General features: G+C 43.9%; 2 protein-coding genes across 8 annotated transcripts; one reads left to right on the top strand and one right to left on the bottom strand.

The window, feature by feature from the left end:
• Nucleotides 1–33,650: 33,650 nt before the first annotated feature.
• On the top strand, nt 33,651–67,908 carry LOC149317870 (cytochrome P450 2J2-like). Its single transcript, XM_089508597.1, has 9 exons — nt 33,651–33,821; nt 39,614–39,776; nt 43,773–43,922; nt 46,330–46,490; nt 48,777–48,953; nt 52,129–52,270; nt 55,107–55,294; nt 58,699–58,840; nt 67,181–67,908. Exons 1-9 carry the CDS (start codon nt 33,651–33,653, stop codon nt 67,357–67,359), a joined length of 1,473 nt encoding a protein of 490 aa, XP_089364723.1. The 3' UTR covers nt 67,360–67,908.
• Nucleotides 67,909–87,966: 20,058 nt separating this feature from the next.
• On the bottom strand, nt 87,967–116,287 carry LOC149317869 (cytochrome P450 2J2-like). 7 transcript variants are annotated; one of them, XR_016279939.1, is made up of 11 exons: nt 116,156–116,287; nt 115,759–115,920; nt 109,797–109,946; nt 108,335–108,489; nt 106,296–106,472; nt 105,252–105,393; nt 101,743–101,927; nt 98,080–98,221; nt 91,030–91,108; nt 90,154–90,341; nt 87,967–88,981 (listed from the first exon to the last, which is right to left on the bottom strand). XR_016279939.1 is itself a non-coding variant. In XM_089508590.1 (9 exons), exons 3-9 carry the CDS (start codon nt 109,870–109,872, stop codon nt 96,998–97,000), a joined length of 1,059 nt encoding a protein of 352 aa, XP_089364716.1. In that variant the 5' UTR covers nt 109,873–109,946; nt 115,759–115,920; nt 116,141–116,287; the 3' UTR covers nt 95,714–96,997. The 7 variants fall into 7 exon arrangements, 6 of the variants coding, with proteins under 6 accessions (XP_089364716.1, XP_089364715.1, XP_089364717.1 ...); XM_089508590.1 differs by lacking the exons at nt 87,967–88,981; nt 90,154–90,341; nt 91,030–91,108 and adding an exon at nt 95,714–97,179 and having other exon boundaries at nt 116,141–116,287; XM_089508589.1 differs by lacking the exons at nt 87,967–88,981; nt 90,154–90,341; nt 91,030–91,108 and adding an exon at nt 95,714–97,179.
• Between the last annotated feature and the right edge of the window lie 1,297 nt (nt 116,288–117,584).

Raw genomic sequence — 117,584 nt, 5'->3', positions numbered from 1 at the left:
GAGTAATTCTGCCTTTTCTCTGTCTCCTGTTAGCATTTTGCCATCTTCTCCACGCAGTGGCCCTACCCTTTCCTTCTTCTTCCTTTTGCTGTGGACATATCCATAAAAGGCCTTTTTGTTGTTCTTAACCTCTCTAGCAAGCCTGAGTTCATTCTGCGCTTTAGCTTTTCTGACTTTACCCCTACACATGCCTGCTATTTCTTTGAATTCCTTTTTTGTGATTTCCCCCTTTTTCCATTTCTTATACATCTTCCGTTTCAAACTCATCTCGGTTGAAAGTTCCTTAGTCATCCATCCTGGTTTCTTGATGTGAGCTATAGATTTACAAGTACTAAAGTACCTAACCAAATTAACCAAGACAAAAGAAGTGAAGCAGCCATTTCCACTTGATTTATTACAGTCTTGTGTAAATAAAGGTTAATAATAATAATAATAATACACAATATTTATATGTCATCTTCTGCTGTAATTTTCTTTATCTCAGTTTCCATTGGCCGATATACCAACTTTTAGAAACCCCGATTACATGTGTATTTTCCCCACTGTCTTCATATTATTTTGTACAATGCGTGTCCATGTAAATTAGTCATTATAGGTTCATGGGTGTGTTCCTAATATTCATCATCCTCATTAGGCTCATAAGAGAAAAGCCTTTGAACTCTAGATTACCAATTGAAGTGTATTGTAATTAATTGTAAGCTGCTCTGAAAGCCTTTAGGGCTGAAGGGCAGGGTATAAATGCAATAAATAATAATAATAATAATAATAATAATAATAGCCTGAGCTTGTGATTTCTCCCCCAAAGTCTCCCACCTCTTTATCTCATTGGCCTTTTATGTCAACTGAAAGGAATGTCTGTTCTTCTGAAGCTTGTACACCCAAAATTGTGACAATCTTTGGTGCTAGCTATCTGAAACTCATCCTTGTCTTTTATATTATGGGGCTATTTATTTATTCATCTATACTCTAAACTCGTAATTTTATTTCTACTCGCTTTATATATATATATATATATATATATATATACACACATATACATCTGTATATGAACATATATTTATTTATATGTTCAACCCAAGAATTTATTTCTCTCCCTTGAGACGCACCTCCCATTTTCCTTCTTCCCTGGAACTGTTTTGAAATTGGGCTTCCAGTCATATCTCCCTTTTGGGGCCTGACTCACACTGTGCCAGGATGCCATGCCTTCAGGAAGAAAAGGTGCTGCGGCTAATTGAACAATCAACAGCAAATTGAGACCGGTTGCTTAATTCATTGCCAGGGCTTTCCAAACATGTGCAAAACAGGTTGGGAGTAGATCAAGCAAGCACACAAACACATATGCAAAATTAATATTTTCTGCAATGAATGAACAAACAAATGAACTCTGTTCAGGGTTCCTGGCACCCAGGAACTAATGCTTTCTTGGACCGTTTGGGTCTTGCCTAGAAGGCAGGTTACCAGGAAGGTAGAAGAGGCTAGAACTAGGTCTAATGGTTTTAAGTTACTGGAGGATTTATTTTGAATGACCTTTAGAAGGAACTTCTTGACAGTGAGAGCCATTCAGCAATAGAACCAATTGCCTACAGAGATGGTGGGGTCTTCTTCTCTGGTGGACATCTTCATAAAGAGGTGGACAGCTACCTTCCATTGATGCTTTCACTCGGCAGTTCCCAAACTTTGGTCCTCCAGATGTTTTGGACTTCGGCTCCCAGGACTCCCGATTATTAACCAAACTGGTTAGGATTCCTGGGAGTGGAAGTACAAAACTCCCGGAGGACCAAGGATTCGTTTAGCTGGAGATCCTCCACTGAGCAGCGGGTAGGAACTCTTGTCCCATAGCACCCCAGCTCTAGGATTAGTATAGGACTCAAGCAGTGGCCCCCAAACTGTGCTCTTTAAGGGATTTCGGACTTCAGCTCCTAGAACCCCAAACTATTGGCCAACATAGCTGAGGCTTCTGGGAGCTGAAATCCAAAGCTTGGGGACCACTGAACTCAAGTATAGTGCAAAACACAGATGGGGAGTTGGAAATTGGATAGAAGAGACCAGGCAGACTGCTCCGCCAACCTTGGTTTCGCAGCTTGCAAAAACAGATGTGAGCAGCGCAGAGTAAACAAGATAGGATCTGTTATTAGGCAACAAAGTCAGAAACACCTGTTATAATTTTAACAGAGGCATATGAAAGAGAATTTCACCTCAGTCCAACTCCTCTCACCTCTGTGTTAACTTGTTTCAACTGTTAAAATCCTAGAATCCTAGAGTTGGAAGAGACCACAAGGGCCATCCATCCGAACCCTCTTCTGCCATGCAGGAACTCTCACTCAAAGCATCCCTGACAGATGGCCATCCAGCCTCTGTTTGAAGACCTCAAAGGAAGGAGACGCCACCAAAATCTCAGAGGAAGGAGTGTGTTCCACTGTCGAACAGCCCTTACTGTCCGGAAGTTCCTCCGAATCTCTTTTCCTGGAGCTTGCATCCATTGCTCCATTGGGTCCTATTCTCTGGAGCAGCAGAAAACAAGCTTGCTCCCTCCTCAATGTGACATCCCTTCAAGTATTTAAACAGGGCTCTCATATCACCTCTTAACCTTCTCTTTTCCAGGCAAAACATCCCCAGCTCCCTATGTCTTTCCTCACAGGGCTTTATGGTTTCCAGATCTTTCACCATTTTAGTCATGTTCCTTTGGACACATGGCTCCAGCTTCTCAACATCCTTTTTGAATTGTTTTGCCCAGAACTGGACACAGTATTCCAGGTGGGGGCTGACCAAAACAGAATAGAGTGGGACTATTACAGAATAGAGTGGGACTATTACAGAATAGAGTGTGACTATTACAGAATAGAGTGTGACTATTACAGAATAGAGGGGGACTATTACAGAATAGAGGGGGACTATTACAGAATAGAGGGGGACTATTACACTATCCTTCTGTTGATGCAGCCTAAAATCACATTGGTCAGTTCTGCCCTGCTTTCCATGGTCCCTTGGGATTTCCTGGGGCTAGCTGCTTTTGTCCTCCTTTCATTGGATGGCCTCCTTTCCTTTTCAAACCCCCCAGTCTTTGGCATAAGTACACTTAAGGACATTGATATTACTTAACTGGGTAATATCTTGGCTGAAAACATTCAGGGCTAGCTGTGTTGGCTGTTTAACAAATCCAAACAAAAATTCATCAGTGATACCTTTATTGGCCAACTGAAATGCACAATAGACTTGCTGCAAGCTTTCGAAGCTCCTGTGGCAATTCCCTTCTCAGTCCCATTTCCAAACCTTTCCATCTCCTCCTCCTTGTATTTCCCCATTTTCCCTCCATTTGCAGCCTGATCTCCAAACCTTTGCTTCTTCTTCTCTTCCTCCTCCTTGCAATTCTTGACAACCAAGCTTCTCTTTCCCCCCCCCCTCCACTTCCAACCCAATCCTAAAACCTTCTGTCTCCTAAATTCTACCATCGACTCATCCGTGGGTCATATGAAAATCTACTATTTTGGCCCTAAAACCTTCCCTCGACTTATACACAAGGTCGACTTGGATATGAATACATACAGTAATCTCGAAGAATCTGGAAGGAAGAGAAATTAAAGCTCCCAATAAACAATAGAAAGTAGAATGTCAAGTTAATGGTAGATATATAAACAGGTGATACTGGAAGGAGGTTAAGAGGGTTGAAGTTAGAACAACAAAGGATGGAAAATGTATGTGATGTTATGTAACACAATACATAATGAAAGGTAGCATATCTCTGTATGTAATTTAGTGTTTAATAATAGACATGTACAGTAATGGATGATAAAAAGGAATTATGAAATAGAGATACTCCGTTTAAGAAAAAGAGAAAAAGAAAGAAAGAGATGCTCCGTCTTGATGTGAGTTCTGGCACGCAGCATGCGTTCTTGAGGCAGGAATGCTGGCCTCCAAGACTTCAAAACAAGCTCAGAATTCCTGATCAGATTTCTACATGTCAAACTGCATTAATTCTGCAGCAGCCTACAATGTGTATGTAAGCTATGTAGTAGATTCACTCAGAAACCCTGTTAGTGAGTTCACGGGATCACAGACTCATAGGAGTTTCTCACATGAGATGAATCCCATGCAGAAACTAACCCGCATTTGCACGATGATGTTTGCATGAAAGAGAAATAACCCGAAAATAACCCGAACACAAAGTCATCAAAACCAGCTTCTTTTTACTTCCCATAAATTCTGAAAGTAGAAAGGAGCTTTCCGTTTGGATTATTTTCGCGTTGTATTTCTCTTTCACAACAGTGCATCTGACAAACAACACCCGGAATTGAACATCCTGTTTCTGCATGAGATTTTACCAGTTTGCCCTCTGTGTGATAAACTCCATAAAGTTGGAAGAGACCACAAGGTCCAGTCCAACCCCATTCTGCCAGGCAGGAAGACACAATCAAATTGTAAAGTTGTGTAACAGGACACCGACAGGAGTGTCCTGATGTACATCTTTATTTCCTAATTGGTGTCCCAGGGCATTACAGGACTGAAGCATTGTTCCATTGTGCATCCGTCCGAATGTACATCCGTCACTTTTCTGGCTCCTTTATGCAGTGATGTAACAGAAGTCCTTTACTAGATATAGACATAACAGAAGTGCCCAACTGTATTTCCCACAGATGTCTCCTTATGAAGACGCGAGTCCCCAACAGGATTCTGCCAGAAGATTTTGCCTAAAAGAACAGATAATGTCTTCTTTTTCTCCATCCAGCTCCTGGTAAGATTGTGAGATTTGTGCATTCTTCCTTTAGTAACTCAGTTCCAATCTGCTGCTTGAAGTATTGGCAAAGTGTGCTTTGATGTTGTTGTGTTCTGAACCAAACTCTTACCTAATTTTTATTTGGGGTAAGTCTTTCTCATATTGAAGTACTCAGATTTTGCCAAACCCTGGAGGCCCTTCTTGTTGATTGGGATTGCTTGGTTGGTTTTGCATTTTGCAGTTGTCCTGCCCTAATAGTAAACGTCTCATTGAAATGAGTCAAGATAAGCAGACAATATAAAGATGGAGGGAAAAGGGGGAAGAAAAAAGCATAATTCCAGTTAAATTGTGCAATTGCACAAAAGATGTTCAGACGACGTTGCGCTCATCCAGGACTTATCCCAGGAAGAACCAGGAATGTTCCTGCAACAAACCATTCACAGGGAAAGGCCATAATTGGCTTCTCAATAGCGCGATTGCAAGAGTCCAAAAGTTAATCACGCTTCATTCACACTATTGCGAAAGCAACAAGGGATACGCAGAATGCACTGCAGTGGAGGCAATCCGTTCTCTTTGCCAGGATCAATTTTGCAGTGGATTTCGGTCTACTTTTGAGCTATGGGGCACAATTTTGTTTACATTGGATTAAAACAATGTGATGAAGTAATAAACTTTATTTTGTTGTTGTCTTTTATTCTGTGCAAAATGGAAACATCGTTTCAAAACATGCGCCTTAGCATCGAAAGGTGCATGCGTAAAATGATCAGTTCCAATGTACTAGTGATTCATTCATGGATATGTGAGAAATGCGATCACAGTATTATATGATAATGTCACAATAATTGCATGATTGCACAATTGTGCAAAAATATCAGCTCTATAGCGCTAGTGTTGCAATAGCTTTCATTATGGCGATTATTGCTGAATGGACCCTGGTGTGACAATCTGCTAAGAGTATTTTACTTTTGTGTTTCCCAATATGTGATTTCTTTATTATTATTATTATTAATTTTATTTATATCATACCTTTAATAAGGATAAAACAAAAGCATTGATTTAGTCATCTCATTTGTCATATCCCTTTACAATACTTCCAAAATTCCCTTAACCTTAAAACATCTTATATTATACAGATAGCATTTTAATGTCTTATCCTATTATTTGTAATCATTATTTATGTCCACTCTCTTTCAAAAAAGAAAAAGGGTAATATTCTTACCCAATACTTGTTATTTACATATCATCTTCCTTTCTAGTTGATCCAATACATTCCCTGTGGTTCACCTTGTTGTCTCAGCACCCCATTTTAATGCAATAATCTGTTACAGGAGACCATTCTTTATCTATCTTTCCAAAATCTTTCTGATTCAAAGAAGCTATTAATCTGTCAATTTCTTTCATCTCCATAAATTTCATAAACCACTCCTCTATTTTAGGTGCTTCTGATCTTTCCATTTATCAGCTACCAAAAGTCTTGCTGCAGAGATCATATATAATAAATTTCCTCTCTATAACTGGGTCTATTTTATTTACCATAGTCAATAAATAAATCTCTGCGTTTAATTTATAGTTAATCTTAAAGATTTCTTGTATATGTGACTTCAAGGTTTTGTGACATCAGGATCAAGAACCTGGAAGCACTGTTAACATTTTGTTTTCTGGCATCTAATCGTTTACCGGAGAAGTGATTTTTAACTACAAAACATTTGATGGATGCATCTTACTGGAACATGTTTCAGTTATTTCGAGTAGTTAGAGTTTCCCTACCCTTTCTTTTTTAAAAATGATTTGCAAAGGGGTCTAGTGGCACTTTTGACACCAACTGAGCAAAAGAACTTGTAGCATAAGCTTTCGTAGTCTTGGTCATGCACCTTGGACATGCATCTGGGGAAGCAGACCAAGTCTATGAAAGGTATCGTACAACATCTTTTGTCCAGGTAGTATCAAAGTTGACACAACACAAGACTGTTGCCAGGTACAAATGAGATCTTACATCATGTAGAGCAATGCTCCTCTCATGTAGCTGCAATCTTCTGCTGAATGCCAGCATTATGAAACCAATGGTTATCTGTCAGCGTACCTGATCATTCTGCCATTGAGTAATAGGGAATGCACAGTAGTGGTTTCTGTAATCAATCTGTAATCTATGAGTCAAATGAGATACTGAAGGCACTGATGAACAATATCCCAGAATTTGCACAAGTGTGATTTGATTCCTGTTGGTTAGTCCCAACCAAAGTAGACCCACAGAATCAACTACTGAATGGTGACTCAATACATGGGAACAATGGCCCTACTTTAGCAGGACTATTTATGAGCTTGAGGGCCATGTGCAATGGTTACGCTTATGGGACTCTGCTCGTGCAACTATGGATTGAATGCTTGCATTGAAAACATCAACAAAAATGGCACTGCATGTGCAAGAGACGTTACATAGTTGTGTGACATTTGTGGGATTCAAGCCCACTTGTATTAAAAACAAAATGACAATGAATACTTGTACAGATTCCTTTTAACAGAACCATCTTTATCTAGTACTCTATGGGGCTGTCCACACAAGTGATAAGATTTGGCCCACTTTGAAACCTTCCTCTTTGGATGTGGAAATTATATGATATAATTGAAATAGATAAATTAATGTATTTGAGAAGAAACAATTCCCTAGAGAAATTTAACAATGAATGGAATAAAGTGATTATCTTTATTGGAGAGCAATGGGGAGATACAGCCATGATAATGACTTATTTAGACAAGAAACGTACTGATAAAAATAGATTTTCTTTCTTTGTAGTAATATTATAAGGGTTATAGATATGAAATATTGCTCGAAACATTGGATGTTCAAGGGATATAGAAGACAATGTGTATAGAAATATAAGAGAAGAATTGTAATGGTGTGGAAGGATAGTGATTAAACAAAGTCATTAGATTAAAAATGTTCGCCATGGGCAGGTTTATTTTATCTGTTTTAATTGATTCTATGTACAGCTCTGTGTAAATTTACAGCACTATATAAATAAAGCTTATTAATAATAAAAAAGAATTAAGATGTATAGGTACTGAGGAAGTTGGGATGTATGTTGTTGTTTTCTGTGGAGCTAGGAATAGGATTGGTGAGAAAGGAGAATGAAAAGAGGGTAAAGTAAGTAGTTGAGGGTAGGAGAATGTGTAGGAAAGTTGGAGAATGTGAAATTAGAGGAGAGGATGGGATGAGGAAGATGGTGAGTAAGGAGTAAGACTTGGAGGAATGGTTTAGAAGAAGAAGAGAGGCAGAGTAAAGGAAAGTAAAAAGTAGGATAAATATAAGGTAAGGGAGAGGAAGGTGGGAAGTAGAAGTAGAAGACGGAACTATGGAAGGAGTAGTATTTGAAAGAGTTTGATGTTAGACAGTATAATAGACTAGATAAATACATCTTATTGTGGAGTGATGGATATGTTATGTTAGATTGTTGTTTGTTTTAATTGTGTTTGCTGGTGTTTGTTTGTTTGTTTCTAGAAGTGAAAACCATGTAAATTTATTACATTAAAATGAAAGACAAGAAAAGAAGCCTACCTGTTTAATGGTCAACATAGGAGGGATCGGGGCAAAGCCACACTCCAGGACTAAACATCGGAGTGAAATAACCCCTGGTTTGCTCCAGATTAAGCCAGAAAGTGTGAACTATTGAAATGATTCCAGAGGTGGGCAAAGGGGCTGGTGACCTTCCAGCACTGTTGCGTCCCATAGGTTTTTTTGTCATGCACCCGTGAATTGAGTGCACATGTGCATGAATGGTCAGCTGCACGTTCAATCCATCGCACTCCCGCCAACCGAAATGACAGCCAACACAGAGTGTCATCAACAATACAATGGATTTAATGATAACAACAGACTGGATGGTGCAGGAAGCCTATGCCATGGTAGGTCAGCAATGCCCTTTGGCACTCTACATTGGGCAAACAGGTCAGTCCATGCGTCAGAGGATAAATGGACATAGAGCAAACATTAGGAATGGGAATACACAAAAACCAGTGGCGGAACACTTCAATCTCCCTGGGCATTCCATGCTCCAATATGATGTGAGTTCTGGCATGCAGCTTGGGTACTTGAGGCAGGAATGGTGGCTACCAAGACTGCAAAACAAGCTCATAATTCACGATCCGATTTCTAAATCTGGATCTACATGCGATAACACGCCACTGAAAAGCAATGCCTGTATTTGAAATCCTAAACTACAGGCTGCTCACTCCAGCCTTTGCAGTTTTGCCCTGAACAGCAACTTGGGAGGCTTTCACTGATGCAGTATTATCAGATGGCAGGAACCTGTCGTCAACAGAATAGAGGTTGTGAAAGAAGAAGGCTTGAGCAACTGTGGAGAGCATGAGAAAGTTAATTTTTTGGATCACATCTGCCAGGATCCCCCAGCTAGCCTGGTCAGTGGCTATCATATTTTAGTTTTCACTAGCAGCACAGTGGCTGCGTTGGCTAACAATCACTATTTGAAGCTCTGCAACTGACCTAATGGCTGACAAAGAGCATAAGAACTAGGGAGGAAGACAACATCTTTGGACAATGTGAAGCATTGTGAAGCCCCTGCCATCGGCTTGACTTCATCTCACCAGAGGAGGTGACCAACATTGGGAAAGGTCTGGATACTAAGCTCTAAGTAGAACATCTTGGCAATGGGGCATGCTGTTGCCCCAGCCCCAGTCTGGCTGTAAGAGGAACGGTCTGCACAGCTCCCCAGTCCCTAAAGGTTTTGCCATAACTGTCATAGAGGATTAGAAGTTACCAGTAAGGCATCTCTGGCCAGAACTGAAAAAACAAGGCTACACGCACATCTAATAAAAGCATTTGAAAAGCATTAACACCACCCCACAAAACTGTCAGGCTAGCCATTATATCATGCTCAAAACAACAACCACTTTGGTTGCATTTTCTGCTTTCCCAGGAAGGCATAGGAGTTTCTCACACTTGCGAGATCCCACTGGAAAACAGGATTTAAGCAAAATTTAAATTAGAAAAAAATCTGGAAATGCCGGAAGTTTATCACACAACTTTACTGTTAACATGGAATAACGCAAAGTTAAATTGAAGTTAAACCCGAGAAAAACAGAAGTTTTTTACTTTTGGGAAAATCCGAAAGTAAAAAGGTGTCGTTTTTCTCTGCTTTAACTTCAGTTAAACTTGGTATCATTTCACTTTAGCAGCAATTTGGTGTGATAAACTTCCCGAATTTGTGGGTTCTATTTAAATTTGAATTTAATTTAAATCCAGTTTAAACCTCGTTTCCCAGTGGTATCTCGCTAGTGTAATAAACTCCTTAGTTTAGTTGTGCTAACCGCCATCCTTAGTGATAAAGTCCTTGCAGCTTTTAGAATTGCAAAGGGGAAAAAAGGACTGCTCCCCTACATTCCTTGACCAGGTCCAATTATTTAGGGAGCTGGGTATGTTCAGCCTGGAGGAGAGAAAGTCAAGAGGTGATATGATAGCCTTGTACTGAGGATGAAGCAAGCTTGTTTTCTGCTGCTCCAGAGAATAGGACACGGAGCAATGAATTCAAACTACAGGAAAAGAGATTCCACCTCAACATCAGGAAGGGCCTCCTGATGGTAAGAGCTGAGAGTGGAAGACTCTCCCTCAGAGGGTGGTGGAGTCGCCTTCCTTGGAGGTCTTTAAAGAGAGCCTGGATGGCCATCTGTCAATGGGGATGCTTTGATTGGGAGTTCCTGCATGGCAGAATGGGGTTGACTAGATGGCCCTTGCGGTCTCTTCCAACTCTATGATTCTATGAATAATGGAATTCCAAAGTGTTTAATGGTTTTAACTTTAGGGTAACAAAAACAGTGATTGGATCAGGATAAGCCCAGAATGGTTGGACAGGAACATTTGGCTGGGAACATGACAGTGAGTATGCAGAAAGAGTTGGCTGACTTCTTCCGTTCAATGCAGCCTCCTTTGTCTCAAGGTGCAAGAGGAAATGCAGATGACTGCGGGAAGGAAAGGACAATCGGTACACTCATTTTACTTTGACTGTATTATTACCTGTATCATCCACTTGGGCCTCGAGTCTCTGCTTCTACTCTCCTGGGACCTGACCTAGTCTTTCTAAAGGCCACGGCAGACAAAAGCAGCACCCTGCCTTCTCTTTGTGGTAGTGGCTGCAAAAGACTCAGAGCGGAAGGATTTGGGAAATGAGAAGGATGCAAATTTTGGCAAAGCAGGGAAAGATATGGTGCTGTTTTTGTCTGGCCAGGAGGGGGAGAAGGTGGATCCTCTGCCGTTGTGGCTGCTAACATCAGATGGAAAGCAGGAACACTTTGGAAATGGGGCGGATGCTATGTGTTGCAAGGTTGCAAGCTGGTGCTCTTGATGGGAGAGGACTCTATCATTATTTTTTTATGTGGGGCTGGCATATTCATGGTTTTTCCACTTTTGTGGGGGCCCCTTGCCCCTAATCCCTGAGAATGTGGAGGGGTGAATGTATATACATTGTTGTATGGATATATGTGTCTTTCCGTATGAACTCTTTGTTGTTACTTTGGGGAAAATGTATTCCATGAATGTGGTATTTTGCCTTTCACTCCATGAGTCTCACTAACTTGAGAAAATTTGGCTTCATGTAGAACACATAGAATCATAGAGTTGGAAGAGACCGCAAGGGCCATCCAGTCCAACCCCCTTCTGCCATGCAGGAAATCCAAATCAAAGCTGGGTGAGGGAAAACAGACTCAGTCTGAATCCAGAGAAAACAGAAGTACTCATGATAGGTTCTCCAGGTCCGGGAAAGGAGATTTCTCCACCTGTCCTGAATGGGGTCACGCTCCCCTTGAAGGACTCAGTTCGCAGTCTGGGGGTGCTGAATCTGGACTCATCGCTCCACCTCACATCTCAGGTGGATGCGACAGTCAGGAGCACCTGTTACCAGCTTCAGCTGATACGCCAGCTGCGACCCTACCTGGGCCGGGAGGACCTTGAAATGGTGGTGCATGCTCTGGTGACCTCTCGGTTGGATTTCTGTAATGCGCTCTACATGGGGCAACCCTTGTACCAAACCCGGAAGCTTCAACTAGTACAGAACATGGCAGCAAGGCTATTCACTGGATGCTTCAGGACTAGCCACATAACACCTATTTTGCAAGATCTTCATTGGCTGCCCATTCGCTTCCAGGCACAATACAAGGTGTTGGTTATTACCTATAAAGCCCTAAATGGCTTGGGCCCAGGGTACTTGAAGGACAGCATCTCCCCATATAATCTGCCCCACACTCTCAGGACGGTCGGGAAGCAATTATTAAGGGTTCCTAAAACGAGATATACTTCATCCTCTTGTTCAGCCAGGTGTCCTCCATGATCCTATATTTGTGCATTTCATTTTTCTGCCCTAAGTGCAGTACCTTACATTTCTCCTTGTTGAAATTCATTTTGTTAGCTTTGGCCCAGCTTTCTAATCTATTCAGGTCATTTTGAATGTTGATCCTGTCCTCTGGGGTATTAGATACTCTTCCTAATTTGGTGTCATCTGCAAATTTGATGAGTATGCCCCCAATTCTGTCATCCAAGTCATTGATAAAGATGTTGAACAGCCCTGGGCCCAGGACAGAGCCCCACTGGACACCCCCCTGGTCACTTCTCTCCAGGATGAAAAGGAGCCATTGTTGAGCACCCTTTCGATTCGGCCGGTCAACCAATTACAAATCCATTTAACAGTTACTTTGTCTAGCCCACATTTTACAAGCTTGTTTGCAAGAATGTCATGGGAAACCTTGTCAAAGGCCTTACTGAAATCAAGATATACTATATCCACAGCATTCCCTTCATCTACCAAGCTGGTAATTTTATCAAAGAAAGAGATTAGATTTGTCTGGCATGACTTCTTTCTCTGAAACCCATGTTGACTCTTTGTGATTATGGCATTGCCTTCTAGATGTTCACAGACTCTCTGTTTAATGTTCTGCTCCAGAATCTTTCCTGGTATTGATGTCAGACTAACTGGACGATGATTGTTGGGATCCTCTTTTCCCCCCTTTTTGAAGATGGGGACAACGTTTGCCCTCCTCCAGTCTGCTGAGATTTCTCCTCTTCTCCAGGAGTTCCCAAAGATTATTGCCAATGGCTCTAATATTACACGGGTAATCTTTAGTTATAATCATCTTAAAATGCTTTGGCTTGATTAATTAATTTTTAAATTTTTAAAGACTTAAATCACATAATCCTCTAACAACCTATAATTAGACCCATGCCTTGATTTCTTCCTGTCTGGACTACTGTAATGTACTCTAGGGCTGCATCTACAATGTAGAATTAATGCAGTTTGACACTCCTTCAACTATGGAATTCTGGGATTTGTAGTTTTCTGAGATATTTATCCACCCCTGTAGAGAGATCTGCTGCCACAACAAACTATAAATCCCAAGGTTCCATAGGGTGGGGCTAGGGCAGTTAAAGTGGTGCCAAACTGCATTAATTCTGCCGTGTAACAACAGCAGCGATGGGTCTGGCTTCAGAAACTGTGCAAAAACTTCATCAGGTCCAAAATGCTGCAGCCAGAATGATGAACAGAATCAGTTATAGGGAGCATCTAATTTCCTTGTTAAACCAGTTTCATTGTGCTCTCCTTTCAGCAGTGGACAAAGACCTTTTGGCTTAAGTAGGTGCTTATAGACAACAGCAATACCTTTGACTGCATTGATCATGAAAAGCTATGGAACGCTTTCAAAGACATGGGAGTGTCAAGACATCTGATAGCCCTGATGAGGAATCTGTACTCAGGGCAAGGGGCCACTGTTAGAACAGAATATGGAGAAAGAGAATGATTCCCAGTTGGCAAGAGGGTCAGGCAAAGCGGCATATTGCCACCCTACTTGTTCAGCTTGTACTCAGAAGCCATCATACAAAGAGCAGGTTTAAAAGAAAGAGGAGTAAAGATAGGAGGAAGAAACATCAAGAATCAAAGGCCCAAGTAGCGGTGTCCAGGTGGCGATTTTAGTGTTAGGGACCACACAGCAACCACATGGTCCCTAACCCTAGCACGTCACGGCATTGTAATGGTGGCCTCCCATCCATATAGGGGGGCGCCATCATGATGTAAGTGACGTGCATTGTATAGACGTTGTTGTGTGTTGCTTATGTCACTAGTGCGCCAATGGCGTACTCATGATGTCCATGCAGCTTCTGAAGAAGAACCTGTTTTTTCTGGGTTCTTTTTGGGGCGAAGGGACACCGTGCAGTTTGGCTGCTGTGGCGTCCCTCCCGAGGAAAGCCAGCCACCTCCAGTCCGCCCTTTCGGGATGGTTTGTTTCATGCCTAAGATATTCAGATGACACCATATTACTAGCAGAAAACATTATAGATTTGGAACAATGACTAAGGAAGGTCAAGGAAGAAAGTGTAAAGGCAAGCTTTTTGCTGAACATAAAATGTAAAATAATGACTTTGGAGGAGTTACATTAGTTCAACCTAGACGATGAGGGAATTGAAATAGTTAAAGAGTTCTCATACCTTCGATCAAACACTGATCAGTAAGGAAGACTCACCGGATGAGTCTGATGGGGTTACATCCATTCTATATAATACACCCATTCCCATCTTGAATACTGCCAGACTATGATTTCACCCATAGATGTGGAATCACTTTCCCCCAGAGGCTAGATTTGGCCTATATTAGGTCCCCCAAACCCTTGCTTAGTGTGCTGGTTTGGATTCCATGGGGGCATTCTGGCCTGGTACAGATGGATGAAAAGTGCTGTCCTGTGGGCAGAGTGAGGACTGAGTGTCCCCACACTCAAGGTCCTCACTGTGCTGCCCGGGAGCCATCTTGGCACGCATCTGTTCAGATGGTGTGCACCAAGATGATGCCCCTTTGGTGCAGCGCCCAAATGGTGCTGCACCAAAGGGGCATCATCAAGCTGCGCGGGAGTGGCTATGGCGTCCCTTTGTGGGCAAAAAAAGGAGCTGGAGAAACAGCTCCTTTTTGTGCTCTGCAGAGGCTGCATTGGTGCTGTGGTGTGCATTTGCCGCGGCACCGATCCAGGGCAGAAAGGGGCAGCGTCTGGTTCATCTCCGCTCATCGGAACGGCCGTGTCTCACTCCATACAACCCAATTGGATTTGGAAGCAAGTCTCACGTTTGTGTATCGCCATTAGTCCAGCCTCTACTCTTTTCCAAGTTAACCACTGATTTCCTGAGCCTTGTATGACTGTGTGTGAGGTTATAACTTGCTGTAGGATTTTCCTCAATAAAAAGAAACCTTTACTTACAAGAATTCTGCCTCTGCACAATTCCTTTGAGTCCACGCTTCTCTTGGTATACAAAAGGGAGGCAATCTCAAGGGTTATTTGTAGCCTAACTGGCTCTGAGCTAAAGTAAAATTCCCCTACATAGATTTTTTTGGCTACAGTAGGTTTGCCTAAAGGTCGGAAATGACTTGAAGACACACAAAAACAACACATTTTGTATCTTGTAACTTCTTAGTGTGCCTGAAGTGAAGTACCCTTTGCTATGTAGATCCCTCTTTCGAGTAAAGCTTCCTTTTTGAGACTTCCTCTCTTCATATCTTCATGTGACTTTGGCTTGGTGTGTGTGTGTGTGTGTGTGTGTGTGTGTTTTGCCCCCTGCAGAAACGGTAGCACATGAAGACTTTTCTCATGTGTTGGGGGAAGCACAAGGCAAGTTTGCATTAGTAATTCCTCACTGAATTACTAGTCAAGGGGGTTAAAATTAGTGGATGGTGGCATTGTAAATGATGGCTAGCAGTTGTATTCCTACTCAACAGAAGCAGGAATGAGGCTGATGAGATGACAACATGCCATGTTGTGTTTTGTGTTTTGACTCCTTGGCACTGCTTACTTTTGATTCACTTATTTTGATTGTTAGCAGTGACTCACTGTTCACTCAGATGAATGTTGCAATGCAGCCATAGTCGTACCAGCAGACATCAGGTGCATATGCATGATGCTTGCACAAATACATGGTCTGGATGGTTAGCTCTTCTGCACACTAAGCCAAAGGCCTTTTGTGGCTGTAATGTCAGTAAGATGATAGGAAAAGGAGGAGACATATCCCCCAAACTGGTGTTAAGGATCTGGCTCACAAGGATTGAAACAGTTGGAGGGGGACCCAAAAGGTACAACGAGAGGACTGTCACCATTGACCGTCACTATTGCCCCCCACCATCAGCAGAAGAGGAGACTGAGGATAATTGACAAGCTGGAACATGTCCAGAGAAGGGCAAGCATCTGAGTTGTGTTTGTGAGTTTTCTATAGCCTCTGCAGTGGGTCTTCGGAGACTTGGTTGCATTGTGTCCTCTACCATTCTTGTTAATTTTTACCTCCACATTTTGTCATTATTTCTTATGAATGCTCTTTTAATTAGGCCAGTCTTGCTACTTAAACCTCTAAAGGTAGGAGAATGGTGCAGGATATGTTGATGATTGTGTTCCTAGCAAGAAAAAAAAGTTGCTTGTTACTAATATAATTCAGTTTATGGAAGGGGAGAAAGACTTAACAATTCACTTTGAAGTATTAGCTACAGAAGGAAAGATTGAAAAGAGACTTATTTTAAAATTTATTTTAAAAAGGCTATCCTGAATGAATTGCCATCTTACATACTGACCCAAAGACGTGGGAAACAATGCTTCTCCAATATATTGAAGGACAATAAAACATTTGGCTGGTCGTGAGCAAAAGAAATGGAAAGAACCTGAGACTGCGAAAGCCTTTTCCATGTTTGCAAAAGTTCCTGTCTGCTTAAATTGTTCCATTTACAGTCATTTGTTTCATCTTCTCTTGCCTGTACAAGAGAATTCCACTTTGAGTTTTTACATATTACATTGTTTTGTACATATTTGTCTTTTGTTTTCTATTTAAATCATTGGGCCCGTACAGACAGGTCAAATAAAGCTGCTTCAGGTCACTTTGGAGGTATGCTGTTTAAATGATGTCCTTAGTACTGGAGCATGGACTCTTAGGATGCATGCCTCATTTAAACAGCATACCTCCAAAGTGACTCAAAGCAGCTTTATTTTGGCCTGTCTGTATGGGGCTATTGTATCTGAATCAGACGTGTTTACTGTTTCTTTAAACTGGTTCTATAAGACAGAAGTATTTGTGTTTTAGAAGGAGCCCTGGTGGCTCAGTGGTTCAGTGCCTGCCCTGCAGCCACTCACTCACAAACCATAAGGCTGCGAGTTCAATACCAGCGAAAGGGCTCAAGCTCGACTCAGGCTTGCATCCTTCTGGGGAGGTTGCCAAAATGAATACCCTGTTTATTGGGGGCAATTGGTTTACACTTTGTAAACCACTTAGGGAGTGCTTAAGTGCACTGATAAGCAGTATAGAAATGTACTTGCTATTGCTATTGATCAAATGTCTGGAGAATGATTTAATGAGCTTGGAGAAGAGAAGACAGAGGTGACATGATAACCATGTTTAACTATGTAGCCAAGACACTAATTAGGGAGATTTATAATTAGCTCACTATTGTGAGTGGGCCAGCTACAAAGACCCGGCAAAATTGCTTCCCAATTTGTATACTGAGAAGACTGGAGAATTTCTAAGACACGAAGCAGAGAATGTCTCCTCTAATTAGGCTTACTAGCGCACACACATTCATCCAAGGCTCAGGAAATCAGGAGTTAGTGTGGGATAGAACCATAGGCAGTGCTATGGGTGATAATTACCAGAAACGAGGCTGGCCTCCGGGGTCCAATTAGCTGAGGTAGCAAAGACACAAGCGTTCAGAGAGCGTAGGTTTGAATGGAAATGCCGGAGCTAAATCATGGAGTCAGTCTGCCTACCAAAATAGCACACTGAGAAGAGAAATCTGGGAGTTTTTAAAGGGCAAAATTGAGCCCTGGCAGAAGGTGTGTACTTGCTTGGATGGCACCTGGACGGAGGTGTCTGATTGTCTAGGTGAGATAATCCAGTTTGACAACAGTCGTGGGAAGGAGCTAAATAGATCAACTTGGGCAAACATTGCACATCCTCCTGGTTGTTTGGATGGAATGATAGTCTCATTAGTGACTCCCAAATTATCTGGAAGGTATTGTTTGGTGAAGCGGACCTCACCTGGGTGTGGTGTGTCCATGTCCCCTCGACTTGGGGATAATGGCGGACATCAGACCAGAGTTTATCTGGGGCCATGTGGTATATCATTTACCAAAATTTCAGAAAAATGCATTGCCGGTAACAACTATCTGAAGGGATGTCATGTAGAAAAATGGAGTGAGCTTGTTTTCTGCTGCTTCAGAAATTGGGAGGTGAAACAATGGATTCAAATTACAAGAAAAGAGATTCCACCTGGACATTAGGAAGAACTACTTTAAGAGCTGTTCAACAATGGAAGACCTCATAGAATCATAGACTTGGAAGGGACCCCAAGGGCCATCCAGTTCAACCCCCTTCTTCTGCCATGCAGGAACTCTCAATCAACGCACTTCTGACAGATGACTATTCAGCCTCTGTTTAAAGACCTTCGGAGAAGAAGATTCCATCACCCTCCGAGGGAGTGAGTCCCACCATCAAACAGACCTTACTTTCAGTAAGAGGGTGGTGGAACCGTGGTTCACAAACTTTGGTTCTCCAGGTGTTTTGGACTTCCCCTTCCAGAATTCCTGACTCTTGGCCTAGCAGGCTGGGGCTTCTGGGCACTGAAGTCCAAAACACTTGGAGGACAAAAGTTTGGAAATTAGGGCAACTGTAAGAACTTTCCTGATGTACACTGCCTCAGTCGCTGGTAGATTCCATTTAACCAGCGATATTTAAGCAGAGGTTGGATGGCCACCTCTCAGGAATGCTTTAGATATGGCATTCTCGGCTCGCAGAGGTGTGTGGCCATTGGGGTTCCTTCCAACTCTATAAGTCTCTGCAGTCTGAGGTGGCACAAACAACCTTGACTGGTAAACATGGGGTGGTGGGTAGAGAATAGAATTGGACCAATTCTGGTAGAATCATAGAATCCTAGAGTTGGAAGAGACCACAAGGGCCATGCAGGAAATCTCAATAAAAGGACCCCCGACAAATGGCCATCTGTTTAAAGACCTTCAAAGGAGGAGACTGTACCAAAATCTCTGAAAAAGTGGGTTCCACTGTCGAATAGCACTCACTGTAAAGAAGTTTCTCCTAATGTTTAGGTGGAATCTCTTTTCCTGGAGCTTGCATCCATTGCTCCATTGTATCCCATTCTCTCAAGCAGCATAAAACAAGCTTGCTCCTTCCTCAGTATGACATCCCTTCAAGTATTTAAACAGGGCTTTCAGATCACCTCTTAACCTTCTGTTCTCCAGGCTAAACATCCCCAGCTCCCTGAGTTGTTCCTCATAGGACATGGTTTCCAGACCCTTCACCATTTTAGTTGCCCTCCTTTGGATACATGGCTCCAGTTTCTCAACATCATTTTTAAATTGTGGTGCCCAGAAGTTGTGGTCTACTTGGACTCCTAGATCCCTTTCACACACATAAGTCTCCTTAAGCCAGGTGTCCCCCATCCTATATCTATGCATTTCATTTTTCCACCCTAAGTGCAGTACCTTACATTTCTCCATGTTGAAATTCATTTTGTTAGCTTTGTCCCAGCTTTCTAATCTATTCAGGTCTTCTTGAACTTTGATCCTGTCCTCTGGGATATTAGCTACTCCTCCTGATCTCATGTCATCTGCAAATTTCATAAGCATGCCCTCAATTCTTTCATCCAAGTAATTGATACTGATGTTGAATAGGACTGGACCCAGGACAGATCCCTGTGGCACCCCACCCCAATGGTAGGAGGCAAGGACCTTAAATCAGGGCTATAATTATATCAAAACTTAATTTGAATTGTTGCAATGGAATGGCTTATTTTCCTGCCAGGAATTCTCTTCCATAACCTGTTTGTGTCGTCCACTCAGTAATTGGCTGCAAAGAAGTTGCTGTTTCTCAGCCATAAATTCCACTTTTGCAATGTGGGAATAGATAGCACAGATCCCCCTTTCAGCGTTGTTGCAGGGGCTATGGAAAATTGTGCTTATTAAATGAATTCAACAACAATTTAAAAACAATTTTAAAACAAAGCAAAACGACAAAACCAAAATACAAGTCACAATTCCGTGTTTAAAGGCTACTTTGGTTCGGTCATGTAAGAAGGATTGTTTTAAAATGAAATGGAAAATAAATGAAGGTAGAAGGAAGAGCTTGCGGGGGTGTAGTAAACTCAGTTTGTTAAACTGTAGGTTAGGTAATATGTTTTCCAATAACTTGAAAACACCCACCTTATATTTTTCCATGCAAATACGTTCATTGCAAAATTAGTTAATGAAATAATTGGCGGTTGAAGAAAATAAGGGATGGAGTAATTGAAACCATTTAAATTTAAAGTCTTGAAAGGGACAATTTCCCTTTCACCATTCTGCAAAGGACTCTGAGGTCATTGATTCTATGGATCCAGAAATCTGAGGCTAGGATAGGCAACATCAAAACTAGGTAAGAATAGATGGGTTGCTAGCAAAGAACTCTACATGTGTTTGTGTGCAGAGATGTTAAGGCTTCACACATTTCATTCTTGCACATAGGAATGAGGACTTTGAAAAGTTTTCTCCCCACTGCGGCAAAACTTTGTTGTGAACATTTTGGGAATGGCTGTTGAACAAAAAAAAGTGCAAAATATTGTTTGTTCCAAAAAAATGTGTGCATTATTAATAACAGGTTGCACACACCCAAACAGACACACACACCGAATATTTTGCACTAGACAGTGACTGGTGTCTTGTTCAATATTTACAAGATCATAAGCCAGTCTTGCAATCTTGTAACTCTTGGTATCTGTGCTTATGATCATTAATGACCAAACCTGGCCTCCAAAAGTCTACTTCTTAAGCCAGGAGTGTTCCAAGTGAAGGGTTGCTGAACCGCTGCAGATTGGATTGTTGGGAAAGTGTGCCTATCTCAACCACAATTCAAGAAAGATACTGGAAAGCTAGAAAGTGTCCAAAGGAGGGTCACCAAAATGGTGAAAGGTTTAGAAACCATTAAGCCCTCTGAGGAGTTGCTGAGGGAGCTGGGTATGTTTCGCCTGAAAAACAGAATCATAGAATCCTAGAGTTGGAAGAGACCCCAGGGGACATCCAGCCCAACCCCCTGCCGTGCAGGAAATCCCAATCAAAGCACCCCTGACAGATGGCCATCCAGCCTCTGCTTAAAGACCTCCAAAGAAGGAGACTCCATCACACATGTAAGTCTCCTTAAGCCAGGTGTCCGCCATCCTATATCTGTGCATTTCATTTTTCTGCCTAAGTGCAGTACCTTACATTTCTCCCTGTTGGAGTTCATTTTGTTAGCTTTGGCCCAGCTTTCTAATCTATTGAGGTCATTTTGAATTTTGATCCTGTCCTCTGTGGAGTATTAGCTACTCCTCCTAATTTGGTGTCATCTGCAAATTTGATGAGTGTGCCCCCAATTCTGTCATCTAAGTCATTGATAAAGATGTTGAATAGCACTGGGCCCAGGACAGAGCCCCACTGGACACCTCACTGGTCACTTCTCTCCAGGATGAAAAGGAGCCATTATTGAGAACCCTTTGGGTTCGGTCAGTCAACCAATTACAGATCCATGTAACAGTTACTTTGTCTAGTTCACATTTTACAAGCTTGTTTGCAAGAATGTCATGGGGAACCTTGTCAAAGGCCTTACTGAAATCAAGATTTACTATATCCACAGCATTCCCTTCATCTACCAAGATGGTAATTTTATCAAAGAAAAAGATTAAGAAGGTTAAGGGGTGACATGATAGCCATATTTAAACATTTGAAAGGATGTGAAGATGGAGTAAACTTGTTTTCTGCTGCTCCAGCAACTATATATATTCATGTGTAAGTCTAGAAATTTTACTGAAAATTGACCGAGTCCATGGGTCAGTGTAGGTACTGTACTTTAACTCTTATATAGAAAACAACCATCCCCTGATGAAAGGCAAGAGCATAATGCGTCCTGGGAGCATTCGCTCTCCTTTACTCTCTCATCCATCCAGACTTTAGGATGAGCACAGTTATGTCTGCTGGAATTTTATAAATAATAATAATAATAATAATAATAATAATAATAATGTTTATCAAAGGCATCATCAAAACAGTATATAATTTGCCAATGGCATACAATCTTAAAATCATAAAATATAAACTATACAAAATTAAGCAAGTTATGCAATTAAAATACAAAACTGTCAAAACAACTAATATAACCATATAATCAAATAGAGAATTATAAAACAATATTAAAATACAGTTCCAAATGCTTTAGAGAACAAAATTCTTTGGCATAGTTTTCCTTCACTGTGCCCTTCAGATCCTTTGTGACGTGCCTGTAATTTTTGCCCTCCTCTTATCTATGGGTCATATCAAAATCAATAATTTTGCTCCAAAAACCTGCCCTTGACCTAGACATGAGGCCAACTTATAGATGAGTATATATTGTAGGACACAGATCAATGAAGTCAAATAGTGATGTAAACTGATTGCTTCATTCTTCTGTTGTCTGAAGAAGGGTGGGAAATATAATTACTATTTTCCCCATATGAGAAGTGTGGGATAATTAAAAGGTCTTGTCCCTAACACAGGCCCTTATCAGATGAATGTGGAACTGGGGGTCTTGCGCACTGGGTGGTTCGAATTCGCGTTATTTCGCAAAGAACCATCATACCTGGGAGTCCTTCCGCATTGGCAGGATTCAAATTGGCCAATCCGCATTCGCGCGAAGTGCATTCAGTGCAGAATGTTTTGTCACACCGGAGCTCAACATGCGGATTGGCCGATTCGTATTGGCCGCCTCGCACATGCTCAGTGGTGCCCTGCATGGGTTGCGACCTTAAACGCTTCCGGGGTGAAAGGGGAGGTCACGTCATGACAGCCTGGTAAACAGCTGGAGAGCCAGCTCATGCACATTAACAATCGCGATACAACGTGCCCGTTACTGTTCCCTCTGTACATTCCTGCTTGGTTTTAATGTGACCTTTCCTTGCAACAAATTAGCAATGCCCGGTTCTGCGTGTGTGTGTGTGAGTGTGTGTGTATGTATTCTGGGGGGGGGGGGGTGGGGGAGGAGCAGTTCCAGCGGCTGTCAAAGAGGCTGGATGGCCATCTGTCAATGGGGATGCTTTGATTAAGAGTTCCTGCATGGCAGAAGGAGGTTGGACTGGATGGCCTTTCTTGGGGTCGCCGTGATTCCAGCGGTTTCCTCCTCCTCCTCCCGGCTTGGGATCCAGCCTGGGCTGCATCCCAGGCAGGGAACAGGCGCGGGGCCGCTAGAATCGCGGCGATCGCCGCCGTTCCAGCGGCCTCCTCCTCCTCCTCCCGGCTTGAGAGGCATCCCTGGCTGCATCCCAGGCAGGGAACAGGCGCAGGGCCCGCTGGAATCGTGGTTCCAGCAGCCTCCTCCTCCTCCTCCCGGCTTGGGAGCCAGCCTAGGCTGCCTCTCAAGCCGGGAGGAGAAGGAGGAGGCCGCTGGAACGGCGGTGATCGCCGCGATTCTAGCGGCCCCACGCCTGTTCCCTGCCTGGGATGCAGCCAGGGATGCCTCTCAAGCCGGGAGGAGAAGGAGGAGGCCGCTGGAATGGCGGCGATCGCCGCGATTCTAGCGGCCCCGCGCCTGTTCCCTGCCTGGGATACAGCCAGGGATGCCTCTCAAGCCGGGAGGAGGAGGAGGAGGCCGCTGGAACCGCCCCCCCCCCCCCCGCTTCCCTGGAACCGGCAAGAGGAAAGACCCATCGGAAGTAAAAATTGGAATCTGGGGGTCTTGCGACGGAGTTCAGGACTGGGCATTCATACCAGACCCATTCGCACTGAGATCGAACAGAGCCCCAATCCGGATATCCGCCAATCCCCTTACTCAGCGCACTGGCCAACACGCTCCAAAAAGAGGAGACAGTACGCATTCAGTTCGGCAGCTCGCGCATTCACGTGAGTGCGGATTGGGCCATTCGAATGCAGGTATGATGGTTCTTTGCGAAATAACGTGAATTCGAACCACCCAGTGCGCAAGACCCCCAGTTCCACACTCATCTGATAAGGGCCACACATTCCTTCCACCTGCTGTAGGGGAAGGGGAACTTCAGAGTGAAATTTGATGTTCTGGATGCTTTTACTGTTTTATTGCTTTCTTGCTTCAGTGCAAACAGCAGGGTTGCAATTCAGTCTGTGCATCTTGATGCAGGAAAGAGATAGCAAGCAACATAGGAAGCTGTTCTTGCCAATGCAGGTGAATGGTGAAATTGTGTGTTTCTGTTGCTTTTGCAAATGAGTGGATTCAGATTTCTCAAACCTAAAACAGAAAATATCACACAGGGGAGAATACTGGAATACTGTGACCAGTTCTGGGCACCACAATTCAGAAAGGATATTGAGAAGCAGGAGCGTGTCCAAAGGAGGGTGACCAAAATGGTGGATGGTCTGGAACCAATGAAACCCTATGAGGAGAAAATTAGGGAGCTGTGGATGTTTAGCCTGGAGAAGAGAAAGTTAAGCTTGGTATTACAATCAGCCCTCTGTATGCACAGATTCAATGATCCATGGCTTGAAAATATTGTACAAATATATACATTCCAAAAAAGCAAATTTCAATTTTGCTACTTTATAAAAGGGACACCATTGTACTATGCCATTGAATTAAATAGGACTTGAGTATCCATGAATTTTGGTATCCACAGGCGGTCCTGGAACCAAGTTCAATAGCCCACTGCATTTCTTTTTGCAAAAGGATGTTGTAGGATCTTTGAGACCGAGAGAAATAGGTTTGTAGGGTATGCTTTCATGGACTGAATCTACATTGGATGACGGAGAACCTGTCTATGAAAGCTCAAATGAGATCCAACAAGCCAGAGGAGGGTGATCAGCGGTGAAGGGTGTGGAAACCATGAAGCCCCATGAAGAGAGACTTAGGGTGCTGGGTATATTTAGCCTGGAGAAGAGAAAGTTAAGGGGTGATATGACAGCCCTATTTAAGTATTTGAAGTGGTTTCATATTGAGGATGGAGCAAGCTTATTTTCTGCTGCTCCAAAGCACAGGACCCAGAGCAATGGATGCATGCTACAGTAAAAGAGATTCCACCTAAACACTAGGAGGAACTTCTTGACAGTAAGAGCTGTTTGACAGTGGAACACAATCCCTCTGATATTTTGGTGGAGTCTCCTTCTTTGGAGATCTTTAAACAGAGGCTGGATAGCCATCTGTCAGAAGTCCTTTGACTGCGAGTTCCTGCATGCTAGAAAGGGGTTGGACTTGATGTATTCCTGCATGGCAGGGATTTGGACTGGATGGCCCTTGGGGTCTCTTTCAACTCTATGATTCTATGAAACCCGTTTCTTTCTCTCAGTAAGGGGCTTGACAGACCACCCCGAAGGGGCGGCGTGACACTGCCCCTTTACTAGCCGGATTGAGGCCACAACAACGTCACGCCACTGCTCCAATCTGACCTTTTGAGGGCATAAAAAGGAGCCACAAAAGTGACTCATGTGGATGCAACGCCAGAGGAGCGCCATAATGCCGCATGCCATGTGGAGCAGTGCGCAGTATCAGGGCGCCCTGGGGGTGGAGTCAGGCATGTGTCATGATAACATTACGCCTGCCCCCATGCCGGCCTTAATGGCCGGTGTGTACAGGGCCATAGTCCCAATGGTGCTTCCTTTTGCATACTGATATAGACTAACCCAGCAACATCTTTGGATATTATTCCTTTTTCTTTATTGAGTTTTACATTGGGTCCCTTAGCTATTCTTTTGCACCATCTTCCACTTATTGACCGAAATTGTGACATGGTTCCACCTATTGCAAAAGCCATCCCTTGGGGAACACCATGTAATTACTACTTTCTGGCAATGTTCTTCCAAATATCATTTGTTTCCTGGCAGTCCTTAAGTTGATTACAATTTCTTAACAGATGCTGGAGTGTTTTCCTTTGAGCACAAATGCTATAGAAACTTGTTTCATCACTTTATCCTGCTCTAGCTTTTGCCACCTCCTCTATTCCATGCGCATATCGGAAATGTCTTTTGGGTGAAGTAATTTCTTTTGGTTTTTAAAAATTTATTTAGGCTGCAACCCAATACATATTTAAACAGCTGAATTTGATAGGATTGTGTTTTCCCTTCTGGCTTTGCACAGGATTTCACTGTAAAATAACAGCTACAATCCTGCCTTCTAGACTCAGCTGAAGCAAGTCCGTTGAATCAATGGGATTTGCCTACATTTTGATTAATCACTCAACACTTGTTTCCCTTTATCTACTCTAAATGGGACAAACCAACAAGATTCAGGTGACATTTTTATTTCTCAGTCCTAAATGCAGACCAATGACAAGCAAAGAGGTTCAAAATCCTGCAGCACCAGGAGAACTTCTGACTGCCTATGTATTTCTGGCACAAAAAGATACAGTTGGTCCTCCACATTTGAGTTTTTTACTTTTGTGGATTTGATTATTCATGGATCTAATTGATATGTTCTCTCTAGGAATCTCTAGGTCTTCCGGTGAGACTCTGTGGTCAACGTTTGCCAGAAATTGCATTGGAGGACTTAGATATCCCTAGAGAGAATACTTCTCTAGATATTTGTAGGTCCTCCAGCACACGTTTATGGTTTACTTCTGGAAGATATTGACCAACCTAAAGAGGTTAAAAATAGTGGGGGTTTTTAATTTTAAAAATACAGTTTTTCCACTTTCATGGGAGTCATGCACCCCCAACCCCAGCAAGTGGGGAGGGCCACTGTACTTTGATATGGAAAAACAGCTACTGTGGAAATATAAATGGGCAAAAAAGGAGATACATGAGACAGCAGCAACTATAGAACCAGAGCACTAATCTCCCATGTGAGCAAAATTATGCTCAAAACACTGCAATATATAGGCTCCAGCCATACATGGAGACAGAAATCCCAGAGGTCCAAGCAGGGCTCAGGAAAGGAAGAGGCACCAAGGACCACATTGCAAATATACAATGGCTAATGGAGCGTATTAGGGAGTTCCAAAAGAAAATCAGCATGTGTTTTATAGACCATAGCCAGTGTTTAATAGGCTGCATAGATCATGAAAGATATGTAATGGCCTTAAACTCATGGGAGTGCCACCACATCTGATAGTCCTAATGAGGAATCTGAACCCAGGACAAGAGGCTACTGTCAGGACAGATCATGGAGAAACAGAATGTTTCCCAATTGGCAAAGGGGTCAGACAAGGATGCATACTTTCAACTTACCTGTTCAACTTATATGCAGAACATTACCACACAAAGGAGTTTATCACACGTAAGGAACGCAGGCCTGGGCATGGATGTAGAAGGAGTAAAAATAGAAGGAGGGAGGAATATCAGCCATCTAAGATATGCAGACAACACTGTACTATTAGTAGAAAACATCACTGATCTAGAGCAGCTACTGCGGAAGGTCAAGGAAGAAAGTGCAAAGGCAGGCTTACTGCTGAACATAAAGAAAACAAAAACAATGACCACAGAAAATCTACATAAATTTGGTCTAAGCAGTGAGGAAATGGAAATAGTCAAAGAATTCTCAGACCTGAAATCAAACATTGATTGGAACGGGGACTGCAGCCAGGAAATGAGAAGAAGGTTAAGAATGGGGAGGGTGGCTATGCAAGAACTAGAAAAGATCCTAAAATGCAAAGATATACAACTCAGCACAGAAGTCAGAATCATAAAATCCTATGTATTCCCATAGATGGATGTGAGAGCTGGACAGTCAGGAAAGAAGATAGGAGGAAAATCAACTCATTTGAGCTGTGATGCTGGAGAAGAGTGCTGAGGATCCCATGGACAGCAGCCAAAAGGACAAACAGATGGGTCCTGGAGCAGATCAAGCCAGAAACCTCCCTGGAAGCCAAGATGACTAGACTGTCATACTTTGGACACATCATGAGAAGGCATGAATGGTTGGAAAAGACAATAATGTTAGGAAAGGTGGAGGGAAGTAGAAAGAGAGGAATGCCACATGCTAGATGGATGGACTTTATTAAAGAGACCATGAATATGAGTTTGCAGGAGCTGGGCAGAACAGTAGAGGACAAGGGGGTCTGGAGATGTCTCATCCATAGGGTCACCATGGGTTGAGATTGACGCAAAGGCAACAACAACATCAGAGGACAGAAGCAAACGTATGCCATGTCCTTATGCGAAACCGCACTGTCCGTGGAACTTCACACCGACATCACATTGGGCAGAACAACTTTGTCTTCCCATTGATTTCAGTGGAAAGGGGAAAATTAAAAAGTGGTTTCCCCAGCACCTATTACCAGCCTGCCTATGGGTGCATCTACACTGTAGACGTAATGCAATTTGACACCACTTCTAGCACTTCAGCTGCATCCTGTGGATGCCCAGAATTTGTACTTTTAAAAGGTCTTTAGCCTTCTGTGCCAAAGAAGGTTGGTGTCTCCCCAAACTGCAAATCCCAGGATTCCATAGGATGGAGCCACAACAGTTTAAAGTGGGGTCAAAGTGCATTATGTCTACAGTGTAGATGAACCTTATGTTGTCATCATGGCACGTATCACAGCCCATTTGGCAATTCTAGAATCAATGAAGCAGTGAAAAGAGGAAAAATAGACAATATTGACAGGAGTCAATGGTGTGATGCAGCGGCTAAAAAGGCCAATGTGATTCTAGGCTCCATCAATAGATGTATACTATCTAGATCAAGGGAAGTTCTAGTGCCACTCTATTTTACTTTGATCAGTTTTGGGCAAAACAATTCAAAAAGGACATTGAGAAACTGGAGCGTGTCCAAAGGAGGGCAACTAAAATGATGGAAGGTCTGGAAGCCATGCCCTACGAGGAATGCCTTAGGGAGCTGGGTATGTTTAGCCTGAAAAAGAGAACATTAAGGGGTGATATGATAGCCATGTTTAAATATTTGAAGGGGTGTCACATTGAGGAGGGAACAAGCTTGTTTTCTGCTGCTCCAGAGACTAGGACCCGAAGCAATGGATGCAAGCTACAGGAAAAGAGATTCCACCTCAACATTAGAAGGAATGTCCTGACAGTAAGAGCTGTTTAACAGTAGAACACGCTCCCTTGGAGAGTAGTTGAGTCTCCTTCTTTGGAGGTCTTTAAACAGAGGTTGGGGTGCTTTGATTGTGAGTTCCTGCATGGCAGGGCATTGGACTAGATGCCCTTGTGATCTCTCCCAGCTCTAAGGTTCTATTTTTGGTTATTATTCCTAACCGACATTAGATACCTAAATACCAGGAGGTATATTCCAATGCAATTCCAAACAATTGGAAACGAAGCAAAGTCAGCCCTGGTTAATACTTGGCTGGGAGACCACCAATGCATATCAAAGAAATATAATGATGATAATAATAATAATAATAATAATAATAATTTATATTTCCCGCCTCTCCCTGCGCATTGAGGTGGATTACAGCAATAAAACAATTTCATAGTTAAATGTGGTTAAATGCCTGTACTGCAGCCATTCACTCGAAACCACAAGGTTGCGAGTTCAAGACTAGCAAAAGGGCCCAAGCTCGACTCAGGCTTGCATCCTTCCGAGGTCGCTAAAATGAGTACCCAGACTGTTGGGGGCAAATTAGCTTACTTGCTAATTAGCTTACTAGCTGCTCACCGCTATGATCTTTGGAATAGCGGTATATAAATAAAACAAATTATTATTATTATTATTATTATTAATTATTAAAACAATAACATTACTATTCATTCACTAAAATAACAGATCATCAACTAACATTCACACTAACATTGATACAATCAGATCAGAAGCGGAGTATTTAAGGCTATATTTCAGAGAAAGGAACTGACCAAACCACCTCTAAGTATTCATTGTGTAAGAAAACTCCCTGAAACTCATGGGGTCACCATAAGTCGACAGTCAACCTGAAGGGACACAAAACACACACACACACAGAGGTTCATCACCTTAGATGTTTGGATTAAAGCGTGAAGCAGATTTGTGATCCCAGTGACATGAGGGACATCCACCCCTCCTGAGATGAGTATATTCTCACAAACGACAAGGTTGTGAGTTCAAAACCAGCCGGGGGCTCAGGGTCTACTCAGTTAGCATCTTTTGGAGGTCGCTAAATGAGTCTGCAGCTTGTTGGGGGGCAATGAGCTTACACATTTTAAACTACTTAGGGAGTGCTTAAGTGCACAGTATAGAAAATGTACTTGCTATTGCTACCATAACCCTGTTTAAAAATTGCTTAGATGTATGTTCCAACATGTTTTGCAAGGGCAATGCACCAAGCGCACCAGATCTCATCTGGTCTTGGGAGCCATGCAGGGACAGCCTACAGATCAGCCAATAGGTTTCCCATTAGAGACCTATAACAAATACCAGGTTCTGGAGACCATGGGCCTTTACAGACCGGCTTGAAAGGCCGTCCTGGGGGCAGAGTCTGCATTCTCATGATGCATGCCTGACTCTGCCCCGCCAGGGCGCCCTGATGCCATGCGCCACTCCAGATGGCACGCGGCATCATGGTGCACCTCTGGCGCTATGTCCAGATGATGCAGTGCTGAAGGGGCATCATGTAGGTATGCTGCTGCAGCTATGCTGCCCTTTTGAGGCGCAAAAAGGATCTGCTTTTTGCAGCTCCTTTTTGCACCCTCGAAAGGCTGGATCAGGGCTGCTGTGTGAGGTTGCCACAGCCTCGATCTGGTGTGAAAAGGGGCGGCCTGTAGAGCCCCTCTGTTTCAGAGGAAGGAACTGGCCAAACCACATCAGAGGATTCCTTGCCTGTAGTTGTTGTTGTTGTTGTGGGCCTTCAAGTCTTTTCCGACTTACGGCAACCCTATCATGAGGGTTTCTTGGCAAGGCATGCTCAGAAGAGGCTTTCCCTTGTCCCTGAAACTGAGAGAGTATGACTTGCCCAAGGTCACACACTGGGTTTTCGTGGGTGAGCTGGGAACTGTCCCCTGGTCTCCAGAGTCGTAGTCCAACACTCCAGCCCCGGTGCCACACTGGCTCTATTCCTTGCCTCACCCTACGAAATTCATGGGGTTGCCTTAAATCAGCAGATGACGTGAAGGCACAGATACCGTATATTCCAGCATATAAGACAACTGGGCGTATAAGACGACCCCCAAATTTACAACTTAAAATAGAGTGTTTGGGATATACTCACTGTATAAGACCACCCTTCTCTTCCATGATAAGTTAGAAAGGAGCTGAAGGTGCACACAGCAGCAGCAGCAGCAGCAGCAGCAGCAGCAGCAGCAGCGACAGAGGAGAAAGAGGGGGGAGGAGAAAAAAGGAGAAGGAGAAAGAAGAAAAGGAGGGGAAGAGGGGGGAGACTCCACTACACTCTGAGGAAGGAGTGTGTTCCACATTTGAAATAACAGCATACACAACGTTATTTCACCCGCCTCGACAAGTCCTCCCGCCCTTCCTCTTGGTGCATCTACACTTTAGAATTAATGCAGTTTGACACCACTGTAAGAGCTGCTGCTCCATCCTATTGGAATCCTAGGATCTGTAGTTTTATAATGTCTTTTGCCTTCTCTGCCCAAAGAATGCCAGGGGGGCACTGCTCCAAACTACAAACCCCAGGGATTCTGTATGGATGGAGCCATGGCAGTTCAAGTGGCTCCTATTGGAATCAAAGCCCAGGAAGCATTGTGCCAAATAGAAACGTGTTCGGCTGCAACTGCACTGCAGAAATAATCCAGTTTGACACCCTTTTAACTGCCCTGGCTCAGTGCTATGGAATCCTGGGAATTCTAGTTTTCTGAGACATTTAATCTTCTCTCTCAGGAAACTTTGGTGTGACAACAAACTACAATTCCCAGGATTTCATAGCACTGGGCCATGGCAGTTAAAACGGTATGAAACTGGATTGTCTCTGGAATGAAGATGCAGCCTGAGTTGGATCCAAGACACACTGCAGAAATAATCCAGTTTGAGACTGCTTTAGCTGCCTTGGCTCAGTGCTAGGGAACCCTGGGAAGTGTAGTTTTGTGAGACATTGAGCCTTCTCTGTCAGAAAGAGCTCTGATGCCACAATGAACTACAATTCCCATGCATCTGAGGAAGTAAGTCTAGGAAAGCTGCCAACTTTTCTTTCAAAGGTGCTACAAGATCTCTCTCTCTATCATCATCATCATCATCACCATTATTGTTATCATTATTAAATCCAAATGCACCTGCAGAACTGGACTTAAATTGGCAACACTGATTATGCTGTAGACTCATTCTCTGGGGCTGGGATCTGGAAGTGTGGAGGCAATTCCCTTGAAAAACCAGGGAATCCTGGGAATTGTAGTTTGTGAGGGCAGGGGGGCAACCACTGTCCTCTCTCTGATTGGCTGTTAGTGTGACTCCATCCAAACAGGATTGGTTGCTCTGTAGCCTGGCTCTCAGAGGGACTCAGGGGCTGAGAGAGAGAGCGCCTTTTCTGAGGGTGGGGTGGCGACCACTCTCCAGCCCTCTCTCTGATTGGCTGAAAACTGTGAGTGTGTGACTCCAAAGGATTGGTTGCTCTCTAGCCAGCCTCACTCTCAGGCTGGAGCGAGAAGAAAAGGAAGAAAAAGGGAAGGAGGGAGGGAGAGAAGGAAGGAGGGGGAAAGAAAGGGAGGGAAGGGAAGGAAGGAAGGAACGGAGGAGGACCCTCCTTTGCCTTTGAGAGAAGGCTTCCCTGCCAGGGCTCTCTTTAGGACCCAGGGGCTTTCCGGCATACAAGACGGCCCCCGACTTTGGGGAAGATTTTCCTGGGCTAAAAAGTCGTCTTGTACGCCGGAAAATACGGTACATAGAAACAGTGGAAGATGGAAAATACGATCTGGGACAGCAATGGTAAGATATGGGACAGCAATTATAAGGAGGTATCAGACAGCTCTCTTTCCGCCAAAATAAGGCATACCCATAAAATAAGTCGTATCAGGATTTCTAAGTATTTGTGCAATATAAGCCATACCCTGAAAATAAGACATAGTGATAGGGCCGGTGCAGAACGGAAGGGGGCAGAATGGGGATATCACCCATCTTACCGCACGGGGGAATGGCACGAGAATGCCACCGCCGCCGCCGCCGCCGGAAGTCCCCATTTCGTTCCTCATCCGTCCCACAGAGGCCAATTTTCAAGAACAGTATTGCTCAACATGAAACATTGAGGCCGATGGTTCTAAAGGAAACGGAGTCGCAAGAAATTCAGAATGGACTTCCGTGTTTGGAGAATTATGACGATGTTCCAGAAGAAGACGACTTAACTATATTTGAATACATGTAGATTGTTGTTCCGTACTTAATAAAAAGAAGACATCGCCTGAAAATAAGCCATAGTGTGTCTTCTTGAGAAAAAATAAAGATAAGACAGTGTCTTATTTTCGAGGAAACACAGTAGCTCCTGCCATATGTTGACTTTATTGCCACAATTATAAAATGAGATTGCTGTGTTGGCTTCATTCTGTCTGTGCAAACTTATATCAAGAAATCAATGGAGAGGCACTTGCTCAATCCATTTCCCCACCCTATTAGCAGATCATGAGCCACTCATTAATTATAATCATAATGATTATGTTGCCCACTTTCTGTTTTTATGATGCTTCCACATCTCTTTAATCTTGTATTTCCCATCATCTGATTACTACCTGGGAATTGGCAAACCAGCCCATAGTGCCAATGGGTTGAAGGTGAAAGCACAACTTCCCTAGCAGGTGGGACATCCCTGCTACTTATAATGGACTTGTCAGTGATTCCATTTCATTCTCTCCGAAGAAAGACAAAGATCTGGTGTAATCTGCTGATATAATCTTCTCAGCCTGTTGGCAAATTATCCTGTTCAAAGCAATCCTTGCAACATCCTTCCTTGCCACACCTCTCTAGTTATTAAATCACTAGCATCACATTGAGTGCAAAACACTTGGGAACTGGCAGCGCACAAGATGAGAGGGGAGGCAAGGCTGGAGTAATAAGCTGTGTACCTCTTGCTCCAGCAATTCATAAAACCAGAGGCAAAAACCATCAGGAAAGATGTGGATGACCAGTCAGCTCTTTGCCGCTGCCATCATTTGCCTCCTGGTCTGGCAATTCCTGAAGCTGAGATGGGCAAGTCAGCGGTTGCCCCCAGGTCCAACCCCTTTCCCTCTCATTGGGAGCCTCTGGTGTATGGATGTGAAATTCAACCAAGGAACACTAACCAAGGTATTTCTTTGCTGATAAGAATCCCTCCTCGCTGCAACCGGTTAGCTCAACTTAAAAGAACAGATTTGCTCTTTTTGTTTGGTTTGATTTGAAAGGATTTCATGCAGCCAGAGAACTAAGGGAAAGCCAAGTGCTTGGTTGCATGATGGGCCTTTGGGAAATGTCGCATTATTTTTATGCAGGCATTTCTGGGCTTGGGGGTTTCATACGTGGCATGTGGAGTGTCACCAGAGAGATGGGCAGAACCAGTGCCGTTTCCATTTCTTCCAAGAAATGCTTAAATGGGAATAATTTCCCTTCACTCCTGAATTCTACCAATGGATTTTCTACCAATAGTTTTAAGGGAGCGGATAAGGGGATTATGTAATTTTATTGATGTGTATATCTATGTATTTCATTTATATACTTTTTATTGTTGCAACTCGCCTTGATCCCTTTGGAGAGGTGGGATATAAATAAAAATTATCATTATTATTATTATTGTTATTATTACTACTACTACTACTACTACAGTGTGCTTGTGCCATGCACAGGTGCGTTAAACACGGCTTACAGCTTATGCAGAAGCCACGCTGCAATGAAAGTAATGGTGCACGCACCGCCCCAAGGTGTGACCACACGCCCCATTATTTCCAAAGGGCCACAAGCATATATGGAGTTCCCCTTATGCGAGGGTTCCCATGAGTAAGGGGAAGGCCCACTGTATTATTGCTATTACCAAAGTTGCCAGGCTGACTCCTGAAAATGCTCTGGATTCTGGGCGGATATTTCCAGGTGTGAAATTTAAGGACTTCCTTTAGTCCCTCTACACTAGGATTACCATACATTCTACTTTTCCAGAACATGTCTTCTTTTTCATAACTAAAATGTCTTCCTAGTAGATTTTTTAAATGACGGCGTTTTCTTGCAAGGTATGGACTGGAGGATGTGGGCAATGAGGTACTAAGCTCTGAGGAGGAAGAGGAGGAGGGGGAACATGACAGGTTAATACAGGATTGGAGAATCCCCCCAAAGCAACCAGCCTCAGCCCCATGGGGGTTACTGAATGTCTAACTCATAGAATCATAGAATCAGAGAGTTGGAAGAGACCTCAAGGGCCAGCCAGTCCAATCTCCTGTCATACAGGAGTCAAAGCATCCCCAACAGATGACCATCCAGCCTCTGCTTAAAGACCTCCGAAGAAGGAGACTCCACCACCCTCCAAGGCAACATATCCCACTGTTAAACAGCTTTTACTTTCAAGATGTTCTTCCTAATGTCGAGGTGGAATCTCTTCTCCTGGAGCTTGCATCCATTGTTCCGGGTCCTGTTCTCTGGAGCAGCAGAAAACAATCTTGCTCCCTCCTCAATGTGACATCCCTTCAAAGATTTAAACATGGCTATCATATCACCTCTTAACCTTCTCTTCTCCAAGCTAAACATCCCCAGCTCCCTGAGTTGTTCCTCATAGGACATGGTTTCCCGACCCTTCACCATTTTAGTCGCTTTTACTGGCATCACACTGGATTATTATTGGGTCAGGGTTGCTGCCGCCATTGCCATCTTCCAATATCTTGATGGGAAGACCCATCAGGGAAGAAGATGGTGCAGAAGAGAAAGGTGCCCACCTGCCATCACTGGGAAGCTGTCCAGCCTCCAGAAAACCCTTGACTGACTGCTGAAGAATGGTGGATCCTCTTGCAGCTGTCCAGAGATTCTTCTTAATGTTATTAAACTTTATTTATAAAGCGCTATAAAGCTTATGGAATGTTTAAAATGAGAGTCATCATAATGATCAGTGATTTGATGTAGTCACTTTAGTAAATATGTCCTATCTTTTTCCTTTTCAAGCTATGGTAACTCTACTCTGCATAGACACAAAATTGTCATATGGCAATGCAGTGCAATGGCCATAGGCTTTCCAAAGTCAACTGACTGGCCACTGTGAAAACAGAATGATAGTCTTGATATATTTTTGTTGTGATACCTCAGGGTCCTTCTGTTCTTGTATACTATGGAAGACCTTGGGGGTAGTCTCTGTGCTTCTAGAAGCTATAGTCTGAAAAAGTAACGTTTTCAGGTTGTAATGAGACCCTGGGTTTGTCAGATTTTTTTTGGAACTCACTGAAAGATTTTGGAAAGAAGCGTTTCTGTCCTAACACCTTTTCTATCCCAGCTGCAATTATTACCCACATTGCAGGGGGTCTTGAGAGCGAATCCACTTATTTACTTCAATGGGACAATTAATTTTGCTCAATAGAAAGTAGCAAGAGGGCTTGGGCAACTCAAAGCTGGGGCTTTTAGCCTATGTATATCAGTTCCAACCTCAGAACTTCAGGAACAGGTTCTGAATCAGTTAGTTTTATTTATTACAAGGGGAAATCAGCCTTCACTCAGAGACACTCACTCTCTCACACCAAGAGCTAATGAAGCAAAAGGTGGAAGCTGATAGCAATTTGGAGGGGAAGGGGATACATTATTGGTTTCAGGGATGGCTCTCCAATCAGGGGAAGTCTGTAGAGTGGAGCATGTCCAGATCGCTCTTTGGAAGTGAAAGGCTGTGGAGACCGGCAGGAAAAGCCAGCCTGGGGAAGGAGTTGGGGCGTAGTGTCCATATGACACACACATCAGCTCTGCCCTGGGCCGGCGTGATGCCACACACTGCACCACATGGCGCGTGGCATCATGACACTCCTCTGGCACTGCATCCACATGATGCAGCACTGAAGGAGCACCGTAAAGCCGCAGCACTGTGGCTATTGCAGTGCCCTGCAAAGGCCAGATTGGGGCTGTGGTGTGCAATTGCTCTGACCCCGATCTGGCTGTAAAAGGGGTGCTTTACATAGCCCCTGAGTGGGCTAGTGATGCTGAGGAGTCTAGCTGAAATCTGGCAGGGTGTCTGGTTTGAACTGTGACCAAATTAAAATGGCCCAAACAGCCATTTACATAAGATAAACTGTGACCTGGGGCAGTTTCTCAGGAATTTTGAATAGATTTTTCCAGGAGGAACAATATTATAATAATAATAAAATTTATTTCTATACTGTACCGCTTTTCCGCAGTGATCAAAGCGGTGTACATAGTAAAATTATTAAAACAACATAAAATTAAAACCCCATTACATTAATTACAATATACAATTAAAATCCATTTCATAGGTGTATGTAGTGAGAGGGTGAAAGGGCCAGAGATATGGCAGTGCCCTTTGATTTCCAGCTTTCATAGCATGTACTTGGCACCTTCCCACCATCACGCTCCTATGTGAAGGGATGATGCAGATTTGGACCTCAAAGGGTCTATCCTGTCTGCATGCGCTAGTGCTTCCAAGCTGAGGCTACTGGATCTCCCTAATTTTTTTACTTTTTGGCAGACTACCTCTTAGCATTGGGGCTCCCTTCTGTGGCTACATGGCTAAACATCCCTTTTAAAAATATTGAGTTGATATCAAAGGTCGACTAGGGGTGATGTAAGGCTGCTCTGTGTAGTAACAGAATGATCAGTCCAGGGGAAATTTGGATGGTGGCAGAATTCATTGATTTCCAACCAGACAGTAGCTAAAGGGAAATCTTTCAGGCTTCTGAGAGTGAAGTTTGACTGGGAAAAGTGAACACAAACAGAGTGCAATGAATATACATCTTTATCAGTGACCTGGGTGAAAGAATAGGGGGCACGCTTATCAGATTTGCAGATGACACCAAATTAGGAGGAATAGCTAATACCCCAGAGGACAGGATCAAAATTCAAAATGACTTGAATAGACTAGAAAGCTGGGCCAAAGCTAACAAAATGTATTTCAACATGGAAAAATATAAGGTACTGCACTTAGGGCAGAAAAATGAAATGCATAGATATAGGATAGTATGGGGGACACCTGACTTAAGGAGACTTATATGTGTGAAAGGGATTTAGGAATCCAAGTAGACCACAAGTCAGACATGAGTCAACAGTGTGATGTGGCAGCTAAAAAGGCCAATGTGATTCTAGGCTGCATCAACAGAAGTATAGTTTCTAGATCAAGGGAAGTAATAGTGCCACTCTATTCTGCTTTGGTCAGGCCTCACCTGGAATAATCCTGTGTCCAGTTTTGGGCAAAACAATTCAAAAAGGATTTTGAGAAGTTGGCGCGTGTCCAAAGGAGGGTGACTAAAATGGTGAAGGGTTTGGAAACCATGAAGCCCTACGAGGAAGGACTTAGGGAGCTGGGGATGTTTAGCCTGGAGAAGAGAAGGTTAAGAGGTGATATGAGAGCCCTCTTTATGTATTTGAAGGGATGTCATTGAGGAGGGAACAAGCTTGTTTTCTGCTGCTTCAGAGAATAGGACACAATGGAGCAATGGATGCAAGCTCCAGGAAAAGAGATTCCAGGTCAACATTAGGAGGAACTTTCTTAGAGTAAGAGCTATTCAACAGTGGAACACTCTGCCTCAGAGTGTGGTGGAGTCTCCTTTCTTTGGAGGCTGTTTTTAAACAGGGGCTGGATGGTTATCTGACTGGGATGCTTTGATTGAGAGTTCCTGCATGGCAGAAGGGGTTCGAATGGATGGCCCTTGTGGTCTCTTCCAACTCTATGATTCTATATATACAGTTGCCCCTCTGTTCTCTCAGACTTGAGATGCGTGGTCTTGAATATTCACAGAGCGGAGACCCCTGTCAATTTCAATAGGGCATGGCCCCATAGCACATGCCCCGCACACAATCGTAGACAGGCGCCAAGTTCAAGCCTATGGTGCTTGAATATCACCGAGTCTCTGTTGTTTGCAGAGGAGTCTGGAACAGATCCCCCACGAAAATGGAGAGCTGACTGTATACACACACACACACCAGCAAGCACTATCACCAATTTTAAAACAACTGCTTTGCCTCCCCATACCTTTATGTTCTCAAAGGTGCGTGTGATGGTATTTAAATCCTTAAACATCCAGGGACCTCATTACTTAGACAGATTGTTTATGTGTGTTTGTGCCTTCAAGCTGCTTGTTGACTTATGGCAGCCTCATGAATTTCTTAGGGTTTTCTTAAGCAAGGAATACTCACAGGTGGCATCCCTACCCCATTCAACAGCTTAGGGACCAGACTACTATAGATTCCATGTTTCAACCATTTCTTCTTTTTGACATAGACCTGGTTTTTAACCTGTAAACTAAGCATGGGACTCCTGCATTTTCATCATCATCATCATCATCATCATCATCATCAGCGCAAAATTCTCCCATTACTTTTCTGAACATGCAGTCAAAGTAGAAAGAATAAAATGATGACGGTCTTTTGTGTTCACTAATAGCCATGTTTGTTGTTGCAGTGGACAGAGCTTGGACATGACATTTAAAGTTTCTTGTTGTTGTGTGTCTTCAAGTTTTTTGTGGGCTTCTCGGACTATGAGAAGCCGTGTCCTAGAAGAGTTTATTCTTGACGTTTCACCCAGAACAGCTTGTCTTCAAGTTGTTTCCAACTTATGGAGACCCTAAGAGAGACTGATCATAGTATTTCGCTTGGCAAGGCCTGTTCAGAGGGATTGTGCCAGTGCCTCCCTCTGAGGCTGAGAAAGTGTGACTTGCCCAAGGAGTTACCCAGTAGGATTCCATGGCTGAGTGAGGATTTGAAGCCACCCTTTAAACCAATACACCACACTGGCTCCAGTAGCCACATAGTCTCCACTTTATCTGGCTCCATCCTAAAATACTGGGGAGAGAGAAGATGATATCACAAAAAATTAGAGGAAGTGATTAGTTTTGTTATCATTGTCACCTACATTTGTGTTTCGAAAATAACATTTTTAAAAAACTGTACTTTTCTTGCTGTTGTCAAATTTTTAGGTGGCAAAGAAATATGGGAGGATCTTCACTATGTGGATGGGACACAAACCCATGATTATACTGAATGGGTTTCATGTGGTGAAGGAGGCTCTGGTCATGCACTCTGAACACATGATTGTGAGGCCCACTACCCCCTTTGTGGACGATGCAATGAAAGGGAAAGGTAAGCCGTTTTTCATCCTATAAAGCAGGGGAAGAGAGCGACAGCAAGGTGGGGAGGCATAAGCATTGAACTAGGACTGTGGGAGGCCAAGATTCGAAGCCCTGCTCAGTCACTCAGGGTAATGCGCCACTGGGTGACCATAGGCAAGTTGCACTCTCAGCTCAAGGGGAAGGCAATGGCACACCTCCTGTGAATAAATCTTATCAAGAAAACCCTAGGATAGGGTCACCATATGATAGCTAGCATAGTGTAATGGTTTGAGTGTTGGACTAGGAAGATTATCACACACACACACACACACACTTCTTTTTAACAGTTAGAAAATAGCACATTTCGTGATACTTATACACAATTATAGCTGTAAAATAGCACCTTTGGTAAAACCTGTCAAACAATGCCACCTCCTAACTGTAGCACTGTCTTCCCGAAGTGCCACTGAAAAGTTCCTCTTTTCATTGACAGGGGAAACCAATCAATGAGCCCTCAATTTGTGCACAATCCCATTAATCCTCATGTGTGAAAGGTTGTTGCCAAGGCAGTTGTGATACTGGCAATCATTCCATATTCCCAAGCAGGCTCTCTCTCTCATATATATATATATATATATATATATATATATATATATATATATATATCTTTTTCTTTTCTTTTACAACTTGAATTGCATTATCCCAGGTGGAAACAGCCATCACCCTGGGGCAATTTGACCCCTAATTTGCAGCATAGTTTCCTGGAAACTCCATGGCAAATACCAGCTGTTGAGATGGCCCCTTGTGCTCCTTCCTTGCCACTCTGTTGTTCGTACTCAGAAATCCCCCATTGTTGTGTCTGACATGGAAACGGGGTGCCTGGCTGTGTGGGTGCAGCCAGGCACCCTGTTCTCATGTCAGATACAGCAACGGGGGCTTCTGAATCATAGAATCATAGAACTGTAGAATTGGAAGAGACTGCAAGGGCCATCCAATCCAAACCCATTCTGCCATGCAAGAAATCTCAATCAAAGCAGCCCCGATAGATGGCCATCCAGCCCCTTTTTAAATAATAATAATAATAATAATAATAATAATAATAATAATAGGATTTATTTATATGCCGCCCAATCACTGGGAATCCAGGCGGCTTACAACAGAGGGGATAATAGACGGTTCCCTGTCCTCAGGTTTACAGTCTAAAAGACATGACACAAAAGGAGAAGGGAATGGTGAGGAGGAAGAGGATCAGGTCCAGCATTCTTCTCTCCTTCTGAGGCCTGGACCAAGGCAGGTGGACCTTTAAAGACCTCTAAAGAAGGAGACTCCGCACGGAGAGGCAGGAAATAGAAAAATAAAAATTATTATTATTATTATTATTATTATTATTATTATTAAAATCTCTGAGGAAAGAGTGTGTTCCATTGTCAAAGAGCTCTTACTGTCAGGAAGTTCCTCCTAATGTTGAGCTGGAATCTCTTTTGCTGCAGCTTGGATCCATTTTTCTGGGTCCTATTCTCTGGAGCAGCAGAAAAATAGTTAGCTCCCTCCTCAGTATGACATCCCTTCAAGTATTTAAACAGGGCTCTCATATCACCTCTTAACCTTCTCTTCTCCAGGCTAAACATCCCCAGATCCCTAAATCATTCCTCATAGGGCATGGTTTCCAGACCCTTCACCATTTTAGTTGCCCTACTCTGGACACGCTTCAGTTTCTCAATGTCCTTTTTGAATTGTGGGGTCCAGAACTGGACACAATATTCCAGGTGGGGCCTGACCAGAGCAGAATATAGTGGCACTATTACTTCCCTTGATCTAGAGACTATAATTCTATTGATACAGCCTATAATCACATTGGCTTTTTTAGCTACCACATCGCACTGTTGACTCATGTTCAACTTGTGGTCTACTTGGACTCCCAGATCCCTTTCACATCTAGTTTCATTCAGCCAAGTGTCCCCCATCCTATATCTGTGCATTTCATTTTTTGTGCCTAAGTGCAGTACCTTACATTTCTCTGTGTTGAATTTCATTTTGTTAGCTTTGGCCCAGCTTTCAAGTCTATTCAGGTCATTTTGAACTTTGATCCTGTCCTCTGGAGTATCAGCTATTCCTCGTAATTTGGTGTCACCTGCAAATCTGATAACTATGCCCCCAAGTCTGTCATCCAAGTCATTGATAAAGGTGTTGAATAGCACTGAGTATGAGCAATGGTGCGGCAAGGTAAGGGGCAAGTGCCGGTAATGGGCTTTGGGTCAGTGCAAGGACAGGCATGTAAACCCCTGCCCAACCTGGGGACCAACCTAGGAATTGATCCTGGTGAGCACCAGAGCCAGGATAGCACAATCCTGTTCCATCTGCTCAACTCCAGTGCCAACAAATACAGCTGTAAATGGAGACAGTCTTTAAACTTATCCAGCTGCATATCTACAGTATTTACATTTGAATTCATGTCAGGATCACAAGAATTACCAGTCGGATTACTGGTGATAACAGTCTTTTCTTCCCTCCTGCATGTACTGCTCAGCCTTCCATAAGACATAAAAGATAGCTAGCGAGATAACAGGGAGGATGGTGAAACAGGTACAAAGACACTGGGCAAAACTGGTGGGCTCTCACACAGCCAAGCAAAAGGGCATTAAAACGCAGCATTCTGAAGAATTAGCGAGCTCACTTTGCTCCTGGTACAAAATGCTGAAAACATCCAAACTATGGAACACAGGCTGTCTTTTTAAAAATGGAAGTCTTCTGCCTGTACACAAGCAGGTTAGAACTAAGGAGAAAATCATGGAAGTGCAGAGAACAACAAGACAAAATGGTAAAATATTGGAAAAGACAAAATGTTACAGGGAATAATGCTGACAAAACTGGATGGGAAGTTAGTGTAAGCTACACTTAAGATGACAAAATGAAGGGCGCATGGGATGAAGAGTCATACGAAGATTAACCCCAAATTCAAATGAGTCAGTAGTGCAATGCAGCAGCTAAAAAGGCCAATGCAATTTTAGGCTGCATCAATAAAAGTATAGTGTCTAGATCAAGAGAAGTAATAGTGCCGTTCTATTCTGCTCTGGTCAGGCCCCACCTGGAATATTGTGTCCAGTTCTGGGCACCACAATTTAAAAAGGATGTGAAGAAACTGGAGTCATGTGTCCAAAGGAGGGCGACTAAAATGGTGAAGGGTCTGGAAACCATGAAGCCCTATGAGGAAAGACATAGAGAGGTGGGGATGTTTAGCCTGGAGAAGAGAAGGTTTAAGGGTGATATGATAGCCCTGTTTCAATACTTGAAGGGATGTCATATTGAGGAGGGAGCAAGCTTGTTTTCTGCTGCTCCAGAGAACAGGACCCAGAACAATGGATGCAAGCTCCAGGAAAAGAGGTTCCAGCTCAACATTAGGAGGAACTTCCTGAGAGTAAGGGCTGTTTGACAGTGGGACACACTCCTTTCTCGGAGTGTAGTGGAGTCTCCTTCCATGGAGGTCTTTAAACAGAGGCTGGATGGCCATCTGTCAATGAGGATGCTTTGACTGAGAGTTCCTGCATGGCAGAAGGGGGTTGGACTGGATCAAGGCCTTTGGGGTCTCTTCCAACTCTACGATTCTATGATTCTAAAAAGTGATGGGGAAGCTGCAATAGGAGAAATGGCCAAAAAACAAAACAAAACCCCACCCATATTACAAATGTGTTGTTAGCAACAAACAACACTTAAGATGTAAAATGTAACACATGATTTTATTGTAACGGCTGCTGATATGTTTGTTTGTATTTATACCAATAAAATTATTATTTAAAAAAAATAAAACTATGCTCTAAGTGCATTTAAAAAAAATTTTAACGACGCTTTTAAAAAATAATTGAATAGATGTTTAATTATCCCCCCCCCCCCCGCTGCTGTCATTGTACATTTTTTAAAGCGAACCTTTCGTTTCTGTGCGCTGCCTTGCAGTCCCTTGGCAGGAGAATTGTGGGCTATAAATTGAATAAATGATCAAATGAAAATGATTGCAATATTTCTGCAACATCAGGAGTTCTGTTTGCAAATGGCCAAATCTGGAAGCAGCACAGACGCTTCAGCCTGAAGGTTCTGCGGAATTTAGGCCTGGGGAAGAAGAGCCTGGAGTATCGAATACAGGAGGAAGCTAAACACCTTGTTGACTTCTTCGCCAGTAAAAAAGGTTGGAAACATCATAGTACTACGACCGAAGACCTTGTACGGGGGTCAGATTATAAACTGAGCAATACCAGAGTTTGGGATGGCAAAATTAGCAGTTCAGTCACTAACGTCAGTGGTTACAAAATGGAAAATAACTGGGTTATTCAGATTAGCCATTCGTTCATTCATCCATTATGAATTGAATGGTTGGCTTCAAAAAATCATAACTATGGGATTTGTAGAAAAATGACACATTTGCTTGTCAGTGCTCCCCTCCCCTTTTTTAAATTAGCTTTTGTCAATTTTTAAAATTACTTTATTTATTTATTTATTTATTTATTTATTTATATAGCGCTGCAGATTTGCACAGTGCTGTATATAAAACAATAAATATATAAGAGTGAGCCTGCCTATGGCGTACAATCTAAGAAATAATAGGATAATACATATAAGATACATAGCAATACAGGAAATGATTCAATAAAACAGGCAACCAAAGAACATCAAATAGCAAGTGGCAATCACGCAATGCCTGGGAACACTTCTCTGAACAGGATGGTCTTCAACTCCATTTTGAAGTTGGTTAGAGAAGTGATAAGGGCCCTTGTGTCTCGTGGGGGAAGAAGGTTCCAGGAGTGAGGGGCAGCGTTCCCAGATGTCAAAAAAACCTACTGTAAAGAATGGGGATTGCAGGACTCATGAATTATTATTATTATTATTATTATGTTTATGTTTATGTTTATGTTTATGTTTATTTATATCCCGCCTTCCTCCCAGTACAGGGGCTCAAGGCGGCTTACAAATCTAAAACAGTCCAAATTAAAACAGTATAAAATATGTAAAATACAAGTTTAAAAACATTTAAACAGTTCAAACAATGAAAAGTGTTGCATTATTAAAATTTAAAGTTTAAATGTACTTAAACCACTTTGTTTATGGAGACGGAGGCATACACTTCAGGGCAAGGGCAGGCAGGCTGGCAGAGAGAGAGTTTCACCCCTTTTTAGGATACAACAAGCCAGCACTGAGCCACTTGATTCTCCTCCTCCTCCAATTGAGATAATACTTTGCAATGCCTTGCAATAAAAGTCTCATTCCTTGCACTACAAGAAGAGTGAGTACTGTCAGGGATGTGGAAGAGGGAAATGAATGAGCGTATGTGACATAGAGGTTTGAGTGTTGGACTAAGACTCTGGAGACCAGGGTTCGATTCCTGCTCTGCCATGAAACCCACTGGGTGACCTTGGGCAAGTAAGTCATACTTTTTCAGCCCCAGGTGAAGGTCATGGCGAACCTTCTTCTGGATAAAGCTTGCCAAGGAAACCCCATAATAGGTCACCCTTAGGGTCGCCATAAGTCAGAATCGACTTGAAGGCATGCAATGCACACACAGACACACGCAAGAGCAAGTTTAACTAGTTTTAAACACTAGAGTCAGCATGTTGTAGTGGTTTGAGTGTTGAACTAAATGTGTGTCTACCATAAAGATTTAACTCCCATGGCTCCATCCTACAGAATCCTGGGATTTGTAGTTTGGTGAGGCACCAGCACTCTTTCGCAGAGCTTGCAACCCTAAAAATCCCAGGATTCTATAGCATGGAGCTGCAACACTGAAAGTGGCATCAAACATCATTATTTCTACAGTCTAGATGCACCCTTGGATTCTGGGAAACCAGAGTTCCAAACTTTGCTTGGCTATAGAAGCCCATGAAGTGGCCTTGGGCAAGTCACACTCTCTCAGCCTCTGAGGAAGGCAATTGGGCAACAACTTCTGAATAAATATCGCCAAGAAACTCCACAACAGGTTGACCTTAGGGTCATCATGAGTCAGAAATGATCTGAAGGCATACAACAAGAAGAAACATTACCTGTCATACCCAAACTCTGTCCATTGCAATGTTTCCCTTTGTGGGGGGGGGGGGGGTTAGTGGGACTTCACTGACCACCAACAACAAAAACATGGGTGGCTCCAGTAGTTGCAGAAATAGTAGATCTCGAGCAGCAAAAGCTGCTGCCACAGTGCAGAACTGATGCAGTTTGACATCACTTTAACTGCCATGGCTCCATGCTACGGAATCCTGAGTTTTGTAGTTTGTTGTGCTAACAGAGCTCTCTGAGAAAAAAAGAAAGGCCAAATAGCTCACCAAACTGCAAATCCCAGAATTCCATAGCATTGAGCCATAGCCACTGAAGTGGTGTTCAGCTGCATTAATTCCATAGTGCAGATGCAGCCAAAGCTTTTGCTGCAGCCACTTTTTGTGACAAGCGTCCCTTCAAAAACTGCAAGGTTGCCCTCCCTCCGCTCCTTGCCAATTAACCCAAATTTATAAATAGGAATCAGTATCTGAATCCATTCTTTCACTTAGTGCTAGAGGAATGTTAGAGTTTCCATGTCACCAATGACAATTTCATTTAAAATTTCTTTGCAGGAAAACCCACAAACCCTCATTTTCCCATCTTCCATTCGGTCGCCAATGTGATCAGCTCCATGGTTTTGGGGCATCGCTTCTCCGACGATGATGAAAAATTCAAGGAGCTACTTGCAGCAGTTAACTTCATGTTTCATTTTTTGTCCAGTGTTTCTCGTATTGTAAGTTAACTGCCCATGAGCTGATCTCAACCCATGGTGACCCTCTGGATCTGACACCTCCAAGACTCTCTGTCATTCACTGCTTTGCTTAATTCCTGCAGCCCCATAAAACCCATAGTGTCCTCCTTCATAGAGTCCATCCATCTGCCCTGTAACCTTCCTCTCTTCTTACTTGTATCCACCTTTCCCAGCATTATTGTCTTTTCCAATGAGTCTTTCCTTCTCATGATGTGCCCAAAACACAACAGCCCTAGTTTGGTCATCTTGGCTTCCAGGGAGGTTTCTGGCTTGATCTGCTCCAGGACCCATTGGTTTGTCCTTTTCGCTGTTGTCCATGGGATCCTCAGCACTCTTCTCCAGCCCCACAAAATCTCAAATGAATGGATTTTCTTCTTATCATCTTTCTTAACTGTCCATCTCTCACATCCATACATAGTAATACTGAATACAACAGCTTGTATGGATCTAACTTTTCTGCTCACTTGCATATCTTTGAATTTTAGGATCTTTTCTAGTTCTTTCATAGCTGCCCTCCCCATTCTTCATCTTCTTCTGATTTCCTGGCTGCAGTCCCCATTTCTATCAGTGTTTGTTCCCAGGTATGGGAATTCTTTTACTATTTCTATTTCTTCATTGTTTAGGTTGAACTTGTGAAGGTCCTCAGTATATATGGTATATATGGTATATACACAAGTAGATATGGTATATACATAAGTATATATGGTAGTCTTTATTCGCAGGATAATGACACGATTATGATGACGTTGCACGATATCTGATAATCTTCATGCAATTGTGCGATAGTGACAGGAGCATCCCACTATGCTCCCGTCACTTTGGGCCATGTGTAAGAGTCCATATAATCAGAGAGTTGGTTTCATAGAGAGGCTTAATGGCTTCCTACTGCTGAAGATCTTACAATCACAAAGCTGGATGGTACTACAAGGGCCATCCACGCCAACCCACTTCTGCTGTGCAGGAACACACAATCCAAGCATCCCCAAGAGAGGGCCATTTAGCTCCTTTTTTTGAAATAGCCTCCAAAGAAGGAGACTCCACCACTCTCCGATGCAGCAGCGTCTTCCACAGTCAAACAGCTCCTACTGTCAAGAGGTTCTTCTTAATGTTGAGGTGGGATCTCTTAGATAGTCTGATTTAGCAAAGCTCAGGGTAACCAGACATCCTCCTTTTACCAGATGGGTCCTACATTTCAACCTTCTGTCCAGAAGGAATTCCAAAATGTTCTCCATTTCAACCCTGACTAAGAACCATGAATTTACATTTCTGTGAGTGTTTTTAGCTTTTATTTAGTCATGTCCTATATTTCTCTTGAATGCTCTACATTTGCTGTTGCCTTGTTCTCCTTTGCAGTTAGGACATCTGGGCTGCATCCACACTGTAGAAATAACCCAGTTAGACTCCACTTTAACTGTCAAGGCTCAATGCTAGGGAATCCTGGGATTGTAGTTTTGTGAGACACTGAGCCTTCTCTGTTAGAGAGTGCTGGTGCCACAGCAAACTACAGTTCCCAGGATTGCCTAGCATTGAGCCTTGGCAGTTAAAATGGTGTCAACCTGGCTTATTTCTGCAGTGTGGATGCAGCCCTGGTTACCTTGGCAAAGCTCTGCTTAGGCTTCCAAGGTCAGGATCTGCCAAAGTAAAGTATCCAGACCTAAGGAAGTAATGATACCACTTTGTTTTGCTTTGGTCAGACCTACTCTGAAGTTCTGTATCTAGTTCTGAGCACTGCAGTTTAAGAAGGATATTAAGAAGCAGAAGAAGGGCAGAATGGTAAATGAATTGGAAAGGTAGTAGGCTCTCCTTCATTGGAGGTTTTTAAACATAAGTTGGATGGCAATGTATCACAATGTTGACTTCTGCACTGACCTTATGAGTCCTTCCAACGCCAGAATTCCATGTTTCCATGACCCAAGATTTTCCTGCCTGAGACCAAGATGGCACCCCCTTAGATTCCATGTACAAAACTGAATTGGAGAAAATTTGTGTCTTTGTTTACCACTGGCAATTGGACATTGTCCTTCATTGAACCTGAAGGCATGAGGCTAGCTTAAGGGCTGCAAGGTGGGCAGGTCTTTCCTCCAAAAATGTGCTGCCACCTCCAACCGTTTGCCACCTGAGATCATGGCCTCCTTCTGCCTGATGGTGGGCTAGTTCTATTTACAGCATTTGTTTACTATACCAGACTCAAATCTCATGCCCTCCAATTAGATACAGTCATCATGACAATAGCCAGTCAATTGACATTATCATTGTTTTTTCCCCCAGGCCTATGATCTTTTCCCACGCCTTATGCACTTACTTCCAGGATCCCAGCAGAAGGCTTTCTTTTACCTGGCCCAGGGACACAACTTCGCAAAAGAAGAGATAAGGAGTCACGAGAAGACCAGAGATCCACATGACCCACAGGACTACATTGATTACTATCTGGATCAGATAAAAAAAGTAGGTGGCTGCAGTAAGTAGAGATGGAGATGGGTTAGTTGGAACCAGTAAATGAGAAGAAACCAGGATTGGCCAGGTCAGATACTGATCCAGTGGTCCTGGCCTGATCTTGGCCCAAAGGGGCCATAATCCATAATGACTGTTTGCCACGGAGTTTCCAGGAAACTCCACAATGACAACTGACATCTGGACAGCCCTGTGTGACCCGTAACTACTTCTGCTGTCACATCCACCCCAAAGGCTCCCACTGTGGCTTCTGACATCAGAAGGGGTGCTTGGCCATTTGGGTGGAACCAGGTGCCCCATTACTCCTAGATGCTCACTTCACATGTCAGACCAGATTAATGCAACAGTCAGGAGTGCTTGTTACCAGCTTCAGCTGAAATGCCAGCTGTGTCCTTTCCTGGAACAGAGGTACCTAGAAACTGTAGTACATGCGCTGGTAACCTCACAGCTCGATATCTGTAATGCACTCTACATGAGGCTACACTTGTGCCTAGACTGGAAATTTCAGCTAGTCCAAAATATGGCAGCCAGAGTGGTCACCGGGACAGCTGTAGGTGACCACATTAGTCCTATCCTAAAATCTCTTCATTGGCTGCTTATTAGTTTCCAGGTGCAGTACAAGGTGTTGGTTATGACCCTTAAAGCCCTTCATGGCTTGGGTCCAACCTATTTGTGGGACTGCCTCCTTCCATACAATCCACCCCACCCACTTATGTCCTCTGGAAAAAGCTTCTTCAACCAAGAAAGGCCATGGTTACCCAGAGGGCCTTCTTATCGGCCGCTCCCATATTATGGAATGGCCTATCGGAAGAGATCCGGAACATTACCAGTCTTGACAGCTTTGAAAGGGCTGTCAAGACGGATCTCTTCCGACAGGCCTTCCCTGACTAATCCACCCAGTCTAACATGGAAACGGACTATCACAGAGAACAGCCAAATTGTCCACCCCTTTGTCTCTGACAGGCTTGATATTTATTTGTTTTAATTGTTTTAACTGTTCTTGTTATTTTATTATAAGTGTAATTGGGGGGGCGGGGAGGAAATTCATGGGATGTATTTCAGTATATGTTGTATTTTATATTGTATTTTATCTGTTGTTGTAAGCTGCCTTGATGCTGCGGGAGATGCGGCATATAAATAAAAATGTATTATTATCATTATTATTCTGCCCTTATGGGCCACAGCAGGGGCCTTGGGGATGGACGCAACAGTGGTAGTAGCTACAGGACACACACAAATCTGTGTGCGATCTGAATCGATGGATTGATTCGACAGCGGAGCGTGGTTCCCACTATATTTGCCCCAATAGTATTTTTTCTCTGAAGATGCCAGCCACAGATGCTGCTGGTGAAACGTCAGGAAGAAACTCATCTAGAATGTGGCCACAGAGCCTGAAAAACCCACAAAAAACTATGGATGCCGGCCATGAAAGCCTTCGACTTCAGCATTTTTTCTCTCCAAAATAATCCACTTGTCATTCACATTCAGGCATGAATTGATTCAAAGTGGACCTGCTCCAGCCGGACAAAGGGCAAATTTGAATTGATTCCTATCGGCATGTGCTTCACATTTACGCAGAGTTGATTTAGCAAAAAAGAAGTGGAAGAAATCAATGTCAAAAAGACGCGGGTTAAATCTCGGATTTGCTTCAGTGATTTGGATTAAGTGGGAACCAGGGGCATCTTTGTTCTGCTCCTCATCTGTGCCTCCTCATCTGGTTTTTCTGCTTCTCCTGGAGGTGCCTGTATTTGATCAGTCCCAGCCTGAGGCTGCCATTCCAGCGGTTGGGCTGGAGAATTGTCCCCGTCCTTGGAGTCTGAATCCTTGGAAGTGACACTGGAGTATTTCAAGTGAGAGTCGTCATAGTGATTGGTGGTTTCAATTCGTGGGTAATTAGCATCCTTATGTTTTTTGTGAGTTATTTGGGCTATATGGCCATGTCCTAGAAGAGTTTATTCCTGATGTTTCACCAACATCTATGGCTGACATCTTCAGAGAATGCTGGCATGGAAGAGAGTGGGATACACACACTCACACTCACACACACACTGTGTGACCCTGGATAGGGAGGAGTGATTTCCAGGTTAATCTGTGTATTGTTCTGTTGTTGATGGCAAGACTTCAGGTAGGAGGGTCTGCAAAGAGGTTTAGTGTCTGCTAATTGGTGATCATTGTCTGCTGGGAAAGCCCTGACACCAAGTGGCTTCTTGTTTGCATTTGCTGAGTCCTGATTTTGCTAATTTTCAGGACTGGTCACCAAACTTTGTTCACTTCAAGGGTTTCTTCTTTCCGGTTGAAATTATCCAAATGTTTATGGATTTCAATGGCTTCCCTGTGCATTTTGACCTAGTTCTTGGCATAGTCCAGAATTGCAGTGTTATCAAACAGTATTTTATACCCAAGAGAGTTTATAACCTGTTCTTCTGCTACTGCTGATTTTTTTGGCTGATCCAATCTGCAGTGTTTCTTATATTCCTTGATTCGTGTTTGAACACTGTGTTTGGTGGTCCCTATGTAGACTTGTCCGCAACTGCACCGTATGCGCTAAACTCCTGCGGCTGTGAGAGTTTCCTTCCTGTCCTTCAATGAACGCAGCATTTGCTGGATTTTCTTGGTTGGTTTGTAACCCGTTTGGAGGTTGTGTTTCCTCACCAGTTTCCCCATTCTGTCTGTGACTCCTTTGATGTATGATGAAAGTCTTGGACCTCACAAATTAGTGTCATCTTTTTTCTTTTTCAAAATATAACAATCCTAGCTTAGTAGGAATTAGTAGGAATAATGATTTTATTGCTGCAGTTGTTGAACAACTGGGAATCAGAAATCCTTGGCAATTCCTTGTAGAGAAATCTACTACAGTGGACCCTTGTTATCCGCTGGGGTTTGGTTCCAAGACCCTCCTGTGAATAACAAAATCTGTGGATGCTCAAGTCCCATTAAATACAATGGCATAGCAAAATGGTGTCCCTTATATAAAATGGAAAAATCAAGATTAGATACTTGAAATGTATACTTTTTTTGAATATTTCCAAGCCATGGATGCTTGAATCCGTGTATAAAAAAATCCGTGTATAAGGAGGGCCAACTGTAGTGGAACCAGATGTACCTTCCATCCATCATATTAGGGAAAGCAGCCGCCATCCCTTTGATTTCCTTCTCTCATTCTCAACAGAGCAAAGACGACCCCAGCAGTACATTTGATGAAGAAAATTTGGTCCACATAGTTACTGACTTCTTTTCAGCAGGGACAGAAACAACAGCAGTAACACTTCTCTGGGCCCTGCTTCACATGGTAGCTTACCCTGACATCCAAGGTAAGATATATTTTTTAAAATCCCAAATGTTATGTTTTAGCAAATAAATAAATAAATAAATAGCATTGCTTTTCTTTTTAATTTTTTAAAATTATTAATCTTTATTAGGATCGTCTCAAAAGCATACTCATGAGCATATACACAGACGATATGAATACATTTAACAAATTCTGTCAACATAAAATCAAACAAGACTATACATAAAAGAAAGAGAGGAAAATCCCATTCACAGCAACAAACTATGACTTCCTATTAGACTCTTTCTGTCGGTTAAGTCTACGCATCCAATACTTCTTGACACATATTTTTATTTCATAACTTTAAATTCATAATTTTTTAAAGATTATTTTTTTTATTCTGGTCTGTATACATCTCTTCTTTTTATTTTGGAAATCACTTTCCGTTCTTTTTCTTTCCATAATTTGTAAGGAAATTGTGTCTCCCTGTCTTATTAGAAAAACTCAAAATATCTTTGTTTCATATATTTTAATTTCTTTTCTATTTCCTCCACTAGCATAATTGAAGTTTGTTTTTGGGGGCATCTCAGTTCCTCTGCTACCTTTTTGTTTGCTGGCTTTGCTTCAAGTTGCCATTCCTTTTGCTTAATTCCTTCTTGGAAGGTTCTTAACTTTTTATCTTTAGTTTTTCTTCAATTCAAAATTGCTTCGGGTGCAAATGCCACGCAACACCACTTTCAGTGTATTCCAGACCACTCCGATACTGAATTCTTTATATAAACTTTGGTGGAAGAATTCAGTTAGGTTTTCATGTGTTTTTTATTACTATTACTTCTTTTTTTAATAATGATTTATTAAGTCTTCTATTAAGTAAATCCCTTTCTACTCTGCACTCTTCCCAAATCTCTCCTTCTCACCCCACTCTCGCCTCTCTTCCCTCCCTAGCTCTTATTGGTTTTAGTTTTTACCACCATTTTCATTTAAAACCCCTTTCCCTTATGCCCACCCTCTTCCCTCTTGTTTTACCTCCCTTTTCCTTTCTCCCCAGTTCTAATTTTAATCCTCATGTAATCCCTAATCTCTGTCCAATTTGCTTCTTTCTTCATTCTGACATCTTCAGATTCTATATTTTCTCCAGCTCTCTAGTTCAGTCTTCAACCTCCGTCACTATTTCTTGGACATGATTGTCTCTTTCTACCTTCTTTCTCAATTTTGTATGCATTTTAGTTTCAGTCTCAGTTTCAGTGCTTACAATGTCCATCATCCTTTGCCATCACTGACACTACTTGCCCTTCCTTTCTGACAACTTGCCTAGATCCTCCTCATTAAGAAGATTGTATGTACAGCGCTATATAAATAAAGCTTAATAATAATAATAATAATCGCATCTGTGATTCTTCGTTCGTTGTTCTCTCTCTTGCCAGCTTTGGCGGGATACAAACCGCCGCTTTGCGGCATTCCCCCGCCGGCGCCATTTGCTCCGCGTGGGAGCTGCAGCAGCCAAACCGCGCAGCTCCCGCGCGGAGCAAAAAAGAAGCTCCATTTCGGAGCTACTTTCCGCAGCGCACTGATGACGTCGCGAAGCTCCAAGGGCGCATTCGTGACATCATTAGCGCCGCGACACGTCTGGACGCTATGCGTCCAGTACGTAAAGATGGCGGCGCCCATGTGGAAGGGGCGCCGCCATCTTGTACGTATTGTATACGTACTAGGGTTAGGGGGGTGCGGAAGCACCGCCCCTTCCTAACCCTAGTACGTATACAATACGTACTATATGGCGGTTTGTATCCCACCTTTCTCTCATCATCCTTGCTTCCTTCCTCCTTCCTCTTAACTTCCTGTCTCATTGCAAAGAGAGAGAGGTGTTATCATAGGTAAAAACATGGTGTTTTTATTATTTGCGTTTTTTCCATATTCATGGTGGTCTTGTGCCCCTAACCCTAGTGAATACAGAGGGACAAGTGTATATATGTGCATACATACATACATACCTGTCCTTCCATATTGGCAAGGGTTAGGGGCACAAGACCCCTGGGAATACGGAAAAAACGCAAATAATAAAAACACTATGGTTTTTACCTAAGAGAACACCTCTCTAGGAATCTCTAGGTCCTCCAGCGCAACTTTGTGGTCAACGTCCAACAGACACTTACCATAGAGTTGTGCTGGAGGAGCCACAAAGGCCTAGTAGAGTATTCTCTCTAGGAATCTCTAGGTCTTTTAGTGCAACTTTTATATATATAGTTGGTCATAACCCTGACCATCCTAAGGTCACATATACAACATAGTTGTGGGATGTCCTTCAGTCCCCTCTGTCTCTTCTTCTTCTCCAGTCTTGATATTTCACGCTCCCAATGAGTAAGAGAGCAGGCAGTTCAGACCCCTCCAATCTCCCCTTGCCAAAGGAGCACTTCTGATCCTTTGGTATTTGCCAAATAGTCTTTTCTCCACACTGGACGGTTAGTTCTTCTCGCAGGCACATCAAGGGACTTCTCTTCAGGACAGCATAGCAACCAGAGGTCCTGATATTGGATGGTCATTCTTTGGAGGTCTTTAGATAGAGGTTGGATGACCATCTTTCGGGAGTGTTTTAGTTGTGCATTCCTTCATAGCAATTGGTTGGATTGCACGGTCCTTAGGGTCTCTTCTAACTCTAAGATTCTATGATTCTACATCAACATTAATGTGTCCAAAATCGCTTGAGGTGAGGACATCAATAAGTAGGAGAGTTAACATTTTACCTTCTTTCTTCTTACTTACATGTGGTTTAAACATGAACTTATTAGCAAAACCACTTGGAACATTCTGGGCAAAACAATACTTTCGTCTTCTTCTTTTTGAGACCACAATTGACATTGTTGTGTATCTACTCACCGTAGAGAAAGTCCAGAAGGAAATCCAAAGTACTGTAAGACCTTCTCACAAGTTCTGCTATGAAGATCGGAAGAAGTTGCCATACACTAATGCTGTCATTCATGAGGTCCAGCGGTTTAGTAACGTTATATTGGTTGGATCCTTCAGAGAATGCACAAAAGACATCACCTTGCAAGGCTTTCATATCAAGAAGGTACTTTGACTGTCCTCCTCTTATTATATATTACACTCATCCATCCCGTTTTTTATATCATGCCTTCCTCCCAGGCTGGGGCTCAATATGGCTTACAAAAGGCAGGAAAAAATACAATCAAAGAACATATCGATAAAAGGTATAAAAGTTGAGAATGAAACAATATGAAACTGACAACTGAATCAAAACCATTTAAGTATTACTTCAAAGCAAAGATTAAAAACCGTACAGCCCTTCTTGGTTAACAGTCAATTCCCAGGAGCTAGCTGGAATAGAAAAGACTAAACCTAAAAAGAGAGCAAAGAAGGAGCCATCTTAACTTCTCTAGGGAGAGAGTCCCCCAACGTGGGAGCAACGCACATTGAGTTTTTCCCTCTCTGGCTGCTGTCAAACAGCAGAATTACTGCCATTAAAGAGAGATTAAAGCACATTTAAAGCATCCTGCAAATAAAGCAAAAATGGCGAGTAATAGCGCAAATGATTATCACATGCAATTGCACAAATAAAGTGATATCGGAAATGCATTGTCGCTGGAATTCCGAAAGTAAAAAGATGCACGTTAATGCTTCTTTTGACCACTTTAATGGCTGGTTTTGTGCGTCGTCATGTGAATTTGTTTCACGTAATTATGCGATTTTTCCAGGATATTCACGGGATAAACTCAAGCTCTCCTTCGAAGATACACATAGGAGGTAGGCTCCCACTGGCACCAATAGCCAATAGCAACAGGAATTACCAGCATCCCAGCTAGGAAGGCTGGTATTAAACTTGCCCTCTCCAGGCTCTATGGTCCCAATGAAAATTCCCCCATTACCCAACCATCCCCACATATTTTTTTTAATATGGAAATATTTTCTAATGATGTATATTACCTTAGTGGCCTCTCCAACGTAGTGCTCAAAGATCTCAATCCTGTCTTGTTCTTGTTTAACAACTGCTGCAGCACTAATCCCTATCTTTTACCTAGGGATTTGTAACAAGCTCAGAGTGTTTCATGTGCGTGAGTTCTGTAATTCTTATAATCATTTTAGGAAATGAGGGGAAGAGATATTCCAGTCCATTTCTTATTATTCTCACATTAGAAGCAAGGTTGCAAGACTGTGTCTCTTCCAAGGATACCCAATTTGTTAATGGAAGGAATCTCAGAGTACCAAGCACATTATACTACACATGGTTAATAATAATAATAATAAAATTTTATTTCTATACCGCTATTCCAGCGATCACAGCGGTGTACATCAAAGAGTAAGACAATTGAAACATTAGCATGAAATAATACAAACAACAATAACATGTCCCCATAGCCAGATGCAAAATGATGGCATCAGTGCTTAGCTCTACTAGACTTCTTTGGGGGTGTCAGCACTCATATCATCATTTCACACCTGGCTATGGAGATGTAGCCAAATGCTTCTGCAATCCTGCTTGTTCCCACAGAGCAGGGAACAGCCATCGAGGGCTTATTCCCACTTACATTTAAACTGATTTGGGATTCGTCTCCTCTTGCTTGACAAAATTCTTGTCTTAACTGTTTCATTTCTTCAAGTACTACAGCCATAGGATCTGCAGATTCTGAAGTGGTTTCTAAAGAAGGTCTTATTTGTAGATTGTGGCCCCGTGCAGACTGCCCTTAAAGGCTGGGTTGGGGATGGAGTTGGGGCATAGCATCTACACGACACATGCTCTGGCTCCACCCCATGGCTGTGTGATGCCATGCACCTCACCGCACAGCGTGTGGCATGACGGCGCTCCTCTGGCACTGCGTTTGCATGACACAGTGCTGAAGGAGCACTGTAAAGTCGTGCTGCTGCGGCTATCATGCCCTTTCCAGGGTGCGAAAAGGAGTGTGATTGCTGTGGCCCCGATCTGGCTGTAAAAGGGGCAACTCCAGGCCACCCCTTTGGGGCTGTCTGCACAGCCCCTCAGTTGAGCTTGTACTTGTATGGTTGCTTTTCCAGTAGCTGTTGCCATTGCCCCAAATTTCTGCTTTACATATATTCAAACAAGTAGGCCCCTTTTCTAATTAAGGCAGCTTTGCTCCACACTTAGTTTCCTTCTGTATATCTTTTTTTCTTCCTATTTCTTATACAAGGTTTTATATAAATTAAATGAACTTAACAATACATAAATGAACAAATAAGATAATGCAACAATACTAAGTAGCAATAGTAGGCACAAAGAATCGAACTCACAACTTTGTGGCTACAGTCCTGGCATTTAACCACTGAGCCGCCAGGGCTTCCTGCTATCATTTCTTTGTATGAAGTTCCTTTTCTTTTTAAAGATGCAATGAAAAAAATTAATAGTGTTTTTTTTTGGGGGGGGGGGTTCAGGTTATGTGGCTATGTTCTAGAAGAGTTTGTTCCTGACTTTTATAAATATTTTGTATTATTTTTAATATTTTATTGTATTATTTTAAAAATATTTTTATTAATAAAAATAATGTTTATGTTTAATATTTGATGGGTTGTTGGCTAAATAAAAACTATTTTTTTAAAAAAATGATTTTTAAAAAGTTGCCTTTTGCTCTGGATCCTCCAGGAAGATCTGGAGCCCTCTGGTTCCATGCGGCCGTTGTTGTCTGCACAGGCATCCCATTGGGCCATGCGCCACATCCACTGCTGCTGCAAGTCAGTCATTCTGAGGTCTGAACAGGTGATCCAGCATGTGACCATTGCTGAGTACTTCATTCTGAACTTAGAAGCAAGTGCCCTGCAGTGGCAGCAGGGACGGCTTGGTAGGATGCCCATGCAGACGACAACGGTTGTGATGCAGAAACACAGGCCAAGGTAATAGGGACAGGTTAGGGCAACTGTGGGGCCAGGATACTTCAGGCTGCCCCTGGTGTATCCTGGCCAATGCAGATAAAACCCTATTCTCTTTCTGTATAATCCACCCTGCACCATCAGGTCCTCAGGAAAGAACTTGTTACAACTATGGCGATCCAGAGGACCTTCTCTGCAGTCACTCCCAAATTATGGAACGGCCAGTCGGACGAAGTCTATCACATCACAAGCTTGGATAACTTTAAGAAAGCTGTCAAGATGGATCTCTTCCGACAGGCCTTTCCGGAACAGGTTCCAGCCACCCATTGAACTATCATGTAGTCTACTCCATCAATTGTTTCGTGCCCCATCCTTCCAGTTTTAGTTGACTTAATTAATTTTTAGTATGAATCTTTTTAATGCATTTGTGATTTAATTGTTATTTTTTTGTTGGGGGGAAGAGTAGAATTTGGGATCACTGTATATTGTTAATTTATTATGTATTGGAGTGTTATACTGTAAGCCGTCTCAGCGCTAGCTGGAGTAGGTGAGATATAAATAAAAGTTGTTGTTGTTGTCGTCATCATCATCATCATTTGTCTATTTATGTACCACTGAGGCTCTTCTTTGATTTTGCAGGGTACCACCATCATCCCAGATACAGCTTCAGTTTTGTATGACCCTGAACAGTGGGAGACGCCACATCAGTTCAATCCAAATCACTTCCTGGATAAAGATGGGAATTTCTTTTGCAAGGAAGCCTTCATGCCATTTGGAATAGGTAAATACAATACATGCTTGTACCAAGGCTTGATTCTGGTCCAGCCTTCCAAAAAATGAGAGCAACACCTACAGCGCTATATAAATAAAGCATAATAATAATAATACACACAAGAAAAATCTGTCTCACCTGCAGAACAGTCACCAAGAGCAGGGGTGACAAAGGCTCCTGCCAAGAATAATAATAATAATAAATAATAAATTTTATTTTTACCCCGCCCTTCCAAGAAAATGATCAGGGCGGCTTACAAAGTTATAAAAACATTACAATATAGATAAAATTCAGTCAACAGTTAAAACCATTATTACAAAAACAGGAACAGGAACAATAAAATAAAAATACATATACCAGGGGCAGTAGAAAAATGCAAAGACAATCATCAATCCAGGGTCAAAGAGGAAAAAAAGGGGCAGGAGAAACAGACAAACAAATTAAGGTGGGAAGGCCAGCCGGAATAGATATGTTTTCAGTTGTTTTTTAAAAACATCTAATGAGGCGGCGGAGCGGAGCTCTGCAGGGAGCTTATTCCAAAGTACAGGGGCAGCAGTGGTAAAAGCCCTCTGTGAGGTCCGAGTCAAATTAGACCTAGGGACCTCCAGCAATTTGGTCCCAGACGTTCTGAGTGTGCGGGGTGGATTGTGTGGGGAGAGGCGGTCCTCCAAGTACCCTGGGCCCAAGCCATTTAGGGCTTTATAGGTCAAAACCAACACCTTGTATTGAGCCCGGAAGCGAATAGGCAGCCAGTGAAGATCTTTTAAAATAGGTGTTATATGATCCGACCTGGAGCTACCAGCGACCAATCTGGCTGCCATATTCTGCACTAATTGCAGCTTCCGAGTTTGGTACAAGGGTTGCCCCATGTAGAGCGCATTGCAGAAATCCAGTCGAGAGGTTACCAAAGCATGTACAACAGATTCTAGGTCCTTTCGGTCCAGGTAGGGACGCAGCTGGCGTATCAGCCGAAGCTGATAACAGGCACTCCTGACCGTCGCATCCACCTGAGAAGTCAGCTGGAGCGACGAATCAAGGAGTACTCCCAAGCTGCGCACCGAGTCCTTCAGGGGGAGCGTGACCCCGTTCAGGGCCGGGTGACAGATCTCACCACCAGGAACCGGGGAGCCTATCACCAGTACTTCCGTTTTCCCTGGATTCACACTGAGTTTGTTCTCCCTCATCCAGCCCATTACTGACGCCAAGCAGGCATCTAGAGGAGAGATGCCATCCTTAGTTACTGCATCAGTCGGAGACATAGAGAAAATTATCTGGGTGTCATCAGCGTACTGATAACACCGCGCCCCATGTCTCCGGATGATCTCACCCAGCGGCTTCATGTAAATGTTGAATAGCATAGGGGACAGAATCGCTCCCTGAGGGACACCAGATGTCAGGGCCCTCCTGTCGGAGCGACAGTCCCCCAGCTCCACCATCTGGGATCTGTCCGAGAGGTAGGAACGGAACCACTGCAGAGCAGTGCCCCCAATTCCCAACTCCCTCAGGCGTCCCAGAAGGATACCATGGTCAATGGTATCGAAGGCCGCTGAGATGTCCAAGAGCACTAACAGGGACACGCTCCCCCTGTCCATGCCCAGACGGAGATCATCAACTAAGGCGACCATGGCAGTCTCAACTCCATAGCCCGCCCGGAAGCCAGTTTGAAATGGGTCCAGAAAATCGGTGTCATCCAAGATCGACTGAAGCTGGAGGGCGACTGCTCTCTCGATCACCTTCCCTAAGAAAGGTAGCAGCGAGATTGGTCTATAATTATTATGAAGCAGGGGGTCTAAGGAGGGCTTCTTTAGCAGGGGTTTAACCACTGCTGATTTTAATTTAGATGGAAACTGGCCCTCACTTAGGGATGTATTAATTATGTGATGCAACATTAGTCGCACCACATCTCCCCCCTGAGCTGCCAACCATGAGGGACAGGGATCAAGAGAGCAAGTCGTCCTCCTAACACTTCGGAGGATCTTGTCCACTTCATCGGTACTAACAAACTCAAAGTGATCCAGTATAACAGGGACCACGGACGCTTCGGACACCTCTCCTATAGGATCTGCACAAAAACTGGCGTCGAGATCAGCCCTTACCCGAGAGATTTTATCCGCAAAGAAGTTGTTAAAATCGTCACAGCAGGCTTTAGATGGCTCCAAAATAGGGCTCAGGGTGGGAGGGAGTCGGATTAGCTCCCTCACAACCCTGAACAGCTCTGCCGGACGCGACTCTGCGGACGCAATACGTGCAGCATAGAAGGAGTTCTTTGCTGCACGTATTGCCACTCCATAAGCTCTTAAATGAGAGCGAAGGAGTGTCCTGTCAGACAAGCGCTGATGTCTTCGCCATTTGTGCTCTAGTCGTTGCGCGACCCGCTTCCTTACCCTGAGATCTTCCGTGTACCAGGGTTGTTTATTGGAAGCAGGCCGGAAAGGACGCTTGGGAGCGATGCTGTGTATAGCCCTAGAGAGATTAGTATCCCAGATGTCGACTAGGGCATCAACAGAATCGCCGTCAGAACCAGTCGTATATCCCTCTAGGGCTTCTTGGAACCTTATGGGTTCCATCAGCCTTCGAGGGTGGACCATCCTAATAGGTCCGCCACCCCCGGGAGGGTTGATGGTAGAAGCCTTGATTCTAGCCTCAACCAGGAAATGATCCGTCCATGGCAAGGGAGAGACATTAGAGATCTCTACCCACGGAGCCTCCATGTCCGTACTGAAGATCACATCAAGAGTATTACCGGCACAATGAGTTGGCCCTGAGACTGATTGAGACAGGCCCATGGCTGCCATGGTAGTCATGAACTCCCGAGCCGCACCTGTTGGAATATCACTGGCCTCGAAAGGGATGTTGAGGTCCCCCAGGACAAGAAGTCTAGGGGACTCCAACACCAGTTCCGAGACCAGCTGTGTCAGCTCGGCCAGGGAATCTGTTAGCGCACGGGGTGGCCGGTAGACCAACAGAATCCCCAGACTGTCTCTGGCCTTCAGGGACAGGTAAATACATTCGATGTGATCTGTTTTCCGGACTGGGATCCTGGTTAAGGAGAGAGTGTTTTTATGGACCAAGGCAACACCGCCCCCCCGCCCACCTAACCTGATCTGGTCCTTAACTGAGTACCCGGCTGGGAGGGCCTGGGCCCACACTGCCTCACTCTCAGGCCCCAGCCAGGTCTCAGTGATGCACGCCAGGTCGCAGTTTTTATCTTGCAAAAGATCGTAAACGATGTGGGTCTTATTTTTTATAGACCTGGCGTTGCATAGGAGCAGAAACAGGGTTTGTGGTACGACTGGGCTGACCCTCAGGCCTCTTTGGTTAGGAAAGTGGAAGGAAGGAGAGATAGGTATCACATATCGATCTCCCCTTCCATCTAAACACCTATCCACAGTCCTACCGCCATACCTCCCCTTACCCCGCACAACCTCAATTGGGGCTCCCATTACATATGCATCCGCCACCACAGTTGGCCTCCCATATCCCATTCCCACCCCACAACCGACAAAATCTAATAATAACAATAAAACCCCGCAGCAACAAAGGAAGACAGCAGAAGTTGTCATTCCTAATAACACTAACTAGTCCAAAAATTACCCCAGAATTATAAAAAACCCAGCTCAAACCATAATAAACTGGCGAGCCAAAAGATACCTGTCCCTTCTAAGGAAGGAACGCCAGCCCTTCGCCAAAAAAAAAAAAAAAAAAAAAAAACCTGGCGAATATAATAGCGCGCCCAGCTGGTCTGTGGCGGCGTCCTCGGGTTGGGGGCCGGTGGGCCGGCTTATGTAGAGAGAGCCGCTCCCACCGGCTCTACTCCTCCCTCCCTTCAGCGCCGCAGGTGGCAAAGAGTCCTCCTGGCGCGGGGGCGCGCCCAGCTGGTCTGTGGCGGCGTCCTCGGGTTGGGGGCCGGCGGGCCGGCTTATGTAGAGAGAGCCGCTCCCACCGGCTCTACTCCTCCCTCCCTTCAGCGCCGCAGGTGGCAAAGAGTCCTCCTGGCGCGGGGGCGCGCCCAGCTGGTCTGTGGCGGCGTCCTCGGGTTGGGGGCCGGCGGGCCGGCTTATGTAGAGAGAGCCGCTCCCACCGGCTCTACTCCTCCCTCCCTTCAGCGCCGCAGGTGGCAAAGAGTCCTCCTGGCGCGGGGGCGCGCCCAGAATGGAGAACTTCTACTCTAAAGCGGGTGTTGATAGGATTTCTCATACGAACAACTGCGTGCCAGCAAGGGCTCAGTCTTTTATCATTCAGAATAGGTGGGTCCAGCTATTTCCACAGCCTGTTTCAATTTCAAATGTATTTTGAGCACATAAGCGCGGTCAAAGTTCCCACATTAATCTATGATTGCCTGTGAGAGGTGCCACCACAATAACACCAAGATCCGCATTCTGGAGGAAAGGCCACAACTTTATTAAACAAATAGCAAACAAGGTAGGGTTGGCCCAAAGTATGAGGTCTGGATCTGGAAAATTGTACAACCCCTCAGTTGTTCTATGAACCGAAATGCCTGTTCATGGCCAGGCTTCGGGATGACATAGGGGCTATGAAAATGCCATCTCGCAGACATGCAACCAGCCGATCGCATGTTCTCAGTCAAGCCCCTATTCACTGGGAGGCACTGCCCCGATGTGGCCCCTGCAATGGCCATAATGCATGCCCTCAGCGCATCTGGGTCCCAAAGAACTCCCGATCCAGTGCTACACATTCCTGGAAACCTATGGCTTGGGCCCAACCTATCTAAGGGATTGCTTCCTTCCATATAATCCGCCCCGTACACTCAGGTCCTCTGGGAGGAATTTACTACAGCCCTTAAAGACCAGATTGATGGTGACCTCCCAGAGGACATTTTCTGCAGATGCTCCCAATTCATGGAATGGCCGGCCGGACGAGATCCGTCAAATTACCAATCCAGAGAGCTTCAAAAAAGCCATTAAGATGGATCTCTTCTGGCAGGCCTTCCCGGAATAAAATACTCGGCCACAAATAAGACTTCTCATCTATCGAACTCTGCCCATGATTATTATTTGGATTACAGTATTAGGATTTTAGTATGTAGTTTTTAATCTTATACTGTTTAATCTTGTTTTAAGGGGAGATACTATGTATATATGGATGTATTTTAACTTGTTGTATGCCACTTTGATTGCCTATAGAAATAAAAATTTCATTTCTTATTTATTATTATGCGCACCGGATCCATGACCTATGCTGCCGCCCTAGAAGTTGTGACAGGAAAACCACTAACCCTAGTGAGGGAGGGAGGGAGAACCCAGCAAAAATGGCGCGGTGGGTAGATGCCCCGTGGCCTTAAATAGGCTGCAATGTGGGAGGAGTTGGGAATCGGATGCCTGGAGGACCGGGGCACCAACGAGAGGGACCCTCTGCCTCCCAGAGAGGCACGCCGGGAGGCGGAAGTCCCTCCCCTTCCCCCCGATCCACCAATCGCGGGCCCGCACGCCCCAGCAAGCAGTGTTGCCAATTTCAGGAATTTCCCCCAGATATTGGGATTTTTAAAGTTTTTCCGTGTCATTTCCGGGATTGCTAAATTTCTAGGAAGAGTCTGGGAAATTCAGCCTTCAGGGAAATTCAACCTTCCCGCTCAAAAAACCCAGCCAAAAATATCTTCCTGCCCCCCAAAAACCTCCTGACATACCTCCCGTCCTGGAAGTCCCGCCCCCTTTAGCCTTCCCATAGTGCCTTGCACGTGTCTGACCCAGATGTCCCGTCCCCATTCCGGGAAATTTGGGGGCATTCTGGGAAGCCAATCAGGGAATTTCCTTTGAGGGTGATTGGCAACACTGCCAGCAAGGCATGCTGGGGCACAGCTGGGCCTGCAGGGCAATGGAGGACAGTGTGGCCACGATTTTAGCAAAATTCATATACAAACATGCATTTTAGTTTATAGTTTAAATTCATATTTAAATTCACTTTTTTTCAAAATATGTACAGTTGTCCCTGCACATTTGCAGCAGGTTAAGCATTGACAGATCTGATTATTTGCAGATGATGCTATCTGCCGCCAACTCTGCTGGTGCTCAATATGCATCCAAAAAAAAAGGTTCTCTCTAGGCATTTCCAGGTCCTCCGGTGCAATTCTATGGTCAACCTCCGGTGGAATTTGACCCTAGAAATGCCTAGAGAAGGGTTCTCTTCAGTAAATAATAATAATAATAATAATAATAATAATAATAATAATAATAATAATAATGCTCTATAGTCATGGTTTTCCCACTTTTGTGGGGACCCCAACCCCCTTGAAAGTCGAGAGCTGACTGTATTTAAATGTGACATCAGAGAAATGCATCACAAGCATTTCAAGAAATACAAAATGTGGGGTATCTGAGACAAATCAATATATCAACCTATAGAGGAATTCAGATTCCTTCAGCATCTTTGGTACAGAAAGCCCAAATGCACCTTCCATTTGTTAGAATAACAATAAATTAAAAGTGTATCCCTATGAATTTTTATTTAGATATTAACCCCACTGTCTTCAAGGGAGCTTGCTATTTTGTGTCCAGAACAGAGACGGGGCATGGATTTTTCAATAGGGGGACCATGCAAAACTAGAACTCCCAGGATTCCATAGGATGGAGGTACAACACTTAAAGTGGAGTCAGGCTGCATTATTCCTACAGTGTAGATGCATCCTTTGTGTATTGTAGGAATCACCTTGGCGCAGCTATAGCTGTGTGTGAAATTTCATTCTTGGCACACGACACATGTGTTGACAAGATACAGGCATTGTAAGTGAAAAGCCAATGTAATGAATGATTTTGGCTTTTGAAAGTAACATAGTTGAATGAGTTTCAAGTGGCTAGTTTCTCCAGAGGTTTGCAGAGGCTCCTCAGACTCCATTAACAGTTCACACCATTATTACACAATATATATTTATTTCCTAGTCTCTGTTATTTAGATATGTTACTATTTTGCATGTGGAAAGTACTAATTTACTATTCTGGAAGCTTCACAACATACTTTCCTATTAAAATGCTCTAACTGGGGTTATTTTGTCATTACTTATGACAACAGAAATCTCTTTTATAGTGACTGGTGGCCCCACTCAATGGAAATTATCTCGCTATATCCCTGAGTTGGAAAATATGAGGCCTTTCAGATATTGTTAAACTATAACACCCATGAGCAAAATAATGCTCAAACATTTTCAACATAGACTGCAAACATATATGGAGAGAGAAATCCTTGAGGCGCAAGCAAAAGTCAGGAAAGGAAGAGGCACTAGGGACCACATTGCAAACATGTGATGGTTAATAGAGCGCACCAAGGAGTCTTAGAAGAAAATCAGCATGTGCTTTATAGACTATAGCAAAGCCTTTGACTGCATAGATAATGAAAAGCTAAGCATCACTCTAAAAGAAATGGAAGTGCCACTTTGATAGTCCCAATGAGAAATCCATACTCAGGTAAAGAGGCTACAGTAAGAACAGAATATAGAGAAAAAGGAGATGATCACATCCCAAATAACGCAACTTATCCCCAACGGGACAAAGTCGCTTTTCAGATTAATACCTGGTTTTACTGCATGTAAATCACTGCCGCTGGGCAATTGCAGCCCACCGGCATTTCGGGTCCCAGGTGCATTTTTCTGGCTGCTTTTACAAAACGGCAAGCTCCTGTTTTTGAAAAGCGGCCGGCTGAGCTTTCTGGGACCCAGGATACAGCCGGGTTGCGGTCACCCAGAGGCAGTTGTGATTTACATGTGATAAAACCAGGTATTAATCCGAAAAGTGACTTTATCCCGTCAGGGATACGTCATATTATTTGGGGTGCGATGATCTCCAAAGAGAGGTACCAACCCCAAGATTTATTCACAAACTTTTGCATCTAAAACCAAATGTTGCAGAGCTGTGTGAGGGGGTTGCCCCTCCTAAACCTAAAAGACCCCAACTCCCTTAAGGCCCCTCTGGCATAGTGAATTATGCACACTGTAGTTGGAAACATTTGGAGAACATCAGATTGCCTTTCTAACTTATTTGATGCAGTTGAAATCCTAATAAAAGGTGACTGTTGTTGCATGATACGCCAAGCAGGGATCTAATACCTGAAATCTGCTCCTGTTACAGGTACTGCTTGATGCATACACTTTATCTGCGTCACTATAATGTCAGGAGAAATAAACAAAAGGTGTAGAGATTTGTGAACAAGATATGGAGAGCCTTGCATGCAGACGTGATGTGAATTTAACTCTTCATTAGCTTTAATTGTGTAATACATTTGCATTCAATACTGGAGGTCAGGATGCTCCCTTTTAATCTACAACTCAGGAATCAGTAAACAAGTAAACATCCAAAACATGCAAACAAACCAGCTCTGAACTTTCTTTTTCCTTCTTTGCAGGCCATCGTGTGTGTTTAGGCGAGCAAATGGCGAAAGTTGAACTCTTCATTTTCTTCAGCAGCCTCCTTCAGGCTTTTAAATTCCAACCTCCAGAAGGAACAAAAGTCAATACAGAACCTGTGGTTGGAGGTGTAGCCATAATCCCACAACCTTACGAGATCTGTGCTATTCCTTATTAGATGTACAGGGGAAGGAATTTGCTTGAGGCAGGTTAAAAATGGACTTAACTGCAGAAGTTGGCTCTATTGGTGATTTCGCCTTGTCAGCCAGCATGATTCCAAGTGTTTAATTTTCTGCTTTGCTCCAACTTGGATATTTTCCTGTTTCCTGGGCCCATTCAGACTGGCCTTTTTGCACTGGAAGGAACTGGGAAGCTTCGATTTCCTCCTCCCCGAATCCTTCCGGAAGCAAGTGCTGACTACCAATCAGGGCATTTTAACCCTGAATGCTCTCTCAGAAAAAGCGGGTTAAATTGAAGGCGCCTTTCCTGTCAATCAAATTTAGTTCCACAATGGTCATAGGTGATGTTTCCTGCATTCATTGGTCCATCGGAAGTGTCCTTCCCCCTCCTTTTTAAAGAAAAACCCAGTATGTGCAGATGCTGTCAAATTAAAAACCTTGTGTGTGTGTGTGTTGTGGATATTTGGGTCAGTGTTTTCAACCCCCCAAATGCAAGCTAATGTCATCTCTGCATCCTGCATGTTCCCTCCTTGCCACCCCAGAATCCCTCATACACATGTAATAATAATAATAATAATAATAATAATAATAATAATAATAATAAATCCCTCACCTTGGAATGCCAGAAAAGGATGTGATGCCATGGATTCTTTGCTTTCCCTAGGCTATCCCTGAATTCCTTAGAGACAGTAGCAAAAGCATTCTGTATCAATTTGCCAAATTGGAAAGAGAAACATTGTAACATTTGCACTGTAGCATTTGCAAAGGGAAAAAAAAAACCTTTTGCAAAGTGCTCTTTGCAGCATTTCCTTTGCTGGAAGCGAGGAAATGAAAGGGAAAGGGAACAAGCAGCTAGCCACATTCTATCTGATATATATATCTACCTGAAGCAAAAACCATGCGCATAGACTGCCAAAGATAATTTTTAAAAAAATTAAAAAGGGGAAAGCTGCCTGGTGTGAGAGGGAGGCTTGCTCCGTCCTGTAGCCTCCCACTGACCAGCCCTGAATTGACCGTCTGTCCTGCCTCTTCCTTCTCCTCCTCCTGCTCCATTATCGAATGCCCTCCATGGCCCCCTTCTTCCCCCGGCTCTTTCATCCTCCTCCTCCTCCTCTGTCACTTCTCCAGTTCCCCCCTCTGCCCTCTCTCTGACTGCCCTCTGCAATCCCTGTCAGTCACCCCATTTCCCCCCTTTTGCTACTGTCACCCTTTGCCTCCTGCCACCTTGATCCCCCTTTTTGCATCCTTCCTCTGGCTCCTTCCTCCTCCTCCTCCTCCTCCTTCACCCCAATGAGGGGGAGGGAATGCTCTGCCCACTGCCCTCCCTCTGACCTAAATCCCTCCCATGAACTGGCCCCCATCATGACCGGGGGCAAGTTCATATTGGCAGAACCCGGGTTTTTTAAAAAGAGACGGCTTTTGCCCTGATTCCAAATGACAACACTAAGGAGCATTTGCCACGAAACGGTTGTGCATGCCTCAAAATTGATTGTGAGAGATTGGGGGCTAATATGAACTTCACATGCAAGAATCGATTCCTGAACCGGGGTAAAAGGTAGTCTGAATGGGCCCCCTGTTATACTACAGGTAATGTGTCCAGTATTAACAAAAGTCAAAGGAAAGATACAACACCTCAGTCTTTGTGAATGCAATTAGAGAACACCAGTCGAGTTGTTTCGGGTCTGCATTTGTGTGTCTACCTTGGCACTTTCAGAAATTTATAATGGCCATGTATTTTCTGTTTGATGTTCTAGTTTTTTGTGTGTGGTCATCTGTCCTTGGAGTCATTTTCCACCCCCTAAAATGTTTGTAGAAATGTGGTCCCTGTATTGTTTTGGAACATGTACAAAACGTGGCAAGATATCAGTCTCAGTAAATCATTTATACTACCTAACAATCCTGTTTTGTTCCCAACAGAATACTGTTCTCGATCTAGAATTGTTTCAGACTGGGGAAATAGCACCGCATCTGAAATAAAGAAAGGGCTAGATAATATTTTATATAAAGAATAGAGCCCCTAATGGAACAGAGCAAGCTCTGGGACATAATGCCAAACAGTTAATGTGATTTAGGAGTATTGCATCTAGATTTTAGGAGCACAGTGTCTAGATCAAGGGAGGTAATAGTGTCACTGTATTCTGTTTTGGTCAGGCCCCACCTGAAATAATTCTGTGTCCAGTTCTGGGCAAAACAATTCAAAAAGGACATTGAGAAACTGCAGCCAAAGGACTAAAATGGTGAAGAGTCTCCTATGAGGAGAGACTTAGGGAGCTGAGGATGTTTTTTCTGGAGAAGAGAAGGTAAAGGGGTGAGATGATAGAGCCCTGTTTAAGTATTTGAAGGAGTGTCACATTGAGGATGGAGCCAGCTTGTTTTCTGCTGCTCCAGAGAATAGGACCCAGAACAATGGATACAAGCTACAGGAGAAGAGATTCCAGCTCAACATTAGGAGGAACCTCTTGACAGTAAGGGCTATTCGAAATTGGAACACACTTCTTCCTCGGAGTGTAATGGAGTCTCCTTCTTTGGAGGTCTTTAAGCAGAGGCTGGATGGCCATCTCTCAGGATGCTTTGACTAAGATGTCCTGCATGGCAGAAGGGGGTTGGACTGGATGGCCCTGGGGGGCTCTTCCAACTCTATGAGTCTATGATTCTATGCATCTGGTTCTGCCCTCCTTCCCCGTTGGTGCAGGAGGGGTGAAGTCTAATGACAGAGCAGCAGGACGGCGAACGCATTCCCTTCGTAGGCAACACACACACACACACACACACACACCACCACCAGATGATACCCTAGCTAATAATGCCACTGGAGCTGAGGATAATAATAATAATAATAAATTTAATTTTTATCCCGCCTCTCCCAACAGATCGAAGCGGGTTACAACAATAAAATATAGAAATAAAATACATAGTTACATACAAAATAAATTACATAATTCTCTTATTCCCCAACAACATTATATCATACAGATTAAAATCACTAAAATAGACAAATTTAAAATTAAAGAGAGACATCTTGGGCAGTCATGAAACAATCTATGTCAGTGGGACTGGGATGATCAATCAGGGAAGGCCTAATGGAAGTGATCTGCCTTGTTGCAATGGCTATCTCTTCCGGCAGGCCATTCCACAATTTGGGAGTGGCAGATGAGAAGGTCCTCTGGATAACGCTTGTGAGTTGCAATGTCCACCACCCTGCTTTGGTCACTCCTATTTTAGTTACTACTTATCACCTAAGGCTCACTGATGGGGATCATGGCCTCTACCAAGGCACAAGAAGCTTGTCAAAATGAATCATTACCATTCTCTAAGCATTATAGCGGTTATCCAAAATTCATTTTGCAGTGACGTCTTTACTCAAGCCGAGCCAAAGATGCACTGGCTGCCAAAGCTCTTGGGCTTCAGTGGCGCCAACCCAGTGTCTCCTCAGCATAGTGTAAAAAGCTGCACGAGGACATTGCAGCCCGATAAGACTCAATCAAGGAAGCCCTGAGTTTGCAGGATCTGAGCAGGGCTGTCAATGATGATTTGGAAGTCTCTCATTCACAGCAGGGTGGCCATAGGTCAAAGTTGACTTGGCGGCAGCCAACAACTACCAACCTTTGTTATTCTTCAGTTTCTACTTTTTCATACAGTCATTAAAAATCTTTCATTTCCCCATGTATTTCTTTAGTTTGTATAATATATTATTTGCTTCATTGTTGTTGTTGTTGTTGTTGTTTGTCTTTGAATCATTTCTGACTTTTGGTGACCCCAAGGTGAACCTATCACAAGCTTTTCTTGGCGAGATTTGTTCAGAGTGGTTTCAGCTTCTCCTGACTCCGAGGCTTCCTACTGCTAAATAAATGCAACCATGCAGCTGCACTTTCCCTTTTGCTCCACAGAAGGGAGTGCCAGTTCCACCCAAATTTTTCTTTGAAAACCCCTTGGCACCCTTTCCTCCTTGTAACGCATTGCCATAGAAATCTAACTCCTCTTGCTTTCCATTTTCTCGGTTATATTTTCCTTACATTGTTCTTATGAGCCTTCTTTTGTTGGGGAGGAAGAGACATATACTTCTCCACATCTGGACTGACTCTGAACTGAAAGACGAAAGCAAGCTGGTGGGATTGGCACAGTTGTTTGACTGCAAAGGTTGGGGTCTTTGTGCATATGCATGTTCCTGTGCATGTGTGTTGTTTTGGGCCATGTGCTCATGCTCTCAGGGGGCATGGTTCCTGCTGAATTGCTCAAGGGCAGAGCTCTGTAGAGCAGCTGTCTCTGCCTCTGACAATAGGAAGACCAAAACAGGCATTTATTTTCTGGATAATGTGGGGAACCTTGGAAAGGAAACCTGAAAAGCTGTGCTCCTGACTGAACAGGAGGAAGATGAACATGGATGGTGACGGAGTTCTTGCAGCCTGGAGAAGAGAAGGTTAAGGGGTGATATGATAGCCCTCTTTAAATACTTGAAGGGATGTCATATTGAGGAGGGAGAAAGCTTGCTTTCTGCTGCTCCAGAGACTAGAATGCGGAACAATGGATGCAAACGAGATTCCACCTCAACATTAGGAGGAACTTCCTGACAGTCAAGGCAGTTCGACAGTGGAACACAAATCCCTCGGAGGGTAGTGAAATCTTCTTCCTTTGAGGTCTTTAAGTAGAGTCTGGATGGCCATCTGTCAGGGATGCTTTGATTGAGAGTTCCTGCATGACAGAAGGTTGGACTGGATGGCCCTTGCAGTCTCTTCCAACTCTATGATTCTATGATCTGTGCTATGCGTGTTTTTTTGCCAAAAGAGCTGCAAGGCTATAGCTGCAGCAAGTGCAAACCGATTGCCTTGTTGGAAGGGGAGATGTAGTTACATCTACACTTCAACTTATCAAAGAGGATGAATATATGCAAAGGGATATTGTAGAATCACTTGAGACTAACTGAGAGAAATGAGTTGTGGCAGAAGCTTTTGTAGATTTAGTCTGCTTCCTGGAGTGAATGAGTATCTAGCAACTGACTTTTATAAGCAGGCTGTATGAATAGCAATAGGAATGCAAAACTTGTGGGTATGGCGATGAGGTGAGAGGTTCAGTTTAAATAGCCGTTGCGATCTCAAAAACAACCTCTCCTAAATGCATCTGAAGAAGCGGACCTCAGTCTAGGAAAGCTCATGCTGCCAACTTCTTTCTTCCAATTAGTCTCAAAGGTGCTACAGTAAGATCTCTCCACGTACTGATTCTACAGACTAACATGGCTATATCTGTGAATTCCACCTCTCCTAAATGTTTACCATACAAATGTTGGGGACTCCAGTTCTTTTTAATGCTGTTCTTTTAATAGTTCTTTTAATACTGTAGTACTGTAATGGTGAAATAGAGATATAAAGAAATAGTGATATTAACCCCAATGACTAGGGTCGCTCTATCATGACTCCTTAAGTAATGACAAAAAGTGGGGACAGACTTCAAGGGTCTTGAGACTAGGGAGGTGGAAGGAGGGCAGAGAAGGATCCTCGCCCACGTCTGGCCGCTTCTGTGCCGCCGCTGTCGATGGAGAGCCGATGGTGAAGAGGCGGTTATGAAGTCTCGCCTTGGCCTCCACTTCAGTTGCAGAGAAGTCTGGATTTCTCAAGAAGTCTGCATGTTTGGCATCCGGAAAACTTTAGGTGGTGGTCTAGAGGCAAAGCATGCCAATCCAGCCCCAAGATTAGAAAGAACGGCTTTATCTTTATGGGAGGCAAGGTCCCAGTGCAATGGCTCTCTCTTTAAGATTCCCCTGTGAAGGCCAAAAGGCAGTCTCTTGAAATCCAAAACACATCTAGGGGTTTATGACCCCATCATGGCCAAAAAAGGGGGAGGTACCAGCCTGCAGATAGCTGCCCTAACATCTAAGACCACAAACAGCACAATGCAGGCCTAGGACTAACACCTTCCATTGCTTTCTCCTGTTTGCTTTAGAAAGAAGAAGCCAGTGTGACTTCGGAAGCTTGCAGCATGGAATTGTGCATTTGGGTTGGTCCAATAAAGGTATCATGGTTTGGATGTTATTACAAAACCAGATTGTTTTTTTGGGGGGAGGGGGGCACTTGTGATGTCAAAGGAGGCAAGCCCTGGAGATGTGGCTGTTGTTGTTGTTGTTGTTGTTGTTGTTGTTGTTGTTGTGTGAGCCTTCAAATCCTTTCCCTTATTATTATTATTATTATTATTATTGTTGTTGTTATTATTCCAATTTATGGAGACCTTCTTCTGCCATGCAGAAATACATAGGATCCTAGAGTTGGAAGGGACTACTAAGAGTAAGATAGTCCAATTCTCTGCTGCCATGCCAGAATACAGACAATTCTAGAGTTAGAAGGGACTACTAAGGGTCATATAGTCCTACCCTCTTTGGCCATGTAGGAATACATGGGATCCTAGAGCTGGAAGTTACTACTAAGGGTCATATAGACCAACCCTCGTCGGCCGTGCAGGAATACATAGGATCCTAGAGCTGGAAGTTATTACTAAAGGTCATATAGACTAACCCTCTTTGGCCATGCAGGAATACATAGGATCCTAGAGCTGGAGGTTACTACTAAGGGCCATATAGACCAACCCTCTTCGGCTGTGCAGGAATACATAGGATCCTAGAGCTGGAGGTTACTACTAAGGGCCATATAGACCAACCCTCTTCGGCTGTGCAGGAATACATAGGATCCTAGAGCTGGAGGTTACTACTAAGGGCCATATAGACCAACCCTCTTCGGCCGTGCAGGAATACATAGGATCCTAGAGCTGGAGGTTACTACTAAGGGCCATATAGACCAACCCTCTTCGGCCGTGCAGGAATACATAGGATCCTAGAGCTGGAGGTTACTACTAAGGGCCATATAGACCAACCCTCTTCGGCCGTGCAGGAATACATAGGATCCTAGAGCTGGAGGTTACTACTAAGGGCCATATAGACCAACCCTCTTCGGCTGTGCAGGAATACATAGGATCCTAGAGCTGGAGGTTACTACTAAGGGCCATATAGACCAACCCTCTTCGGCCGTGCAGGAATACATAGGATCCTAGAGCTGGAGGTTACTACTAAGGGCCATATAGACCAACCCTCTTCGGCTGTGCAGGAATACATAGGATCCTAGAGCTGGAGGTTACTACTAAGGGCCATATAGACCAACCCTCTTCGGCCGTGCAGGAATACAGATAATTCCAGAAAGTGGGAAGGGAAAGGATTAACTGGGATAACTAGGATAATTTGCAATGGAAAGAAGCTGAGGATGAAGGGGAAAAAAGAAAGAGAAACTGGTACATTATTAAAAGCAGGTGAGAAATTGGGAAGTCAGAAGGTTTGAAGGAAAAACACAGCAAAGTGCATGAACACAGAAATTACTATTTAACACAACAACTTTTATTATACAATAACAATAGTAGGACTGCCTTTTGCCAGCCTTTTTGGACTCTCTGCTGCTGGTTTTGCCTCCTTGGCCTGCTGCTGCTGGACTCATCAACAGGGAGCAGGTTCTTCATCATCCTCCCATTCTCTGCTGCAGATGGAAGGAAGGAAGGAAGGAAGGAAGGAAGGAAGGAAGGAAGGAAGGAAGGAAGGAAGAAAGGGGGAAAGGAGATTTCCCCCTGAGACTGGAGCTGCCTCCTGGGCAGAGAGGAGGGTGGCAGGAGCAGCAGGGCCATGCCAGTCTCAGGCAGCATCAGAGACCCATCCTCATCCTCTGCCTCTGGCTCCAGGAGTCTAGTCCTGGATTATTGGGAGCCCTCCTCTTTCATGGGAAGGGAGGGAGGGAGAGGGGAAGGGAAAAGGGGGGGAAAGGGAAGGGAGGAAGGGAAAGGAAGGAGGGAAGGAAGGGGGAAGGGGAAGAATGGAAGGGAGGAGGGGAAGGGGAAGAAGGGTGAAGGAGAAAGAGGGAAGGCAGGAGGGAAAGGAGAAGAAGAGAGGAAGGAGGGGAAGGAGGAGAAGGGAGGAAGGAGGGGAAGGAGAAGAAGGGAGGAAGGAGGGGAAGGAAGGAAACAAAAAGAGGGAAGGAAGGAAGGAAGGAAGGAAGGAAGGAAGGAAGGAAAGAAAAAGGGAAAGGGAATGAAAAAAGAAAAAGGAAGGAAGAAGGAAAGAAAGAAGGAAGGAAGGAAAGAAAGAAAGAAAGAAAGAAAGAAAGAAAGAAAGAAAGGAAATAAATGGGAGGGAGGAAGGAAGGAGTGAAAGAGTGATGGAAAGAAGGAAGGAAAGGGAAGGGAAGGGAAGGGAAGGGAGGGAGGGAGGGAGGGAGGGAGGGAGAAGAGAAGGAAGCAGGTAGAAAGGAAGGACGGGAAGGAAGGAGAGGAAGCAAGGAAGGGACCAGAACTTCTTTTTGGGTTTTATGGATATCTATTTTATAATAAATTAAACTCTAAGAAGCACTTTAATTATCATTATACAATCGGCCCTTCTTATACAAAGATTTTTTATACATGGATTCAAGCATCCATGGTTTGAAAATGTTCAAAAAAAGTATAAATTTCAAATATCAAACCTGGATGTTCTATTTTTTTTATAAGGGACACCATTTTGCTGTCATTATATTGAATGGGACTTGAGCATCCATGGATTTTGGGATCCACGGTGGGTCCTGGAACCAAACCCCAGAGTATAACAAGAGTCCACTGTATCAGGCACTGACTATTAAGAATATTGGTTGAATATTAAAGCTAAATGTTGTCCAGTCCTCCCGAAACGGGCCTCCATAAAGGAAGCTTTAGGTAACCGGGTTTAGCTAAGCCAAGGAAAATGGGGAACGCATGAAGATCTGATGGATCAAAAGGGCCAAAGACATACAAATGAAGCCACAAGAGCCATTGATATCAGAAGGCCTTGGCTGTACCTGGTTTACTTATAGACAGATTAGAGGAAGGTTTATAATGGATGTGAAGACTTTAGCAATTGGCGAAGCGGATATGGAATTGGGGGGAAATGGTTCATTCAGAAGATAATCATAGAATCAAGATTTATTACAAAATGTTATTAAAAATTGAATTAGTGGATGAACAAGTCAAAACCCAGATGGTGAAATGGGCGCAAGATTTGGGACAAAATATAGATTTTGCTCAGAAATGGAAAATGAAGACCATAAATAATGGAAAGGACTGGTTGATAAAATGGTATGATGTTCTAGAAACTGATAAATTAAGACATTTCTTAAAGAAGAATTCAATGAATCCATTTGAAAAGCAATGGGAACCTTTGATAAAATGTTTAAAAACAGAACGGGGAAAAGACTTCATTTTTGGACTGGAGTGATAAAGATATTTGGAAAACAGTGACTATACCGGCTTAAAGCATCCACAAACAGATGGACTTTACAATCCTGTCTGGGATTGGAGATACTTCTTGCAAATGGAGCATGTTTCCTTTGAGATTGTAAGGAATCTATTTCGCTGTGAATAATGTCTGGAGACCTCACTGAATACTAGAAGGCAGGAGACCTCCAGAAAAAGAAGGAAGAGGAGATATGGCTTAGACCTAGAAGGAGATTTCTCTATTGCTTGTTAGGAAAGAAGATGAATTGTATGTCTGTGTTTACATTTGATATATGATTTCTTTTTAAAAAATGTAGTAAAAAATATATTTTAAAAAAGAAAGGAAGGAAGAAGTGGATGAAGGAGAAGAGGAAAGAGGAAGCGGAGGAAGGAAAGCAAGAGGAGGAAGAAGAGGAAAGGAGGAAGGAGAGGAAAGAGGAGGAAAGAGAGGAAAGAGGAGGAAGGAGATGAAGGGAAGGAAAGAGGGAGAGGAAAGAGGGAGAGGAAAGAGGGAGAGGAAAGAGGGAGAGGAAAGAGGGAGAGGAAAGAGGGAAAGGGAAGAGGGAGAGGAAAAAGGGAGAGGAAAGAGGAGGAAGGGGTGGAAGCAGGTGCTTAGGGGAGCCCGGTCAACTGACCAGCAGTGGCAGGATGGAAGGGCATGGTGGGCAGGGGCTGCTGGGAGATGTAGTGCTCTCTTCCTTCCTTCCTTCCTTGGTTGAGCTCAAAGCACCCGGCTGGACTCTGGGAGTTGGAGCCCCAGAGCGATCCGGCTTTGGGTGCTAGCTCTCCCCTCGTCTTCTCCATTGCAGAGCTGCGTCCCGTCACTTGAACCCGGGACAGGCAGCTCGTCCTGGACGGGACATTTTCAGCCTGGGTGGAACCGGTGGGATTGTCCCGCCCCAAATGGTGAAATGTCTGCATCCAATGTCCGCGTGGCACAGCGAGGAAAGACGTGATGGAATCTTCTCTCCTTGGCCAGAGGCAGCAGAGAGTCCTAAGATGACGAGGGTCCTTTGGACACCCTTTGGCTCTTGTGGAGGGGTGCCAGGTATGCCAGTTTTATTTCCCCAGGTTTCTAGGGCTTCTTCGAAGGCCCTGGGCAGCTGGCATCCCCTGGGCTTGAGATACCCGGCTTCGTTGGCTTGTGCGTGGTCTCTCCACAGCCGCCAAGTCCTGGTCAGAGGCCACTTGCGCTCTTGGCCTTCCTCCGCTCTGGCCAGCTGCCACCTCTTGCTGAGGGATTTGGGGCAGGTGGGGCTGGACCCTGCTGAAAAAGTCCTCCATTACTTGGAGCACGGAGGCCAAGGTCTGTGCGCTGTCTTTGCCCTCACGCATCTTCACCTGGACTCCGCTCTTAAAGTCCTCCAGGGCTTGAGATATAGACAGCAAGTTCTGCCTGTTTTCCCGGTGTTCCGCCATGTTGATGGGCCAAGCCTGAGCGAAGAGAGGCACCTGGGAGAATGAAAATGGTGTCATACTCTGCTCCCAGAACATGGACATGGTTTCTGACTCAGGGTCAGAAGTGGCGGCCCTGCGACTGAAGGAGTGGACATGCCGGGAGCAGCCTCTGATGCACTGGACATGACTAAACTTACAACTGAAGCAGTGGACCTGCTGGGACCTAATGCTGAAGGAGTGGACATGCTAGGGCATGATGGGACCTGATGCTGAAGGAAGGAGTGGACATGCTAGGACATAATGGGACCTGCGACTGAAGGGTGGACATGCTGGGACCAGCCTCTGGACATGACCGGACTTGTAACTGAAGCCAGTAGACATGGACTTACCGTGGCATTTGATTCTTGAACCAATTCCAGGTACCGGTTCAAAAAAAACACGTGGTTCCCACTATGTTTGCGCCGGTTCCAGGAATCAGTTTGGGAATCGGCAAGTGGCGAGGGGAAGCTTGATGGCTCATCCTGTCACTGGCTTCTCCTGGCCCCAAAATCCCCAGTCCAGCCTCCTTACCAGCTTCTTTGGCCTCTGACCGGGTTCCCTGCAACCTGTTTTAAAACTTCCTGCAGCTGAGGAAGCCGGAAGAAGGCCTCAGAGATGCCGGGGGAAAGCCAGGAAGGAGGTTGCAAGGCTTCCGGCTTCTCTGCCACCTCCTTCTGGCCTCTCCTGTGTGTGTGTGTGGGGGGGGGGGGGGGATTTAAAATAAGGCGCATGGAAGCCAGTCAGTGGCCAAAGAAGCCAGTAAGGAGGCTGGACCTATGATTTGGGGGCCAAGAGAGGCCGTGGGCCAGGCTGCCGGCAGGAACCAGGGTGGATTCAAATCCGATTCGAACTTGCCTGGTTCCCACTTGGGCTGAATCGGTTTATTTCAATCCAGCCCAAAAAACTGCAAAAACCCAGGATCTTTTTGATGCTGGTTAACTGGGCAAAAATGGGCAAACTGCCTGGTCCCCCTTTCTGAATCGATTTCTAAAATCGGATTCAGTGGGAACCTTTAACCCAGGCCCCAATCCCGATTTAAACGTAGTGGGAACAAGGCCCAGGGACTTGCAATTGAAGCAGTGGACAATATGCTTGGACCTGCTGAGAGTGACCTGGGACTGAAGCAGCTGCAGACATGTTAGGACTTGCAACTGAAGCCATGGAAACGCTGGGACCTGTTGCGAATGATGCGGTGGACATGCTGGGACCCACTGGACCTGCTGCTTTCTCTGCCCCACCAGGGATAGGTACATATGATCATCTCATGCACACTGTATACTGAAATAGGCTGGGATTCTCTAATTGCAGTCCATTTGAGGCAGACGTAGGCTGCATCCATACTGCATGAATAATCTAGTTCAACACCACTTTAACCGCCATGGCTCATGGCTATGGAATTGTAGTTTATTTTGGCACCAGGGCTCTCTGACCAAAAAAGCGGAATGTCTCACAAAACTGCAGTTCCCAGAATGCCATAGCATTGAACAATGTCAGTTAAAGCAGCACTGTCAAACGGCATTAATTCTGCAGTGTAGACACAGCCAGAGAAAGAAAGAAGAGCAAATAGGATTCCTTACTCCTCTGCTCCATAGCTAGCCCTGGGTGAAGTTATGGGACGAAGACTGCGATGGAGAATCCCAGCCATCCTCACTCAACGAATGTGAGACGAAGCCAGAAGGATCACCCATCATCCCCGTGAATCCAAAAGCCCCTCTGCTTTGACCTTCCAAGCCCAGGCCCCATTGCAACGCTCAAGGGCACCTAGCCCTTGCTTTCCCTGACTCCAGTCCAAAACCACACTGCAGAAATAATCCTGTTTGAGATCGCTTTAACCGCTGGCTCAATTCTGGGAAGCGTTGTTCTGTGAGATATTGAGCCTTCTCTTTGTAGTCTGGTGCCACAACAAACTACAGTCCCCAGGATTCCCTAGCGCTGAGCCCAAGCAGTTAAAGTAGTCTCAAACTGGATTATTTCTTCAGTGTGTTTTGGACCTCCGTAAGCACAACCGAAGCGGTGATGCCCATGAACGTGAACATACACTCTGCTCTGGCTCTGCTCTATCCAAGCTGTCCAAGGCGTTGAACCCTTTTCTCCAAAGATGGAGATCGAAGACCGTGGGCAATGCTTACCTCTGTCTGTGTGCCACGGTTCTTTCTACGAATGAGGGAAGGGGTCATTCTGAGCAGCCAAAGTATAGCGCAGAATTGTATGAGAGGTACGGCAAAGAGGGTGATGAAAAGCCAGACATTTTCTGGTTGCTTTTCCCACCAAATCCACAGGTTCCCCAATGGGTCATCCAGACACATCCACAGGCTCCTCAATGGGTCATCCAGACACATCCACGGGCTCCTCAATGGGTCATCCAGACACATCCACAGGCTCTTCAATGGCTTAGTCACCCTCATCCACAGGCTCTTCAATGGCTTAGTCACCCCCTTCCAGGAACACCCAAATTCATTTCCACTACAAGAGCAGAAGGTCCCTTGGCGGGTCTGTTGGCAAAAACGTTCTCCGTCCACAGTGGGGAAGACCAAAAAGGCCAGAGCCAGGAGAGCAAACAGACTGGAGCCAGCCATGTTGAGATCTCAGAGCCCAACTGCCCAAGTGGATGCATTCTGGAACCTTTGCAGCCATGTAACTGACCTCCCATTGTGAGTTCCTATGATCCATTGTGAGTTCTGCTGAGCTGTCATGGTTGACTCAGAGATATAGAGCCTTGTTAGTCTGTAAAATCAGTGTCTCGCAGCACCTTTGAGACTAACTGAAAGAAAGAAGTTGGCAGCAGGAGCTTTCCAATTGCATAAGGCCACTATGACCACGATGTTGATATCTGTTCTGATAGCATAAGACCGTAACATCTGTTTTATTGAATTGATAAAATATGTTCCAGCATTGTACAGTGGGCCCTTGGTATCCACTGGGTTTGGTTCCAAAATCCACATTCAAGATGCTCAAGTCCAGTTGCAGCGGTCCTTCCTTCTCCACAGATTCTCCTAAACAAACCAACTTATTTTTATGTTGATGTGTTGCCTGTATTTCTAGCCTGCTTTTCTCCTGGGTCAGGCTATTGGCTAGGAAGGGCTGATCTGAGGCAGAGAAGAAGGGAAACTCTCTTTCTCTGTGGCCACAAGGGTCACAAGATGGGAGACTTAGTGTCCGTGCCATTTATCAGGATTTGCGGAATTAGCAAAAGCATCCTTCCTCCAGACTTTCAAGCAGAGCACTCCTTAGCGCTGTGTCTACGTCGCATGGCATCCCATTATTAGATCAGTTTCATACCAGCTGAGCCTCCATCCTATGGACTCCTGGGATTTGCAGTTTTGTATGATATTTCATCCTTCTCTCTCAGAGAGCCACAGCAAACTACTGCACATCCCAGGATTTCTATCAGATGGAGCCACGGCACCTAAACCAGTGTCAAGCTACATTATTTCTACAGTGCAGACGCGCCCAAAGTTAAACCCACACTGGAAACGTGGGCTGTATCTACACTGTGGAAACGAATGCAGTTTGACGCTGCTTCAAGCACCGTGGCTCAGTGCTACAGAAAGCCTGAGATTCATAGTTTTTATGAGATGGCTTTGGTGCCACAGCAAACTGGGCATCCCAGCATTTCCATAGGATGGAGCCGTGGCAGTTAAAGTGGTGTCAGGCTGCATTGATTCTGCAGTGTGGCCGCAACCTGGGCTTGAAATGGAATTGCTGCTGAGGGCATTTCCCATTGACAGCTCAGTTCCCAAAGAGCGATTCTGGCCGGCCAGAACCGCTGGGGCTCTTAAATGGCTGGTCCAATCCGGAAGCTGAAATGGATGAAGGCACCTCAGATATCAGGCAAAGGTTGTTCACCCCTCCCTCGCACTCGGCACATGGCCAGAGGCCTCTTTGCGACTCTATTGTGGTTCCATCAAATTTCAGACCAAGTGCTTTGAAGTTGTTTCCAACTTATCAGGGGGCTTCCTTGGCATCTTTCTTGGGGGGGGGGGGGTCTTTGCCATGGCTATTCTCTGAGGCTGAGAGAGTGTGGCTTGCCCAGCGTCACCCACTGGGTTTCCATGGCCGAGCCAGGATTTGAACCCTGGCCTCTCAACCTCCTAGTCCAATACCACATTGGCAGACTGAATCCTCTTTCTCCTTCTGCTTTGCACAAATATCTCCTTTATTTTGGGAGAGATTTCCCCACTTGGGACAGATGGTTTGGACTTCCAGAATTCTTGACCATTAGCCATTGAGATACATACATACATACATACAAAAATTTATTTGTATCCTACCCCTCTGAGAACAAATATATATCTTTATTTGTTGTTGTATGGCCTTCAATTCATTTCTGACAAATGGCGACCCTAAGGCAGACCTGTCCTGAGGGTCCTTGGCAAGATTTGTCAGAGGGGCTTTGCCATTGCCTTCCCTTGAGGCTGAGAGAGTGTGACTTATCCATGGTCACCCAGTGGGTTTCCATGGCCGATGTGGTCCCCATGTTGATCTGAAAGGCTATACCTGCGGCAAGTGCAAACCGATTGCCTTGTTGGAAGGGGAGGTGTAGTTGTTTGAGGCCCATGTATCTACACTTCAACTTATCAAGGAGGATGAATGTATGCAATGGGACCTTGTAGCATCCTTTGAGACTAACTGAGAGAAAGAAATTGTGGCAGAAGCTTTTGTAGATTTAGGGATTTTCAGATCGGTGTTAAGGTCAACCTGGAGGCTGAGTCAGGGCATCGTATCCACATGATGCCTGCCCCGACTTCACCCCCTATGTACCATGATGCTGCATACTGCTCCACATGGTGTGCAGCATCAAAGCACTCCTCTAGCATGACGCAGCACCAAAGGAGCCCTGTATAACTGTGGTGCCGCAGCTATCACACCAGGAAAGGTTGGATCGGGGACATGACATGCAATTTCCACAGCTCCAATCCAGCTAGGAAAGGGGTGGCCCTATGCCTCCCCTGGAAGCGCAGGATTGGGGGCACACTAACTGCACACGCAGCCCTGTGTCCCCAATCTGGCGTTTTTCTGGGCCAAAGAGAAGTGGCCCAGAAAAGGGTGCCCTTGAGGCTCATGCCCGCTGGAACCCCGACCCTAAAGAGGAGAAAGGGACGGTGATATGTCCTGTGCGATGTGCTATTTGGATGTATTGCACTGTTTGCACAGGATACGTCATGGATGTGCGCACCATGTGGGGCCACACAATCATGGTGGCACCCACACGTACTAGGGTTAGGGAGCATGCGGTTTCTGCACACTCCCTATCCCTAGTATTGGCGGCTGCATGCCGCTTTTGGCCCATGTGTACCAGGCCTTAGTCTGCTTCCTGGAGTGAATGAATATCTAGCAACTGACTTTTATAAGCAGGCTGTATGAATAGCAATAGGAATGCAAAACTTGTGGGTATGGCGATGAGGTGAGAGGTTCAGTTTAAATAGCCGTTGCGATCTCAAAAACAACCTCTCCTAAATGCATCTGAAGAAGCGGACCTCAGTCTAGGAAAGCTCATGCTGCCAACTTCTTTCTTCCAATTAGTCTCAAAGGTGCTACAGTAAGATCTCTCCACGTACTGATTCTACAGACTAACATGGCTATATCTGTGAATTCCACCTCTCCTAAATGTTTACCATACAAATGTTGGGGACTCCAGTTCTTTTTAATGCTGTTCTTTTAATAGTTCTTTTAATACTGTAGTACTGTAGTGGCAAAATAGAGATATAGAGAAATAGAGATATTAACCCCGATAGATCAGTTTGTTTGTTTGTTTGTTTGTTTGTTTGTTTTTTTCCAGGACTTTTGTCCTGCCCTTCTCCCACAATAAGCTTCAAGGCGGGTTACAATATTTTTAAAAGAGAGAGCTAAAACATTGATTACAAAGGTAAAAAAAATTAAATACTACCAAGCTTAAAACATCGGTTAAAGACAGACTAGTTCAAAAGAGCAAAAACCATTAAAACAGTAAAACAGCACACCACAGTTGCTTTGGTTTCCTTTAATACAATGGGTACGTGGTCATTCTTATAGCAAATGTCCACCTCCAATGCCATCAGTCAATGCTTTTGCAGAAGGTTTGTGCCATCAGTCAATGCTTTTGCAGAAGGGTTTCATTGGGGCCTTGCCATTCAACAACAGAACAATACACAGATTAACATGGAAATCACTCATTCCAACCCAGGGTCACACGGTGGATAGATAGATAGATAGATAGATAGATAGATAGATAGATAGATAGAGATATATATTCCAGTGTCTTCCATGCCCGCATGTGAAGATGGCATCTGAAGATCACCACAGATGATCATCACAAACTCTTCGAGAACATGGCCACATAGCCTGAAAAACCCACAAAAACCCATGGATGCTGGCTATGAAAGCCTTTGGAGTTTATCAGGCACGAGTTTTGGGTGATTTTTCCTGCCTATCGCGCAATGTTAGCGTCACCAACGTTGAGCAATAATGTGAAAGCGCGATGTACTTCCAGACGCCATTCATTTCTATGGGAGCCCATTGTGCAACGCTCCCGTAGTTTAAGCGTCATTCCTCCTCTTTTGGGGCATTGGGGGCAAAGGTGGAAGCCAGGCCATGGTCTCCCGTTATCTTGCAAAATGTGTTGCGAAATGGTTTGGTGTGGTAGGCAGCAGCGCAACGCAACGCTAAAGTTACTGATTGCAAAGTTCCCATGATGCTGGGCTGCTTTTTGACCCCATTCCCTTCTGGTGGCCTTCCTTTTCCAGGACAACCCCCGGGGAGGGGGGGGGGGTGGCTCTGTCTTGGATGAACACCTAGGAGGCTTCCAATGTAAGGAACCCCCAGGGGTCATCCATTCCAGCCCCATTCCTCTCTCCAGCATGGACACCAAGGAGGCTGCCCCATTCCTCTGTCCTGCATGGACACCTAGGAGGCTGCAAATGAAAGGGGCCCCTAGGGGTCATCCATCCCAGCCCCATTCCTCTGTCCTGCATGGACACCTAGGAGGCTGCAAATGAAAGGGGCCCCAGGGGTCATCCATCCCAGCCCCATTCCTCTGTCCTGCATGGACACCTAGGAGGCTGCAAATGAAAGGGGCCCCTAGTGGTCATCCATCCCAGCCCCATTCCTCTGTCCTGCATGGACACCTAGGAGGCTGCAAATGAAAGGGGCCCCTAGTGGTCATCCATCCCAGCCCCATTCCTCGGTCTTGTATGGACACCTAGGAGGCTGTTAATGAAAGGGGCCCCTAGGGGTCATCCATCCCTGCCCCATTCCTCTGTCCTGCATGGACACCTAGGGGGCTGCACATGCAAGGGGCCCCTAGGGGTCATCCATTGCAGCCCCATTCATCAGTCCTGCATGGACACCTAGGAGGCTGCAAAGGAAAGGGGCCCCTAGGGGTCATCCATTCCATTTTATTTAATAATAAAAATAATGAAAAAAATAAATAAAAATAAAGACAGGGGTGTATATATTTAATAATAAAAATAATGCATCCTGTATCCTCCACTCCTTGCCACCCCAGAATTCCTCTTGCACTTGTAATAATAATAATAATAATAATAATAATAATAATAAATTCATCACCGTAAATGCCAGAAAAGGATGTGATTGTCATGCATTCTTTTATGACTTTTAAAAGCAATTCAGAGCTGTCCCTGAATTCCTTGCAAAAGCATGTATCGTTTTGCCAATTGCCTAATTGACAAAAGCAACAAATGTAACATTCAACTGTAACATTCACATTTTCCTTCTCCAAGGAAAAAAGTGCCCTATTATTGTTCCCTTTCACTTTTATTAGCTGACTTCCAGCAAAGGGATACTGTTGCAAAGGGCAAATACACACACACACACACACACACACACAACCCCCTCGCTCCCCCGGAAGGACAAAGGTCAGGATGCCACCAAAGCCTCCAAAGGGCATACGCAAATATGTTGATGCAAAATGCGAAAGACAAAAGGAAGGCGCTGGTGTAGTAGACAGTTCCGCTATGCATGGTTTCGCATCACGCAAATCGCAACTTTCGCACAATTGTAGTACTAACATAACGTTACGGGGGAATGACGGAAAAGCAAGCAATGTGGTAAGACATCGCGCGAAACAGTCATTTCGCAATGTTCTTTACACTTCCTTAGCGCAATTGCAGGGTCCAAAACTTGAGTCTGATAAACTCCCTAGACTTTGCTTCGTTTTCATTGCTGCTCTGTTCCTGCAGAGCAAAATCAAAGGAGGGGAACGGGGTTTCAGTGCAAAGACTGGAGCAGGGATGTAGCCAGGATTTCGGGTAGGGGGGCTTAAGCATGGTGGCGTGCGCACGCCACGGGCGCACACATCAGTCATTGTATTCCAGTACATTAAGGGAAGGGGGTCCAGACCCCACGGACCCCCCCCCCCCCCAGCTACGTCACTGACTGGAGTCTGACAAAATGTAGCCTGGAACAAAGCAGGAATCTGGGATAGGTGGCTTCAAACATGCCCAGCCGTCCAGGACATTTGTTAGATTCTCCAATCTGGGAAAATCCCAGTTTCCGGTATGCATGCCAACCCTTGCCAGGCAGCAATCTGTTCTGGCTCTGGGGACAGATCCCAGCAACATGCAGGGACATGTATAAAGAACTACTGCGGAGAAAACAGGTGTGCTCTGGGGCACGTTAAGAGTAGAACGGAATATGGCATCCGTCTGAACTTTTCCCACAAGTGTAGACGGGTCCTAAAACTACTCCGTGTTGAAGTCAGCATTCTGCTGGGGGCAAAATAACGCAACGAAAGTGCAGAATTGTCGGATAGTATAGCTGATTTATCGATACTGGTATCTTGTTATAGTATTTACATGCTCCAAAACCATAATGGGAGTATATAAACTCTATCAACATGTTGGGGAAGTGAGGAATGCATGAGGAGGAACAGGAGGGTGTTAAAGCAAAAACATGTCCATGACAAACTGCTTAAAGGCCAGGAAACCAATATATACACACAAACACACACACACATATATACAAAAACACACTGTGCCACAGCCAAAAGTGTGATGCCTTATTTATATGTGTACACACACATCTGTCTGCTTGAGTGTTTATATATATGTGTGTGTGTGTGTGTATATATATATATATATATACACACACACTGTGGAGCAGCTGAAAGTGTAATGCTGCATGTATATGCTTACACACACATCTTTGTGTGTGTGTGTGTGTGTGTGTATACACACACACACATATACATATACATTTCCCCCTCCCCGGACACAAAAGGTTTCTGCTTTATCTCATTCAGTGGAAATAACGCTCCCAGCCCCAGCGGTTGTGCTAAAGGGAAAAGGGCCACCGGAAGGAGAAGGGGGAAATTCCAGCGCAGCATCATGGGGGATTTGTAACCGGTGGTCTTCAGGAGAACCAGTGGATTGGATGTACACACCAGCCAAAGCAGCAGGGTTCCGCACTGGCCATCAATGCGGATCCAGCCGATCCCCTAATTTAGCGTACTCGGAAAACGGAGGAGCCGGCTGCCTTCAGTTCGGAGCCCCGCCGTGAATATGCATTGGCCAAAGCGTATTCAGAGCTCACAGGTGTGGAACTCCAATGCTATATAACGTGAATACGCATTGGACAATGCGAACTGACGCTCAAAAAGCCCCCGTGTGGTAAGGTCCTATGTAGTCATCCTGGCTTCCAGGGAGAGTTCAAGCTCTATCTGCTCAGTGGGAATGGGAAGGGCAGCTATGAAACAACTAGACAAGATCCTAAAGTGTAAAGAGACACAGATGAACACTAAACTAACAATCCTTCAAGCCATCACATTCCCTATTACCATATAGAGCTGTGAGAATTGGACAGTGAAGAAAGGAGATAGGAAGAAGATTCATTCACTTGAGATGTGGCGTTGGAGATCCAGCCTTTATTTGGAGCACAAATAGTTATGCCTGTGAGAATTTTGCAAGCTCTTTGGCATTGTTTCCCTTTGCATCATCCTTTAGATCCTAAATCTTACTCTCATCCACAGGTCATATGAAAATCCATCATTTTGACCCCAAAACATGCCCTTGACTTATACATGAGGTCAGCGTATAGTTGAGTATATAGGGTACTTACTTTTTGTTGTGGGGTTTCCTGAAAACCGAGAGCAAAATGGGGTGACAATGGCCAGCTTCTCCCACATATTCCCCGTGAGCATCCTGCTTAGTGTTTCTGTGGGCATGGGTTGTTCTGAAGTCAGAACGAGGCACCCAGTGTTGGCAGGATGGCTGGCACCTCATTTTCTGACCTCAGACTCACACCCGCAGCAGCAGCAGCACCAGACGGCTAAAGGGACCGTCTGGGAAGGCAGTGACCCATCATTTACCACAAAACCCACAGCAGGCAAGGACACTGGGAAGGAACATGGGTCCAGCAAGGAGTACTTGGCAAATGTCGCCTCGACCCATCTCCCAGGATTGCTGGCTAGCTTTTAAGGAGAGTTTCAAGGGCCAGATCAGGAGAAGCTGTAGCAATGCCTCTGATGCAGGATCTCAGCTTCTTTCAGCTATAACTGGCAAACTGTGATAAACATGCAAGATACTATCAAGAGGTCTGCTTTATAGGAGGCATCCTGCAACAGGATTTGGGGTTCTTTATTTTGGGCAAGACCTTTGTATTCTCCTCCTCCTTGAGTGAGTTCTCTTTTAGGGGAAATGTAAAACAACAAAAGGGCAACTCTATGGCCCATCTCCTTGTGCAGCTCTTGGAAACGATCAGATGTAAACCTCTGCTTGGCATTCCTATTGTGCATTTCTCAGTGTGCTGTTGTTTTGTATAATTCTTGGTTTTGGAAAGTTGTTTCCAGATCGGGGCTATGAGTGTGGCATATGTTGTGTTTAAGGCTTCCTTGCAAAAGAAATCCCCGTCTTTATCCAGGAAGTGATTTGGACTGAACTGATGCCGTGTCTCCCACTGTTCAGGGTCATACAAAACAGAAGCGACATCTGGAACAATGATGGAACCCTGCAAAAAGAAGGAAGAGTCTCAGTGGTAAACTTATGGACAAACAAATGAGAGTAGTTTCTGTGGGTTTTTCAGGCTATGTGGCCCATGTTCTAGAAGAGTTTGTTCCTGACATTTCGCCAGTATCTATGGCTGGCATCTTCAGAGGAGGCTGGCATGGAAGAGAGTGGGGTGTGTGTGTGTGTGTGTATATATATATATATATATATATATATATATATACACATACACACACACACACACACACTGTGTGACCCTGGGTTGGGAGGAATGATCTCCATGTTAATCTGTGTGTTGTTCTGTTGTTGTATGGCAAGGCCTCTGGGTGGGAGGACAGGCATAGAGGATTTGTGACTGTTTAACTAGAGATCCCTTGTCTGCTGGGAAAACCCCTGACTCTGGGTGGTTTTCATTTGCATTTGCTGTGTCTAGACTTTAGTGTTTTTCAGGACTGGTAGCCAAATGTTCCTGTTGAAATTATCCAGGTGTTTGTGGATTTCAATGGCTTCCTGTGCTTTGTGAGCTGATAATTGTTGGCATGGTCCAGAATTTCAGTGTTTTCAGACAGCATTTTATGCCCAGGAAGGTTTATAACATGTTCTGCGACTGCTGGTTTTTCCGGCTGACCCAGTCTATAGTGTCTCTCATGTGCCTTGATTCGTGTTTGAACACTGCGTTTGGTGGTCCCTATGTAGAATTGTCCACAGCTGCACCGTATGCGGTGAACTCTGCGGCTGTGAGAGGGTCTCTCCTGTCCTTCGATGCTGGATTTTCTTGGTCGGTTTGTACACCATTTGGAGGTTGTGTTTCTTCACCAGTTTCCCGCTTGTGTCTGTGTATGGTAAAAATACCTTCCCTTTGGGTGGTCGTTTTTCTTCACTCCTTTGGGTCTGGCAGCTCCGAAAAAGAGAGAGGCCACAGCAGAGGGGATCGATTCAGTCAAGGAAGCCACGGCTGTCCTGAGTCTTCAAGACCTGAGCAGAACAGCTGATGACTAGGGCTCTTTGAGGCATTTCATTCGTAGCGTCAGCTACGTTGAAGTCAGCATGACGGCAAATAACAATAAGCTCTACCCTTGATTGTTTTGGCTGTCTGAAATGTCCTGAGACCAAGTCCTATGAAGACCTTACCATGGGAAGTAATGTATGATAAGAGTAAGATATTCTGCATACCTTTTTGATTTGAAAGCCTTGCAAGGTGGTGTCGTTTATGCATTTTCTAAAGGACCCAATCAATAGAACATTGCAGAAGCGCTGGACCTCATGAATGACAGCATTAGTATATGGCAACCTCTTCCGATCCTCATAGCAGATCTTGTGAGACGGTGCCAGGACATCTTGAAGCTCCTTCTGGACTTTTTCTGGAGCAAATATATATCAATGTCCACATTAAAAATATGCAAAGAATTTGATCTTCAGGTGGGGAAACAAACAATTTTGATTTTAAAAATCATATTCATTTTTTCTCCAGACTATCACAAAAACTTTGCCACTCATTAGAAGGATGTCCTATTTAATCCATCTGTAGAGAACCAAAATACCCTGAAGGCACCAGATCCCATCTGATCTTGGTTGCTAAGCAAGGAGAAGTACATTTGAAATTAAAATATACATTTGAAATTGAAATGTTTTCTTCAGTGAATCGGGTTGCAAAGTCCTGTTCATGGTGGTGTGTGCTTTCAAGTCATTTCTGACTTATGGTGACCCTAATTCAATGCTATCATGGGGTTTTCTTGGCCAAATCTGTTCAGAGATGGTTTGCCCTTGCCTTCCTCTAAGGCTGAGAGAATGTGACTTCCCCAAGTGGGTTACTTTGGCTGAGCAGTGATTTGAACCCTGGACTGCCAGTGTCCTACTCTAACACTCAAGTCATTACACTGCAGGGGGACTTGCTCTCATTTAAGGACACAGAGGAATAAGTCCTCTCCTTATTCATATCTTGGCTCTCAACAGTTATGAACACAGTTGTGTAGGCGTCATACGTTATGATCCATTAAAAAAGCATGTTTTCTTGCAAAAAGAATATGGTTTTAAAAAGGGAGGCCTTACCTTGGATATCAGAGTAAGCTACCAAGTAAATCAGGGCCCAGAGGAGTGTTGTAGATGCCGTCTTGGTGTCATTGTTGCTCTGTTGATGTCAAAAGAATGAAATTACGGTTAAAGTGATTCCTGTTTATTTGCATCACAGAAGTTTATCGCATGGGCCCTAAAACAGGCCTGTTGCATTCCAAAATGGGGGTGCGCATGGGCACACACGGAACGGGATGGGGCTAAGAATGTTTTGGAACAGTTCTCAGAAATTGCACCCTCTAGAACAGATGTAGGACGTGATTGGAACGCTCAGCGACAGCGGCGTTCCAGTGTGCAGTAAACTCCATTCTTAGCTGCATCCCATTCCGTGCGCGCCCTCGTTTTGGAACACAATGGGCCTATTTCAGGGCCTGTGCGATAAACTTCTCAGTGATGGCCAGATGGATTAATACTGACAGCAATAAAATATCCTGCCAAACTATATTCCTGAAATTAAACAATGCTCCTTTCTTTTTTCATAGACTAACATGTAACCTTTCCTGGCTTAACAGACTGTCGTGGCTTATCTCTTTCAAAACTGCTACAGTTGAAAGGTGGATGGAGTGGAAATCTCACCAGCCTCTTCAAGGTAGTTGCACATGTACAGATAGAAATAATCTGTCTAACATTCAGTTCCTATTCCACACCTGTAGATCTGTACATAAATACCTGTGACTTCAATATCACCGAAACAATCCACCTGAAGAAGTGCATTAATGGCTGAGATCCTGTTATGAGTTTATTGCATGGTTTAATAATCCGTTTTTGACACTACTGCCATGATCATAATTCCCTATTTGACTGGCATCAGCTGCACAAAGAGAAGGAGGTCCATTCTTCCAGCAACTGGAGCACAGCTGAATGATGCTTGTGTCATTTTTGTACATCCTGGGTGCATCCTCGCTTCCAGGAGTGCTCCGGCAACCATTTTCTTAAGCCATAAAACTCCCGGATCCGAAAAGAGCGATGGGGAGCACTCCTGGAAGGGAGGATGCACCTAGGATATATTCAGGCAGCAGATTCGGTGGCAAAAACCTTCTGCAGCCCAAATTAAGACTTAAGCTGGATAACAGTAAAACGGATTATTAAACCATGTGATAAGCTCCTTAGTTAGGTATACTTAAGTAACTTCTGGTTCCACCTCCCAAACATGACACAAACATCATTGAACTGTGCTCCAATTGCTGGAAGAATGGGCCTCCTTTTTTTTTGTGCAGCTGATGCCAGTGAAATAGGTTAGAATGAGAATTATGATCATAGCAATAGTGTCAAAATTGTGACTAGTAGGCTTATTGCATTACAAACAAACCCGGCAGGTGAGCGGAGAGATGTGTGTTTATCTTTCTGTCCCTGCATGATGTCAAAACACTTTTGTTCTCTTCTGGTTGTGAAAACTTGAGATGGGGTTGTAAAAGTGTCCCCTAAGCAGTTTACAAAGTGTAAGCCAATTGCCCCCAAACAATCAGGGCGTTCATTTTGGCAACCTCCGCGGAAGGATGCAAGCCTGAGTCGAGCTTGAGCCCTTTCGCTGGTTTTGAACTCGCAACCTTAGGGTTTGCAAATGAGTAGCTGCAGGACAGGCATTTAACCACTGTGCCACCTGGGCTCCTTAACTCTCCCCAAATCATCTCACTCTTTACCCAAATCCTGGCCTCTTGGACTTCAGAAAACTACTTCTTTCTTTTTGTTACTCCCTCGGGGCTGGAAAATTACAGGGCTTAGGTTGCAAGATCCAGATCACTTATTCTAGTTCATGATTAGAGTACAACTGATAAATCTAAGGTTTAAAGGTTTAAAAACCAACCCTTCTAGTTTGATAACACCAGCAGTGTAGAAATGGAGGAAGATCATGTACAGAGGTATACATTTTTAAAATATTACTACACCTAGATGTTTCCAGAACCAAGTCCCTCATTTAATTAATTAGTAACCAGTAACATAATTCTAAAATTAAGTTATTGGTTAAGTTATTAATTAATTAAATAAGAGACTGTAGTGAAAAACCAGCATGCTTTACATTTCCCAGTCAGGTATTTACCCCAAACATAGTTCTTCTGGGTTTGCGCAAAAGTACCTCTTCCTTTTTGAGAGAAGCCCAGGATGTGGAGTGACACTGTGTAAATCACAACATCTAATGTGAAGCGATCACAGGGTTTTCTTGGCAAAATTTGTTTATAGGGGGAGTTTGTCTTTGTCTTCCTCTGAGGATGAGAGAACGTGGCTTGCCCAAGGCCAGCCAGTGGGTTTCCATGACTAAGTGGAGATTCAAAACCTGGTCTCAAACCGCTACACCAGGCTGGCTATAGGAAACAAAAGGAAATAAAGATCCTCCTATTTTATTTCAGCTACCTCATACGACCAATAAAGTAAGTTTTAAACAACAAAATAGCCAACCCTGCCTTACAAACATCCACAAAATCTGTCTGCCCCTCTCTTGCCCTCACGGGGGATCTCTGCTGGATAACAGCCCTCATCTGTTTAAGGTCACCTGGACTGCCCTTTTATATGGAGAGCTCCCAAAGAGCGTTTGGGGAAGGAACTCTTCTTGTGTGGACACCTGTGGACTAGCTGTTGCCACTGAAGGGAAAGTTTGGAAGTAGTTTGCCCAGTGAATTCAGAGGGATGGACTTGGTGGGACTATGGTCAGATCAGTGATGCTTATCTGCTTGGGTTCATCTGGCAAGTCCTATTTTCTTTCCCAAGTAACTTCATGCCTTGTTTTGACTTCCCCTGGCTTGCGTGAAGATGATCAGTATCTCCATACGACAAAAAGTCTTTCCAGGCGAGTGAAAGTTGTTAGGCCTGAAAGCCAGTGAGACATTGCTGCCAGAATTCATTCATAAAGCAGAACAAGGATTCCCATTGCAGCAATCCCAGTTGCCAACACCATCCCAAAACCGGCTGTTGCATGTGAATGTGCTTGAGGAGGGTCAGCTTTGGGAGATGGTTGGCTGCCGCAACCACTTACATCCCCCCACCCTGAAGCACATTCACATGCGCCAGTCAACTTTGGGAAGCTGTTGGCAGCTGAGATCGCTTGCCCCTTGCTTCCTGCTGAAGTCAGGGGCTGCTATGTGGAGGATCCGCAGGGTTGGCAAAGCCAGGAGCGCAAGCACAAGGTGGCAAGTGGTGGGTTGCTGGCCCAGAGTCACCCTTGAAGGCTGCTTGCATTGCTGCTGCCACCATTCTTCTAACTCCCCCCCCCCCCCATTGAAGAAGTGAAAGGTCCAGGCCTGTCCGCTGCCAACCATGCCCACCTGTGGCTCCTGAGCGTCTCCTGCCACCAAAAGAGGCCCCTCTCTTCCTGCCCCACGCAGCTTTAATTTAGAGTTAAGCAACACACGGTAGGGAGGGAGAGGGCCCAGAACCCCTGTCCCTGCTCCACACGGCTTTACTCTAAAGTAAAGCTGCATGGGGTAGGGACAGGGGGCGCCAGGCCCTTTTCCTCCCTGCCCCATGTGGCTTTAAAGCCAAGCCTTGCAGGGCAGGGACTGGGGGCACCAGGCCCTCTTGGGGGTGCTCACAGGGTGCAACCTCCCCTTCGGCAGTGCCACCTGGTGCGGCCCACACAAACCACACACCCCTAGTGATGATACTGGCATGGAGTACGGAGGCCCCGAAAGTGCCCAACAGGTTTGACATTGTGGGAAACAGACCCTGCAACCATGGATTGCTAAAGCACTATCATAGGGGAAAATGTGATAAGAAATACACTTATCCCTCCACATTCGCTAAGGTTAGGGGCACAAGACCCCCATGAATATGGAAAAACCACAAAAACACCATGTTTTTACCTGAGAGGACACCTCTCTAGGAATCTCTAGGTTCTCCAGTGCAACTCTGTGGTCAACATCTGCCAGACACTGACCATAGCATTGCACTCTGAAGGAGCTACAAATGGCTAGTGGAGTGTTCTCCTTAGGAATGTCTAGGTCTTTCAGTGCAACTTTTAGTTGAAGATGACGATAGAGTTGCTCTGGAGGACCTAGATATTCCTAGAGAGAACATATTAATCAAATCCGTGAATAATCAAATCCACAAATATCAAAGCCTTACGGAGGGATGAGTGTAATGCCAAATTATCTTTCCTTTTATTTCATGCTTGTTATATTAATAGTTCCTTTTCATAGAGTAGTACATCAACTGTAACTCAGATACAACCTCCACCACGACATCAAGCATTCTGGAAAGACATTCTACATGAAGACTCAACCGTACCAGGATCTGATGTTCCTAAAATACCTTTCTTCTACATTATTATATTCATATAGTTATTGATTTGTTATTTTGTTATTAATAACAGTTAGACAATCATTGCTGTTTTCATACTTTGACATTTTATACAATTCCTGAATTGTAATAAATTAAAAATGGGGGGGGGGGACTTATTAAAGAGAAAAAAAGAGGAAAGGGATGAGGGAAAAAGGCAAGTGGAGAAGTGGGAAAGAAAACTAGAAGGTACAAGAAATGTAGATATGTGGATATGTATGGAAGTTGGAGGAGAAAAGAAATTGAAAGGGAAGATGTGTTAGTATTGGTATTTAATGTGTAAATGAGATGTATAACAAGTAAAAAGCTTTGATTGTGTCTTCCTGCATGGCAGAATGCAGTTGGACTTAATGGCCTTCGTGGTCTCTTCCAGCTCTATGATTCTTGGACTATTAACCTAATAATAATAATAATAATAATAATAATAATAATAATAATAATAATAGTTTTATTTATATTTCCCGCTTCTCCCTGCAGATCGAGGTGGGATTACAACCTGATAAAATACAATCAACAATAAGAAACAATAAAATCAAAAACCTTACCTGTCCCATAGTTCAATAATAAAATCAACAATTAATAATTAGAATAGCAATTAAAATATACATCTAAGCACAATCAGTAAACCGGATTGTTGAAGTGAATGGGATTATTTTATACAGAATCGGATGGGAAGGTCTGCCAGAAGACATCTGTCTTGACTGCTTTCTTAAAAGCATCTAAGGTGGTAATAAGACGGATCTCCTCTGGCAGTCATTCCACAGTTTTGGAGCAGCAGAAATGAAGCTTTAACGTATTTATTAAACAGTTACAGGCCCCTTGTGGGCATTTGTGTTATGGTACGTTCTCAAAGATATAATTACATGAGTCTTAATTATATGAATCATTGTCTCCTCTTATAAGGAACATTTCCCATGCATATGAGGCACTGAGAGTACATTACAGCAGTAAGAAACATACACAGTATTTATATAGTACTTGATATCATACATCTCACATTTCATCTGCTGAGAAATTCCATACTTATAAGCTGAAAAAACATACATTTCAGAACTTGGCAGCACATCAGCTTTCCCAATGCTTTGTATTAGTTCAGCATAACTGTAATCCTTGCTCCAGAAAATATTTCTAACTGAATTGGCATGTCAACCACAACATTGCAACACTGACCTTTTCTTCAGCCGCCCTGAGACTGGGAATGACTGCCAGAAGAGATTCGGCAACCGAATACGCTGTCTGAATTCAAAACAGCATGGAAGACCAGTCTCTTCTGGCAGTCTTAGCAACAAAAGCTGATGCTGCAACTTCTTATGCACAGTTAGTCTCAAAGGTGCTACAAGATCCCTTTGCATACTTCTAGTTTAATGGTCGTTTTAACTTTCTCATATATTTGTGTTTGGGTAAATCACTGACAATCTGTCTCTTCCACCACCAAGGCATCTCTAGATTTTAATCTTGGATTATTGTCTTTGGAATAGAAAGCCAATTAAGGCAATTCTAACGTTTTGCATCCCCAGATGAAATGTCAGTTTTAAAGGGTCCCCCACCACTGGATAACCTGAAAGTTTCTTGTCAGTTATTCCTAGCCATTCTTCCCAAATCCAATTTGGACATCTATTAAGGAGTTAACAGGTCGACTCAACAAGAGATACTGGTCTGGAAAAAGAAGCGAGGCCTCTTAGCAAGGGACGGCACAGAGTCGATAAGACTGAGGATGCGATATAATCCGTCCCAGAATAGGCTGCGTATTGATCCGCTCCACTCCCTCCGGCAGCCGGAAGGTAAATGTCCGCATCAAGGAGACAAAAAAAATGAAGAGTTCAGTCCTTGCCAGCTTCTCCCCCAAACACACACAAACTCCTATAAAAGCGGGAGGGTGGGAGAAACAAACAACGGTGACGGTCAAAAGAGGGGAAAGGAAAGGGATAAATAAACTCCTTCAGTAATGTAAACAAGCATCAATGGAAGTATAGTGTCTAGATCAGTGGTTCCCAACCTGTGGGTCGGGACCCCTTTGGGGGTCGAACAACCCTTTCACAGGGGTCGCCTAAGACCATCGGAAAACACATATTTGCATGTAGCAATGAAAATAATTTTATGGTTGGGGGTCACCACAACACGGGGAACTGTATTAAAGGGTCACAACATTATGAAGGTTGAGAACCACTGGTCTAGATCATACACATCTACATTCACATTCCATGTACCTTATCTTCCAACCTAACTTCCAAATCCAACTGCGCTTGTTGTTTAATTAAAACATGTTTGTACTGTTCCCTTATTGTATATAAATAACTCAGCCAATTCTATCTTAGTTAAATTATTAATCTAATTATTAGAAAATATGCATATACTGCCACCATTAATCCATAAATCCGATAATTGACATTTCACTCCAGATATGCCTTAAATATCTCATTACCAGTTCCTGAATATTAACAAAACTATATATTTTTTATCTTTCAAAAGCCATGTTAATTTATCTAATTCTTCCATCTCTGTTACTTTAAAAGCCATTGCTGTAGCAAACAGATTACATTTCTGGGCATCAGTCTCTTGGGTGTGTTGAATGAATGAGCAATGTATGTTAGTTGGGAACTTTTTGGCAAGTCCCAACTAGAGTAGACCTAATGAACAGTGACTCAGTGCATAAGTAAATACACTAAATTCAGGGTTCTACTTTAGTCAGGACTACATACGATCACAATTTCCAACTAAAACCACTTAATTTGTAATCCCCAACTCTTAATGCACACCCACCTGCTGCAAATGGTAAGAAGGCTTCTCTGTTCATGAACTTTCCAGAGTCATCCAGGAAATTAGTTGGATCAAATTGTTGGGGATTCTTCCATTGCTTGGGATCGCAGAGAACAGATCCTATGTTGAACAACGTCATGGTGCCCTGGCGCAGAGAACCAGTTAGGTCCACTTTATTTATTCTTATCCCTCATTTCTTTTGTACTAAAATAGTTAAGACAGGTATGCCATAAACACAGTACAGTTATTGAGCATTCTTTAAATTACATTAAATCATCCACCATTCATTTAAAACAAAAAATTGTGGGTCTTTCAACTTTTCCTTTTCATATTTGACCATTTTGGGTTTTCTTACTCAGGATAGGCATTGCACTCATCCCTCCATATTGGCGGCCTTGTTATTTGCGGATTTTATTATTCATGGATTTGATTAATATGTTCTCTCTAGGAATCTCTAGGTCCTCCAGTGCACTCTATGGTCAACTTTAACTAAAAGTTACACTGAAAGACCTAGAGATTCCGAGAGAACACTCTTCTAGGCCTTTGTAGCTCCTCCAGCGCAGTTCTATGGTCAGTGTCTGTCGGACGTTGGCCACAGAGTTGCCCTGGAGGACCTAGAGATTCCTAGAGAGGATACTCTACTAGGCCTTTGTAGCTCCTCCAGCGCAGTTCTGTGTTCAGTGTCTGTCAGATGTTGACCACAGAGTTGCCCTGGAGGACCTAGAGATTCCTAGAGAGGATACTCTACTAGGCCTTTGTAGCTCCTCCAGCGCAGTTCTATGGTCAGTGTCTGTCGGACGTTGACCACAGAGTTGCCCTGGAGGACCTAGAGATTCCTAGAGAGGATACTCTACTAGGCCTTTGTAGCTCCTCCAGCGCAGTTCTGTGTTCAGTGTCTGTCAGATGTTGACCACAGAGTTGCCCTGGAGGACCTAGAGATTCCTAGAGAGGATACTCTACTAGGCCTTTGTAGCTCCTCCAGCGCAGTTCTATGGTCAGTGTCTGTCGGACGTTGACCACAGAGTTGCCCTGGAGGACCTAGAGATTCCTAGAGAGGATACTCTACTAGGCCTTTGTAGCTCCTCCAGCGCAGTTCTGTGTTCAGTGTCTGTCAGATGTTGACCACAGAGTTGCCCTGGAGGACCTAGAGATTCCTAGAGAGGATACTCTACTAGGCCTTTGTAGCTCCTCCAGCGCAGTTCTATGGTCAGTGTCTGTCGGACGTTGACCACAGAGTTGCCCTGGAGGACCTAGAGATTCCTAGAGAGGGGACCTCTCAGGTAAAAACATGGTGTTTTTGTTATTTGCAGTTTTTCCATATTTATGGGGATCCTGTGCCCCTAACCCTAGCAAATATGGAGGGACAAGTGTATACTGTGTCTATACTGTACAGTGCACTTTGCATAAAATCAGTGGCACTAAGTAATATTAAGTAGCATCAAAAAGTGAGCCGGAGTGTTGTAGTAGTGTGATCCTTGTTGGAGTGCGACTCTGGAAAACCAGAGTTCAGATCCCTGCTCAGCCATGGAAACCCACTGGGTCCCTTGGGCAGGTCACACTCTCTCAACCTCAGAGGAAGGCAAAGGCAAACACCCCTCTGTCACGATCATAAATACTCTCATGCTTGCTAGTCATATAGTATGTATATGCTTTGTATCACAGGACAATGGGTCATGTTAGTGAATGGTGCTGAGTGAAAGGAGTGCTGTCTTTTGAGGCTGACTAGTGAGCAGAAGTGAGTGAAAAAGAATGTGCTTGGAACTGTCAAGATTGAGTCAATTATAAGAATGATGAATGCTGGAAATCTGGGGGGAAAGTGCTAATTTATATCATATGTGGTGGTTACGTAAAATATATATATATAAGAGGTTTCTGGCAAGAAATACGTAAAACCATGATAGATACACTACAGAGAGACATACCACTAGCTCCAGATTTATTCTTTACTAAACATAACGGATAGAATACAAGGTAATCTAAAACAAGAAGAGGCAAGCATGATACTTTATATGATAACAGCGGGATGTGTAATTATATGCAAAACATCGGAAGAATAAAATAGTACCCACCGAGGAAGAACGGGTTAATAAAGTGAATGACTATGTTACGATGGGTAGAACAAAACGTATATAAATGGTAATTCAATCCAAAATTATGAAACAAAAATGGCAGAAAGTAAGCAAACTGTGGGAAAAATAAAGGCAGTAATAATTAAAGTGACTGATATAAATCTGAAGTTAGAAGATGGAAAGGAAGTAAATTAGCAGTAAAAAAAACCCAGATATATACCTTTCCAAAATGGAGGTTAAGGTGTTGAAAATCTCCGTTTGTATTTTTTACTAAGGAAACAGAGGTAACCTCTGGTGTAAGAAAAACGGGCAAGATTTACCATTCATTTTGCTAGGAAGGAAGTGGTCTGGAAGAGTCTTTTACAAAGGATTGGATGTGAGTAGAGTAAAGGGGAAGACTGAGTGAAGGGGTGCGAGGAAAATGAATGATGAGAAGAAAAGATTGTTATATTGTATGTTTGTGTGTTTGTTTGTTTTAATATATATAAAAAGATCAAGTCGATTGGCATGCTTGGTACAAGGGGAAACGGGAAGAGGGGTAACCCTGAGAAGGCGATTGCTTTGGAACTAAGATGAATGGCATGGAAGCACATGAATTGCTGTGTGCTTTTAATAACCTTGGTAACTGAAGATGCTTCAGTCCCATCAATAACTCCATGCTGTGTGCACCCCTAGTTTCTTGAATAAAGCATTCTGCTTTACCGAAGCTTGTTTCTCTGAATTGAAGTGGGCCAGTACATGACACCCTCTAAACAAATCTTGCCAAGAAAACCCCATAGAAACCACTTGAAGGCACACAACGCCAGCAGCAGTGGGTCAGAAGAAGACAGAGATTGTGGGCATTGAGGTGCCGGTGTTGGGGCACCTCAATTATGCATGCTCCTGACTCTTTAGCCCAATTTGCACCCCCTTCTTACTTTCTGAAGTATCTTCACCAAATCGCGCTATGCTCCTGTCTCTTTTGCCCATATGAAAATGTCCTATGACTCTAGAGATGAGGTTTCAGTTCCCTGCTTGATCATGGAAACCCACCGGGTGACCTGGGGCAAGTCACACTCTCTCAGCCCCAGAAAACCACATGATAGGTTTACCTATCACCTTAGGCCTTCCCTGAATAGCAAACCCGGCCGCTAACCGATTGACCATCCGACTGAGTATCTGTGCCCCTTCTGTCTGTCCTGATTATTTTAATTGTATTGCTTTTAATGTGTAAGTTGTTTAATTGATGTTTTAGGGGGTATGTATGTTCCCTTTTCAATTGTAAGCCACTTCGATTGTCTCCAACAATAAGCTTTTATTATTTATTTAGTAATTTTATTTGGGCTCACCGTAAGTCAAAAATTACTTGAAGGTACATGACAGCAAATAGTTAACACACTATTACTTATGCTAGGTCCTTAAAATGCAGGGAATTATTAGTGCATGTGCCTATATGCATGCATATATTCAACAACCTGAAAATAGGCTTGGTTTAAATAGCATGTACTATATGTATGTAGCATGTGAGGTAATTTGCAACAAGGTAGTAGCGGATCTAGTTCAAACAGATCAACTTTTCTAGGGTGTGGAGGAACACCACAGTGAAAAGAATCCCCACCTTTTTAATGGGAAAGCCATGCAGCTCTGTGTCTCTGGTGCAACAGCGGAAGCTAGTGATGATAACCTTGCTGAGGCGCTGAATCTCATGAAGGACTGCGTTGGCATAGGGCAGCCTCTCCCGATCCTCATAAGAGATTGTTTGGGAACTACCCAAAACATCTTCTAACTCCTTTCTGACTTTATCTGCAAAGAAACAGCAAGTTGAAAAAAGGAAACTAAAAATAGCAACACATGCATACTTTAAGCAAAATCATCCAAATTAATCAATACTTTGCTAAGGGTGATATTTCCTTGGCCGGAACAAATAGGTTCATTTCAAACTGTATGCAGAGCCTCCAAACTGCTGATGGGCCAGGCTCTGGTTTTTGCTCTAAATCTGACTCACAGATGGTAAATAATAATAATAATAATAATAATAATAATAATAATAATTTATATTCTGATTTTTCACAAAAGGAATCAAAGCAGATTACAACAATATAAAATAACACAGCATACAGCTAAAATTACAATTAAAAGAAATAATCCTGGAACCCAGCCCACCCCCCAATCATAAAAAACTTAGATGCAAACCATAAAATGAAATTAAACAACAAATAATATAAAAACAAGCTGAAGCAAACATTGTAGAATAATAGAATTCAGGGTGGATTGTATAAAAAGGTTATCCTATAGGAGGGGGGAATGACAGGGATGGTGACAACAATATCGATGTCAGTATCAATAATAGGAGCCATACGAGTAACAGCAGCAGTAGTCGTAGTAGTAGGGGGAGGCAAGTCAGGGAGGCTGATCTGGGAAGGCCTGCTGGAAGAGATCCATCTTAATAACCTTTTTCAAGGCTTCCAAAGTGGTAACATGGTGGATCTCATCTGGCAAGTCGTTCCAGAGTCTGGGAGTGGCTGATGAGAAGGACCTCTGAAAGTCTGGTATTCTTAGGTTGTAACAGATTCTTCCCAGAGGACCGAAGTGTGTGGGGTGGATTGTATGGAAGGAGGCGCTCCCACAAGTAGTCAGGAGCCAAGCCATGTAGGGCTTTAAAGGTTAGAACCAACACCTTGTACCTTGCCCGGAAACTGATTGGCAGCCAGTGAAGAGATTTTAGAACCAGTGTAATATGGGCAGATCAGCCTGGCTGCCATGTTTTGTACCAGTTGAAGTTTCCGAACTTGGCACAAGGGTAGCCCCATGTAGAGCACGTTGCAGAAGTCGAGTCGAGAGATTCCCAGCACATGTACAACTGTTTCAAGGTCTGCCCTTTTCCAGGAATGGGCACAGCTGGCGTATCAGCCGAAGCTGATAGCAAGTGCTCCTGACCGTCGCATTCACCTGTGTCAGGGATGATGGGAGTTGTAGCTCTTCACCTCTGGCTCGAACTCACCACCTTGTTACACACCGGCGCTGACCAGTTTTGGTCAGTGGTTAAAGCTTTGCTCTAAAGCAGCAGAGTTACAGAGAATAGGCTGAAGACCCTGACAAACTCTCCAAGCCTTCTCACTCTTGCTTCCACAGAAGTCTTCCCACTTCTTCAGGATCCAGCTGGCTCTTGTATCTTCACCCAAGACACCAGACAACTCAGTAGTCTTGTATAAAAGATCTACTTTATTCTACTATATACAGCTCCAAAACTATCCAACACAACTCCTCACTACTACCCACAAAATACATTGGGATTCATAGCCATTATTATAGTCCTTGCAAAATACCACCCACTCTTGTCTGTTTCCACCCAGTGGGCGTGTACATCCACTTTGATTGGTTCTCTTGGTTCAACCCACAATTAATGATTTCATCATCTCAGCCTTGACCACTTAACAATTCTCAGGTGTGTTCAATTATCCACTTTACATTTCTGTCCTTGGCATTTAGGACTTGTTAATCACATTACCTTTTACACCTGTGTGGCTTCTAATTGCTTCTGCTGAGTCACCCTGACTCTCACATACATGTTTTATTTCATTCACTGTATATCCCATGTTGCTTTTTCCTTAACAACCTGCACTGACAGTTGAAGGGAGAAGTCCAGGAGCACCTCCAAGCTGCGGACTGAGTCCTTCAGGGAAAGCATGACCCCATCCAGAACTGGCTGAAAGAACTCCATTCCCGGATTGGGGGTCTGTATTGCAAGTACCTGTGTTTTACCTAGATTCAGTTTGAGTTTGTTTTCCTCATCCAGCCCATTACTAATCTAAGACAGGCATTCAGAGGAGAGATGCTATCCTCAGTCGCTGCATTTGCCCAAGACATAGAGAAATATATTTGGGTGTCCTCAGTGTACTGATAACACCCCGCCCCAGGTTTCTGGATGATCTCACCTAGCAGCTTCGTGTAAATGTGAAATAGCATGGGAGACAGGATGGCACCCTGAGGGATGCCAAATTTTAGCTCTCTTTCAGTAGAGCAACTGTCTCCCAGCATCACCATCTGGAATCTGCCCCCACTTCCCAATTCTCTCAGGCGTTCCAGAAGGATACTGTGGTCAATGGTATCGAAAGCCACTGAGAGGTCCAAGAGCCCCAACTGGGTCACACTTCCCCTGTCGGAGCCCAGATGGAGATCATCGACTAAGGCGACCATGGCAGTCTCAACTCCTTGTCCCGCCCTAAAGCCAGTCTGAAATGGATCTAGAAAATCTGTTTCTTCCATGACTGCTTGGAGTTATGGCAGATCTTTGGAAGATCTCAGGCATATTAGAACAAGGTGCGCAACTTGTGGCCCTTCAGTGTTTGTTGCAATACAGTGCAACAATGCATGGTGATAAATACTTTGCTTCTCTAAGTAATCAGACCATGCAACCCAAGAAACTTCTGTGGTCAGTGGCCTCTTTGCTTTTTTCTTCTCTTTCTTTCTTCTCACCTTTGAGAGGGTGAGCTAAAGTTTTAAGCTCACTAGAGCTCTTCCTTTTCACAAACCTTTTCATTGGCTAGTTGGGATGTAAATTCTTTGAGTGCGTGTACATTTTTAAAGCAATTACAGTGGTCCCTCGACATTTGCTGGGGCGAATATGGAAAAACCACAAACAAAAAACACTATTCTTTTTAACTAAGAGAACAGCTCTCTAGGAATCTCCAGGTCCTCCGGTGCAACTCTATGGTCAAACTCTGCCAGAGGTTGATCACAGAATCATGCTAGAGGACCTACAAATGCCTAGAGAAGTGCTTTCTCTAGGAATGTCTAGAGATCTCTGGCACAGCTCTATGGTTCAGAGATGCCAGCCACAGATGCAGGCAAAACCTCAGGAATAAACTCTTCTAGAACATGGCCATAGAGCCTGAAAAACCCACAAAAACTAATAATAAACCTTTTTTACACATGTAAAGATTTATGCTCTGCAACCCTAATGTAAGACCTGAGCTGTTATTTTTTTCTTCTACCTTTTGCATCAGGAGTTCAGAACAGTAAGAGAACATAATCTCATCTCTCTGCTTCCCCCACAGCATTTCGTTTTAGGCAAGAAACATCCTTGGGATGTTGGGAGGTCTGTTTCTGGGTCCCCAGGCCCCTTACCTTGGACGTCTGGGTAAGCAACCATGTATAGCAGTGCCCAGTGCAAAGTGGTGGCTGTTGTCTCTAATGCCCCAGTGTAGAGGTCAATAATAGACTGAACCATGTTCCCTTCGTCAAACGTAGAACCAGGCTTCCCTGCACTCTGTAGGAAGAAACAGGGAGAATTTCAACAACAACACACACAACGCTGTCAAGACACAGACTTTTAAGAAGAATTAGTCATAAATGATACACTTCAACGTATGAAGAAACACTTTGTAATTTCCAAGGCCTCATTTACCACTTACAGGTAAATCGGCGTGTGATCCGAATCGATGGATTGATTCAACAGCAGAGCGTAGTTCCCACTACATTTGCCCCGAATGCATTTTCCCCTCTAAAATAATCCACTTGTGGTTCATATTCATGCATGAATCGATTCAAAATGGACCCGCTCCAGCCGGCCAAAGGGCAAATTTAAACCGATTCCGATCCGTATCAGGTTCACACTTGTGCAGAATCGATTTATTGAAAAGGACATGGAAAACATCAGCATCAAAAAGACGTGGGTTAAATGGGTCTAGTGCATGGCTCCCCTCTCAGAATCGCTTCAGCGATTCAATGTAAGTGGGAACCAAGGTCATTTGAACCAATTCAAACTGATTTGCAATCCGGTTTAAAAGGTAGTGGGAATGAGGCCCGAGATAGTCACTTACAAGTTACCTTTCTTCAGGAAATAGCATTTTCTGTGCAGAAAACAATATTCCTGTGCCAAAGTGTTGTTTTTTGCATAGCAAATGCTGTTTCTTGGGCAGAAAATGCTGTTCTTTGCAGAAAACAACCATTTGTGAATTTTACGCAGAATAAACGTTCCCTCCTGTGGAGACTCTCCTCAGCCCAGGATTATTCTCACCTGGGATTGTTAATGCCTAAGAAATGTGTTTTTCAATTTCCCCCAAAATATCTTAGAATATTCTTTGTGTCCCAAAGGCTTTCTGTGATAACATCCTTACTGACAACACTGTGATGAGTATTTTCATTTTCATGTGGGTTCCCAGTACTCACTTTGTCTATTTGTTCCAGGCAACAGTCAATGAAATCACCCGGTTCACTAGGAGCCCCATTTGCTTTATGGATTTTGATCTCTTGCTTGAGAAAGGAACGTATACATTCATAGGAAGAAAATTTCTGCTGGTGAGGACCTGGAAGGTACCACATCAACCAAGGGAATAAATCGTAGAGCTGCAAAAGACACACACAGGCATAGGCAATGTCAGTAGGGCAACAAACATATATATCTCATTCAAGAAAGCAGGAGTGGTCCATCACTATTCAATTTATTCACTTATTTGATTTGCATTCCACTTTGCATCCAGAACTGGCATCCAATGTCACTTAAGAATTTATCAAATAATTTAGCCCTGGACAAAATTGCACCGAAACAGAAAATTCAGGGAGTGTCTAAATAGTTTTGCAAGAAAATGTTTCTAACAATGTCTGGATTATTATTTAATATTTAATTGGAGGGTTGTATTTTTATTTAATATTTTTATTATTATATTCATTCAGGGCAATTAGGTTTGAAAAACCATGCACTATGAGGAGCAACGTAGGGAGCCGGATATGTTTAGCCTGGAGAGGAGAAGGCGAAGAGATGATAGCCCTGTTTCAATATTTGAAGGGAGGTCATATTGAGAATGGAGCAAGCTTGTTTTCTGCTGTTGTAGAGACTAAGAGACAGAGCAATGGATGCAAACTAGAGGAAACCTTAGGAAGAACTTATTGATGGTAAGAGCTGTTTAATAGTGGAATATGCTGTCTCCAGTGGAATCTCCCTATTTGCAGATTTTTTAAACAGAAGCTTCCTTCCAGAAATCTGCACAGGACACATGCCTTTCTCTTTCTCCTCTTAATCTATACATTTCAAGTCCCTCCCCAACAATTCTCCTTCCTGCCCTCCTTTCTTCAAAAAATTCACAGTACATTTTGGTTTTTTGAAGTATACAATTGTGAGACTATACTGATTGTTCCCTTGATTCAATCATTGGTATGCAGTATGTTGAATGCAGAACGTGGAAAACTTCCCAAACAGAATAGGAGATAAGGTGGGCCCTTCTCTTACGCGGGGGATCTGTCCCGGACAGACACACACCCGTGTAAAAGAAAAACGAGTAAGGTTGAGCCCCATTACAAGTAATGGGGTTCGTGCCTGTGGCATGGTGCGGTCTGTGTGCCAGGCGCGCACACCCCATTACTTCTTCTGGGGCGTGCAAGGATTTTTTCTGATGTGGCTTCCAGCGTATGATGCATCCATGTATGACACACTGTAATTTGCTAATTTTAGTCCATTCACTGCTACCTTGAAAAGATTTTAAAATTCAATAAAAGCATTTTTTTAAAAAAATGAAGCAAAATATACCCCATTCACATCAGATAAAACTCTACTCTATTTCATCATCATCATCATCATCATCATCATCATCATCATCATCATGCCTTCCTCCCAATACCAGATAAGGGGTGCCTCATTAAAAAAAGAGAGAGGTGATAATCCTAATTCAGATCTACCACGGTTGAATACAGGAATATAATTCTTCACCCAGTTTCTTCTTTAAGGAAGCAACAAAGGATTTTAACCAAGTTCTTCCTGCTGCAAGAAAGTCTTCAAAAATTGCAGTTTGGGACTTGCTCAAAATTTGCACATGGTTATTTTTCACCGAAAGCAGCATTTTCTGAATGGAAAATAACACTTCTATGCAATAATTTTACTTCCCCCACAGAAAATACTGTTTCCTAAGCAGAACATATTGTATGCTTTGCAAATCAACCAGGTGAGGATTTTGCACAGAGTTAGTCCTGAACGGCAGCGACTCTTGTCATCCCACGCTTCTTCGCAACACCTGGAAAACAAGCTTTGACCATTTTTTCTAGTATTTTAAAATATTCTTCCCATCCCTTATTGATGGGCTCTAAAGAGCTAAGTGTGCGGAGCTTTGGGCCTGGATGGGGCAAATCAGGACAAACCTGTTAAGCTTTGATTCTCCCATATTATAATTAAAAAACAAGACAATTTTTTTGTTTCCCCCTCTCCAACGTTAACTCACTTTATAGGGAGAACCTCCACCATTGAACGAAAAAGCTAGTTCCATCAACTGCTCAAAGACTCCATCATCTTCAGAGAAGCAATGTCCCAAAACCACAGCAGAGATTACGTTCATGACAGCTTTGCAAAGAGAGATCCAAGGGTCACAGGGCTGTCCTGCAAAAGGGGCCCCTGTGAATATTTTTGTTTCATTTCTACAACAGGATAACTTACAGGTATGTTTCAAACCATCAAACTAGATTCCAGTGAAACATTAGGAAGAGCTTCTCAACTATAAGAACTGTTCAAAGTGGTATGGACTGGCTCAGAGGGTGGAGGACTCTCCTTCTTTGGAGGTCTTTGAAGACAGTCTGGATGGACATCTTCCAAGAGGGCTTCCGCTGTGTATGGCAGGGGATTGGATGAGATGGGTCTTGCAGCTCATTTGAACTATGATATCCTATGAACAGGTAAGAGCAATAGCCCACAGTAGCATTTTTTAAAAGCCCATGAGATTTTTGAGTAGAGGGATAAGCCTGGAAGCTGGGCCTGGGTTCCATTTGATGGCATCTTCTATCTTATTGACAAAAATGGAATAAAGTGGAAATTGCTTTTACTGTGACATGTAGGCATGCCATCAAAGTCCATCATGGAACCCACCGGCTACTAGATTTTCCCTGTTCCAAAAAGGGGGCACTATCTTTTCAATGCTAGACTGCTTTGTCTCAAGGGAATCTGAGGCCATCCAGGAATGATCTGCTGTCCTTAGAGTTTAGATTGCCATTACCATACATGCATCTGAAAAACACTGTGCTACGTTTTGGAAAATAGCAGATGTTGATGAAAGAAATGCAGGTTTTTGCATGCATACGGCCGAGATGCGACATCAAGGAGACAGAGCATAACAGACCGTTAATTCTGCTGAAATAAACTTTCCTGAAGCCCAGAATATCTGTCTGACTATATTTGGCTTCCCCTCTCCTTTGTATAACAAATCCCAAGAGAACGTGGCCACTGCCATCAGTCACTTCATCTAGTTTGCTTAGAAGCAAATCTAAAATGGATGATCTCCTTGTTTCTTCTTCCACCTTCTGTACAATAAAATTTCATGCGGAGCAGGTGAGGAATGGGTTTGACTCAAGGCAACTATTAATGTGGTTGAAGACTCCCATGACAACTATAGTTCTCATTTTCTGAATGTTTGGTCATTTGTTTTAGGGAGGCATCTCCCAAATTTTGCGTCTAGTGGGGGAGGGCTATAGAAGAAGCCCATAATGATGTCAGTATTGTTTCTCTCTGCTTTAACCCCCCCCCCCCCCCCATGCACTTAACCTCTCTTCCATGCTCCAAGTCATGAATCTCCTCACAGTTGGCATTCACTGGCAGCCTTCCTTTCAAGAACTATCCTGGCCTGGCCCTGCTTATCTTCTGAAACCAGACAGGATCTGTGACCTTCAGGTTATTGATCGTCTCTCTAGCCATACCTCTTTCGTTCTTTATCGCTTCCACCAGGTGGCAGGCTTCCTCTTGTATTCTGTCCTCCAGGCTTCTTTGCCCCATTCCCAAGTACCTTAAGGAGCTTATTACAAAACGCCTCTGCTGCTTCCAGGTGGAACCATTTGCAAAAGCAACACCTGAAGCCATAGGAAAGAACATCTGTTACTGGTTGAAATTTAAACTACCTGTTTTACATTGCAGCTGCTAACCACATGGTCTTTATTCTTCCCATCCCTGAAGCGTGGAGAGAAAAATTTTACTCTTCTTTCTCTGGTACTTATATTACGTAAGCAAAAGCACTGCTACTTATACACTTGTCCATCCATATTTGCTAGGGTCAGAGTGCAATAACTGCAAATAACAAAACAACATGTTTTTACCTGAGAAGACACCTCTCTGGGAATCTCTAGGTCCTCGAGGGCAACTCTGTGGTCAACATCTGCCAGACATTGACCATAGAATTACGCTGGAGGAGCTACAAAGGCCTAGCGGAGTGTTCTCTCTAGGAATCTCTAGGCCTTTCAGTGCAACTTTTGGTTAAAGCTGACCATAGAGTTGCACTGGAGGACCTAGATATTCCTAGAGAGAGCATATTAATCAAACCCGCGAATAATCAAATCCGCAAATATCAAAGCCGCAAATATGGAGAGATGAGTGTATTACCCTGCTAGTCCATTTACAAATGAAGTATCTACAAATTCTCACACCTCAACTTGTGCAGCTGCCAAATTTCAGAGTTCATAAATGGTTAAACCAAGAATCAAGAAACAAACAAAAAAAAATCCTGTATTTTAAAGAAACTTTCATCACATCCCTGCTACCGATGATGATGATGATGATGATGATGATGATGATGGTGGTGGTGGTGATGATGATGATGATGATTTATTTGTATCCTGCCTCTCCCTTTAAGGATAGAGGCAGGTAACAGAACAGGTTAATACAAATACAAAGATAATAACAAAAGAAACAATACCCCAAACCCCCAACCCTTCAACTCTCCCTCCTTAAATATAAAATTATGAAAGTTTATGAAAGTTCTTCAGCAAGAAGCAGAACATAGATTCTTGGAGGCATCAGAAGGCACTATTCTGGCCATGCACACTTATTCTGAGTGGAACGCAGGTGCTATTCTGCCTATTGTCAGGTGAGGCCTGACCAAAGTGGAAGAGAGTGGCACTATTACTTCCCTTGATCTAGGCACTATACTTCTATTGATGCAGCCTAGAATCAGATTGGCTTTTTTAGCTGCTGCATCACACTGTGCGTTGACTCATCTTCAACTTGTGGTCTTCCAGGACTCCTAGATCCCTTCCACATGTAGTCTTGTTAAGCCAGATGATAAGCATGACCTCTGTTCTTTCATCCAAGTCTTTGATAAAGATGTTGAGGATCACAGAAGATGTTCTGTGTCTTTCTCATTTGGCCAGTCTGGAGCAAGAAGGTCTGTACCAAGCATCCTGCCTACATACCACACTGCTGAAAGTGACTATTTGATGTTCTTTTGTTGCCTGTTTTATTGAATCACTTCCTGTCTTGCTATGTACTTTATATGTATTATCCTACTAGAGAGGCAGGCTAGCTCCAACAGGCCTCCTTGGAAGAAGATTAACCATCCATTAAGAAGCCAAGCCCTCCCTCCAGACCATCTCCCCTGATCCAGGCCTCAGAGAGGAACTGCTGGCCCTCATCCCCTTCCCCACCACCTCTCCCTTCTCATTTTGTGTCATGTCTTTTTAGATTGTAAGCCTGAAAGCAGGGAACCGTCTAATTAAAAAGACTGTATGTACAGTGCTGTGTAAATTTACAGTGCTTTATAAATAAAAGTTAATAATAATAATAACCAGGGAAGAAAACATTTCTATGCTGTTATTATGTCTGCCCACAGAACATAGCTTAACCATAAGTAGGAACTCCAAGTTAGTTATCCTAAAAGAGTAATCTGGGGCAAGCAGTATATTACACTTCTCTTAAAAGCCTATGCATTTGCCTATGCATTTATGGTAACCTTTGTTGACTATGGTTTCCTGGCACACTACATTCCTGTAACACTACACATTATAACATTAGCTAACCCTCAAGCCTCATGAGAGATCTCTTGGCCACTTCATCACATCTCCTTTGTGGTTCCCACACTACTCTCCAATACTCCCACCACCATTCATATGGTTATCTACTCATGTGGGCTTTAGGCAACATGCTGTCTTTCCCTCCCCAAAGACCACTGTTAAAACCGAGCTTGCACTTCATCTCTGTAACCACAAGTTTTGCATTTCCATTATGCTTATATAGCTCTGTCCCTGGATTATCCACTCTATGAATCAGAGGAAGTAGACTTAAGTGGCTGTACAGATTGGGCCAAAGGGACGGTGGGATGCCACCCTTTTTTGCCCCGGATCAGAGCCGTGGCAACCGCATGCCGCAGCACTGATCTGACCTTTAGAGAGAGCAAAAAGAAGCCAGAAAAACTGGCTCCTTTTTGTGCCCTTTTTGACAGGGCGCATGATGATGTCCCTTCGGTGCTGTGCTGTTTGAATGCAGTGTCGGAGGTGTATCATCATGGCGCACACCATGTAGACCAAAATGGCACCCTGGCAGCGGCATAAGGGCATCAAGCATGGGGACGCTCAGCCCTGAATTCACTCACAAGCCAGCGCTTTTTACCAGTCTGTATAGAGCCTTACGTCTATGAAAGGTCATGCCACCAGCGTCTTTCTTTCAGTTTAAAGATTCTACAAGATTCCTTTGTATACTGATTTTCCAAACTAACATGGTTATGTCTTTCAATTTTGTATTGACTGTGTAAAGTTCCATCTCCCACCCTGTGACAATTGAGGCGTAGTTCTTCTGGTTGTACAGTGAGATAAACAGGCCAGGGAGAAAAGGAGCAAAAGAAAATAGGAAGATGCTTTAATACTGCATCAGACCATAACTCCCTCTAAGCCTGTATTGTCCTGTCTGACTAGCAGCCATGGCTGTTCAGGGTTTTTGAGTAGGATTATTTCCTCAACCTACCTGGAGAGCCCTAGTTTTCCCTGGTGGTCTCCCATCTAAGTACAGTGGAGCCTTTCCTTATGCAGGGGATCCATTTCGGACACCCCGCATAAGGCAAATTCCACATAAGCTCAAGCCCCATTCAATAGAATGGGGCTCGTTTTCACTGTGGCGTGGTGCATGCACACCACAGGAGCATGCACCGTTCATTCAATTGCAGTGCGACTTCCGCGTAAACTGGGAGCCTTGTATGGTGTGCCTGCGTATGGAGTGGGTGCACTGCATGTAGTTGTTTTTGTTAATTGCTTTCAGATCAACTTTGATTCATAGCAGCCCCCTGGATGAGACACATCCAAGACCCCCTGATTTGAACTGCTCTGCACAGTCCCTTCAGGCTCATGGCTGTAGCCTCCTTGACTGAGTCTATCCATCCGGGATGCAGTCTTCCTCTCTTTCTACTACCCTCCACCCTTCCTGCATTATTGCTCGTGGATCCTGCCTTCTCACCATGTGGCCGAAGTACGACAGCCTCAATTTAGCCATCCTGGCTTCTAAGGATTGTTCATGCTTGATGTGTTCCAGGACCCATTTCTTTTTCTTTTGGGCTGTCCACTGTATTCTCAACACTCTTCTCCAGCATCATCTCTCAGGTGAGTTGATTTTCCTTCTGTCAGCTTTCTTCACTGTCCAGCTCGCACATCCGTACATGAAGATGAGAAATACAATGGTATGGAAGATCCTGACCTTTGTGTTCACTGTTATTTCTTGGCACTTTAGGATTTTGTCTAGTCATAACTGCCCTTCCCAATCCTAGTCTTCTTCTGATTTTTGACTGCAGTCTCCATCCTGATCAATCAGTGAATGATCCAAGGTATGAGAAATCCTTAACTGTTTCATCATTATCTCCCACACAATGACAATTAATACATCTAAATACTTACTATGCTCTCCCTGGAAGCCAAAATGACAACACTTGGGATGTCATGTTTTGGACATGTCATGAGAAGAGAGGACTCATTAGAAAAGACAATAATGCTGGGAAAGGTGGAGGCAAGAAGAAAAAGAGGAAGGCTGAATGCTAGCTACTATTGAGGAGATCATAGGTATGAATTTTCACAAACTAAGCAGAGCAGTGGCAGACAGGGAGATATTTCAACTACCGGGTTACCATGGGGCAAAGTGGACTTGAGGCCAGTTAACAACAACAACAAAACTTACTAGGGCCACATTCCCACTATGATTTAAAGCAAATTGCTGATTGGGTTATAGGACTGTCATTCCCATTTGAAACCGGTTCCAATCCTACTGTGATGGGTTTCAGTCATGATGAAGCAAGGCAAATGCAAAAAACCCGCTCTTTCCTGACACTAGTTCTTTGACAGTTCTTTTGAAAGGAAATGATTCTGAAGCATGTTCAACAAGTGGGAATGACGGATTTCAATCACATCATTTTGGAGGGGAGGGACTAATGGCAAAGCAGGTTCTTTTTATGCCGCCGTGGCGTAACAAGTGTGCCACTGGCACACTCGTTACATAAGCGCCACATGGCACCATGTGGATGCCACACAGTGCTTACGTAACAATGGTGGCAACCATGTATGCAGGGCGCCACCATTGTTACGCCCTCATCATGTGCTAGGGTTGCGGGGCATGTAGGTGCGCCACCCCAAGGCAATCCTAGCACATGACAAGGGTGTCACAAAAGGCCTGTCTGTTCCGGGCCAATAATAATAATTTTTATTTATATCCCACCTCTCCAAAGGGATTAATTGATAGAGGTTCATTTCACTGGTTTTGCAACTACTTGCAATTACCCGGGAGATCCGATGGCAGCGCATATGAGGCAAGTAGTTGTAAAACCAATGAATTGAATCTTTTATCTATATATATTTCCCAAGCTAGGCTTCCTGGGCTGCTGCTTATATCACTGATGACGCACAGATGATTGGCATGCATTTTGAAGTGGTGCAAACTAGTGAGGATGACAATCATGCCAAAAAAGAAGCAATTCCAAGGGGATAATGAAAATATCCGCTTTCATAATGGGAACGACGGACCTTTCAGAATCGATTTACCAACACGGAGTGAAGGTGAATCACAACCCAGTTTAAATGTAAGTAGGAATGAGCCCTAAGGTGGAGGACCCCTGGTGGCGCAGTGGTTCAATGCCTGTACTGCAGCCATGCACTCAAAACCACAAGGTTGCGAGTTCAAGACCAGCAAAAGGGCCCAAGCTCGACTCAGGCTTGCATCCTTCCGAGGAGGGAGCTAAAATGAGTACCCAGACTGCTGGGGGCAAATTAGCTTACTTGCTAATTAGCTTATTTGCTGTTCACCGCTATGATCTTTGGAATAGCGGTATATAAATAAAACAAATTATTATTAATTATTATTATTAATTAAGCTCACTATTTCTTGGCTTCCAAAATCAGCCAATCCCCAAACTTTGGTCCTCCATGTGTTTTGTAAACCATCTCCCAGAAACCCCTGTTAGTTTGCCCAATAGTCGGAATTCTGGGAGGTGAAGTCAAAAATATCTGGAGGACCAAAGTTTGGGAGCCACTGGTATAATTTGCATACATTGTCTTGAATCTTTCTCACGAGGTGAAATGGAGACAAAGATCCTGACTGGCATCCTGCAGGGGATCCCAGGGGTCATTTCTTGCCCAAATGCCCCCAGATGACCAGGAGAGAGGAGTAGAGGGCATTTCCATTGCTTCTGGAGCCCCTTGGATTTTCCAGGGGCCAAAAATGGTTTTGCAAAACTTTTGAAAACTTTTTTGCTCCAAAATGCCCCGAAGGGCATAAGCGTGTGTGGCATTTCCACCATATTTTGGGGAATCTGGGGCAATTTATGTCCAAGAGAGGCCTTCTTGAAACAGTTCTCTTTCTCTCTCTGTGTGTATAGCTTTGTGATGATGGCTATCACAGCATGTTCCCCACAGACACGCTTACCTTTTTTCTTTGTCAAATATCTGTAGAAAGGAGACACAGGTCGAATGAGAAATCTTCAGGATGTGTTGTCAGACCATTTTTTACTGCGTTAAATCCATTCACAACGACCATGGAAGATTCTTTCATCCACAAAGTGAAAACGTTCCCATAAACCTTTGCAAACTTGGAAGTGAAAAAACAAAAAACACCGGGTTAATCAAGCTTATTGTTATGCCTTGGTCTTAAGGGCAACCTGTTTAACCTGAGAGCGTGTAGCGGAAATCTCCCTCCCAGCGGACTTATTCAGGGCAAGGCTGACACAGACAAAGAGACACCAAATTTGGTTTTAGACACTATGCATGTAACATTTATTGGAATACACAGACATAACAAATACAAGTACCAAGAGAGCTCTCACACACACAGATGGCACTTCACTGAAGCCGTTGATCAGGCGTCTTCATGAAGCCGTGGGAGCCTTGTTTCCATGGATCCAGGAGCACCCCTCTGCTTTGGAAAGCTCTCTCTTTTAAGGCTTTCTGCTTCTCCACATCCAATGTCCACCGCCCTTTGGCCCTCGGACAGAAATTTCCTTGATTGATGAGTTCTCTAAGTTTCTCCTCTTATTGGTCCATGGCCAAACATTCTGTAACTTCTTGCAGTTCATACCAACCCTTGGATGGAATGTCCTTTCCTTATAGATAACACTTGGCAGCTACATCTTGGTTTACTTAGATGTGCCATCGCCTCACCAGCATGTTCAAAAATCCTCGCTTCGCTTGCCAGGTAACTCCCATATCATGCATTGCGAATCTCCATTTTGTTCAGTCTTCTAGTGCCACTTTTCACTCATACAACCATCACTGTCACTTGCTAAAAGTGCTACCAGGGCTGCATCCACACTGGAGAAATAACCCAGTTTGGCACAGCTTTAATTGCTCTGGCTCAAGGCTATGGAATTGTGGGAGTTGGAGTTTGTTGTGGGGTCCAGAGTGGAGCCAGGGCAGTTAAAGCTGTGCTAAACTGGGTTATTTCTCCAGTGTGGATGCAGCATAGGTTTGATGGATATCCCAGGGACTTCCTTGCTGCCCATGCTCCTCTGTTTTTATTTTGTTGGTCTGCATGGCAGACTCCTCTTTTTCTTTCTCTCATCCCTCCTGTTGCCAAATCACACTGTATTGTTGCACCTAGAACCTGCAACTTCATATTAAGCATCTGTCTCCACCACTTTTCCTTTCCTTTGTTTAAATTTAATTTATTGTTGCTGCTGTTGTCTTTATTTATATTGCACCCCCCCCCCCAAAAAAAATAATCTAGACTCAGAGGCCGCACTGGCTACCAGTCCATTTCTGGGCAGAATTCAAAGCGCTGGTTTTGACCTCTGAAGCCCTAAATGGCTTGGGTCCAGACTATCTGAAGGAGAATTCTCTGCACTGACCCCTGTGATTTCCCAAAATGCGGGAAACTCAAATGCATAATTAGTGGTAGAAAAAATGAATGCACAGATATAAATAAATAATAATAATAATAAACTGTTTATCTATAGCCCGCTTTTCCTGGCAGATCAAAGCGGGTTACAACAAGGGTACTACACAATGTACAATTTACAAACAGTATCCATATAAAAATCACAACAATACATCAAATTATTAAAAACAGGGTAAAAAATTACATGATTAAAACCACAACAATAACTAGCTTAAAGTGCTGGTGCAACGGGGAGAAAGTAGATATCATAGCATCTGGGGGAAAGCCTGTTGGAAGAGGAAGGTTTTCAGCTTCTTCCTGAACAGGTCAAGGGAGGTAACCGAGCGGAGCTCACCGGGAAGAGAGTTCCAAAGCTGCGG

This window comes from Sceloporus occidentalis, unplaced genomic scaffold (assembly GCF_023333645.1).
Source record: "Sceloporus occidentalis isolate IW3139 unplaced genomic scaffold, rSceOcc1.0.p SCAF_2, whole genome shotgun sequence".
Lineage (NCBI taxonomy): Eukaryota > Metazoa > Chordata > Lepidosauria > Squamata > Phrynosomatidae > Sceloporus > Sceloporus occidentalis.
The sequence above is the reverse complement of the archived record's forward strand: the minus strand, read 5'-3'. Positions and strand labels throughout refer to the sequence as shown.

Excerpts from the sequence above, each read along its gene's own strand:
- LOC149317870 (XM_089508597.1), top strand. The coding sequence starts at position 33,651 with ATGTGGATGACCAGTCAGCTCTTTGCCGCTGCCATCATTTGCCTCCTG. Across the intron at positions 46,491-48,776 it reads TGTCCAGTGTTTCTCGTATT|GCCTATGATCTTTTCCCACG; the intron begins GTAAGTTAACTG and ends TTTTTCCCCCAG. Across the intron at positions 55,295-58,698 it reads AAGGCTTTCATATCAAGAAG|GGTACCACCATCATCCCAGA; the intron begins GTACTTTGACTG and ends TTGATTTTGCAG.
- LOC149317869 (XM_089508590.1), bottom strand. The coding sequence starts at position 109,872 with ATGGGGCAAAGAAGCCTGGAGGACAGAATACAAGAGGAAGCCTGCCAC. Across the intron at positions 108,490-109,796 it reads AGCGATAAAGAACGAAAGAG|GACAGCCCTGTGACCCTTGG; the intron begins GTATGGCTAGAG and ends CCCCTTTTGCAG. Across the intron at positions 101,928-105,251 it reads TGCTTACCCAGACGTCCAAG|ATAAAGTCAGAAAGGAGTTA; the intron begins GTAAGGGGCCTG and ends GTTTCTTTGCAG.